This window comes from Neovison vison, chromosome 11 (assembly GCF_020171115.1).
Source record: "Neovison vison isolate M4711 chromosome 11, ASM_NN_V1, whole genome shotgun sequence".
In the NCBI taxonomy this organism is placed as follows: domain Eukaryota; kingdom Metazoa; phylum Chordata; class Mammalia; order Carnivora; family Mustelidae; genus Neogale; species Neogale vison.
In genome coordinates, this window is record NC_058101.1 from 173,713,489 (window position 1) to 173,856,103 (window position 142,615).

General features: G+C 43.6%; 3 protein-coding genes across 4 annotated transcripts; 1 reads left to right on the forward strand and 2 right to left on the reverse strand.

Moving 5' to 3' along the window:
- Nucleotides 1-339: 339 nt before the first annotated feature.
- Nucleotides 340-3,189, forward strand: DKK4 (dickkopf WNT signaling pathway inhibitor 4). Its single transcript, XM_044268186.1, has 4 exons — nucleotides 340-450; nucleotides 964-1,114; nucleotides 1,585-1,737; nucleotides 2,939-3,189. The coding sequence occupies exons 1-4, from the start codon at nucleotides 340-342 to the stop codon at nucleotides 3,187-3,189; spliced, it is 666 nt and encodes a 221-aa protein (XP_044124121.1).
- Nucleotides 3,190-5,106: 1,917 nt separating this feature from the next.
- POLB (DNA polymerase beta) lies at nucleotides 5,107-32,596 on the reverse strand. The gene is made up of 14 exons (XM_044225304.1): nucleotides 32,389-32,596; nucleotides 31,992-32,049; nucleotides 28,735-28,801; nucleotides 25,270-25,344; nucleotides 24,619-24,677; nucleotides 22,535-22,584; nucleotides 20,505-20,556; nucleotides 18,774-18,828; nucleotides 18,598-18,670; nucleotides 13,798-13,868; nucleotides 12,808-12,894; nucleotides 7,104-7,168; nucleotides 6,470-6,609; nucleotides 5,107-5,351 (listed from the first exon to the last, which is right to left on the reverse strand). Exons 1-14 carry the CDS (start codon nucleotides 32,447-32,449, stop codon nucleotides 5,257-5,259), a joined length of 1,008 nt encoding a protein of 335 aa, XP_044081239.1. The 5' UTR covers nucleotides 32,450-32,596; the 3' UTR covers nucleotides 5,107-5,256.
- Nucleotides 32,597-47,438: 14,842 nt separating this feature from the next.
- Nucleotides 47,439-107,409, reverse strand: IKBKB (inhibitor of nuclear factor kappa B kinase subunit beta). Of its 2 annotated transcripts, XM_044225306.1 has the most exons (22): nucleotides 107,257-107,409; nucleotides 106,477-106,599; nucleotides 91,794-91,888; nucleotides 90,746-90,863; nucleotides 87,863-87,932; nucleotides 70,764-70,852; nucleotides 69,622-69,711; nucleotides 67,172-67,296; nucleotides 63,613-63,720; nucleotides 62,318-62,447; nucleotides 61,753-61,947; nucleotides 60,990-61,104; nucleotides 59,139-59,262; nucleotides 58,421-58,572; nucleotides 58,190-58,251; nucleotides 57,005-57,114; nucleotides 55,512-55,561; nucleotides 55,324-55,423; nucleotides 54,968-55,115; nucleotides 51,713-51,840; nucleotides 49,397-49,487; nucleotides 47,439-48,345 (listed from the first exon to the last, which is right to left on the reverse strand). In XM_044225306.1, the coding sequence occupies exons 2-22, from the start codon at nucleotides 106,579-106,581 to the stop codon at nucleotides 48,280-48,282; spliced, it is 2,271 nt and encodes a 756-aa protein (XP_044081241.1). In that variant the 5' UTR covers nucleotides 106,582-106,599; nucleotides 107,257-107,409; the 3' UTR covers nucleotides 47,439-48,279. The 2 variants fall into 2 exon arrangements, with proteins under 2 accessions (XP_044081241.1, XP_044081240.1); XM_044225305.1 differs by lacking the exon at nucleotides 47,439-48,345 and having other exon boundaries at nucleotides 48,356-49,487.
- Between the last annotated feature and the right edge of the window lie 35,206 nt (nucleotides 107,410-142,615).

Consider the following 142,615-nt stretch of genomic DNA (forward strand, 5'->3'; position numbering starts at 1 on the left):
CCTGAAGGAGAAGCCACCAAGGCCCTGCCCCTTCTCTCTCTCTCTTGAATCCTTGTTTTGAACTATTGATCAAACAGATTTAAAGGGATTTGTTGAAGCCTGTGTGGGGTAAGGAGGAAGGAAATGAAGGGGGGTGGGGGAGAGAGAGATGAGGAGACACATCTGGTATAAATAGTTCCAGAAGGAACCTGCTCATTCAGAGTTCACACACCTCACAGAGACGAAGATCTGCTTCCCCTTGGAGAAAAGCAGTTCCAGACGACCTTGCGGGGTTTCCGTTTTGCTCTCTTGTGGGGTTGGAGCAGCCCAGTTTGGAGGGCGCAGAGAGGCGATTAGAGGATGGCAGTGGTGGTCCTGCTGGGGCTCAGCTGGTTGTGCGCCCCCCTGGGAGCTCTGGTTCTGGATTTCAACAACATCAAGAACTCTGCCGATGTGCACGGGGCTCGGAAGGTAAAGCGCCCCTAAGGCAGCAGGGGGCAGTTCACGGGGTGGGGGGGGGGGCGTGAGGCTCACTGAGGGGCAGTTGGCAAAGGGATGGGACTCCCTAGAAGAAAAACATCAAATGGGAATGGCACAAACACCAACATTACAGGTACTCAACCTGTAGCTCAGCTTCTCGAGGTTCTGGATGTAGACCAACAATCTCACCATCCCTAAAACACATATCAGAAGGCATCTTTCTTCCATTGTCAAAAGGGCACAAAGCAATGAAATCCCGAGTTTTAAAAGTAGGACGATTTTTTCGAATGCAACCTTTGCAGCACATAGGTTTATTCATCGGAGATTTGATTTCCCCTTTGTGGGAGAAAACCAATTCTATCGAAAAATTTCGGCGCCGCCAAAGGCCTTTCACCACATGCGAGGCGCCACTATGATGCGGCTTCGTCCATCTCCCACTTTGAATTCAAAGTCCTCTTCCACCTTGTTGGGTTCCTCAGCCCCGTGACAAGTTTTTCCTTACAGGGTTCACAGTGCCTGTCTGACAAGGACTGCAGTTCTAGAAAATTCTGCCTCAAACCACAAGATGAGAAGCCATTCTGTGCTACTTGTCGTGGGTTACGAAGGAGGTGCCACCGTCACGCTGTGTGCTGCCCTGGGACGCTCTGCGTGAACGGTAAGCTATTGTAAACCCCTGCAGGATGGTGTTGCCCCAAGGAACAGTGGTTTTCTATTGAAGATAGCATATGAGTGTCGTAGGCTAGAATATTCCAAGATGGACACTCTCCAAAGGTCTCCTGGATTCACGCTTGAAGTCATTCATGCAGCTGCCTTTTCTTAATGCAATAAAATAGTTTATTTCCTGGCGATAATTTTTGTCAACAACTTAGAGATAATGATTTTAAAGGAAGGGGTCAAGAGGGGATCTTTCAAATTCTTTTGTTTTCACTTGGATTCCACTACTTAACTGCTTTCTTTGCCGTATGTGCATGTAAATATTTAGTACATGTGTCCCAGAAATCTTGCAAGCTATATATAAACGAAAGGCAGAGGTACTGCCAAACTATGTAACAGTGTAATAATCAGCGTGTCTGTGGTCCTAATCCTTGAAGTTAATAATTCCAACCACACCTGGTTGTCCCTCAGATGTTTGCACGACAATGGAGGATGCCGCCCCAATACTGGAGAGGCAGATCAATGCGCAAGATGATGCAGACACGAAAGCAACGACTGAGCATCCAATTCAGGAAAACAAACCCAAAAGGAAGCCAAATATTAAGAAACCACAAGGCAGTAAGGGTAAGAGGAGCATTCTAGCACCTTTTTCTTTTTCTTTTTTGTAAGAGAAAAGCATTTCCTGGGGCACTTGGGTGGCTCAGTCTGTTAAGCATCTGCCTTCAGTCCATGGGTCCTGGGATCAGAGCCACTGCTCAGCAGGAAGCCTGCTTCTCCTCCCTTTACCCCTCCTCTTGTTTGTGCTTGTGCTCTCTCAGATAGATAAATAAAATTCTTAAAAAGAAAAGAAAAGAAAAACATTTTCCCCCCTCGGCTTTCAAGGATAGACTGAACCTGATTTGATTCCTCCCCACTCCAGAGACACAGAGGGATTATGTCCTGTTTCTAATCTCTCTCCTTCCATGGCTTGAAAGATCATGTAGGGAGTAGCATAAGGCAGTCAGCCACTGAAGAGGCCAGGGGACTAGCCATAATCATGAACTAGTTGGCAGGAAAATCTTTAAGTGAATTTTACACACATATGTTTTTATAGTCTGTAATTTAATAAATGGAGGTTTCCCTAAGTCCTCAGGATATAAAATAAAAGAGAAACGAAAGTTGATGAATCAACTTTTTATTCTTAAAATACAAACTTCACTAAGATGAAGCTAATTCCTATCTTGGACATAAAATAACTGGAATATTTGAAGGCAGTGGATTGGCCAGTCTGTGTCTCCAAGGCTAAGCAGCCCCTTTATGAGTCATGGTCTGTGTCCATATAAATCCCATTTAATAAAACACTGATGAGGGTATTGATTTCATTCCTCAATACTGGAGACCTCATCTCTCTTTTTTTACAAATGACTTTTTTAAAGGTTTTATTTATTTGACAGAGAGAGATCACAAGTAGGCAGAGAGGCAGGCAGAGGGGGCAGGGGAAACAGGCCCCCAGCTGAGCAGAGAGCCAGATTCCAGGCTTGATCCCAGGACCCTGAGATCATGACCTGAGCCAAAGGCAGAGGCTTACCCCACTGAGCCACCCAGGCACCCCTGGAAATCTCATCTTTCTCTGAAATTGTTTGAACTTTATAAAACAAATTCTATTAGGTAGGGCTAAAATTCCCATGTCCTCTACTTTTGGCATAAGAGCTAGCTCTGGGAGACCTGCGTTCTGCTTTTATTTTTACTTTGTGGCTCTAGATCCTACACCTTCATCCCAGCTACAAGCCCCCCACATGGCACTTTGCCCCATTTATTGTGACAGCCCACACGAATCTTGTTACAGGACAAGAGGGAGAAAGATGTCTTCGAACTTTTGACTGCGGAGCTGGACTTTGCTGTGCTCGTCATTTCTGGACTAAAATTTGCAAGCCAGTCCTCCTGGAGGGACAGGTGTGCTCTAGGAGAGGACAGAAAGATACGGCTCAAGCTCCAGAAATCTTCCAGCGCTGCGAGTGTGGCCCTGGACTATTATGTCGAAATCAAGTGACTGGCAACCGACAGCATGCAAGGTTAAGAGTATGCCAAAAAATCTAAAAAGCTGTAAAGATTTCAAAATAAAGATAACTCCTTATTGTATTCAAACAGAAATCTCAGACATTAATTTAAAAATCTTTCGATAATATCGAAAATCAAGTCTTGTGGCAACTGGGATAGACTGACCTAGAGCGCTGTGAGGTACTCCCTTGAAGATGAATGAAAACTGGCTTTGGCTTTTTGTCTATTTCTGCAAAATAATGTGACTCCTCAGAAAAGTTTAATTTGATCTAGTGACTCCATTAGTTCAAATAAATCTTTACATAATTTCTGGTGAAATTCTGGTACATGACAGTAGCTTGGGGGTAAAAAAGTGATGGTCTGCAGCTAATTCTTATCTTACCAGTGAAAATTATCACAGTAAATTAAGGGAAAAATTTTTTCCTTAAAATCCCTCTTGTTTATTTTCTTTCATTTTCCTCTTGTAAGGGAAATGCCCCTTCACTACAAAATAATTTGGTTAATAAAGAAATAACATTCAAAAGATAGTATTTTACGTGTATTATAGTCCTTTGCAAGTTATAAAGCATTACCACATATTTTGTTTTCAACAGCTTTAATCATTTGATAACTTTTTACATTTTATATTTATATAACTTTTAATTATATAAATTAATATCATTTATATTATATACATATGCTTTATATTTTAAATTACATATACTTAAATAATTATGTGTAATTTATATATTAAATTATATTAATCTAGTTATATTAATTACATGGATTATATAATTTCAAAGCTAGGGTCTTCAAGGAGTGTTTTTACTCTCAATAGCTTTACTTAACCATTTGATAATTTTTTTTTTAAAGATTTTATGTATTCATTTGAAAGGGAGGGAGACAGAGCACAGGCATGGTGGGAGGCAGTGGCAGTGGGAGAATGAGACTCCCTGCTGAGCTGGGAGCCTGCCCTGGGGCTGGATCCAGGACCTGGAGATCTGACCTGAGCCGAAGGCAGATGCTTAATCATCTGAGCCACTCAAGCGCCCCACTTGATAACTTTTTCTTTCTTTTTTTTTTTTTTAAAGATTTTATTTATTTATTTGACAGAGACAGATCACAAGTAGGCAGAGAGGCAGGCAGAGAGAGAGAGGAGGAAGCAGGCTCCCTGCTGAGCAGAGAGCCGGATGCGGGACTCGATCCCAGGACCCTGAGATCATGACCTGAGCCGAAGGCAGCGGCTTAACCCACTGAGCCACCCAGGCGCCCTTGATAACTTTTTCTATTTTACATTTATACTTATACTTAATATAAGTATACAAATTTACATACAAAACCAATGATATAGAATATATAATGTATATAATTAACATAATTAATCTATTTTATATAATTTCAAAGCTTGGGCTTTCAAGGAACATTTTTATTTATATGCTTGACCATTTGAACTTAAAAATTACCTTGGAGGAACACTAGGGCAAATAAGTGAAAATTCCGTTTGAAGTTGAAGAGGCCATATTTTGTACATATGGGTGCATATTATAAGTGGTTTTGCTTAGGGAAGCTTTTTTTCTCATGAATTACAACCACTTTCAGATTTCATTTAAGAGATAAACCATACAACTAGTCTTGGGTTTTAAGTATATATGACAAAATTGAATATGGGGTCCAAGACAACCCAAGAAAAAAATTAAATTTATGAAGGTCACTAATTTCTAAAGAATACTGAATCATCGTCCAGTTCATGCCCAGTCACTGACTAATCTGTAATAAATGGGAGGAAAAGTAATAGGGTAATGTGGTTTACAGCAGAAGGGCAGAAAATGAGAAAATAAAAATTCCCATTGAACATTGCTAACATCTCATCTTTTCTCTCTACTAAATCCTTAGTAAAGTGTGATCGTGAACATATGTGATGTGTTATTTGCTAATAAAATAAAACTTATTTGCTAATAAAATAAGAAGAACATCTGATAATAGTATGAGCGGCTTTATTGACTACAATGCAAGCTAAGGTATGAAGAAGAAACAATCATTTAAAAACACCAAAGACCCTTACATAGCAAAGGTTAAGAAATAAATTAAGACTCCTGCTGAGCTGAGCTGGCCTGAGGAGGACATGCCTCATTCACTCCGATCCTTGGGTTCTCGGTATTTCCACTGGATGTAGTCAAAGATGTCTTTCTCGCTATCCACTGGCAGAGGCTCTCCAGCAACTCCTGCAAGTACAGAGAGAAAAGAAACTTACAAACTGGTTTTGGAATTTAGTTATGAGGGTTTAGGGACGACAGTTGTATGGGGACTCACTTTCAGAAGGAAAAGAAAATGGTAACTAAAACCACTAAACTAACTAAACTAGATTACTAACTAAAGCCACTAAAACATGATATTGACCTCCCTCTCCCCCCATCCTCGCACATGAGCTTGTGTTCATGCTTTGTCACATCTATTACCAGTACTATAAAAGGAACCTGAATATCCCAACTGGGGCCACTGAAGTGATCCTAATCCACAATCTTCCTCTCTGCCGCATCTCCACCATAGTCACCGTGGATCACAGGAAATACTCTAGTTAGTTTCCTTTGCAACTCAAAATGCAGAATCTTGGGTCCCCCTCCAATTAGCTTCTGCATTTAATGAGGTCCCCATGTGGCACGCACACATATTTATATGTAAGAACCACTGCCCTCATCTACCCAAGAAGAAAGCCCTATTTTATACTTTCAGGACAAAATGACAAAATCTTTATTTTCCTAGTAGAGAATAATAAACAAACACAGTACACTGTGAAATGTTAAAAAGCATAGATTAAGCAATTCTTACTCTTTAAACTTTTTTTATTTTTAAAAAAAATTTTAAGTAAACTCTGTCATGAGCTTGAACTCATGACCTGGAGATCAAGAGTCACATGCTTACTACTGACTGAGACAGCCAGGTGCCCTAACTCCTAAACTTTGGAAGGCATGCGGCTGACGCTACCAGGTTTGTCCTGGCACAATGATACCTAGGTTCTTCAGAAGTCTTGGAGATACATGAAAAACAAACAAACAAAAAAAACCACTTTAGACTAATAAAATTTTTTTACTGACCATTCAGTCTAATAGAGCTAGAAAGAACTCTTGCCATCAAAGCTTCCAATTGAGGGCCTGAGAGCATGTATGGATTTAAAGACCCTTTTGTTGCCTGAGGGACTCACAACACAAAGAAACTACAATTAACTGGTAGAATTACTTAAAGGCTTTTGAGAGAAACCAAAGCTGCTAAACCAAAGTAGCCTTGAAAATAACTTTCTCTCAAGATGACCAGGATTATCTCTAATGCAGACACAAATACCCACCAGTGACTCCCAAGGGACGGATTGTGTACTCATTGATTGTGAAGCCCTTTTCTAGGGCATGAGCTCTCATATTCTTATTGAAAATATCACTCCCGGTGAAATAGAGAACACCGCAGTAATACTGATCCTTGGGTATCAACCTAAAATAAATAGATAAACAAATAAATCTCTCACCACACATTTTGAATTTGGCAAAAATAGGGCTCTTATAATCAATAAGGCACAAACACCTACAATAAGTCTATGTGGTCTAATAACCTAGGGAGGAGACTATCATCAGGTAGACTGTTGAAACTACTCCAAGCTCACAGTTAGTCTAGCTTCCAGTAAACTATGTCCTGCAAGACGTGTGGGGAAAAAAAAAAGACCATGTATTACAACTAACTTTCCCGTAGTTAACTACTTTTGAGCTGTGGAAGGCATCACGATGAGATATAAATCTAGAGAAAATAGATGATATTCTGTAGACAGTCATTATTCTTTGCATATTTTCAGGCTAAGCATTGTCTATACCACAAACATACAGCATTTCAGAATGAAAGGGGGTTCTAGACATTTAGGTGAATTCCAAGATACACAGAGGACAAGGAAAAAGGGAAAAATTAATAGGTCAGCAACAAATTTCGAGTAATACCTTATATCAATTCTCCTGTGTGGATACTCCTTTTCATCATTTTTACTGGGAAGCTGGCAAACACCCTAAAATGGATATTTCAAAGAATGCTTAAAAGATGTTTTTAAACTTCAGGCTTAACTTTAATCGAATGTTGTTAAATGTGAGGTTTTTGCTTTGAATGCAAGCAGTTTTAGACTCCTGGGCACTTTTAACTTAGTGGCTTTTCTATGCAGTATGTCTTGTCACCACCTTCCTCTTGTACTTTGTGGTAATTAAAGAACTACAGGAAACAGCAGGGAAGGATTCTAGGTATGAGGGTTTGGTCTTTGTGTGATTCCAAACAAGAGCTAATCAGGGAAAGCATCACACATGAAACACAGACCAAAACAAACAGAAAAGCAATCTGGAAGAAACAATTATGATGGAGGGAGGACAATCAGCTATTGGTAATATTCCAAGATAACAGAAAATATTCCATACATGAAGGTCAGAATACTACAAAAAAAGAACACTTAAGGAAAAGGTTTAAATCAAAATTAAAAGTAGGAGAGCAGAAGTAGAAGAGTTTAAAATTGAGGAAATCTCCCAGAAACAGAAAAGGCAGATGAAAAATAGGAAAACTGTAAAGGATAAGAAAATTACAGGATCATTTCCTTTCTTCTTTACAGGTGAGTTTTTCATTATACTTCTACAGTTTTCAAACAAATGTTATCAAGGTCTATTTAGTAACTTTTTCCTTTTACAGAAAAATGGGCCAAAATTCTGGACTGGGGAGCAACCCATAAATATATAAAAAGAGCCATAAATATCAGAAGCTTCCAATTAAAAAAGTTTCAAATGCCACCCTCAAAGAAAAGCACACATGTGACAGGCTTCTTGTCCTAAAGAACACTCAACTTAGTACACAGATCACTAAACATTATACTTTTTCACTTAGTAACATAGAAAAATTAAAACCTAGAATCTAAAATGGGTATTTTCTTTAGCTGTTGCTATGGCTGAAAGATTAAATGAAACCTGTTTATCTTCAAAATATGAAACCTACCTTCTTAGGCATTAACAAGTTCCAACTCAACCTTCAAATGGATCAGAAATGCTTTCCATCTGGAATTACCATGAGGTATTACCTTGCGGATATGGATGTTCGAGTGCCACAGGCAATGATCTTGCCGTTTGTCACATCAGTAATAGGATTTTGTCTAATGGCTTTGTTCCTTTCCTAAAGGCTCATTTTATTTCCTGCACTTTTTCTGAAGTGTTAATGTTAAGGAATTCCTCTGTATTATTGTAAATTCTTTATTAGATTGAGTGGATTAGTGTTGTTTGGCATTTCAATTGAGTAGCTTCATGCGGAGCGTCTGAAATAAAGCCCTTTTGTTGCCTCAGGATAGTCAAGGGATCTTCTATTGTCCCTTGAATCCTTACTGTAGATAGATATTTCACAGAAAATCATCCCAGGCCAAACTTGCACAAAATGCTAAAATCTGAAAGGTACTCACCATATATGAGGAAAACAGGCATCTAAATGCAGAGGAAAATTTTATTCTCCTTCCAAAAGCTATTTTATTCATAGGAAGGATAACTCAATTACCTAAAATCATGACTTTATAAGAATATCTGAAGCATTAACCCTGGCTTTCCTGAGGTTTGGAGACTATTAGTTTACAGGAATTCATGTTTTGAAGAGTACTTGAAAAACACATGAATGGTCATGGGTTTTTTTTGTTTTGTTTTTTAAGATTTTATTTATTTATTTGACAGAGATCACAAGTATGCAGAGAGGCAAGCAGAGAGAGGGAGAAGGAAGCAGGCTCTCCGCGGAGCAGAGAGCCTGATGCGGGGCTCTCTCCCAGGACCTGATGCGGGGCTCGATCCCACGACCCCGGGATCATGACCTGAGCCGAAAGCAGAAGCTTTAACCCACTAAGCCACCCAGGTGCCCCGAATGGTCATGTTTTAAACAACAGTCAATAGTTACGTTAACAGGTTTTGAAATCAAGTGGATATAGAATAAGAATGGTTTATTCCACTCTATATTTCTGTTTTTTGTAATCTCTATGCCCAACATGGGGTTTGAACTCACAACCCCAAGATCAAGAGTCCCACGGTCCACTGACTAAGCCAGCCAGGCGCCCAGGTTTATTCCACCTTGTAAGCTGAATTCATTGTGTGGCCAATTTCCTTTCAGAAACAGAGATCCAAGCTTCTTGGGCTGTCTCTGCTAATGATCTCACCCCCTCATCACTGCTCTGACTCCTGCCACGCTTCCCTGACAGGCTAACTCTCTGACCTCAAGTCCTTCCCCAAGGCTCCGCCCCTCATATAGGCGGTTTCCAACCATCCTAGTTAATGGGTTTCCTGCACATCCATCTCCACAAACACTGCTCTTCCTCTTTTAAAAATAGTACTTGTTATCTTAACCTAACATGCAATTTACTTATTTATTATGTTCATTGTTAACTACCAGTCCCTTCTCAAACCCCCAAATATAAATTCAGTTGAAATTCACTGGTACATCCCAAGCTCCTAGAATAGGAGGACGTTAAGAAATGCTTAATACACAGTTGATGAACTAGCCGAACACACCTCCTCATCCCACTGGTGCTCATTCTCCCTGTCTTGTTCTTCCACACCTCCATTCTCCCTCACTTCCTGACCCTCTTTTTGTTTCCCAATTTACTCCTTACCAGTCGCTTTCATGGATCTGCTTCCAAACAAATATTAGATCTACATTATATTATATCGTTATTATATTAGCATGGCACTGTACAATTCTTTGGGGATCCAGTCATAAGAAGATACATGTACAAACCCTTTCAAGTTTCCATGTATATTACTTAATTTGATCTGCATAATAGTCCCTTGACACAGGAGAAGTATATCATTTTAGATGAATTTATTAAGGCCTTGCAGAAGCAAAGCAACTTGCCTAACATCATATAATTAATTAGCAATGGAGACAGAGAAAGATTTGATAGCTTCCATATCCAAGTTTATTCCTTCATAATGCAACATAGCAACACACACCCTTTCCTCTGTAACTAGATATAAATCATCTCTTATTGCCTCTACAATAAATTGATTTGAGAGCTAATCTGGACTGCTCCTCACCCCAACAAATACTAATTATAAATGTCAAAACTGCAGGCCCAAACACAGCATTTTTTAAGCTTCAGAGACTATATGAGCCACACGTTCAGTACCTGAACTTTATACGAAAGCCATCCATCCACTGAGATGGATTCCTGCATCACAACACGAAGGCCTTAGTTTCCAGCTCTAATTGTCAAGTTGTCTTGCTCAATTGTCAAATCAAAAACAAAAACTGCTTTCTATTTTTTTAACCTGCTTTCTTCTGGAAATAGATGTGAGGGATTCTCTTTCTGGCAATAGCTATCTGTGTGCTGCTAGGAATACGGGTAAGGGATTGGGAAGGCCAGATAGTGCAAAGGTTTCCAAAAGTCTAGCTCTGTCCTAGGACTGGTGAGTGGCCCTAGTCTTTCAAGCGTCACACACACAGTAAGGTCTGCATCAGCCTGGTTGCAGCAGTCACTGGAATCTGACTGTGAGACAAAGGTCTTCTCTGCTATACTGAGCAGCTACTACTGGGATAACCCCATTCCACCACTGCCAGCAACTCTGCATGTTCACATTCACATGGCTACCCACCTTTCCCTTTCAGCTTATATGCAGCCCACCAGCTTGCAATGTTTCTTTGTATTCTTGCTAGCTGGATTAATAGCCTCTGCTGTGTAAGGCTAATATACCTCTGGGTTATTAGCCTCTGTGTTTCTTCTGGATCTCTTTGAGCACAGCACAATACTATTCAAACTGCAAAAAAAAAAAAAAAAAAGCTTCTGCTACCACATCGCATAATTACCTTCCTGGTCGTTGACTCTGGAAAGAGCTGATGGGCTTCTCCAGTACGAAGACTGAGGGCCTTTCGCAGAGATGACTATTGGAGGTAGACAGTTGGGGCAGAAAGGGTACCCAGAATATGCTCAGGCATACCAGGACACTTTGTTAACAATGAAAAAATTTTTTCAACTTGTCTAGCATGTGTTATTTTTAGGATTTTATCTGAGTGTTCTTTAAATGTAAGATTTGTGCACATTCATTTTAAGAATTGATAAAATCAATCTCAGTTTAAAAGGGATACTCCTAGAACATATATCAACCCTATTTTGAATAACATCTCCTGTGTCTAGGGGCGCCTGGGTGGCTCAGTTGTTAAGCCTCTGCCTTCAGCTCAGGTCATGATCCCAGGGTCTTGGGATCGAGCCCCACATCGGGCTCCCTACTTGGCGGGGAGCCTGCTTCTCCCTCTGCCTCTGCCTGCCTCTCCCCCTGCTGTGCTCTCTCTCTCTCTCTCTCTGTGTCAAATTAATTAATTAATTAATTAAAATCTTTAGAGTTTAAACAACAACAACAACAAATATCTCATGTGTCTATTTCTGGGCATAGAGTAAAAGCTCTGAATCTGATAGATTTGGGAGAACAGTTCATAGATTTGATTCCCAAAGACTGACTAGAATTTTTATTTTTACTTTTCCCAAAGTTCTTTTGAAAACATTATAAAATGTGGTCAACTTGGGCGATACAGTTTCACAGCCAATTAAAATCACCATATTGAATTTAATGACATCATTTTTTGGGTGTCTCATAAATATACACAACATAAAGTCTGCCATTTTAACCATGTTTAAGTGTGCGGTTCCACAGCGTTAAGTATATTCACGTTGTTGTGCAACTACCACCAGCATCAGCCTCCAGAACTTTGCATCCTCCCCAACTGAAACTTTGTATCTGTTACATAGTAACTCCCTCTTCCCCTTCCCTATAGGCTCCTGGCAGGCACTATATTCTACTTTCTGAAAGACATGATATTTCAATCATCTATATCAACCATCTTCTGCTTTTAAGCCAAAAGCACTGTCAAATCCATGCAGTAAGACTCAGGCTAATATTAGCATGTCTGTTCCCCCAAAGCACAGTCTCTTTCCATTTCATGCAAAGAAATTAAGAAAATGGGGACTCAAAGTATGAATTTCAGGGAGCGGTAGAAGAAAGGTAACTATTAACCATAGTCCTAGATTGCCATTTGCCTTCCTGTCAGTTTTTATGCAGGGACATTTATTAACCTTTTTTAACGCATTTGGCATTTGTCTTGAATCTTCAAAGCTTTATCTCCTAGGAAGATTACAGGATTTTAACAGTTCATCATGACGGGTGTCACTGGGAAAATCTTGGCGAGCATCCCCCTTCTATTAACTCCTCTGCTTACCGTGCCACAGAACTTGACTGTATCACATACCCCGATTTCTTTTCTTTCTTTGGTGTTGTAACAGATTAACATTCTTCAGACAATTCTAACCTCGTGTACTGAAGAATTCTGAGTCAGAGAATATGAGAACATTTGCTATTTTAAGGAAAACTTATGATGCATCAAAGTCACTTACAGAAATTTTAAAAGGGATTAGATTATGCCTAATTATGTATTCCAATGGCACAGATTATTTACAAAGTGGGGTATTTAAAACAAAATTCTTTACTAAAATATTCTGAGATTAGCATCCTGTTAAGTCTTCTTTCTATAAATTCTCATGGATATCCTATTTATTGACTGTAAAGCTAAGATGTGGTGAGTCACATACTCAGAATAGGTACTGACCAGTTTCCAAGGGTTTTTTTCCCAGAAGTGTTAACTCAAAAGAGTACTTACCATGAACTTTGTTTCACCTTTTGACAGAGTATCTGTAATAAAATGGACCTTCTGTAATTGCTCCACAACACGATGTAACAGCTTTGGCTGTAGAAACATAAATAGGAAACAAGAAAAAAACAATTACTCTTTTATACCAAGAAAACATTTTTAACAGGAATTTTTTTGATTATGTATGGAGAAATGCCTAGTTTCCCTCTAAGTACTTTTTTCTTCTAACACAAGATTCACTTATCAAATGAAACATCTTTTTAGGAACCATCATTCTTCACCAATATCATGATACCCCCAAATACACATCATCTGTGTTTATCTGTCATTAAATCAGAAAGTTAGCTGCTTCTTCTTTAAAAGGTATATATTCTAAAATCAAAAATGTTTTGCCTGCATGGGTTTTTTTTTATAATTTTTTTTTTAAACTTTTTATTTATTTATTTCACAGAGAGAGAGATCACAAGCAGGCAGAGAGACAGGCAGAGGGAGAGCGGGGAAGCAGGCTCCCCGCTGAGCAGAGAGCCTGATACAGGGCTTGATCCCAGGACCCTGGGATCATGACCTGAGCCGAAGGCAGAGGTTTAACCCACTGAGCCACCCAGGCACCCCACCTGCATGGGTTTTTAAACAGGAATGAAGTTTCTTAATATAATATTGTTTAATAGAAAAATATCCCCTTAATGAAAACCTGAATATTATACTGGATATTTCTAAAATATCCATGAAAGACAATAAATACTTCTGGCAATGATTTACTAAATTTCATTTTGTTTTTCCAAAATCAGAGTACTCCCTCCATTCCTTGTAGAACACCACAGTATATCCCTGTCAACCACTACTTTGCCTTTTACAAAATTCAGTCAGTACAAAGCACTTACATTGACTTTTCAGAAAGATTAAAACAACAATTCATTCGAAAATATCCAATTATCATTTTGAAAATGATATTCACTGCTGTGTAACACTTGGCACATTTGATTATAAATTCTGTGGTACCTGTTTGGTTGATTCAGAGGTAAAGCTTGGATGGGTCAGAAGAACGTCCATGTCACCACTGGACTCTGCGCCTATGATCATAAAACATATGAATGGAATTCTCTCCACATAAATCTATCAGGCAAACGGAGCCAAAGTGATGTCACATTGAGAAGCCTTACTTCTTATAGCCTAACTTTCTTTTTCATTGTACTTCATATTCACAATTAGTTACAAGATTTCAATTTCCTGTCCAACTATTCAGGTATATTAATGTCAACAGAAGAATCTGGGATAATAACAGTAATTGACATTAGACATGCATTATATACAATTGCTAAATGTATTAAAAATGCACCTTAATAATTACTCAATAACGGATTAAAACATTTAAAAACAACATTCTTGCAAAGATGACATTCAAATGGCCAACAGACACATGAAAAAATGCTCATCATCATGGAAATGCAAATTAAAACCACAATGAGCTACCACCTTACACCTGTCAGAAAAGCTAATATCACCAACACCTGTTGGTTCTAAGGCTATGGAGAAAGGAGAGCCCTTCTTGTGCTGTTGGTGAGAATGCAAACTGCTGCAGCCACTCTGGAATACAGTATGGAGGTTCCCCCCCAAATTAAAAATAGAACTACCATATGATCCTGGAATTCCACTACTCCATATGTACCCAAATAAAATAAAAACACTAATTCAAAAAGATACATGCATTCCTATGTTTATTGCAGCATGATTTACAATAGTCAAAACAGGTGACCATCTATCCATGGATAGATGAATGGATAAAGAAGATGTGGTATATATACACACAACAGCTTATTACCCAGCCATTAAAAAAACAATGAATCTTACCATCTGCAACAACATGGGTGGATGTAGAGTGTATTATGCTAACTGAAATAAGTCAACCACAGAAAGACAAATACCATATGATTTCACTCTTATGCGGAACTTAAGAAGCAAGACAGACAAAGGAAAAAACCAGACTCTTAAATATAGGGAACAAACCAGTGGTTGCCAAAGAGGATGTGGGTAGGTGGGGATGGGTGAAATAGGTGAAGGGAATCATGATGAGGTCTGAGAAGTATATGGAATTGTTGAATCATTAAATTGTACACCTGAAAAGAACTGTATATTATACTTGGATAATATAACATTTAGTTTTATTATATAATATTTAAATATTAAATATAAATATTTAAATAACATTAAATATAATAATATAATAAAATATAAATTTAAAACGTTTTTAAAGACACCTATGAATACTATATATATATGAAAACCTCAAATTAAACAATATGTCCTAACTCTGTGAAGATTAATTAGAAAATCCATTTCAATTCTTATGACTGAATTCATTTAATGAATACTGGTAAAAAATTACTATTATGGTATCATGGATAAGAATATAGTATTTGAGGGGCACCTGAGTGGTTCAGTAAGTTAAGCATCTACTTTCAATTCTGGTCATGATCTCAGGGTCCTGGAATGGAGCCCCACATCAGGCTCCCTGCTTAGTGGGGAGTCTGTTCTCCCTCTCCCCTCTGCCCCTAGCTCTATCTCAAATAAATAAATAAAATCTTACAAAAAAAGAATATAGCATTTTATAATGACAGATTTTTGATCTGATCCCCCACTCTACAATCACATAACTTTAGGAAGATTATATAAAATTGTTTATACTTCCTTTTATTATAATACTATGAAATTTTGTCTCCATTTAAATAGATTTTTTTCACTTTAAATTTTTTTCAACACTGCAAATAAGTACTATATATTCCTCTAGATCTCAGTTTTTCTGTCTATAAACTAGTAAAAACCATTCTATAGGTCATTGTGCAACTAAAAACATATGTGAAAGCATCTAGAATAGGACCTGCCACACAGCTGGATAAAATAATACTATTTCCTTTCTTTGTATTTTTAGAAGTACAATACATGCAAAACATTTTTTTTTTCCTTCTAAGATTTTACTGAATTCAAGTTAGTTGGGGTGCCTGTGTGGCTCAGTTGTTAAGCATCTGCCTTTGGCTCAGATCATGATCCCGGGTCCTGGGATCAAGCCCTGCATCAGGTTCCCTGCTCAGTGGGAACTGGCTTCTTCCTCTCCCACTCCCCTTGCTTGTGTTCCCTCTCTCGCTGTGTCTGTCAAATAAATATATAAAATCTTTAAAACAAATAAATAAATTCAAGTTAGTTAACATAAAGTGTAGTTTTAGTTTCAGGAGTAGAATTTAGTGATTCGTCACTTACATGTAAGTAAAACATGTTTTTGGTCACCAAAGTCATGGCAGTGTCTCTAGACCACCATCTTATACATCAATAACGTTTAACCAGATATTTCAACATAAAGAAGACTAGATTCAATGTGTACTGATCCCAGCACATTCATGGAAGCTATTTTAAGAAAAAAATTTTTGTCTTTTTTTCATTTCTTTCTCTTAAAAGTTGTGTCTTTTACCATCTACCTATCACCAAAAATGTATTACTCTATCCATTTAAAAAGCAAACAATTATTTAGCAAAAAAGGGAAAATAATCCAATAATCTATTAACAAAAGAACAGATAAAGAAAGTATGGAACATCCACATAACCAAATGTTATGTAGCTATAAAAAATAAGGATGCTCTCTACATACTTATGTGGAAAGATCTTCAAGATGTATTTTTAAGTGAAAGAAATAAGGTACAATACTGTGTATATATTATGTTACTTTTGTGAAAGAAAGAGGGAAGAGGACAACAAGAATGTATATGTACTGGATAAAGAAGATGTGCTACGAATTTACAATGGAGTATTACTCAGCCATAAAAAGGGATGAGATCTTGTCATTTGTGACAACATGGGAGGGACCTAGAAGGTATTATGCTAAGTGAAATAAGTCTGACAGAGAAACAAAAATACCACATGACTCACTTATCTGTGGAACCTAAAAAACAAACCAAATATAAACAAAACAGAAACTGGCTTACAAACACAGAGAACTAGTAATTGCCAGAGGTGGGGGTAGGTGGGGAATGGGTAAAATAGGTGAAGGGGATTAGGAAATACACACTTCCAATTATAAAATAAGTAAGTCACGGGGATGAAAAGTACATCATAGTTAATACAATATCACATTAACATTGTATGATGATGGATGGTAACTACATTTATTGTGGTGGGCATGGTGTAGTGTACAGAATTGTCATCCCTATGCTGTATGCCTGAAACTAATGTAACACTACGTGTCAACTATACTTGAATAATAAAAATTTTTTAAATAAATAAAAATTTAAAATGGTAAAAAATAGGGCGCCTGGGTGGCTCAGTGGGTTAAGCCGCTGCCTTCGGCTCAGGTCATGATCTCAGGGTCCTGGGATCGAGTCCCACATCGGGCTCTCTGCTCAGCAGGGAGCCTGCTTCCCTCTCTCTCTCTCTGCCTGCCTCTCCATCTACTTGTGATTTCTCTCTGTCAAATAAATAAATAAAATCTTTAAAAAAATAAATAAAATGGGAAAAAATAATGTATATTCACATTTATTTATGTTTACATGTAAAACCACTGAAAGAACACACAAGAAAGTGATCATTCATAGGACAGTGGTGGGAGGGAGTGGGGAGAATGAACTAGGACAGGGGAGAAGGCAGATTCTTAGTGTATACCTTTATTATATTAAAACATGCAACCATATAATAATAAATAATAAAAGTAATAATAAAGTAATAAAAAATAATAAAAGTAAAAATGATAATAACAAAATAATAAAAGTAAAAATAAAACAGAAATATGGAAATCCAGAAAGGCAGTCATCTTCAACTGAGCATGCTTTTGGCTTGCTGTATATCCAAGTCTGTGTTTTGAAAAATTTAGATTCCAAGGCCCCACCCTAAGAAGATTCTTATTTAGTAGGTTTGAAGCAGGATGTAACAATGTGTATTTTTTTTTAAACTTTCTAGGTATTTCTGATGCACAGAAAAACTTGACAACTGGTTAACTTTAATCCTCTCTTTTGCAAATATGAAAAACAGGATGATGTGGAGAGACAGCATTAATCTATAGTTACAGCAGATTTGGCCTCAGGACCCAGTTCCTTAGGCCCCAGTTCAATGTTCTTTCTACTTATCAGCAATTAGGGATTTAGCACTTTTTCTCCCTAACTCCAGATTCTTACAGCAGCTACCCCGGGAATTTGTGATAGCTCATCATCTACTGCCTAAGTGAAACTCCAAAGGTGGCCAGAGATTCAGTCAGATATCTACGCCAAAAGTTTTAAATCAAGTTTTTGTATTTCAATTTTTAAAGTTAATAATTTAGAATTATTTTACCCGTCCAAATTTTGAGCCAGTAAGAAACCAGGAGTCCCTTGGTTCTCACTTAGCTTGTATTTACATATGAAAAGGATATCTTCCGAAGGACCTGGTTGTTGAGAGAACTGGTTTGGAACTAGTGTTTCAGTGACATTATTTTTAGACCCATTACAGAAAACTCAGAAAATAAAAGAAGTAAAAAAAACCCCACAAAACACCCCACCACCTACCCACAGCTCACTAGCATCTAGCCAGATAGTCACTCTTAGGATTTAATATACATAAAATTATTCTATAAAATTTATTAAAACTAGTCATTAAAATATCCTATAATAAAATCAGGATGAATTTCCTTTCATTTCTAATACATATTCTTATCTATAGACAAATAAATTTAACTAATACGCTACTGAAGTAACACAAATTACATCTCTTTGATCCATTTTTTTGTACCCATTAGGCAATTTGAACATTGAGACATGAATAACCTAAGATTAAGAAGTATGTTACCTCTTCTGAAACTGCCACAGACTGTAGCAATGTATTCAGAATCCACTTTTTTAACTTCATTTAGTACAATATCCTAATAGAAAAAAAATTAAGTCAGTATTCTAAAAATGGCTTTTCACCAAGTGACATTCTCAATTCTAATCAGAGAATACAATTTAAATTTAGCACACTCTTACTTGCATTTGTAACATCTCTTCCCGAGGAATTCTTTTCTCAAAGTCCTCAAAATATCTATAAAGACAGAATAAGTAGACAAAAGATTTTTGTGAAATTTAAATCTTCTTAAAAAGTAAATTGCCTACTATATGACGTGCCCTTATACCAGCAGATCATTCAAAAATCAAGACTGAAGTTCAGTAAGAAGATAACAGTAAAACTCGGGGATGGGAATAGGTTTATTTCTTAACTTAAACCAAAATATTTAAGTGCCATCCTTTATGATATTCCAGATACTTCATCTAAACTTATTTTCAGTAAACTTCACCTTCATATACCAAGAGTAAATAAATATATTTAAATTAGTATGTTTCCAAATTAGTCTGCTCCCTACTGGCAAGTCAAGGGCTTACAGATTATTGCTCTTATATCCTGCAAAATTTTATTTTAAAACATTATCCAGATAACATTAGGCTAAGTGAAAGAAGCCAGTCAAAAGACTATATATTGTATGATTTCATTTATATGAAATGTCCAGAAAAGGCAAATCTATATTGATAAAAAGTACATTAGTGGGTTGTCAGAAGCAGACAGGGACAGAGAAGGGCAGCTGGGGAGAAATGGGGAGTGAAGGCCAACAGATATGGCCTTTTTGGGATAAACAAAGATGTTCTAAAATCAACTCCAGTAATGGTTGTACAGCTCTATGAATGTACTAAAAACCATGGGACACCTGGGTGGCTCAGTTGGTTAAGCGGCTGCCTTCAACTCAGGTCATGATCCCAGCGTCCTGGGATCGAGTCCCACATCGGGCTCTCTGCTCCGCAGGGAGCCTGCTTCTCCCTCTCACTCTGCCTGCCTCTCTGCCTGTGCTCGCTCTCTCTCTCTGACAAATAAATAAATAAAATCTTTAAAAAAAAAAAAAAAACAAACCATGGAACTGTATATATTAAATGGGTGAATCGTACGATATATGAATATTTCAATAAGGCTATTGTAAAAAACTCAGTATGAAATAACTAAAATGATAAAGCATTGGATCAAAAGTCATTCTCACAACAACCAGTTCTTCAGAAGATCTCTATTACATAAACACAAGGACTGTGAGAACATCCTGGTCCCCTACTGGCTCCAAGTCTTGGAAGAGCAATGTCTTAAGTTTAAGGTACATGTTTATGTACAATGCATTAGAAAAAAATCAATTAGAAAAGGGGTTCCAGATGGTATCCAGCACATGAGATAATTATAGATGCTGAGGTACAACATTCCTACTAGTTATTCCCACACTGTTATTTAGATGTTTGGGTTTTTTTTCTTTTTCTGTTTTTAATTTAGCATTCCATGTTCATGTCCTAGCTTCTTGGGGAGACTCTAAACTTCTTAAGAGCTTTATTGGCCCTGTTTATTTCCTTACCCTGGACCTAATGCAGTGCTTTCCACAATTTTTTAAGCACAAAATAAACACCCGCTGAATGACTGATGTACTCAGCCCTATATGCTTTAAGAGGAAGTTCTTCACTAAAGTCAAGAGAATGAGGGAAACATTCAAAACAAGAAAACAAACAGAAGGTAATAACAAAACGTGTGAAAACATGCATATTATCTATCAAAGTCTGCAACAAATCTTAGCATTCCTGAATAGAGAAAAGGTCGTGTTTAGTTAAATTTGAAGAATTATTGTGGTGTATGGAAGAATGGCTATAAGAAATTTTATTACGTCTCAGGCGTCAAAAGAAAATTTGCTATCTTACTTCAACCCAATTCGTTGATGATGGTTCAACTTTTCTTCATTTTTTCTGAGATCTGTACAGAAGACACATAAAGTTGAGGTGCTAAATTAAATATTTTTGGGAAGAAGTCGCTGAATTTTGTGATTCTTTTTACAAAGGACTACTAGGAAAATACGCTGAAATGACTTTGAAAAGATAAGAAAAAAAAAGAAAAGAAAAAATTCAGATATTAAGAACTAGATAAAATGTTCTTCAAATCAATGTAGTTAAAATCGAACAGTTTATTTCATGATCATTTTACTTACTGAATCAAAATTTCAATTATAGTTAAACAGAATAATAGATAAAACATACCAGGATCATACCACACTACACTAACTATAGTAAAAGGCAGCCTTATAAGAGCTCGCATTGCTAACTTACAGCAACAGCAGCAGTAGCAACCACAACTTTTGAATGTTTTATGAATAAGTATTTATATTGCCCATCGGCTGTTCATTCACTCCTTCATTCGATTAGTATTTATTGAGTAATAACTTGTGCAGTCACTGTGCTTAAAATTCTGTTGAAAGGAGAGGTATTATTTTCATTATTTAAAAACCATCATATCATAACATCATATCTTAAATCTAAAAGTGACTTAAGGATGCCTGTATGGCTCAGTCGGTTAAGCCCCCAATTCTTGCTTTCGGCTCTCGCAAATAAATAAAAATACAAATCTTTAAAAATAAATAAACAAAAGTTACTTAATTCCACTTGGTTGTTCCTTTACTGGGCACGAGTATGGGAGTAGCCTGTATGCTCCCAAAACAATTCCCATCTGTGGTCACCTTTACATACTCACAAACATAAATTCTCTCTGGAGATATAAAATGGAGAGAAATAAGCATCTTTATGATACATGGAGCAATTAATATTTCTCAGAGCTGTATTTACACAGTAAACACTAAAAATGCAATGGAAATAATGGCATAGATGTTGATGGTTATATTATGTATCCGTGAATTGTTAAATAATGTAAAAAACGTTACAGCAGATCTCTGACACTTCCAAGGTATGCAACTTTTGGGAAACAAATTCTTGACCCCTTTGGCCAGTATTTCACTCAGATAAACCAAATATGCCACAGGCAGAAAAGCACAAACCCTTTCTGAGACACAAACACAGTATAGAGCTCATTCTCTCTTATAGGACTCACACAAATTCTTAACTTTAAGTATTACTAATTAATCACGCATCTTAAGGGTCAGTTACTATTTGTAAGTACTTACTAGGTACCAACCATTGTCCACTAAGTGCTTTTCATACATTACTGCATTAAGCCATGTGAGGCAGAAATTATGATAGCATTTTGTAGCTAAGAAACCAAAGCATCCTAGTCATTCATTCTCATCAAGTGTGGTGGAGAATGGATTCAAACCCAGATCAGTCCCTAGAATCTGTCCACTTAACCATTTGGGTACAAATAATTGAATTCACAAATAAACCCCAAATGTCACAGACATACTGCAACAAATCTCTATTTCTATCTCCATCTATAGTATACCCTTAAAAGTATGAAGAAATAACTTATATTCAAAAGATTGCTAGGTTTAAGGAAAAGGTTTTATAATTTCTTGACTTAGACTTTACTTTTATCACTTTTTTGAAAGCAAAAATTCCTTTAATAAAAATTGCAAGCCTCTTACAGAATCTTTCTCAATATGTATCACTTGGCCTTTAGGCTCAATGTGTAGGATTCTGTTGTCCGAAATTTTACTGGAGAAACGAATGCAATTCCAATCTAAAAATCTGCAAATGAAATCATTCTAAACCAAGAAGCCACTTCTTGCTCTTCTTGATTTTCTTTTAAGTTATAAACATAAACATGTTAAACACAGGAATAAAAACTACATTTTATACCTATTCTCTACTGTAGAGTTAAAAAGAAAATCTTAGCACCCTTTCTTATTAGTTGAGAAAAGGTTTCTCAAGTTCTAGTTTGCTAGAGCATTAACCATCCTTCAGGAGCATATCTGACTTGGAATTGATGACTTATTATACATACTCACCTTCTAATGTTTTAATTCCTTCATCTACAAACTTCCTTGCAGCAGATGGACTACAATGAAAGAAAAGCATTCTCTCAATATCAAGTGAAACTCAATATCAATGAAACTCAATATTATTACGGTCTTCTCTTGTCAAAGAGTTACTATGGAGCTAAACAAGACCTGCTAAAGTGTTGTGGTTATTTTGGTGACTTTATCCAAAAAGAATTCTTGAAGTCTCAATTTAGGAAGACAACCATAAACCTGGACATGAAAAAGACATCTAAGCATCTAGGTGTTATAATGTACATGTACTTTATTCATAAAACAGACATACACACAGGAAAACAGACCATCCATTCAAGCAAGTTTAACTGAGGGCCTGTTATGGGCCAGAAACTCTTCTAGGCATTGAAGATACAGCAGAAATAAGACGAATAAGTGCCTTGGTCTTACCTACTTACGTTGCAGTGAGTAGAGAGAAAAAAATAAATAGGTATATAAACAAATATAAAAAATCAGGTAAATGAATTAAAATAGGGTAATGTGACAGAGTGGTTGGGTCCTACTCTAGACTGGGTAGCAAGGGAAGGCCTATGAAATGGTATTTAAACCGAAATTTTATTTTTATTTATTTATTTATCTCTAAATATTTATTTATTTGGCAGAGAGAGAGAGAGAGAGAGGGAGAGACAGCAAGAGAGGGAACACAAGCAGGGGGAGTGTGAGACGGAGAAGCAGGCTCCCCACCAAGCGGGGAGCCCAATGCAGGACTCAATCCCAGGACCCTGGGATCATGACCTGAGCCGAAGGCAGATGCTTAACGACTGAGCCACCCATCACCCCTAAACTGAAATTTTAATGGCAAAGTATCTTTGTACAGAAACTGTGATACAAAAGCAGATACTCATAGCAGCAAGGCAGTGTGGCAAAAAAGAAGTAGAACTGAATTAGAAGTCAGCAAATATGGGTTCTAATTCTGACTCTGCCAGTTATCCCACTTTCTTGCTATTCAGTGTTCTTGCTAGGAAAGAAGGATAATAATACAGAGGCTCTCTGAAACAACTTCTAACACTTTAGAATGGCCTTAAGTCCCTAAGGAGTCATGCTCATTTTCAGTATACGAAGTTTAAAAATTTAGTATATTTTAGAATAACTTTCATCAAAATGTTGCCATTTAAATGAAAAATCACCACATATCTAAAAGACTGCCTCGGGGTGCCTGGGTGGCTCTGCCTTCAGAGCATCTGCCTTCAGCTCAGGTCATGATCCTGGGGTGGGTCCTGGGGTAAAACCCCACATCCGGCTCCAGGCTCAGCGGGAAGCCTGCCTCTCCCTCTCTCATACCTCCTGCTTGTGTTCCCTCTCTCTCTGTGTGACTCTCTCAAATAAATACATAAAATCTTAAAAAAAAAAAAAGACTGCCTCATTCCATAAAGATGAGACTTAAGTAAAGTATTATAACCTTATAGTGGTTTTTTTCCTAAGATTTTATTTTTTAAGTAATCTCTACACCCAACGTGGGGCTCAAACTTACAACCCCAAGATCAAGAGTCGCATGCTCCACTGACTGAATCTGCCAGGTGCCCCACAGCCTTAATGCTTGAATGTTAATCTTTATGTTGTCAGGAAGTTTCCAAGAAGCCCGCTTTGGTGGTAATTCAATTTTAAGATAAAGATTCCTTCATTAAAAAAAATGCTTGGGTGCTTGTTAAGACACTATGTTAGGCGCTATGAAAAAACAGTTTAAATGCTTAAGATAAATGTCATGCTCAGCTAGGCAAAAAGAGGCATAATCTGCAGGGAGTGAGAAGCTATATGTGTTAGTGGAGTTCAGAAGGAGATTATTTCTGGCTGGGGAATCAAACTGGTTTTATGAAGGAGGTAACATTTGCCTTGAATGGGCTTTTCAAGTAGAGGTAGCACCAGAAAGACCAGCCTCAGACACGTAAGATATGGAAGAGTGAACTATATGGTCAAGGACAAAGACAAAGACAAAGAAAAGGTACAGGTCTTGAAGAGAAATAGCATATACTTATTTCAGCTCACATAAAAAAAAATAAAACCAACCCGACTACTGTGTCTGCTTAGAAAATGTTTCTTACCCGATGCCACTAACTCGAGTCAGAAAATTGATAGATGAACTCGTGTCATCCTGCCGAATCTTTAAGAAAAAAAAAAAAGTCTAGTAATGATTTAGGAATGCTTTGAGGACTTAAATGATCTTATTGGAAATGTACTCTTAAGTCTGCTTAAGAGACCTGAAGAGCCATTTACATTTGCCTGGATAAACATCAATGGTTCTAGATAAGTAACAAAGCAGATGAAGATGTCTCATCTCTACCTTATCCCATATTTTAAAAAGGCTTATTTATAAAAGACTCTAAGTAGTATAATTATTATCAGGATGAAATAAAACCATAAAAATGCTTCAGAGAGTTTAAGAATAGAAATTCTAAAATATAACAATGTCTTATCAAAGCTTATAATTTACCTTCTGAATGATACTGAATATGAGGAGCTAATTCTAGCAAAGATGTTAACAATCTCTAAAATGCCACATAAAATAACTAAGTATTTTACAGGAACAATATTCAAAGTTTTTTAAATAGAACATTAAAGCCATAAACTCCACTCTTTTTTTCCCTCCTAGTCTCACCAGGTAAATAACATCAGTCACCCTGCAATGATGCTACATGATAGCTGCTATAAAGGCAGACACTATCATTGAATAAGCAAACAAGTTAAAACTTTACCTTTTCCAGCTTACGCAATTTTCCAGTTGCTAAAAATTCATCAATCTTTTCAGCAATCTTTGTTCCTACTCCAGGCTAATGGAAAATTAAAAATATAAAATTTACATAAATAGAATGCTTACCAAATCACTCAAAGATAAAGTAAAAAATAAGAAATGATAAAAAAAAAAGATAGTCACATAACCAGTTTTAAAACAAAGGACACAGAAAATTGAACTATGGTGAAAATACATATTCTCCCAACAAAATCTTTTAAATGATGACAAAAGAGAAGCCCTAATAAAACAATTCTAAATGACTTTTTAAAAAATTAATTTTTGTTGTAGAAAAATTAGAAAAAAGTTGCATATAGAAAAAATATAAATCATTTGTTAATTTCATTGCCCTGAAAATTAAAATAAACTATAATCTCATCACCTAACATCTGCTACATACACTTCTTTTCTGCTTATATACATAAGCAGAGTTATATGTACATGTACATATATATTTGTATATATACATATTTTATTTTTCTTACAAAAATAGAATCATTCTGCTTTGTAAAGTACATTTTTTTAACTTAAAATACATCATAAACTTCCGTATCAGTATATAAATACAACTTCAATTATCTTTAATGGCTGCGTGGTATATCATTGTATGACTATACCATAATTTACTTAACACATACCCTACTACCAGAGACATTTAGATAGTTTACAAGTTCTAATGTAACAATATCATGAACTTCCTCTAGAGCAGAGGTTTTAAGCTTTTGCACTGTCATCACCTTGGGATGTGTTAAAACACAGAATGCCTAGAATTTCTGGCTTAATAGGTTGCATTTATTTACTTATTTATTTATTTATTTATTTAAGGTAAACTCTATACCCAGCGTGGGGCTTGAACTCATGACCTGAAATCAAGAGTCACATGCTCTACTGACCAGTCAGCGAAGTGCCCCAATAGGCTGCATTTTTAACAAGTTCCCAGGTGATGCTGCTACCGTCTAGGTAGGGCACTTTGAGAATACTGCTCTAGAACTGCACAAACATGACAGCCACCTCATGGGACATTTTGTTTACATTATTAAAATTAAAAAAGATCATTCATCAGTCCCTTTAACCACACTTCAAGAGCTCACTGGCCAAATGTCACTCATGGTTACCATTAATGGACAGCACTGCTCCAGAATATAGGCCCTATGAGAGCAGAGATCCTGTCTTTACTGGTTTACCCCCAGCACCTTGGCATATTGGTGCTCAAAAATTACGAACTAATGAACCCTTATATACATATATCTCTACTAGTTTCCTCAAAATAAATTCCTCAAGATAAAGTGGAATTGCTAGGACAAAGGACATATACATTTTGCCAACATTCTGCTAGATTATCCTTCAGCAAAGCTAGAAATAACCAAGATTTCCATCATTAGTAACTGAATGTCTTTTTCCACATCTTTATCCATACTGTATACTATATTTGATACTTTGATCGCACCATACAGCATCTTGTTTTAATTTGCAAATCTGATTATTAGTGAAGTTGAACTCTTTTTCATGTTTTTGACTTTTTATTTCTTTTAATTTTTACTCTTCTCCTTTAAATAAGGGTTTTTTTTTAGAGTGGTTACAGGTTCACAGCAAAATTGACCACAAGTACACATTTCCCATATACCCACAGCCCCCCACACATGCACAGCCTAGTCAATTATCAACTTTCCCACCAGAGTGCTACATTTGGTATAACTGATGAACGTACACTGAAATATCATCATCAAAGTTTACATTAGGGTTCATTCTTGGTGGTGTTGACCCTCTCTAAATGTTCAAATGCATCAATATGTCCTACTATCTCTTAGCCCTAAGTTCACCCTTCTATATTTTTGATTTATTTAATGTTTAAGTGTTCCAAGACTACTTAATGCATATTCAAGTTCTAAAAATAGCAATTATCAGACAGAAATAAACAAGACTTAGCAAGAAAAATCGAGTAGAAAATAGAAACTGCTCAGGTTTCTCATTTCCTATATCAGAAGATACATACTGACCTAAAGCAATTTAGGCCCAGGCTATTTTCTATAACCTAACATTAAAGATTAAAACGCAAACACTCATTTCAGAAATATCAGATTTCTAGAATTATTGAAAAGCACTCTCATGTGCCAAAGAGTAGATCAGTGATTCTTAATAAAACAGTAGAAAGGAATAATGATGAGATTTTCATATTAAGTACAGTGTTGTGCAAAAGGAATTTTGGATATGTTTGTGTTCTTTTTAGGGATATACCATAGGCTCAGATTTGCATAAAGTGCATCAGAGCTTGTAAAAGTTTGAATCTATTAAGTGCATATGCTACCTGCAATTAACACAAAAAGAAAATCCAATTACTGATAAAAGGAGAACAGAATGGAAGCAGAAGTGGCTCTGGAGGTTAATAGGGCATGAGTTTCACCATGCTCAGTAATCTGGTGACACAAGACAGAAACTCAGAATTAAAATCCAATGTGTTTATATCATCCTTGACTAGTCTATTTGGGGAGGATATACTGATGTTCAGAACTGTTCATAGCACAAAGTTTTTAAAACCTATATACCAGGGCATGATTAGCATCGAGTAATAAATTCAAGATGAAGATGTGACACATGATTAATGTGAATAACCTGTCACTCAATCATAAAATGTATAAGATTTATGGTAATTTTAAGTTCCTGAAAGGTGAAAATACAAGGATGTTTAGGGTTCATACTCTGAAGTATACATACACACTCACTTGTGAACACAAATGGATAAAGAAAAACAGAAAAAAGCAGTAACTATCAGGACCTAGACTAATCAAAAGCCACATATGTTTGACATGTTTAACAAAAGATAAATAAGACACAATCCACAACTTTGAGGAATTTAGAATCTTTCAGTGAGATTTAGATGAAAGAGAATAATCTATCAATAGATAGGCTTTTCTAGGATATTCTTAGCAATATTAATGTAAATTACCAAGACATGTGACCCTCTAGGAACTGTGACACTGTGACACAGCATACAGGGCTTTAAGAAAATTACAAAGAAGAGGGTTACATGCAGTAATATATAAAGGGGCTTAATTATGTGATTAGTAGGTAAGATTTCTTTGGGAACACCAAGTCTCATTAACTCACATTAATTCCTACACCTGAGGATCAGAAAAGAGACCAGACATGCCAATACCATTTTGTCACTATACAGTTCTTGAGGACTAACACTCAAGCTGAAATTCAATGTGAGTATATGTATATATGGCAAGATATAGAAATAATTGTAATTACATACACTTAAAGCAAATTTCAATCATATCCTTCCCAGCGGTAGGTGTGGTGAAAACAGGAGTGATGAAATCTGCCTGTGTGGGTCCAAGCAGCTTCAGAGAAGCAAATTGAGTTTTGTGGGAATCCACCAAATTCGTGCATGTGTGAACTCTTCCATCAACTTGCTCACTAAACTTACCAATTTCTTAGCTTCTGCTCCACTCTTTATTTTGTGTGGGTACTTTGCTATCACAGATGCTGCTTTTCTATAAAAAGAACAAAAAAAGAAATCCAGTGAGGTCTTAATTTTTCTTTTTATTTTTTTTGAGGTCTTAATTTTTCTTAAACTAGAATACACATGAGCAAATACGCAGCTTCAATTTTTATCACGATCACTAATTTTCCACATTTGTGTCAAACTTAAAAAAACTCAAGAGGAGCTGGCAGACTCTTGCACAACTTTCAGAAGTATCTTGAAAATCCTCACATGTGAGGATAACATAACTTTACCTGTATGTTTAAAACCAGGGAGATTCAGCAAACCAGTAGCCTTTCCTTTTTGGGATGAAGCTTAATTTATTATTTATTTATTTATTTTTAAAAAGATTTATTTATTTGACAGACAGAGATTACAAGTAGGCAGAGAGGCAGGCAGAGAGAGAGGAGGGGAAGCAGGCTCCGTGCTGAGCAGAGAGCCCGATGTGGGGCTCAATCCCAGGATCCTGGGATCATGGGATCATGACCTGAGCCGAAGGCAGAGGCCTCAATCCACTAAGCCACCCAGGCGCCCCGAAGCTAGTTTTCAGATTGTTCCTAACTCTCATAAAAATGTGCCACCTAGTGATATTTGGACTACTGGATGCCAAACTGGCTTAAGGATGGTGTTTTTTAATATTTAGTTCTTTAGGGCGCCTGGGTGGCTCAGTGGGTTAAGCCGCTGCCTTCGGCTCAGGTCATGATCTCAGGGTCCTGGGATCGAGTCCCGCATCGGGCTCTCTGCTCAGCAGGGAGCCTGCTTCCCTCTCTCCCTCTCTCTGTCTGCCTCTCCGTCTACTTGTGATTTCTCTCTGTCAAATAAATAAATAAATAAAAATCTTTAAAAAAAAGATTTAGTTCTTTATTTTAGAGAGGGGAGAGAGAGCAAGAGACAGAGAGAGAGCAGCATGTGGAGAGGGGAGGGGACAAGAGAGAATCCCAAGCAGACGCCCCTCTAAGCTTGGAGCCCTAAGCAGGGCTTGATCCCATGACCAAGACCAGAACCTGAGCAGAAACCAAGAGTCAGACGCTCAACTGACTGCGCCACCCAGCTGCCCCTGGATGGCTGTTTTTAAATTCACGGCTTAAAACTGCAATTGCACTCCCCTGCGTCCTTATACTTATGTTCTTTTCTTTCATTGCTCTCATTTCCATACCACATAAAGCACTGACCCGATTCTTGCCCATCTCCACACACATCCAGTTCAGTAATCTGGTGACACACTGGGCACACCCTGGGAGCTCACTGATGGTCTCCTGTCTATAATTTCCACGCTAAATGTAGTTTAGCAGTGATGCTGATAAAGCCAGGGCACATCTAAGTCTCAAGTATAAATACTGGGTAGTCTGTTCTAATATATATAAACCATTAAATTTAGATTTCAACTTCTCTATTAGCATATTACCATTGATGAGTCTGGAAAAGTAGGTTGAGGGCAGTTTGTTGAGGGAATTGTTTCAGTAAAGCCAAGTAGTTCCAGACAAATGGTATCATGAGGCAAAGCCTAAAGGAAAGAAGAATTAAAGCAGGAAGGTTTTCTGGATGCCACAATGCATTTGGGCTTTACCATGGTAAAGAGGAAACATTTAGTTATCTGATATGGAAGAATGACAGGATCAGATAACTATTTTCAAAAGAATACTTTGGCCAGGGGCGCCTGGGTGGCTCAGTGGGTTAAGCCGCTGCCTTCAGCTCAGGTCATGATCTCAGGGTCCTGGGATCAAGTCCCGCATCGGGCTCTCTGCTCAGCAGGGAGCCTGCTTCCTCCTCTCTCTCTCTGCCTGCCTCTCTGCCTACTTGTAATCTCTCTCTGTCAAATAAATAAATAAAATCTTTAAAAAAAAAAAAAAAGAATACTTTGGCCAAAATTAAGAGAAATGTATAATCAGGTACATGTAGACAACACCTGCTTTTCCAGACTTATTTCCCACTCAGGCAAAGTGAATTACTGATTTCCAGGAAAATGTTATACTCCTTCAGGTCTCAATGCCTTTTGGCACATTTTGTTTCCTTTGTCTACTCTGTTCTTCCTTTCACTTATCCCCTGACAGTTTCCTTCAAATGAAATACCTCCTCTCTGAACTTAGATAGAATACAGAGTTGACTCTCTTATTTCTAAATCAAATGTGTGGAGGAACAGTACAATTACTTTAAACAGGCAGTCAAGACAGATAAAGAAAGGAGCATAATCAGTTTTTAATTATGTTGAATGGGAAGGGAAGGGGAGAGTGGAGCTCAATTTTGAAAAGATTAAGATAAAGGTAACAGTGGCCTAAAAATCTTGAGGAAAGCCCAATGAGATACAGATTTGGAGTCAATGACATAACCAGTATCCAAAGCCAAGAACGGTAAGATTGCCAAGAAAACTATGAAAACCAGGGAGGAAAAAAGAGGACTAAGGGCAGACTTCCAGGAACTACCAATATTGAAAGGAAGATGTAAGAGGTCAAAAAACAGATATGAGTGCCATCACGGGACTCAAGAGTAAGACTTGAATGGAATGAGCTAATGGTAAATGCTAATGAGAGTCCAATAAGGTGAGATGTAGGTGAGAGCGTTTTCAGAAGAATGGCAGGATGGAAATTATACCACAGTGAGATAATGAACGACTTAGGGCTAAGGAAACCGAAGCAAGACCGATAATTCAAGCAGTTTAACTGTAAAGTGGAGGAAACAGACAGGAGCTAGCTAGAGGGCTTTGTTTTTGCTTTCAAGAGCTGAGGGACTTAGACATGTCTGTAGGCTGAGGGTACAAGTAACTGGTAGTGGGAGTCGTGACTACCATGAGGGCGCTGGTGAGTTGGAAAAGGAGCGGACCCAAGGATCAGCCAAACACCAACCAGATGGGGATAGGATTCCTTGAATAACATCTATTTCACAGCACAGACCTCATCCGCTGTCTTTCATTGTGGCTTAAAATCAAACTGTATGATCAGCAATTCTTATTTGATCATGAGAAAAAGACACATCAGCTACGCCTATTTTCAGTCAGAACTGGGAACTCATCAGATATGACCCTACATTGTTCTGCCCAAATTATCCCTGAAATATTGCAGTAAGGTACCACCAGAGAGTCAACACCCTCAGTTCTTGCTTTTTTCTCCTCTTGCATATGGTCCAAATAACCCCTAACCCCTCGGCCCCGTTAACTGCCACACGTCCGAGGACTCGCGCTACCCAAGAACGCTGCGCCGTCCCACCTGTAAGCATTGTACTTGTGGATTGCCTGGTTCACGTTCTTCTCGAAGTTTGCGAGTTCTGCAAAGGCAACAAGAGGCTGGGGTGAACAAGAACCGCGAGTAAACCAACGAGAGCTGAGATTTCCAGAAGGGGATCTAGCACCTTTGTAGGAGACAGTGAACCCCCGCTTGTACACGGGCCAGGCCAAAGACAGCCCAAATGGTGACACAGGAATCCCCCGCCGGACTGACATTCAGCCGCCAGCAATGGGCGCCGAAGGAAGACCCGCACGGAAGACTACCCGCCGCAGCCGGCCGACCCCATCCACAGGGCTGAAGGGACGGGTGAGAAGCAGGGGAAGGCAATGAAGTGGGAAGAAAGGCGAAGAAAGCCAGAGGCGCCCGGCCCGGTGCTAACCTGTGAGCATGTCGGTGATTCCCCCGTTGAGCGTCTCCTGCGGCGCCTTTCGTTTGCTCATGGTGGCTCGCACCCGAGGACCGCAGAGGGCTCAGAGCCGGGGACTGGCCCCCTCTCCCAGCTTTAAGGAGGGGCCGGGACTTGGAGAGGGGGGCAGGACCAGCCCGGCCCCGGCAAAGCCAGCCAGACCCACTGAACAATGGCCGCCTCTGACAGGAGGCGCGGCGCACGGCGCGCGGGGTGACGTCACGCGCTCGGGGCGTGCCGGGGGGCGCGGCTGGAGCGGGGCTCCCGCGGCGCGTGAAGGAAGGGATCGCGAAGGTGAGGGAGACCTGGGAGGGGGAGTCTGGGCCAGAGCTCGGGTTGGGCAGCCGGTTTTTTGTGGGAAGACCTGGGTTCTTAATCTAAGACGTGATGTCTGTCCTCCCAGCACGTTGCTCCAGATTCCTCTCCCCAGGAGGGGAAGAACGAGGAGTCGGACTGGGAAGTCCCTGCTTCAGGTGGCGGGGTGCGAGGCAGCCGCGGCGGAGACGGCGTGTGTGCGCGTCTCCTCCGTGCGCAGGGATGGTTACTGAAGGCATGACCTCGTGTGTGATGGGAGCGAACGCCGGCGTCGTAGTCACTGACCGAGGTTTCTGTAAGAACAGACGCCGGGGCACAGTGCAGTGGCGTTTCCGACCTCGGGAGCAGGCAGGAGCGGGGAAGGAAACGCGCCGGTTATAGGAAAGCCTCCTATACCAAGTTTTAGCAGATAGGCCAACCGGCGTCAAAGGTACTTTATTTTTTATTCCCTTGCCTTTTGCGGTAGGAGCTAAAGCAGGGGAAAAACAAAAACAAAAACAAAAAAACCCCAAAGCAAAACAAAAACAGTAGGAAGGGGGGAAGTGCTTAACCCAGATAATGGACCATGAAGCTGTGGTTAAAACAAGGTGGACGCTTCGCTGGCCCCGTCGGCGACTGTGCACTTACCGCTCTTGTCCTGGGAGTTGTCCGTTTCGGCCCCTGTTTGGATGTAGGGATTACCTGAAAATTAAACTTAGGTGCAAATGTGACATCAGCAATATTTTATTTTACAAGTGTATCTCCTGGGTTCATACTGAACTGCCAGTTCCAAGCAATCTCTTTGTATGTAAATAAAATTAAAAACTTATTACAAAATAATACATGGGTGTTGTAGAAATATTTGAAAAACGTAGAAATGGATAAAAAGTGAACGATTATTTCACTACCCAGCTTAATCACGATTAACTTTTTTGTGACCTACACTTCTCGTCTTGTAATCCAGTTCTTTGAAAATTACCATTATTTTTCAATAATGGGATAATGCTTTAGATACAAGTAATTTCTTTGATTAGCAAGGCTGTGTTCGATTGGTTTTTCATAATATCAGTGTACTTCTTAAGTTATGCTTATTGGATACTTCTATTTCTTCTTTTGTGAATTTCCAATCTGTGTATCTTTTGTTCATATTTCTATTAGGAGTAATTGTCCGTTGTTGTTAGCTCTTGTATTTGTATAAATACTAATCCTTTTTTGCATATTGTATTTGGGGTTTTTTTATTGTTGTTTGTTTTGTTTTTTAAAGATTTTATTTATTCATTTGTCAGAGAGAAAGTGCAAGCAGGGAGAGCAGCAGAGGCAGAGGGAGAAGCAGACTCCCTGCTGAGCAGTGAGCCAGGACTCATCCCAGGACCCTGGCATCATGACCTGAACCAAATCAGATGCTTAACTGATTGAGCCACCCAGATGTCCCTGTATATTGTATTTGTATAGTTATTATAAATATTTGTGTTTTCCCAACTTGTACCTTGTCTTTTTAAAACAGTGTCTAACCCCTTTGTTTAGATATGAGGTGTCTTAGTATTTTTTTCAGTTCAGTTTTTTTCTTACTTAATCCTTATTCCAGGCTCTGTTCATATTATTTTGTTCTGAAGAATAATCATCCCTCATTAAATAAAAAAAGTTTTTAGGGGCACCTGGGCAGCTCAGTGGGTAAAAGCCTCTGCCTTCGGCCTGGGTCAGGATCCCAGGGTTCTGGGATCAAGTCCCACATCAGGCTCTCTGCTCGGCAGGGAGCCTGCTTCCCTTCCTCTCTCTCTGTCTACTTCTCTGCCTACTTGTGATCTCTGTCTGTCAAATAAATAAATAAAATCTTAAAAAAAAAAAAGTTTTTATTCAGGGGTGTCTGGGTGGCTCAAGCAGTTGAACATGTGACTTCGGCTCAGGTCCTGATCTCACGATCGTGCAATCAAGCCCCAAGTCAGGCTCTGCCCTGCCTGGGACACTCTCTCTCTTAAAAAAAAAAAGAAGAAGAAGAAGAGAAGAAAAAAAGTTTTTATTTACCTTTGAAAAATAAAACTTACAACTTTAGAGAGTTGTGGGATCATTTTCTATATAAGTATTATGCCATTTTTGTATGAGTATAAAATACTCATTTTATATGGAAGTGATATGAGGATTATACTGTCTAAAAATCAGTGCCAAAGAATCCAAGGCAAGGATCAATGTCCTCATCTTCTTGGACCAACCAGTAACATTTGATCCATTTTAAACCACTCTCTTCTTGAAATGATTTGTTTTTAATTGGCTCTAAGATAGCACATGCTCTGCGTTTTCCTTCTTCCTTCATACTCACTCCTTAAGTTTTTTTCTGCATGTTTGTGCTGGTTCTTGGCTCCTCCTCCACTCTCCAGCCTTTCTGGGAAAGTGCCTCAGGCTTTGCTGCTCTAACTGGCTTTCCCACTCTGTCCAGTTTCACCTTTTAAAATGCCATGCCGGGACGCCTGGGTGGCTCAGTTGGTTGGGCAGCTGCCTTCGGCTCAGGTCATGATCCCAGCGTCCGGGGATCGAGTCCCGCATCGGGCTCCTTGCTCGGCGGGGAGCCTGCTTCTCCCTCTGCCTCTGCCTGCCATTCTGTCTGCCTGTGCTCATTCTCTCCCTCTCTCTCTCTGATGAATAAATAAAATCTTTAAAAAAAAAAATAAAAAAAATAAAATGCCATGCCAGCTCGAAGACTCCCAGATTTGTATTTCTAGCCCTGACCTCTACCTTGAGTTCTATTCTCATATATCAAACTGTCTGCTGGCTGTCTGTAGTTGTCCATAGTAAGCATCTCACTAATAAATTTCCTAAAGAACTCTTGATTTTTGCCCCACTAACTTCTCTTTAACTTTTTCCCAACTCAGTTAATGACATTTTAATCCACCCTGCCATCATGTCAAAACCCTAGGAGCCATTCTTAATGACTCTTTTCACACCCAACATCCAATCTGTCAAGTTTTGTCTGTTCTGTCTCCAGAATCCATTCTCTGAATTGAATTGTTCTCACCCACTCTACTGCCACTACCCTAGTCCAATCTACTATGGTCTCACTCCCCGATTGCTGCCGTAGCCTCCTCAGTGGGCTTCCTGGTTCTGCTCTTGTCCCCTACAGGCCATTCTCCAAATAGGAGAAAAGTCGTCTTTTAAAAACGTCTATCAGGGGTGCCTGGGTGGTTCAGTTGGTTCGGCGTCTGCCTTTGGCCCAGGTCATCATCCCCAGGGTCCTGGGATCCAGCCCCACATCCGGCTCCCTGCTCTGCGGAGAACCTGCTTCTCCCTATCCCCCTGCCTGCTACTCTGCCTACTTGTGCTTTCTCTCCTCTCTGTCAAATAAATAAATAAAATCTTTAAAAATATATATTTTAAAAATGTGTATACACACACCATTCATTTACTTAAATATACTTTCATTGCACTTAGAATGAATTCCAAATTCCTTCCAATGGCCTAATATGATCTATCTCCTTCCACCTCTCCTAATTGAGTTCTCACCACTTTTCCCTTTGTCAGTGCACATGTATTGTTATGTAGCACACACATGTACCTGCTTCAGAGCTCTTTTCTCATTGTTCACGACTCTGCCTGGCTGCCTTCCCATCGTTCAAGTCTCAGCCACGTGGTCATATCCTTGTCACATTCCTGAGCAGCCCCCATGCCCTCTCTATTACTGTGGAACTACTCCATTCCATGAAAATGATTTGAAATGTACGCATGTGTTACTTGCCTATTATCTACTCCCTGCTCTGTTTTTCCTCCCCTAATGTGGTCTGTAAGCTCCAACAGAGTAGGGACTTAATTTTTGTTTGCCACAGAATAGGGGCTCAGCAAATATGTCATGAATGAATATCCTAAATTGCCATTTTGCTGAAGTATCAAATACTTTAAATTAGAGAGGATATTGACACATCATGATGTAAGGTGGCTAACTGCCCAGGTTGGCTGGGACTGAGGGGCTCCTGGGATACAGAACTTTTAGGGCTAAAACCAAGACAAGTTGGTCTACCCTTAGATATGCACCCTTAGATATGTCACTAAAAAAACTTAAGTTGGAAAACAACACTGAGTATGGTTTAAGGGCTCCTAACTGGTTAACATTTTTTCTTAGTAAACATTTATTGAATGAGATTGAGCATAGTAGAGGAAAAGGAGAAAGAATGATGAAAGATACATTAAGCAACACTACCTATTGTGAAAACTGGAAAGATTCCATGTAATACAAGGGAGTAAGCCAAGCTGGTTGGGGGGTAAAGCTGGATGGAATAAATCAAGTGATAACAGACCTCAAATTTCCACCAGAATAATGTTTTGGCTTTGACAAAAAAAACCCTCAAGAGACAAGGGGCACCTGGGTTTGGCTGCCAAAGCGTCCGCCTTTGGCTTGGGTCATGATCCCAGAGTCCTGGGATCAAGCCCCGCATTGGGCTCCCTGCTCTGCAGGAAGCCTGCTTCTACCTCTCCCATCACCCCTGCTTGTGTTCCCTCTCTTGCTATGTCTCTCTCTGTTAAATAAATAAAATCTTAAAAAAAAAAATTGAATCTATTCTCCGCTTTAGAACCTACAAGTCTGTGGACTCTGAGGAAAATGAAAAGTAAGAACTGAGTTGGGCGATCAGATTTTTGAAATATAAACTGTCAGTTTCCTCCTTCCTTCCTCCCATCCCAAGCAAAAAATTTTACTTGTTTCACTTCCTCAGCATAAAGAGACAGAGCTAAACAAAAAAATAATAAAATAATAATAAAAGATAAAACACACACACGAAAGAAGAGACAGCTGAAAGCCCCTAGTCTCTCATTTCAGGATTCCAAAAGCCTAAACCCTTTAAAGTGATAATGTTAGGTACTTCTGACAAAATATGTGTGAGCTAGCAGTGCTCATTCAACCAACAAACATTTATTGAACACCCACTAAGAGCCCTGCCCAGCCTTGGGTGCCATATATATAACAATGAATGGACCAAGTCCCATCTCGTGGAGCTTTTTAATGGATGTATAGAGGGACAAATAAATACATCAGGTGGTGACAACGGCATAAAAACAAGTGAAGATAACAGAGTTACAGGGACAGTTCCCTGGGTGGCGGGGTAGGAGATGGGTACCAGTATAGTGGATGTCCTGATAAGGCTGCATATGCGAGATGTAAGTGGAGAGGAAAGAAGCCACGAGGCTCTCTGGGGGAGAGAGTGATCCAGGCAGAGGATGATGTTCGATGTTCGTGTCAACTCTGAGGCTAAAAAGTTCTAGGCAAATGTGTACAATTTATGTGACCATTACAACAAATGGTGATACCAACGAATCCTCATCTGATATAAAGTCATTTTTGTTCAATTCCTTTCGTTAAGCGAGGAAGATAGTGCAGGTAGGCCCGCATGAGCAAGGATGAGAGAGGCAGGTGAAGGTACCAAGGAGCACGGAGCATGCCTAGTGGACAGAGAGGGGACCAGACCAGTAGTAGCAAAGTGAGCAGAAGGTGATGCTGAAGGAAATGAGAAACATTCAGATTCTGGATATATTCTGAAGGCTGAACCAGCAGGACTCATTGGATAAATTGGATGTGGGGTGTGGAAAAAAGAGAGTAGGCAGGGTGAGTCCGTGGTTATTTAACTGAGTAACTGGAAGAACAGAGCTGTTGTTTAAGGCATTAGGAAGACCGCGAAGAACAAGTTTGGGAGGGAAAAATTTGGAGTTGACTTTTGGAATGTGAGATGCATATCTAGTTGACAATCCTGAAGGGACAGTGGATATATTATCCTGGGGTTCAAGAGAGAGTTCCGAGCTGGAGGTATAGATTTTGTTTTGTTTTGTTTTGTTTTTTTAAGATTTTATTTATTTATTTCACAGAGAGAGAGAGAGCACGCGAACATAAGCAGGGGGAGCAGAAGGCAGAGGGAGAGGGAGAAGCAGGCTGATGGATGCGGGGCTTCATCCCAGGGCTCTTAACCACTGAGCCACCCAGGCGCCCCTGGCGGTATAATTTTGAAACCATCAGCATCCGTATGGTATTTAAAACCATGAGGCAGGAATAAATTGCTTTTAAGGAGTAAGGCTAGATTAGAGAACTCCTTGTGTGTGTGTGTGTGTGTGTAGTGGGAAGGGGGGGATGGGGGTGCAGCTAGTTCAGAGGTCAGGGAGAGGTCACAGAATCAGCTCAGAAATAGGAAGAGCCACCCGTGAGGATGAACAGGATGAGGTTAGGCGAGGCATGAAAAAAAAAAACTTTTCACAAAGAAAGAGTAGGGTATATATTAGGAAAATCGAGCACCGCATAGAAGTTGGTGGAGTACAAGGTTAGAAATGAAGATGAGTGTCTGCTGGACTGAGGAGATCAGACATTAGTCTTTGGTGCTGGAGAGTCCCAGAGGGTTTCAAGCAGCCAAGTGACATTTTCCAATTTTCACTCTAACAGCGCTGTAGAGGATGAATTCTTGTTAAGTGGGAGATGTTAGAATCAGGGAGACTGTTTAAGAACCTAAGGCAGGAGAGTGTGAGAGGAAAATGTGTTGTTTTTTGTTTTTTGTTTTTTAATTAAGAGGTGAAGAATAGGCAGGTCTTGGAGGAGAGGAGTGAGGACAAGTCCAGCATGGTCACTCATCTCTGCCTGTAGCACTTGGTGGATGGCAATGTTGTCACCTGAGCTCATAGTGATACAAATGACAGGTTTAGGGGATGGGGAGAGAATCAATTCCGTATTTTTGAGGTATGTAGGTATGTTTACCACAAAGGTAAAGCTACATATTTGAAGGCTAGGGATATAGATATAGCCATCAACATAAACATGATAGGTAAGGCCATGAGCATCAGCCATGGAAAAAGTCAGCATTTCCATTCAGTTTCATAGAAGACATATTCTATTTTGCATGCCCATCAGGAAAGCATAGGGTCATTTCAGATATGAAAATAAATGTAAACATCTCAAATAAAATATTAAGTAATTGAATTTTAAAATGTTTTTATTTTTAGTTTAATATAATTTAATTTTAGAGCAAGAGAGACTATAGTGGGGGGAGGGGCAGAGGGAAAGGGAGAGAGAGAGAATCTTAAGCAGGCTCCACTCCTGGTTCGATCTCACCACCTGAACTGAAATTAAGAGTTGGACGCTTAACAGACTGAACTACCCAGGTGCCCCTGGATGACTGAATTTAAAAACAATTTTAGAGCAATGAAACCATTCTGTATGATACTATCTATAATGATGGGTACGTGTCATTATAAATTTGTCCAAATCCATAGAATGTATAGCACAAAGCTGAACTCTAATGTGAACTATGGACTCTGGATGATGATGATGTGTCAATGTAGGTTCATCAGGTGTCAATAATGTATCATTCCACTGGGGGATATGGATGGTGGGGGTGGCTATGAACTTGTGAGCGCATGGCGTGTATGGGAAATCTCTGTACCTTCTACTCAATTTTACTGTGGTCCTAAAACTGCTTTGTTTGTTTGTTTGTTTTTTTAAGATTTTATTTATTTATTTGACAGAGAGAGAGGGAACACAAGGAGAGTGAGTGGGAGAGGAAGAAACAGGCTTCCTGCCGAGTGGGGATCCCAATGCGGGGCTCAATCCCAGGACTCTGGGATCATGATCTGAGCCAAAGGCAGAGGCTTAACGACTGAGCCACCCAGGCGCCCCCTAAATCCACTTAAAAAAAATAAAGTCTATTGGGGCACCTGGGTGGCTCAGTTGGTTAAGCGTCTGTCTTTGGCTCAGGTCATGATCCCAGGGTCCTGGGATCAAACCCCTGGGATCAAGTCCTGCATCGGGCTCCTTGCTCAGCAGGGAGTCGGCTTCTTCCTTTCCCTCTGCTCCTCACCCCTGCTTGTTCTCTCTTTTCCTATCTCTCTCAAATAAATGAATAAAATCTTTAGAAAAATAAAGTTTATTTAAAAAATCATGAGCATTTAGAGTTTATTCTATCAATGCAAGAACAGTTTAACATCAGGAAAATCTAAAAGGATTCCTCACAGTAACAGGAGAAAGGAAAAAATATATCACGTTATCTCAGTATACAAATAAAAAGGCATTTGACAAGGCAAAACCAATTTGTAATTTGATTTGACTTGATTTTTTAAAAAGTAATCTCTAAACTCAACGTGGGACTTGAACTCATGACCTGGGGGTCAAGAGTCACACGCTCTTCCAAATGACCCAGCCAGGTGTCCCCCAATTTGTATTTTTTAGGGCTCGGGAAACTGAATAGTAGAAAATATCCTTTACTTCATAAAGACGCTGCCAGAACCCCACAGGAAACATAATTTTTGACAGAGGGGGGGTGCCTGGGTGATTCATTTCATTAAGCCTTATGGCTGGAACCAGGGGGTTTTCTGGGGCTTCTCTTGATACATTTCACATGCAATAGTTAAGATTAATGCAAAATTATGGAGAAAAAAAAAAGGAGTCTGTATGATTTTGGACTTGGATCCTTTAGGATCACTACACCTGACAAAGATTCCTGACTAGCTGAGGCTGTGGCTGGGGGCAGGGGAAATACGGGATGAGGAGTGGGAAAATAAACCTATAGCCATCGGTTCCAGGCTCACGGAAGACAGAACCACTTGTAGATGCAAGGACTGCTGTAGCTTTGTGTATTTTTTCTCTTACGTGTGCTTTTTTGCATGTGCTGCCCATTTTCTTCTTCTCTCTCCTTCCAATACAATTTTATATACAAGCTTGTTGCGGCCGGCATGACAAACCGACCAGGAACGTGAGGGTAAGAGGATGGTGAAAAGAAATTAAGAGACAAAGAGATGGGGGCAGGAGGAGCACCAAGGAGGATGTCCAGTAGTGCCAATTTTATTCAAGGCTGTGAGGCATTATATAGCTAACAGAAACAATCATAAGAAAAGTATCTAATTTTAGCTGATTACTAAAGAGTTTGCAACAAGCACAGAAAATCCTTCAAGCTTTCCCATTATCTATTTCCTAAACATCAATAGCAGACCTTCTAGCCCCAGATGTACTGACTTCAAGGCCACTCAAGACATAGTTTGTGTAAGCACAGCACAGTCTTACAGTGGTGTAGTCTATAGCCCGTGCAAGGACAGCAAGGACCAGCCAAGAATTTCCGACCCGGCCAAATCGTCTCTATCTGACTAGCAAGCGTGTGGGAAGTCACGTAGGCGAGCGCACAACACGTAGCACAGACCCTTTCTCAGCGCTACTCGACTTTATTGACCTAAGCCTTTTGTTCGGCTATTCAACCTTTAAAGGAGGCACAAGTCAGGGCCTGGTTTGGTTCTCATCTCAAGCCTTACCATGGCCTCCCACACAAGCTGTTCAAGATACACTGTACAGGGGTGCCTGTGTGGCTCAGTGGGTTAAGCCGCTGCCTTTGGCTCAGGTCATGATCTCAGGGTCCTGGGATCAGGTCCCGCATTGGGCTCTCTGCTCAGCAGGGAGCCTGCTTCCTCCTCTCTCTCTCTGCCTTCCTCTCTTCCTACTTGTGATCTCTGTCAAATAAATAAAATCTAAAAAAAAAAAAGATACACTGTACAGCTTAGTGTGATGGAATTTGGGGAGCAATTTATATGGCTAGTGAGAGATACAGTGATTGTTGGGTCTGTGCATCTTTTGATTTGGGGGGAAAGGTGAGAGGGTTTTATGAAGGATAGCTGTATCCTGGTAGGTGGAAACAGAGTTATTTAGTTCTTGCGTGGAGGTTTCAATGTACGGAGAAGGATGCATATGGAAGCTGACAAGTCAGCGGGGTGGACCATGCTGATTACCGATCTATTGCTTCTTCATTCCAAATCCATCCTTCATTGTCTCGTTTTTGCTACTGGGACTTCTCTCTCTCTTGCCAACTGGCACAATTTCAAACTCCGTTAAGGGACATTAGAGGAACACTGGAAGAGGAAGGGGCTCTTCTTTCTGGTTCCGGTGGGCTCCTACCGGCAGCTCCCAGTGTGTGTGGCAATCCGCAGGAAGATTCCCGTTGCACCTCAAAGGTGCCATACCACCCCTGTTGGCAGTTTCTCGGTGAGTTGTGCGGTGCAGCTCCTCCCAATAGACAGCTTTCTATAGCGCCTGGACAGCAGCGTCCCAGTGAGTTTGGCCAACTCAGCACCAAACTCCCTCATCACCCAGTGGCAAGCCACAGCCACACTCCCTCCATGCAGTCTGGATCTCAGCCCAGGGTGGGGGGGGGGGACAGAGGGGTTGGGGGGTGTGCAGTGGAGCTTTTTTAGCTATTGGGGTTATGGCTACTCTCTTTTTCTGCTATGCCTGCATTCTTAGTTTTCCTTACCCTTTAGAAACCAGTTTTATAATTAGCTTCAATAAAATCTTTAAGATTCTATAAAATATTTTTTTAAAAGATTATTTATTTGACAGAAAGAGAGAAACAGAGCAGGAACACAAGCAGGGGCAGTGGGAGAGGGAGAAGCAGGCTTCCCGCAGAGCAGGGAGTCCAATGCAGGGCTTGAGCCCAGGACCCTGGGATCATGACCTGAGCTGAAGGCAGACACTTGACGACAGAGCCACCCAGGAGCCTCAAGATTCCATAAAATCTTAAAAAAAAAAAAAAAAAAAGGAGGGTGGCACCTGGATGGCTCAGTTGGTTAAGAAGCCAATTCCCTGTTATAGTAAAATTTCCTTGTTAAATCTGCTGTGTAGTTTCATTCCCTTGACTGGACCCTGAATGAAAGAATTATGATAATAGTATTGTAGTTATGATGAAAACAAACCCAAAAAAAGGGCTACACTTTTAGAGATACATACTGAAAAGCATATGGGTGAAATTTTTTTTTTAAAGATTTTATTTATTTATTTGACAGAGAGAAATCACAAGTAGATGGAGAGGCAGGCAGAGAGAGAGGGAAGCAGGCTCCCTGCTGAGCAGAGAGCCGGATGCGGGACTCGATCCCAGGACCCTGAGATCATGACCTGAGCAGAAGGCAGCGGCTTAACCCACTGAGCCACCCAGGCGCCCCGGTGAAATGTTTTAATGTCTGAAATTTTCTTCACTAATAGAGCAGCTGGTGAAGAGATAATATGATTGTCCAGTATTGATAAATTTGAATCTGGGTGACTAGAATACAGAAGTTTATTACACTACTCTGTATATCTGTATATTTGCCAAATCTTCACAGAACAAGTTTTTTAAAAACTCTGAACATCCTGATGTTAGGGCACAGTAACTAAACAACATTCCAACCAACTGGGAGGCAGTTTGTGTTGAGAAAAATTGGACTTCTGCCCATTCCTCAACACCTCCAAGAAAGAGAGTCACTGTTGAGAGACTTCTTAGCCCTCTCAAGGTCAGATTTAATTTAACCTTAGTAAAACTCTCCATGCCTCAGTTTCCTCACGGATGAAATGAAGATAATGAAAGGACTTACCTCATTAGAATTGTGAGGACTGCAGACAACTACGTTTTTAACAGTCATAAATCCACTGAATTGTAAGAAACACCCTCATTTTATGTACCACTAAGGAAAAAAATGCTATCAATTAAACTGTGGCACAATGTCTTCACTGTAATCCTGGATGACAAATGGATTAGTCACACCAGCCTCTTGTTGTTTTGAAATTTTCTAGCTCTTCTGAGGGATTTGGCAATTTCTCTTGCCTTCCGCGGCATTGCTTGACACGTGATAAACAGTCCTTTTGCTTGTAGTTTGGTGACAAATGGCCAGCCTCTCCTACTTTGAGGTATATTCCTTTCTTAGGACCGATAAAAATTTGACTGTTAACTTTGAAAGAAAATATGGAATTACAGCCATATATCCTCAAGAAGTATTTATTTGGCCAATATCAGATTTATGTTCACTGCTTTGTTTTTATGCTTTTCTGGGTACAGTAGATTTCTGTCTCAAATCAAACCAAAAGGGTAATATTTCTGAAGAGATTTTAAAAGGCAATTAAACTCAACATGGGTGGTACCAAACGGATACAGCTCCACTGAGTGACGGCCGTGACCGAGTTCACACGTGTAATTCACAACTGACACCGATCCCTATAATGTGACCTGCCATTGATTAAAGATATAGCCCACTGAGGAAAAAAATGTGTGGTAGAGTTGATGAAACACGCATTTCAAGGAAAGTTAGTTCATTGTCTGGCAATTCATACTTGCTGGTCCTATTCCAAACACATCTTGTAAAAACAGTGTTTTTCCTCTCAAACTGCTCTGTCCGATATAGTAGTTACTTGTCACATGTGACTATAAATATTTAAAAGGAGGGGCGCCTGGGTGGCTCAGATGGTTTCACATCGATCTTCAGCTCAGGTCGTGATCTCCAGGTCATTGGATGGAGGCCCACGTCAGGCTCCCAGCTCAGTGGGGAGTCTGCTTCTCCCTCTCCCTTTGCCTTTCCCCCTGCTTGTGCTCTGTCTCTCTCTCTCTCAAATAAATAAATAAAATCTTTTAAAAAAAACATTTAAAATGAAATTAAATAAAATAAAAATTCAGTTCCTTAGCTGCCCTAGCCACATTATAAATGCTCAACAGTCATATGTAATTAGTAGCTACCTACAGGCCAGAACAGATTAGAACATTCTTGTCATCACACAAAATTCTATTGAACAATGGTTTTCTAGGAAATTCTATCAATTATAACATCAAATCATATGCCATAATATCTTTATTTAAAGTTTCGAATCTTGCTTAAATTGGGGTCAAGATGACATAGGGGAAAAAGGAAGTACTACCTCATTTATTCATCAGGATGGGTCTAGAATAAAGGATAAAGATAAAATTAGCCTTGCTCTAGCAAATAGATTGCTGTCAATTTGCAAAATTTCCTATAACAGGTGAGTGGTTAAACAAGCTGTGATAAATCCATAGCCAGGAGTACCACTTGGTGTAAAAAGGACACAACTCAGATGGAAACAAGAGTTACACTGAGTGAAAAAAAGCTAATTTCAAATGTCATACACAATCTGGCTCCATTTGTATGACATTCCCAAAAGATTATTATAGAGATGGAGAATGAAGAGAAATTAGTAATTTCTAGGGATTAGGAATCTTGGAGGGGAGGACAGTGGGTGTTTAAAGGGAAAACATTAGGGAGACCTGTGTGGTGATAGGACAGTTCTGTATCTTGATTCTAGTGGAGTTACACAAATCACATGTGAAAAAATGGTGTAGAACTATAGGCACTCAGTGAACCGGCATCACTAACCTGCTTTTAATATTGTAGTGTTGTTACATAAGATGTAACCACTAAGAAAAACCAGGTGAAGGAGAACATTTGCAACTTCCTGTACATCTGTAATTATTTGTAACTTCCTGTAAATCTATAGTTATATTAGAAGAAATTTAAAAGAACTTAAAAGAAATTGTTTTGAAAGAAAAAGCTAAAAAAACCCAACAACAACAAAAACCAAAAAACCAAGAATAAAGAAATCCCTGGAGGGAGAAGCCCAGTTTTGTGGATGGGTGCCAGGTTGGGGGTGGGCAGCAGGTTACGTTGGATTATCCAGATCAGCCCCAAATTGAGTCACAATTAGGCACACGGAGAGGATTTGACAGAAGACGGAAGGGCAACAGGACCCTGGAGGCGGAGATGCAGCCGCAAGGGAAGGATCACCTGGACTCCCCAGAAGTGAGAGCAAGCAAGGAAAATACTCTCTCCTGCAGCCTTCAGAGGAAGCGCTGTCCTGTCAGCACCTCAGCCCAGACTTCTGGCCTCCAGAACTGAGAAACAGGTCACGCAGTGGGTGGGAATTTGCTCCAGCGGCCCTGGGAGTCTACTACCACTAGAGGGAGCAGCTCTGCAGTTGGGCCTGTGGGTTGGCCTCTCCCCACCCAGCCTGGGGCAGATGAGGCGAAAGGAAAACCCAGGGAACTCACCACCTGTCACTGCTTGGGTCCAAGTTCTCCAGCCGGTCTTTGGCCTTCTACCTTTCAGCGACTACTTGTACTTGTGTAGATAACGCTGAAGGATTTTAGTTATACTCAAAGGGAGGACTGGGGAAAGTACATCTACTTCATGTTTTTGGGAGCAGGAGTCCTATCTCAAGTTTTCACCGAATTTGCATATTCCAGTTACATTGGTCTTTTTAAACCATTCCGTTGGCGATGTCATTTTCTTGTTAAGAATTCTTCAGTGACTCCTGAGTGCCCATAAAATAAGCCCATAATCCCTTAGCCCAACATTCATTCCCTCCCCAGTCTGGCCCCATCCCAGCCTGTCTTTGTGGTCTGACTTCCTACTATGCTCCTCACCGGTGTTTCCAAAACCATGCTGTCTCCAATTCCAGCTCTTCGGGATGTTAAGAAATGTGACACTCACGTGGGGCGGGGAGGAGAATGGCTCTATTGTCCGATGTGTCCCGTGAACCGATCGACACGGTTGAGGCGGTTTATAATCACAGGACTCTCAAGAACTTTAATATGCTAGTGTACAGTGTGACTCTCCAGGAGACAATTAAAGCCTGAAGTGTCTCCCAAACTTCCTTGACCTTGACCATGAAACCTTTGGTACTGCTGCCATGGAAGCCAGTTTGTGAAACTCCTCTATTCCAACTTCCTTCTCCGACCAAACTCACCTATTTGTGATCATCTGGACTCGTTTTGCTTTCCTGCTTTGATGCACAGAAGTCTGGTGAAATCTCGAAGAAGCTGTGCTAAGTGCCAACCCACAACACATGACCCACGTGCTACTCAATTTTATGACATTTTGCGTTAAGTTGATTTTTGAGTTCCCAAGTCCTAACCACAAACATTGTAAAAATAGATTGTGGAGCCTGGTGCAAATGTTTGAGTTCTGTTACAAAATATAGAAACTATTTTTTAAATAAGTCAATTTAATAATACTGCTAGATGACAGAAGCAGAGCTCCCCTGGCCCAATGCCGCCCCACGCAGCTGCGTCTGAGCAAGGGCAGGAGTGGGCACAGTGTCGGCAGATGTAGGGTTGACAGGTCCCCTCTTCTTCTTTCCTTCTTCCCCACGATGACTCACCCCCAGGTGGTCTCGGGGACCCGAGGGAAGGAAGCTGCTCATCTGCGCTGGCTCTCGCGAGCAACCCTGTGGTGGAAAGGATGGTGGCCGGGGAGAGCTAGCGTGTACCTACGAGGGAGCACGACCACTCAAGTCGTTGGGGAAAGAGACGTTTTAGCAGCAGTGAAATGAAAAGAGGAAGAGAGAGAATGGGGCCAGGCAAGTCTACCGTTTAAACCTGTCTGGTTCTGAATCCAGATGAAACACTAGCTGTGAGGACAGGTGGATCAGGGCCTTTGGAGATCGGGAGGGGTCAGGAGAGGACAGGCTGACATCGAGTGTCATTCATACTTTGTCCTGAAAGAGTCCTGTTAGACATTTGTCCAGCGGTCTGTGGGCAAGTACCTCGAGCACATTTCCAGAGCAGGGGAAGCAGCCCATGCCTGGCCTCAGTGTTTGCTGAGCCTCTGCGATGGAGGACTTTTCCAGTGTGCAGACGACGTTGCTGGTAGTGCCCACGGAGGGCCACACCCCTGGCCTGCGGTGAATGTCACAACTCCCAGGGAAAGTGAGAGGATCCTTTGTCTGGGTGCCGACGACTTCTGAGACATCGTTAGAGCAGGGGGCCAGCATGGGAGGACCTCAGACCAGGCAGCCCCATCAGGTGGTCAAGGCCACCCACACAGTCAAGAGGCCTGTTCCAGGCTGTTCTGTTCTTCTTCCTCTGTCTGTAGCCAGCTCCAGTCTAGAGACTGAAAGTCAACAGGCACGTTAAAAATACAGGGGCCACCACTACACCCCGGGTTGTTTGTCTTCCTCGGGACAGCACAGTTTAGATCAGCATAATTTACAGGGAAATTTCAATCCTCTCATTAAGAGTAATTTTGTTATTAACGGCTACTCTTGGGCTAAACCTACGTTTTCAAAACCATACAGGAACTTTCCCTTGGCCTAGTGAGAAGTCCCTCAGATGCTGTGACCACGGAAACTAGACGGGGAGTTTCAGTATTACCGGCGGCTCACAGCACTTACTTATGCTCGCTGTGGGTAGGTGGCTCTGAGAGCTCCCTCAGCCACCCATTTCCAACGCTACCAGATGAAACGGCCGGATGAGACTTCCTTTTCCTCTGGCAGAGTGCCCCTCGGCCGTGAAATGCTCAAAATATGCCGTCAGGAGGAGGACACACAGCGACGCAGAACAGAGAAAGCCCCTCACCGGAGATGGACACCCGAATAAGTAAGAAGTGATTACAATCACCAGTGGTGTCCCGTCTGATTCCTCTGACAACTGAGAAGTCAGGGGGAAGCTAGCAGGTCACGGTCTTGGCAGGAAAGGGCCTTTCAAAAGCTGAGGAATGACTTCGGGTTCTCTCAGCAACGTAAGCTTTGCCTTAAAATGTACTTGTGTCTTGACTCACTTTTTGTCAGGCTGGCTTCCCTGGAACTAGTACTACCTACTGCTAAGCCCCCTGAGAGGGGGTGCTGTGACAGGGTGTGGCCCTGTCCCCCGAGTCTCGCACAGTACTCCCCACACACAGACACTCAGCAGGGAGAGAAAGACCTTCTCAGAATGACGTCACCTCCCTCATGAAAATGGAGTGTTGCAAGGGTTAAATGAAATACTGCACACCAAGTGCCTGTCCCCCTTCAGTAATTGTTAGCATCGCTGTAATAACATGTACTAGGAAGTTGTTAAGCATAGACTGAGACGGAGGACACGCTGGATTGCCTTTCCGTTTTCTTTTTCTGGTTTGCCGGGGAAAAGACGGACACGGAATAGTGGGGATTTACGCAGCCGGTTACCCTCAAACTCTGGTCCTGTTCTTTGATGGTGTCTTGCATTGCATGTTCTAGCTGCGAACACAGGGTGTGCGCTTCAGTCACCAGCTCTCCACTGGAGAAAAGGATCACAGTATTAGAAAATGCTTGACGTGGTTTTTCTGAGATAACACTATTGTTTAGAAAACAGGCTACAGAGCTTTGGACAAGATTTTAAAAATTAAATTCCTATTACCTTGACGCCGAGGGTCTTCAAGTGCCAGGTCCTGACGAGTAATCTCACTGACCTTGCTAAGCACTTTTCAGAAGCCCACACCCAGCCATAAGTCGGCATTACCATTCACAGTGGGAAAAAGAAAATCTCTTTTTAATTTAGAAGTTAGAAGTCAGTGAGCGCCCTCTGACTTAACTAGATAGTTGAATTTAATTCTCTCCAAACTGCCAAAATCTGAAGATATCCCACAAATCACCTGTTTTCCAATTTTTGAAATAGAAAAAAAATTATATAGACCAAGTAATTCCACCATTTCTACAGTTCCTTGAGATCTGTGAAAAAGCAAGTCCTGGGAACTGATTGAATTTGATCCATTCTCTCTTTTCTAGGATTAGAAATGCAACCGTAGGTTCAAGAACCTCGGTGGGGAGACAGGGGAGAGTACAATAAGCCGCTGTCCTGTTCCAACCTCGGCTCCGTGACACATACAGACAACCTGTGCTCCTGGAACGACTTCTCCAGAGCCTCCAGGATATCACGGGGGCACTATGCCCAGTGCACGGAGACAGTGCCTGGAACTGCTCACCTTGCAAAGCCTGACACTCTGCTGCAAGGAACACAGGCCACGTTTTTGCTCAGCCCCTTCCGCGTGGCTACTAACTAGGTTGAAGATTCAATGCCAGCTCCAGAGGGCAATGGGAGGGACACATGACCTGGTTACCATCCTTAAGCTCACCACAGGTTGGGGAGAGTTAAGAATCTAAGGCCACCCGTTAGTACCACAACACACAGGCTAGGAACTCCCCAAGCACAGGAACAGGACTTTAAAAACAGCTTTATTGAGATATAATTTACATGCCATAAAGTTCACCCATTTAAGCTGTATTAATTGGATGGTTTTAGTATATTTACAGAATGACACAATCTTTACAATCTAGTTTTAAAACATTTTTATCATTTAGAAGGAAACTTTGTACCCGTTATCAGCTTTTTCCCATCGCCCCCCCTCCACCTGCCCTAGGCAATCATTAATCTATTTTCCATGTCTGAAGACTGGGTCCTGGGAATGATTTTAACCATCGCCAGTGCCTAAGGCCCAACACGTAGTAGAAGGCGTTGAGGAAACTGCAGGGGGCTTAACTCAAACAAAAACCCGCACAGGCGGTCCAAGAAGAGAGAGCTCTGTGTGTGTGAATGGTCAGGGCACTGGAGGAGGGGGAACCAGATATGGACAGCAGATATGTGCTGCAGATGGGAGGACCACCCAGGGCAGGAAGTTGGCCAGAGGTTCTGGAACCTCAGTGAGCATCAGCAACCAGCTCAGGCTTCTGAAAAGTTGCCTGCTGGGCCCACCCCTGAGCCATTGACCCAGCATCTGCATCTAACAAGTGTCCAGATGTGGCTGCCGCTGCTGGTCTGGGTCAGACTTCCAGAACCAGCGGGCTAGGCCAAGAGTTTGTACGGGAACAGCAGATCAGCCTGGAGAGTGGCTCCGAGGTGGCCGTGTAAGTCTGAAAAAGCTCAGCTTGGATCCTCTAGGGGAGTGGGAAGCTGCTACTAGTTACCGGCCAAAAAAATAACTTGATCCAATGGCATTCTGTGAAGATTCACTCCAACAGAAAGGGCTTGGAGGCGGTACTTGACAGGAAGCAGGGAGGGGAAACATTCTGTTCACCACCTCGTGGCTATGGCCCAGGAGACAGGAGAGGAAAGCAATGGAGGAGTGGGGGTTGAGGACAGGCAGGAGGAGGCAAACTGTAGCTTGGTAACTCAGAGTGGTGGGGGGTGAGGGAAGAGGCAAGATGACAGTGGCGTGGCCACCAGAGCATGCCCTGTGGGGAATACGGTTTTGAACAACAGATGATGGCTGACATGACTAGCACTTTCCATATCTTCATTAAGCAATTTGAAATCCAGGCCTTAGACAAGAAAAGTACTTAGCTAGCAAATTACACAGGACAAGGAGAGTAAAATACCACATCTGCCTGGCATATGAACCAACACAAAGAAAAACATGCACAAAATCGTTAGATGGAATGATCTCTCAATGATAAACAAGCATTTCTATTCCCATGCCCTCCCGATGCACCCGTGGCTATCACGCCTGGCACGGAAGAGTGACCCACCTTTTCTTGATGGCCTCGGGTAAGCTGTTGGGGGCAGCAGAAGGCTGAGACAGCAGCTGACCCGAGTGACTGAGGCGAGAAGCATTCATGCTGTCTGGGCTTCCACTGACAGGACCACGGACTTTGCTCTGAAGGACAAAACCAAAAGAAAATCAACAGAATTTTGGAGCAAATGATCCCAACTTTGCATTCCCACCATGGTATTTTCTCATGAAATAACTGGTCACAAGACACTAGCTAGTCCTATAAATTATGACTCAACATCCCTTCTCATGACCACAGTTTACATTTCGGCTTAGAAAATCTTTGTCTATAGGTGTACTTTTTAAAATGATTTTATTTATTTGACAGAGAGTGCACGCATGTGCAGAAGCAGAGGAAGAAGCAGACTCCCTGCTGAGCAAAGAGCCAGAACCCTGAGATTATGACCTGAGCCAAAGATAGACACTATAGGTGTACTTTTTGATAAAAGATTCTAAATATAGGGAAATTTGAGTACCCGTATTCACAGGTTTAATTCATTAGTTTGACTGCTTAATAAACTCTAACAAAAGAAATTTAGTCAGGGATGGTTTAGTTTTTACAAGTAGAAGACTGAGACACACAAAAAGCTTCTAAGTGGCTTTTTGTGAATCGCATCATCTGTGGGACAGCCGAGAAGAAAAGCACAACTTTCTGGCCAACCCCCCAGGGCCCACTGGCTGTTGCAGCCACTCCCCCTCGGTCAAGGTTAAACCAGGGCTCTGGTTGCTTATAGCCCGCAGACGTGACCTACTGTCAACTTTCCCAGCACCTCATGTCCCTCCCCTCTCCAAGTCTCCAGCCAATCGCTCATCTGGTGGTCTCGCGATCCTCGATCCTCTCGTGGACCTGGTGCTGCCCTTGCTGCAGCCCATGTGACTTCAATCCCACTCAGCCCTGCGAGGTGGAGGACCAGCCCTGGTTCCACATCCTTCCTTCCAGCTGAATGTCAAGGTCCAGCTTTCACCTGTCAGTCAAGCACCCAGTTTTGCTCTGCGGCTTGTCGCCCATTGAGAGAACCAGCCGTCAGCCTCCTCTGCTCTGCCTGGGCCTGTGAGTATGGCGGAGGGCAGCCCTTCCACTGCCCTGTCCCTCGCAGAACAGGGGCTCTATGACTCCAGGCCCCACCCCCAGAGCAGTCCCTCCCTCTTGGGGGCTGAGGTCTGTCCAAGTCTCAAATCCATTCTCCAGCTGCCATGAGGGATTTCTCTAGAGCCCAAATGTGATCATACCATTCTCATACTTAACTTCCTGCAGCATGAAAGATGAAGACAAATTCTGGGGTGTTTTCTATGCCTTCAGAACAAAGTGGGCCTGCATATGCGCAGCCCTTGCCTGCCTCCCCATTTCGTTCCACACGACAGCCGGCCCCCCGCCCCCACCAGAACACTGCGTGTAGCACCCAGAACACAGCCACTCTTTTAGGCCAACGTCCTGCGCCTCGGATAGAGCCAAGTCTTCGCTCTGGAAGGTCCTCTCCACCTACCCACCTAACTCCTACTCATTCTTCAGCCGAAGCAACACCTCCTTGTGGATGTTCCCCGTGCCTCCCTCCCCTCCAAGAGGCTCTTTTTGTTCATACTAGAGCCCAGCTTACAGCACTCGAGCTGCTGAACAATACTTCCTGCCCCCAAATTCAAATTCACTTCCCTGTGTATGTCCCTCCCCAGATTATGAGCTGCCGGATCAGGGCCCATGCTTCTTTCCTCCTTTACCTCCCATCTTCATCACATTCCTAGGCTCCTGGGCACATGGTCAGGGCTCAGTAAACGTCACACGAATGGAGAAGGCAGATCAGGCCATCCCCGGGAGTACCTCAACTTCCCTCTCCTTCCTCAATCTTCTCTCCTTATCATCTTTCCTTTTTTCTTTTCTTCCTTTCTTACAGGAGTAAACATCACCCACCCCTTCTCAAGGCTGAGGCATCCATGCATGTTCATCTCGCTGATACCCCGTTGTTCTCATGACTTGCAGACTCCACTGTCTCCTGCCCCTTTGACACTGTGACTGTCCCAGAGCACTGTCCCCTTCTGCTTGGCCTACAGATCCAGCCCATGATCTTAGAAATACCACCCTTGCATCCTGCTTCCACCTTAAGCGACTATCGTCCCATTCTCCCCTTTGCTCTGTCAAACAGTGTCAGTGACTAAACTGGTCTTCATCCCAGGTAACCTCTCTGCAGTCTGCATGGCGCAGGTCTCTCTCTCCCATCAGCTCTGGTTTCCATGGCCTTTACTTGGCTCTTCTCCTTCTCTGTCTTAGGCTCTTTTTGGTGTCCCGTTTTCTCTCTGAGCAACATGCAGCGGAATCTCAACTACAGTGACAGTGGCAGTGGGGGGGAGAATGCTTGGGTGGCTCAGATGGTTAAGTGTCCACCTTCGGCTCAGGTCATGATCTCCAGGTACTGGGATCAAGCCTCATGTCGGGCTCCAGCCAGTGGGGCATCTGCTTCTCCCTCTGCCTGCTGCTCCCCCTGCTTGTGCTCGCTGTCTCCCTCCCTCTCAAATGAATAAGTAAAATGGACAGTAAACAGCAGGCACAGGAAGTATGAGGGATAGTACTGAGCAGCACAGACTTGGGTGAGGGTGAACCAGTCCAGCAGACATGCCCTGTAGTGAGCTGCATGGAGGTCCCCCAAAGATCTGCCCATGTCCTAACGCCAGGAAGCTGGGAATGTGACCTTAGTGGAAAAGAGGGTCTGCGCAGATGCAGTCAAGGATCCTGAGGAGATCATCCTGGACTACTGAGAGGGGACCCAGATCCAATGGCATGGGTACTTATACGTGACACCCAGGAGACAGACACAGAGAAGAAGGCCTTATGCAGACACAGGCAGATACTGGAATGATGTGGCTGTGAACCAAGGAACACCTGGGGCTGCCAGAAGCTGGGAGAAGCCAGGAAGGACTCTCCCCTAGAGCTTGCAGAGGGAGCTCAGTCCCACCAACAACTTGGTTCCAGAACCGCAAGGGAGGGACTCTGGTGGCACCTGACTACAGTGGCCTCAGGAAACTCATGCAGGTGGAAGTTAGAACACCTGGCCCTGGCCCAACCCCACCCCTCCCTGCCCTCTCCCAGCCAGAGGAGGGCAGTGAGAGAGGAGCGGTGGCAGCAGAGCACTTGGCCATTAGCTCTGGGGCCCCCTCCTTGGAGGGTGGTGACAGCACAGAGGTGGAAAGGCCCCGAGAGGCTGGCAGGCTGAGGGCTAAGGGCTGGGCCGCGGGGCTCACGCACACAAGCGATCTTCAGAAGATTCCAGAGTTCCTTCTGCCGCTTCTCCTGAAGCCGGACAACGGTCTTCTCATCTTCATTCATTAAACTCACCACCTCTTCCACCTTGGGCAACAATTCCAGAGCCTTCTGCTTGCATACCACAGTTTTACTGTAAAGAACAAATGTGACAAAGTCCAGTGGCATTGGGGCTGGAGAAAGCAGGAGAACATAATCCTTAGGAATTACGAATCCAACAGCAGCTGTGGGTAAATTTTCTCCAGGTTAAGTGAGTCAGAGGGGAGTGAGAAGATGACCCCATGTGCAGCCTTGCTGCTCCTCTGAATTCCACCCTTGGGAAGGGAAGTCGGGGCGAATACCTGAGCTGCGTATAAATCACTCTCACTTTCTTCTCAAAGCCTTGGATGGCCTGGAGGAGCAGCCGGACCATCTCCTGACTGTCGCCATCTGTTCGCTGGTCTGGAAAGAGAGAAGGAGCCCACAGTTCCTCACGGGGGCCGGCAGAGAGCGCCTACACTGTGCGCTGACAAAACAAGGCCCTACATACCTCTGGGTTTCTCCCGAAGCCTCCTATAAAGCTCCCTTGCCTGCTCTTCTCTGAAACATATGAAGGAGAAACTTTGTCAAGATGCAAGGTCAAATAAGCCCATTTGAAACACTGCTTAGGGGGGTGCCTGGGTGGCTCAGTCGTTAAGCATCTTTCTTCAGCTCAAGTCATGATCCCAGAGTCCTAGGATCAAGCCCTGCATTGGGCTCCCTGCTTGGCAGGAGGCCTGCTTCTCCCCCTCCCACTCCCCCTGCTATGTTCTCTCTTTCATGGTGTCTCTCTGTGTCAAATAAATAAATAAATAAATAAATACATACATACATACATACATACATACATACATACATAAATACCCAAACCATTGGTTAGCTAATTTCTGCCAGAACAGTTACTGACTTTTAGAAGCAAGACTAGCATTGTCTTGACTGGAGAAAATTATCACCCCTGGAGATGGCACAAGTGATGCCTCCAACAAGGAAATAATGGCTGCTGTCATCAAACCAGAACCATCGCTAAGGTTTAATGAGAGAGAGTCTCAGGAAGCGAGTTTCTACTCTGTCCCTTGGAATTTCCTGTCCATATGGCTTCTGCAATAATGACCCCAGTACCATCACTGGGCTGGGTCTAAGCCCAGAGAATATGGGCCCCCCCTTGAAAACTCAAGCCCACAGGCAACACAATCTTCTATCCCTTTCTGGCCTCAACACTGAAACTGGCTGATATTTTCAGCAGGGACTTTCATTTGAAAACTAAAGGAAAATAAAGGGTTAAATAATTGGAGAAAATACAGACTCCGGATCACCAGATTTCTGGTATTGGAGCTTCTGAGCCTGAAAACCCTAGTAAAGGCATCAGAGGAACCCGGCTGAGCCCAAGCCAGAGCTCCTGTGAGTCTGAGGCCGCTCGCCTGTTTCCCTCCCCACCTGCAGCCTGGGAGCTCCCCGTGATTCCCTTCAGGGAGGACGGCTTTGCCAGCACACCTTATCACCACCGCCTGAATCAAGGCCAAATTCCTGATAAAGATACAAATGAATGGTTTCTGGGTTCAAACTCTTAAGACTGGCCAGGCTCCTTTTCTGTTCTACTTTCTGGTCTCTGAACGATGCCTGGATCAGCGCGGGCTGCACGGACAGTGGTTAGCGTGGCGAACCGAGCCTCTGTCACAGCCTTTACAGTTTCTGAACGCCTGCTCTATCTGAATCGTGTGATTTGACTTTCACAGCTCTGTGAGGTCAGACAGTTCTGCTCTGCACTCAAGAGATGCGGAAATGAAGGCTGCGGTGACAGTGGTTTGGCCGCACCCATCTCCGGAACTCTCTACGTGCCCATCTCTGGAATATGCCACGATGCTTCGCCAGAGGCTCATAGGCTCTACGGAACAGTGTCGCAGAGCTGCCCCGGTAACCACACCGGCACCCCTGGATGTTGGTGACACCCATGCAGAAGCCTGTGTGGGGCGCCTGTGGGTGGGCCTGCCGCCCAGGGCTACTCACAGGTCGTCCAGCGTGCCGCCCTGCTTCCGCCCCATGGGGCTCCTCTGCAGGTCCACGATGTCAGTCTGGAGCGCCATCATCCGCTCCACCAGGAGCCTCACCTCATTCTCCTAAGGAAAAAGCTGTGCTAATGTCAACTGACGTAATAAGGGCCTTCTGAGGCACGCGATTTCGGGGGCAACACCCTCCAGATGCACTGAAGACCCTCGACTGGCTGGCTTGAAGGGATGCAGCTTTGGAGTCCGATGGCCGGGGTTCTGAGCACGCGACCCTCACTTTCTAGCTGTGTGACCCAGGCCGGAGTCTCCTCCCTCCGCCATGCAACAGGCTTCTAAACGGGCCACTGTGGGGTTGGGTAAGGTATGGCAGGTAAAGCACCCGGCAGTGGGCCTGGCAAGGAGAAGATGCCCAAAGCACATTCCTTTCTCTTCCCTTTGTTTGTCCATCCCCCGTGGGGAGGCCCAGGCTCCCGTTGCAGAGCTTAAGGCGAGCGCGAGCCGGGGTGGGACGCAGCAATCACGGTCCTGCGGCGGGGGGGGTGGTTATCTGTGTCATACCCACCTGGAAGCACACATGCTGGTACTGATTCATAGAAACTGATGTTAGGACACAGAGGTGAAGGTCCCTTCCCAAGTTCACAGCAGAAAATGGAGAAAGGTCCAGAAAAGTCCTTGGAGCCTTCAGTCTTCCATTTGTGTGGGGTTCACCAAAGCTAAACTTACTTCCCTTACCTCACAATTAATGTTTTTCAGTGGTATTAGATTTATGCTGTCCTATGACTTTATGCTTGGGCTTTTTGTTCAAGTCGATTTTTGTCCTATCGATTTAGTGTCTCAACAAAACTAGGCAAAACCCCTGGTGGGATGGAGCGTTGATCATTCATCCGAGGCCTTTTCTAAGAGGAAGGGGTCTGGGCTGCCCGCAAGGATGCTGCCCATTTTCCCTTACTCAAGGCTGCGCCAGGTCTGGGTGGTTCCTCCATCTGCCCTCGTGGGCCCACTTTACTGGCTACCACCCTAGCCTCTTTCTAGCAAGGCCCAGTCAAGGTAAGAGAGCACGACGAAGACAACTGGATTTCGGACTCATGAACTGATCCAGTGTTTGAGGAGAGAGTAAGAAAAGGCAGTGAGAAGCCTTAGACCCTCTCTCAGTAAGGACAAGAATCTAGAAGCAGGAGTCTCCTACCCGCCCACAGAGCTCCACAGCCTGTTCCATTTCCCTCCAGGCCAGCAGCAGCTTATCTGACGCTGGGGGAAAAATAAAATAGGGGGAAAAAAAAGAAAAACAAAATGAAACACCACAAAACCAAAACAGAAACAAACAACTCAATTATAAGAGGCAAAAGAAACCTCAAGAAGAAGGAAAAAAAAAAGACAGGAATGGTCTCTCCAAGCGGAATGCAGAGAGTTTACTCACTGATCCCAAACTCCGTTTGCTCACTGTACTTCTCCAGGTCAATCTGGATGCTGGTTTTAAAGAAGTCCAACTTGGCTTTGAGCTGCTGAGACATGGAAGCCATAGAATTCTTCATCTTGGAGAGGCAGCTATTATTCCGAAGGAGATTCATCCTGCAGGGACCACAAGAAACAGAACCTTCTGGCATCTTTGGGATCCAAATACCATTTCCTGGACAATACTGAAACCACCTCAAATGCCAAGGCAGGTCCCTACTGTAATTATTATTGTCATAACAAAAGCAGCCCCCTCTAATCATAAAGACAATCTCCTAGCCCTCAGCGAGCACAAGGTTCTGCACCAAAACTGGAATTCAGCCCAGTGCCATGCCAAGGGCAACAACCCGGAGAGGGAGTTGGGCAGTCCCTGGCATGAAGTCAGGGGAGTTTTGCTGACCCAAATTCCAAGGAGCTTTTCCAGAGTCCAAATTCAGCTCCTAGTTCAGCCAGCCCGGCCCTCAGTTTACACTCCTGCTCCATGTGCTGACCTCCCTCACCTCGTAAAGTCTAAAAGGGCCTCCCCATCAATCCTGCCCAGCCAACCACTTCCTGCCTGTCCAAACCAGTGTCTCCCTCTTGTCTCTCCTACCAGTGGCTTCTGGGCCCCTGCCTCCACCACCTCCCTGTGGCAAAAGCCACCAAGCAATTTAAAATAAGTCCCAAAGTGCCTGGCACAGTACATGGCAGCTCGCTGTCCCTGCTGCAGCCGGTTACAGTCCTCCTTCAGGGTTTGGATGCTGTGCCAGACCTGGCCCCACACCTTCCTCAGCTGGAAGAAAGACAGGTTCCTCTTGGGCTCTTGAACTGGAACAGAGACATACGTGACCGTCAGAGAATAACAGCGCTGAGGTTAACCATGTTCTGCCTCGCGACATCACTGGTGTTTTTACATTTTTTAGTGACTATGCAGGGCGCCTGGGCGGCTCAGTAGGTGAGGACCCCAGGTCCTGGGATCGAGCCCCAGTCAGGCTCCCTGCTCCGAGGGGAGTCTGCTTCTCCCTCTCATTCTTCCTTTGTGCTCTCCTTCTCAAATAAATAAAGAAAATCCTTTAAAAAAAAAGAACTACTATGCTATTGCATAACTTTTTTGGGTGAGAAGTCTGGTTACTGTCATACATATTTTTTGTACCCCATTAACAGCACCAGTATCGATTTGAAGAAACAGTTCGTGACCCATGTACAGACACTCACATGTATATAAGCTCGTATGCTTTCAATAAACCTTTAAAACGTTTAAGGTCATACGAAGTTTTCTAAAAATTCAGCTTCAACCAGTAGTATTAGAACATGTTTAAATAGGCAGGAAGTCTGGAACAAAGACTTTGGACTCCTGATCTGTTTATTCTAAATGTGTGTGTGTGAGTGTGTGTGCGGTAGCAGGAATGGGGGATGCACCAGTATGTTCATCTAACACTCATACAATGGAATACCACAAAAGCATCAGAAATTAGGGAGCTCAGGGCACCTGGTGGCTCTATTGCTTGAGCAGCCCACTGGGTCTTTCTTTCTTTCTATTTTTTTTTTTTTTAAGATTTTATTTATTTATTTGACAGATCACAAGTAGGCAGAGAGGCAGGCAGAGAGAGAGGAAGGGAAGCAGGCTCCCTGCTGAGTAGAGAGCCCGATGTGGGGCTTGATCCTAGGACTGTGGGATCATGACCTGGGCCGAAGGCAGAGGCTTTAACCCACTGAGCCACCCAGGTGCTCCAGCCCACTGGGTCTTGACTCAGGTCATGATATCAGGGTCCTGGGACTAAGCTTTGCTTCAGGTTCTGAGCTCAGTGGGCAGTCTGCTTGGGGATTCTCTCTCTCCCCCTCTCCCTCTGCCCCTCTCCCTGCTCCCAAGCACACATGCTCTCTCTCAAATGAATGAATAATTCTTTAGAAAAAAGTTTGATTAAAAAAAAGAAATTAGGGAGTTCTATATGAACCAACAGGGGAAAAAAATCTCTAAAATATATTATTAAGTGAAAAAAGCAGGGGCAGAGCAGTATATGTCATATGCTACCGTTTGTTGGAGAAAAAAAGATATATATATATATGTGTGTGTGTGTGTGTGTATGTATATGTGTGTGTGTGTGTGTGTATACATACTTTATAAATGAGTAATAAATGAGTAGAATACTCCTGGAAGATATACCCAAGAATCTGACAGAAGCAGTTTCCCTAGAAGAGACTGGGAAATTGGGAAGAGAGGATGGCTTATTTTTCACAGTTTATTCTTTCCGTACCTTTTGCTTTTTTTGTATTGCATACATGTATTAATTATTAAAATATAAACAAAACTTCGAAAATTGATTTGATCAAGTTCAGAGAGCTACAGGCAGTATTCTCTGTCCTGTGTTTAAAGTTCTACTTATCACGTTGAAATTGAAGACTTTCTTTCCTCTTTTTTGGCTGGACTACTCATAATCCCCAACTAAAGAAGGCTGCCCTGGGGACCAGGTAAGCTCATCTCCTTGGTGTGGACCCCTCCCCGGTCCATGTCTCTCCCTGTGATTATATTTTTAAGAAAACAATGACGTTCTTACGGATACAGCTGACGCTTTCAGGTTGGGGCCGGGGGGAGATCTGAGTCTCATAGGCGATTTTACTATTGTCAAAGAGAAAGACAAGATCCATGTCCAGCGTGCGGCCCTCATTCAGCTGCAAAGGAACAAGAACAAGGTGAAATCTTGTGGATCCCACCCCTGCTTTTTCCAAGTAAAAACACAGGGATTTCAGAGCATTTCCCGCTGTTCACCAATAGCATCACCTTCAGCCGGCAAGTACCGAGCGTGCACGCAGCCTTTCTTAATGATGCCAGCCTAGGCTTCCCTTTCCTGTTCCTTTCACATTTATCCAAACATAAGCCTTATTTACAACTTATTACTTTCTATCTATTCTCCATTGTCTTTACTCTGCACATAGATGTTCGCCATCTCCCTTCCTAGCCCATGCTTGTTTCTCCTACATTGGCTTTCCCAGATCCCTGGGGCAGGGACCGTGGCATGCACAGTGATGGCTGTCCGCACAGTTCTGTACACGAGAAGTACACTGGAAACAGCTTTGGCTGACACGGAGGAACGACTCTGCTTGGCAACAGAGGCAACAGAGAGGCGCTGTGAGCGGACTGGAAGTAACAAGTCAAGCGTGGAGGGATTCAAGTCTCCCGTTAGGCCACGCAGGGGACTGGACGTTCCAACTGAAAACACAGGCAGGTGTGTGCTCCGTGTGACATAGCAGAGCTGAAATCCCAACAGCTGGGCGACACAGTGCGAGGAGCACAGGGCTTCAGTGAGGAGCAAGGCTCACCTTGCCGTCTGAAATACACTGAGCGGCAGGCTTGTCAGGGATCAGCGCCAGCCCAGCTTCCTGCAGCAGCTCCTGGTCCTTCTCCGGGATTCCTGTGTCCTGCTGGATTCTGGCCTGCAAGCTCTGCAGACTCTCGTCCTCTGTCACTGGATAGGTGTGAATGATGCCTGTGACCATGTTCAAGATATGAACCAGCTGCAACACAACCCAGATGTTACTGGAAAAAACCCCATCGTTCCAGAGAGGCCCACCTATTTGCCTGGATCGTCTGCTGCTCCCAACATTTCTCAGCAGCACAAAGAGAGGGGCCGGGCTAGCGGGGGGAAGGGAGCCCCAGTGCCGAGCTTCAGACATTCTGGTCTTCAATACTCCTGTTTGTCCACAGCTACCGCCTCACAGCCAAGGTCACCTGGCCGTGGGGCAGGCACTCTCGCGGGGCCTCCCTCCCCACTGCTTGGATGGCCCAGGACCTGCTCTTTAAGACGCTCTTCTTCTTCCCAAGCCCTGCCGCCGCTCATGGGGGACCCGACCTGCTGCCTCGAGGCTAACCTGGCTCTGCACTCACCTTCAGGTTTAAGATGTCATCCAGGGCCTTGAAGCAGCCATTGGGCCCGTACACAGGATCAGTGCCCCTCTGTCGTGGATGCCACATCAGCATCAGCTGCAGCCACTTCTCCAGTCGCTGTGCCAGGATGCTGTGGAGAACCAGAGCACGGTGTGAGAGGGGATGGCTCCCGCGCCCTTCTCAGGCAGCCTCCCATACATGCACTGCTACACACAGCTGCGGCAGCCGACATGGGATTACTGAAAATGAATTAACCTGAGGGAAAGCAAATATTTTCCAGTCAAACTGAGGATCTAGGTGCTCATCCCTTCTTGACTGCTACAATATCCTCTGAAAACCAAGACACCTCAACAGATGGGTCAACAGACTCATCTCCACTTGGCTGCATGAGAATGATCTATCTATGAAGCTCTTTAAACATTGCAGGCATGTCCCACCTCCAGGCAAGCCCCACACACAAGCTAGATGCCATCCTGCCAGATTTGTCAATCTGCCACCCCCCACCCCACCACCGAAATAAACACTCATGGTCCCACAACAAAGGTCACGCTCCTTTCCAGACACAGGTCCACCTCGTACAGGTGTTCTCAGCCTCCAGAGACCAACTCCCTACTCACATGCCTTTGTTCCCCTCACTCCTTCCCCCTCAAACTTCGCTCCTCTTCATCTATCCATGTTCTGTACATCTTTCCAGATCCTTCCAGAAAGTTCCAGCGCATCTAAAGTCATCCCACAGAGTTCTAGTACACACAATACCTCGCTCCCCATTCTCTAACTACTCAGGGTAATTGTTATCCATACTACTCAGTTGTGCGTGACTGCCCTGCTCTTTCTTTTGTACTACTACCAATGCTGATCTTACTATTTAAGTGTTCACATTCAGGCTCTAAGACTAGATTGTAATGCTGTTCAAACTACAAAGACTTGTTGACTGTGACACAGTACAAGGCTACACAAGAGTACAAAGAGAAGTCAAACATAATTCCCTACCCTGAAAAGGCTTCCAGTTGACCAGGAGATAAACCCTATGCAAAACTAGATGTAACACACAAGGCAGAAGCCAGTAAAGGTGGTAAGAGGTATAGATAAATTGTTACGTGAATTTAGGAAAGAGGATTTCTAGATAGGGTGAGGGGTGGGAATCCATTCTAAGTTTAAGACGGAGATGGTTATGTCAAGTCCTTAGTCATGGGAGGCTATCCTAATAACCTATTTAAAAGCTATTTGGTGCCATCGCAGATATTTATTTGCAAAAGAGGATGAGAACTACATAGAGAAGCACCACTGGGCCTTACCTGTTGAGATTATTGGGGTAGGGTAAGGAGCTTGAAAACTTCACGGCTCCGTTCAGGTCCTCACTGACAACGATGTCCATCTCACTCTTCTGCCGGACTTTGGAGTGCCTGCCAACGGGTCATCTCCTTAATTAGAGCCTCTAAGTCACTTAGCGGGCAAGACACACTTTGCATCTGTAACAAATCCACTTTACAACTGTATGGGATACCCACAGGTCACGATTTTGTCTTTGGGTGACAGTGCCTCAGTGTCCTGCTGGGATGGATTCTTTCGGAGCCAGAGGCTAGTCTGGAGGACCTTGGGGGGGGGGGTGGCGGCAGCGACCATCCCGCCCCCAGAGTGCCACAGCCAGCACCACCGACTCCTGACCTCACCCTTGGCATGTCTTCATCATTTCCCCTACTTTTCATTTTATCACCGGCAAAATTCACATTTTGACAGAGGATAAAATGAGAACTTCTGAACCAGGCTCACTGCACGCAGATCGCATAGATGGGAAATATGTGGGATGCGTGCCCGCACAACACACTTCCCTCTAAAAGCAGGCAGCTCCACACTGCAGGGAAGGAGCTTCTACATTTCCCAACTGAGAGAACTCACAGATGTGTGGACGCACCCAAAATAGTATTTGAACGGACAAAGTGTTAAACCCAACTAGTTTCAAAGCTTTTCAGTGATGAGGAAAAGAAAGTAAGTGTGAATTATGCTTCAAAGAGGACCAAGTACTTTGACACTGAACACGGACTCCTTTCCCACAATTACCCCATGTGGGAGAGCCTGTTTCTCGTCTCCCGTTCAGTGGGAAGGAAACGGAGATCCACAGGGTCACCCAAGTCACACAACTACAGTGTGGCAGAAATGGGGGACTCGAACCCCCTATCTGCTGTTCTTTCTACTCTCTCTGAATGTCCCAGTCTTTCCTTTCCAAAAACGCCTGGGAAATTCAAACACAAATGTTTTAGTCCTGAGTGCTTCTCATTGGCAAGGGGTGAGCTGGACCGGGGGGAGCACGCAGGAAAGGCGCCGGCGTGAGGCAGCAGCTGCTGTTCACAGCTCTGGCTGGAACTGTGACTGTAAGGCAGGGGCACCAAGAGCGTCATGACGGACAAGTGAGAAAGATGATCCTCTAACGGCAAACTTAGTCTGTCAGTGGGAAATTATAAACATAAAATAGTAAATAAAATGCTTATTGCTTAGTTCCTGAAATGTATGTCAAAGTAGCATTACAAGAGAATTACGAAGCTCAGATTGCATCTGTCCCGAAATTACTATCCACCTGTCACCTGTGATGAGAGAGTGAAGTTTTTAAAAAGTCGTCTGAGGCATTACAAGACAGATGGGACAGACATTTCTCACAGACTACTCCACTGAACAGCTCCTGACTGGGCATCCAAGAGGGCTACCTGAAAGTGTCACCTGGTCTTCAGCACTGGTGAGCGGAGTTCTAAGAAGCTGGTTCTGCAGACAACGCACTTACATAAAGATGCTGAGACATTAGAGATAATGTTTTCAAATAGCATTTGTCCTTCTAGTTCAAATGAATCTTAACTCACCTTGTTAAAAACAATGGAAAAACTCAACATTTGAGCTGCAGAAATGCAGTAATTCTTTGGTTAGTTAAAAACACTACTGACGTACAGATATTTAATGTTATTTTCATGCTGGTTACAGTATCAGGTGTGACTATAAATGAATGAGCTAATTCCTCAATATTCCAGAGCTTATGCAGGTCAAGTATTGTTTGTTTTAAAACCAATCACCACAGGGGGGCAGACTCCTTAAGAGCAGGGACCCTGGCTGCAATCATCTTCCTATTGCCAGTGTTTGGCTTATATATGTTGACTAAAATGGACTGCCATCACAAAAACCACTTTTCTGGAATGGATCTCCAAGGTTACATCTTATAAATAAATAATTCATGATGCAAATACCTATCCTTTAAAAAAGTTAATGTTTTCATTACTTCCAGAAAGGTATATAGAAAAACGGTAACAGCCAGTGCTGGCAGTGGTGTGGTGAAAGAGGCAGCTTGGTATGTTCCTGGTGGAAATATTATTTATATAGCCTTTCTGTTGAGCATTCCGATACACATCAAAAACCTTTAAAATGTGTGTAGTCTTTGATCAGTTAATTCCATTTCTAGGAATTATGCTAGAGAAATAATTATGGATATATAAGGATTTCCACACAAGGACAGTATTCTTGGTGTTCTTTTAAGAAGTAAAAATTATAAAACAGCTGTGCTTCCAGTAACAGGGGTATAAGTTAAAGAAAAATTCCAGTACAGCCACTCAGCTGAATACCAAACAGACATTACAAATAACAGAAAAACATAAAGCGTTTTCAATAGCCAGACTGAAAGGCAGGTTATATGAGGATGTTTGTAGTAATTTATTTGTGGGGTTTTTCTGTTTGTTTGTTTTAGGTATAGCACATACACTGAAGGGCCTGGAGACTCACACAAACATTCATAGCGGTTGTTTCCGGATTGTTTGAAGGAAATTCTCATGGTGCAGAAATGATCTGGGAGCACATGCAAGACAGTTCATATTACACTATCACTGATGGAAAAAAGGTGTGAAACCCATAAATGAACCAAAAGACAAACAGAGGCCAATTTGCTTTTACCCACCCCCAAAGTACACCAAAAACCAGTGCTATCAGGTGCCTGGGGAGGGGGTAAGGAAGCCAGGTCAGAGAGGCCGGTCAGAGAGGACTTTTCAGTGCATATTCTTCTATTACTTTTGGAAGCTCAAACCATGTGAACTTATTACTGCTCCAGAAGGACAAAAACTGGAAATCAAGACAAAATTTGGAAAAATAGTAGCATTATTTAAATTAGCCTCTCAAGTGTGGCCTCTCAAGGAACACTCTGAGTGAAACTTGATTCATGGGGATGTCCGTTTTTGAACTGTGCATTTCGGTAATGATGAGCCGTCACATATACCACAAACCCTCGTTTTTGTAATTAAAAAAAGGTAAAGATAGAATTTTTTAAAAACTTAATTGTCTCAAAAAAAAAAACTTAATTGTCTCCTTTAGTTTTTTTATTAAAACATATTTTTTGGGTAACTTATTTATGTACATATTGGTTCCTATTTTAAGCCACTTTCTTGTGCTTTTGAAACAAAAATCTCTTTCACGGTACAGTAAAATATGTCCATAATACATTACTGCGTAAATACTTCTCATCTGTCATGTGTACACGTCCTGTATTTGTTTACTAACACACAGCATCTTCAGTGGAAGTGCACCAATGTGTGCAACGGGCTGTGAACACGGCCATGCTGCTATTGCACACACACAGCAAACATTCATCCGGTGTTACATTTAAAGACGTTAAAAACTGCTCTATTTTTCTAGGACTTCAGAGCCTGGACCACCCGCATGCTGAGTCCTAATGGGACATCCTCTATGGGGGACAGATGACAGACGTCTCGGGCTGGGAGCACCCAGTGAGATGGGAACAGGTGAAGGGCATAACAAAGACGGAGGGACACACTCCCCCCTTCAGGGGGCACTCCTGGCCCTACCCGCAGGCCCCAGTCCCTCACTCACCACTGCACGGGCTGCCAGTTAGGGAGAAAAGGGCGGAAGCCGGTGATGCACTCGAAAGCCAAGGTGCCGAAGCTCCAGTAGTCCACGGTCACCGTGTACTTCTGCTGCTCCAGGAGCTCTGGGGCCTGTGGGAGAACAAGTGCTGGGAAGCACTGAGGGGCTCCTGCTGCTAGGGGGCCTCTGCAGGAGGGGGCAACCGGTCCTTCTCGTCCTGTCCCCCTCTTCCCCCGACTCCATCCAGAGGACACTAGTGTGTCCACTTGAGGGGGGAGGAGGTGACCACACGTGTAGCTGGTGGTATCTACAAGTTCTCTGTACCTCATTCACTCCTGATGCTGATATGAGGACCCCCAGGGGTATTTTTAGGGAGACCAGAGCACAGCATACACCCTTTCCTTGGGTGCCATGTCCAGGTGCGAAGGTAGGTTACATACCACAGAGGAATAGGACACCAGGCTAGGCACACCCAATGCATAACACACACGTTAAATGCTGACTGCGTCTCCCAAACCAATGTGCCTCAGGATGTGTGGTCATGCAATGGAACGGGATATTTACAACTGGGCAGGAAAAAAGCCGGATGCAGGACCGCTGCCCAAGCAGAGAGAGCTGGAGGGACCAAGCAAAGCTTTGAAGCACGGTGGGAACGGAACCTGCCTCAGAAGAAGGCTCTTCACATGAGGGTTTGTGAGGAGACATGTTAGGAAGGAGCATCACAAGCAAAGGCAGGGAGATTGGGCTGTACAGTCTAGCTAGACAGTGTCACTTATGGAAGGCCCAGAGAGTGCAAAGCACGAGGAAAAGTTGGTGGATGGACAAATTAGTCTCTATATCTGGTTATGAACATAAGTTTTAGTTCCTGAAGGTGAAGGATGTGACTGAGCACAGGCTCCCCCACTTAACTGTTGCTGAGCCCATGAGGATTTCAGAGGATGCTCAGAAGAACCTACATAATTACGTGATACAGACACAGGACCCGAATCACAGCGCCCCATGGGTCACCACTTTGAAACCTCTATTCCATTGAGCAGGTCATAAAGCAAGGGAGCCCAGTCCCCTAGTTGGTGGGCTAAGCAGGAAGCAGAAATGAACTCAGACTTCAAAGAATCTTTTTCTTCTTTATTTAAGAACTAGATAAAATAGGGGAGCCTGGGTGGCTCAGTCGGCTGAGCAGCTGCCTTCAGCTCAGGTCATGATCCCAGGGTCCTGACATCAGTCCCACATCAGGCCTCCTGCTTAGTGGGGAGCCTGCTTCTCCCTCTCCCTCTGCCTGCCATTCCCCCTGCTTGTGCTCTCTGTCTGACAAACAAAATCTTTAAAAAAAAGAAAAGAACTTAATAAAATATTTAAACTCATTTAGCCCAGTGGCTTTCAACCTTTTTTTCCTTATTAAACTGCTGACCCTTTTTTTCAATCAAAATTTTACTGGTTGTTACCATCCACAGGCAATCTATGACCAAGTCTAACTGAGTCTCTTGCTAGGCATTTCTTGACTTATTTTCTACACCCTCACTGCTACCAGTGGCTCTGAGCTGCTTGTCACAACAGCCTCCTTACCTCCCCCACAATTTACTCTTGTTCAGTGCAATTCACCCTCCATGCTGCATCAAGGGTGGTCCCTTCAAAGGTTAAACCGGATCCCTCTCCAAATTAAAACGCTTCAGTGTCTTTCTGGCCCTCCATGGACTACATCCTTTGCTTCATTTTCCTCTCCCTTCCCCTACCTCTGGCCCTTGCATCTACGCATCCTTCAGGTCCCAGACTAGGTGAGGGCCTCCTAACCCATATTCTTATAACACCATGCACTTTCCCTCTGTAGCACTTGTCACAATTTTAACTTCTTAGTTCTCTGTGTAAGCGTGGGGTTAATGCCTGCTTTCTTGCTAACCTCTGAGCTTCTAAAGACCAGGGAAATGCTGGTCTTCTTTCCCATTGCATCGCCAGCTCCCAGCACAGTGCCTGGCAGACAGACATAGACTATACTCAGTCAGGACTTCCTGAATGAATGAGTGACTCACATAGAAGCCCAGTATTCAGACCAAGTAATGTAAAGAAGGGGTGGGGGGGTCAGAGCTCAGCTCCTTCTTGCTGGCCCGAGACATGTCATAGAAACTGTGGCTTCTACAGACCAGCATGAATCTAGTCTAAACTCTTTATTTTCAGATAAAATACTGAAGCCTACGATGTTACAGGATGTGTGTGAGAGCACATGCTAGCAACGCCCTTCTGACATCAGAGAAGATGACCCCATCCTTCCATTGGGCCTCCACTGGCAAAAAGCACCAACTTGAACAGAGTATGTCTCTGTCATACAACAATTCCTATACATCTGGGAAGCCTCAAGAGAGCCAGAAAGATTTAGATGCCAGAAGGCAAGGATAGAGAGGAGCCACACATGGACAGCCACCAGGGAACAGCTGAGAAGCAAACATGTAAATCCCATTTCTTACCAAGTACTGCAGGGTGCCCACAAAGGAAGTACAAAGACTGCCCTGATCCAGTTCCTTGGCATATCCTAGGTCAATAATTTTGTGTATTAACTGAAAAAAAAAAAAAAAGGAAAAATCGGGAGGATTATGAGGGAACCCTGTCTTCCTGTAAGAACTGATCGCTGATCAGAGCAGAGGATACTCTGAATTCCCAGGTTGTGTTAGAGCCCAAGTTCCTAAGAACCACCCAATACACAAGAAACCACCTTCAGCACGGCAGATAGAGAGCAAGATGAAATGTACACGGTAAAAATGCTCCAAAAATCACATGTTCTCCTTTGCTCTGCAACTACTCACCAGAGGAAGGCAAAATGAACAGACTCTGCATCATCCTCAAGATTGCTAAACCTGGCCATAATAATGTGAAAGACCTGCTCAGTGAATGCCCATAGTTCTCAAATCTTAGAACCACTGGCAAGAATGAGTGTGAACCAGAACCAGGGTGAGCGCTAGGTCAGTCATGGGTCAGGCCCAGAATGCCGATGGATGCTCCCCCAGAAGAGACTGAGTGGCCCACAGGTTGGGTTACTACATTCCACTCGGCTGAGCCCTCGCTTGTCGCCCCCAGCTAAAGGAACAAGGCTGCAAGAGGGCACGTGCTGAGCCCAAGGGGAGGTAACTGCCACACCCAAGCAGGAGGGCCCCTGCGGAGGGTCCCCAAGACTGCAGGCTGGGCCACGCCCTATGGGCAGGTACCAGCTCCAAATGCCTCCCCTGCGTCACAAGCAGAAACAGCTCAGAGCTGGTTTCCAGGTTAGCGTCAAAAGTTGCACTCTCGAACACACAGAAAACGAAGTCGATTTCTCGATTTCTCGGAGGTGCTGGTCTCAAAGGCTGGGGCAGAGGCAGGAAGAGAAACATTATTTTCCTTATCAGATTCCTGCAACTGGGGAAACTAACAATGTGACCCATTCAAACTTGCCTCCACTAGCCAGCAAGAGATTTTGCTGAATTCGGTTTCAAATCAAAAGTGTTCCCACAGAATCAAAGCGAATACAAAGTCAAGGAAATGCAAATATAAACAAAGACACAAAGGGTGTTCTTTTTCGAGGAGAGCAGCTCCCCCAAGGCGGTCCCCAGGACTTTCCCAGAAGGTCACTCACTCTTTGCTCTCCTTGCTGCAGGACGATGTTTTCTGGCTTTAGATCCCGATGGATGATTCTGTTTTCATGAAGGTATCTAAGTGCAGAGGCTGAGAGGGTGGAAAGGGGAGTCCATTTTCATTAAGCCTAAAAATGTGCTTCACTTCAAAATCACCTGTCCTGTGAAAGATTGTGCCCTGACAAGCACTCTGACTTTCAGTGCAGATTCGGAGGGAGGGACAGGGCCTGGGGCAGAAGCTCCCAGGGTGACATGAAAGGAGTCCTGGTTACTGGAGAATTTGGAGAAGAAGAAACTGACTTTTTCACACAAAGTCACCAATGAGTCTAGAGCAGTGGTCCCCAACTGCACTGCCCAGACCAGAAGCGTCTGAGCTTGTGAGAAATGCAAAATTCTGGGATCCCACCCCAGACCTACTAGCTCAGAAATGTTAGAGGTGTTTTAATAAGATCTCCAGGTGATGCTGATGAAGTTTGAGAAGGGGAACATCTCTGGTGTAGAGGCTCTAAAGTCTAAATTCCATAGGGAGGGTAAAGGAGAAGGGCCCTCTGGGCAGAGACCACTCTGCTCATCGGATCGGAAGTGGAAGAAGAGACTATGCGCAACTCCACGCACCTCACGGTTCAACATGGCTTTACTATGTGCTCAGTTCTCTGCTAGGCTCTGGGAGGTACATAAAATAAGAGGCATGATACCCAAGAGCTCAGAATCCAGCTGGGAAGGAAGGAAGGAAGGAGCCTGCGCGACCCTGGCTGTGTGGAGATGTGAGCATGTTGTACGGGAAGGTCATGGCGCACAGCACCAGGGCTCCTGTTGCAGCCGGGCTCCAAGCCCGATGTCATCTGCACCCATGAAAGAAGTTTAATAACTTCAACAGAAGTCCTAGCTCATTGCACTACAAAAGACAAAAATGAGGAAATATGTGAAGGTGATAAAATTATCATTATTGGAGATGGTATGACTCTGTACTTAGAAACTCAATAGACAAGGGTCGCCTGGATGGCTCGGTCAGTTAAGTGTCTGCCTTTGGCTAAGGTCACGATCCCAGGATCCTAGGATCAATCCCAGAGTCAGGATCCCAGCTTAGTGGGGAGTCTGCTTCTCCCTCTGTGTCTGCCTCTGCTCACACACTCCCTCTCTATATCTCTCTGTCTCAAATGAATAAATAAAATCTTTCCAAAAATCTTTTAAAATGTTTTAAAAATAAAGCAAAACAAAATGCCCTTTTCCACCTCTTCAGCCAGCAAGAATTTTAGATGAAAAATAAAGGGCATTTTCCTACATGGCTGGAAGGAGGAAAAATTGCCAGCCTTTTCCGGAAATATGGTAATATCTATTAAGTCTTGAAAATGTACATATTATTTGACTCATTATTTCTACCTCTGGTAACCTAGCTTATAAAGTCTAGTCATCTAGCTTATAAAGCTCCATAACATACACATAAGGATGGTTATTGCATAGCTTGGAGTAAAATACTTCGAAATAAACTGGAAGTCATCGATTAGGAACGGCTGGACAAACGATGACAGAGCCACGTTAATAGCAGACACCGGTCTCAAAATCTTTTAAGTTTACAGAGAATATAACTCAGATATAGATAATTCGAGTCAGAAGGATGACAAAGATGGCGGGTTTTTGTTTGTTTTAAAAAGGTAGTAAACAATGGGATGCCTGGATAGCTCGGTCAGTTATGCATCCGAATCTTGATTTTGGCGCAGGTAATGATCTCAGGGTTGTGAGATTGAGCCCTGTGTCGGGCTCCATACTGGGGCTGGAGCCTGCTCGGGATTCTCTCTCTCCTCCTCCCTTTGCCCCTCCCTGCTTGCACTTTCTCTCTTAAAAAAAAAAAATTAAATTAAAAAAGGTAATAAGCGAAGACAACACTAAGATGTTCAACAGTGAGGCTTCCTGGGCTGCCACTCCCCGCCACCTCTCTCTTTCCCTCCTCTCTCTCTCTCCCTCATCACACCAGACAGAATGTAGGCAAACCAGGGAAGTGGGCATTTCCTGTCTTCTCTGCAGAGCGGGAGAAGGCCTTCCACAGAAACCAAATTGTCAAACACGCTGCATAAAGCTTTTCTTTCCTGAAAACACATCTCAAAGTCCAACCCAGATAAACAAGTGACTTCCATCTTACTAGGGGAGTTCCATTGCAAAATATTAAGTTAATTATGAAACGTCTAATTACAGCTGCCCTTTTAACCCAGGCTTTGACCACACAGTTCCAGTATTTCATACTTGTTCCCTATTTTTCTTTTCTTTCATAACTGAATACAGAGGACCAGCTTAGGCCCAACGAATGTCTGAATGAAGTGAAAGACACGTTGCACAATATTCCACTCTATCTTGTTCCCAACTGTATTAACTTTTAAAGATGGATGCTTCTGGGGGGCACCTGGAGGACTCAGTCAGTTATGGATCCACTTTCGGCTCAGGTCATGATCTCAGGGTCCTGGGACTGAGCCCCGCATCGGGCTCCCTCCTCAGCGGGGAATCTGCTTCTCCCTCTGTCTCCACTCGCCCCCCCTTGTTCTTTCAAATAGATAAATAAAATCTTTTAAAAAAAAAAATTGATGCTTCTGACCAGCACTTTCATTTGTTCTACTAATTTTTTTCCTTAGAGAAAAAGAGTGCAGGGGTCAGGGGGAGGCTGGGGGGAGAAGGGGCAGAGGAAGAAAGAGAGACAGAATATTAAGCAGACTATGCTGAACCTGGAGCCTGACTTGGGGCTCGATCTCACAACCCTAAAATCATAATGTGAGCCCAAATCAAGAGTTGGATGCTTAACCGACTGAGCCACCCAGGTGCCCCTGCGTTTCCCTAATTCTTATTAAAGGATCAAGACAAAGGAAAGCCAAACATTTGAATAACTGTGCAAACACAACCTTTCTGGCAGGGACGGGGCAGCTGAAGCAGATCTCGTGGCTGGCCGCCAGCCCTGCATGCAGCAACTCAACAAGTGTGCATGCTGACGGACTCACAACAGGCCCATTTTGGTATCTGACCAGAGTGTCAGGGCATGATCTCTAAACGTGTGGGCTGGTCTGCTCCAAAGCAGAATGTATGGAAGTTAAGAAGACTCACTGTGTTTTGAGCAAGGACATACACCCCGGCTAACGAAAATCCTCTGAAGTCAGATGTGCACATCTCACTGTATATACCGCAGGCCACAAGCTGGGGAGATGTCCCAAGGAGCCCCCCCAGGGATGGAGGAGACCATACAGATCGTCCTGCAAGCACCAGTCCATACACAGGCCTGATCGGGAATTGTCATCTGACCCTCAGTGCGGACGGACGCAAGCTGCTAAGTGAGCCACATTAATAGCTGTCGATTTACGTTTAAGCAACTGTGCACAGCAAACTTTAACCCTCGTCTCAGGACATTTGTTCTCAAATACTTTTGTCAACTTGATATTGCGTCTGGAAATAGAGAATTCTTCAGGTATTATTACATGTAGTTTGCTGGAGTGAATAAGATAGTCAAAATTTCGATTGGCAACAACCGGAACAGCTCCCTTTACTGAATCCGTCTGTAAAAGGCACAGCCTGACTGTGTTACATTTTACAAAACAGAACCTGAGGTGCAGTGTCACAAAATGAGTCAAAATTGTCTCAAATTGGGAGAACCTAATTTAATTGGATAGAAAATGAGAATCTGAGATGAAGAAAAATACTTTCGCACCTGAAAATCTGTTAAAACTCTAAACCCTTGGGGCACCTGGGTGGCTCAGTCAGTTGGGCTTCTGCCTTCAGCTCAGGTCTTGGGATCGAGTCCCACGTCAGGCTCTCTGCTCAGGGGGGAGCCTGCTTCTCCCTCTCCCTGTGCTGCTCCCCCTGCTTGTGCTCTCTCGCTCTCTGTTGGATAAACAAAAAAAAAAAAAGATCTAAAGCCTTAGTGATAGTGATAATACAGGTGTATAAAAATTGAAAACCACGTCATAGAACATAAAGCCTGAAAGTTACTTTCTCACATTCTAATTCTAGAAAAGAGTTATAAGAAGCACTGACTCTGTGAACTTCTAAGGTACACAGTGACACTTCCTAGGATAGACTACAGAGAGGGTCCAGGTTAAGGATTTGCCACAGGAGAACAACAGCCTTCTTTGTTATCCTTGTCAGGAATGGCATCTGGGTAGTTACCCCAGCTTTCCCTTAGCTCATGAGAAGACACAAATATCTAACCAAAGAATGCGACACTCGAGTTCTTACTGATGAACCAGAATTTCAAATCACAGCTCCCACATTTTTTTTTTCAGATTATAAACCACAAATCAGGGATCAGCCAGGACCAGCTAGATTTCCATGCCGAAAAGCAGTTTTGTAAGAGATGTACTGATGAATCCCTACTTTCCACACCCCAAATTTAAAGGGATTACTAAACTCCCTAGGAACATTAATTGTTTGGGGTGCCTGTCCATTAAGCATCTGCCTTCGGCTTGGGTCATAATCCTAGGGTCCTGGGATAGAGCCCCATGTTAATCTCCCTGCTTGGTGAAGAGTCTGCTTCTCCCTCTCCCTCTCCCCACTGCTTGTGCTTTCTCTCTCAAATAAATAAAATCTTAAAAAAAAAAAGGAATTTTCTTGTTTGGGATACATTCCATAGAAAAGAAATGGGAGGATAAATGGACCCAAAAACAGAGAGAGAGATTAGATTAGAAGTACAACAGGATGTTTGCTCACTCAATAAAAATTGACTGTGTTAAAAAAGAAATAGGGGGCGCCTGGGTGGCTCAGTGGGTTAATTCTCTGCCTTTGGCTCAGGTCGTGATCTCGGGGTCCTGGGATCGAGTCCCGCATCGGGTTCTTTGCTCAGCAGAGAGCCTGCTTCCCCCTCTCTCCCTGCCTCTCGGCCTACTTGTGGTCTCTGTCTGTCAAATAAATAAATAAAATCTTTGAAATTTAAAAAGCAAGCAAGCAAGCAAGAAAGAAACAGGTCTAAAATGGTGCCCCTGATACTAAGGCCACATCACCAACAGGGACTTAATGCCTAACCTAACTGGGCACTTGAGTGGCTCAGTTAACTAAGCGCCTGCCTTCAGCTTAGGTCAGGTATCCTGGGGTCCTCAGATCAAGCCCTGTATAGGGCTCCTGGTTCAGCAGGGAGTCTGCTTCTCTTTCTGCCCCTCCCCCTGCCTGTTTTCTCTCTCTAAAATTAAAAAAAGTAAGCTCTTAAATAAAATAAATAAAAAATTTAAAAAAAGACCTAACCTAACTGCATTTTCAGCCTATCTTAGAAATATAATCTTAACTAGTTAGTCTAGAACTATCTGGTCAGCACTAGTGAGGTAATCTGCCTGAAAGACCCCTGCTATCCCCCAAAGGAGGGTGACTTTGCCTGAAACAATCCGCTCTTTGCAAGTGCCTTCCGTGTCGTTCCCCCTTCTGTCTATAAGTGTTTCATTTTGTACAGCTCTTTGGAGCTCCTTTCTGTTGGCTAGATGGGAAGCTGCCCAATTCATGAGTAGCTGAACAAACTCAACAAGATCTTGAGAATTTACTCAGCTGTCTTCTGTTCTTCAACATAATTGGTGACAACTGTGGGATCTGAAGGAAACTTCTGATAACTTTGGGAACAACAAGAAACACAAACATGATACCCTCGAACCCTTCAAGTTCTCCTTGCGGTCCAAGGGCCATTGGTAAGTCCCTCTTGGTTGTGATGGGCAGTAAGATGGCTCCCCACCTCACAGGCTTTCCACAGATCCCCCATTTGATTGGCAACCCCAGCCCTTGGTTCAGTCCCCGGATTCCACGTTGGGAACTGCTGGCGGTTCCCACAGTTCTCCATCTGTCCCCATTCTTTGGAGTCTGCTCCTTTTGTCCTTTCCCCAGTCCCCAGTTCCACATGAGGAATTGCTGGTGGTTACTCAGATTGGGTCCAAAGTGATTTGTGTAGATGAAGGCTACTGTTAATCTCAGAGGCCCAAATCCACAAAACTAGTGAGCACAACCAAGCATGTGAAAGCTGTTAGAATGCATGCTACCTAACTCTTGAGACTCCTGTGTCTTAGGCTAGTCACCTAACTAAAGAATAAATTGGTTACGGGTTGGGTCGCATTGACACTAGGGCACCTGCAACCTCAAGAAAATGTCCACGTAATGAGGTATCCCGTACAGCACCTTATAACTACCAAACCAGCAGCATGTTCCCCTTAGGTATTAGGTTGGCTCCAAGGGGATCAAAACCTTAGCTTAATCAAACAAACAAAACCCTTAAATTCTGAAGAGTTGAGGGCACTACCTTCCAGCAACCTGCTTCTTTAATGGTTAAGAACTATGATTTGGGAAGCTATAAATATCTATAAAAATAGTAAAATCTTACTAAAAAACAGCCTAGAATTACAATGGCCAATGTGGGAAACATTCCAATTAAACAAGATCCTTTATTTACTCTGCTCAGCGGGGAGCCTGCTTCCTCCTCTCTCTCTCTCTCTGCCTGCCTCTCTGCCTACTTGTGATCTGTCAAATAAATAAATAAAATCTTTAAAAAAAAAAAAAAAAAGAAGTACACTTAAAAGCAAGGGTTCCCAAATCAAACAAATAGAACAGGATACCTATTTTAACAGATGTACAGAAGCTTCCAAAAGGTTTCAAGAATCCAAAATAGCTTCATTGAAAGTTTCACTGCAAAAAGGCTAATGAAAAATCACACACAAAGGCATCTAAAACACCACCTAGGGGCACCTGGGTGGCTCAGTTGGTTGAGTGTCTGACTCCTGAGTTTGGTTTGAGTTGTGATCTTGGGGTTGTCGGGTTGAGCTCTGCAGTGAGCTCCATGCTGAATGTGGGGCCTACTTGGGATTCTCTCTCCCTCTGCCTCTGTCCCTCCCCTGCCATGCTCCTCTCTCTTGCTCAAAAAATAAATAAAACACCTAGGTCTTCTGCACTGGACCCTTCCAGGGGCACGTGATCAGAAAGCTGGCCTGGAAATCAATGCTTTATTGGCAATCAACTGGGACACTGGAAAAGAGGTTTTCTCAAAGGTTTTAGGCATGTCCTTCACATATCTGCCTCCGTAGGAAGGCCCCCAGTGACGCGACTCTGTGGGGTTTTCTGGCAAAGTGCTATGTTATTCCCTTTAACAGCTAAGGGGAAACTCAAAACTATGAAAATCCTTGCCAAGTTCTGGTAGACACTGGAGCTACACTCTCTTCTTTAAACTCCACTCAGAGTCTATAGATGGGATCCTCAAAGACTGGCAGAAGCCAGCTAAACTAAGAATTCCTACTAGAGTCAGCTCTTCCTGCAGTCTCTCTCATCAGTAGAGAAAGAAAAAGGAAGTATCTTCCGAAACCTCCCTGGGGAGGGCTCTTGATTCCAAAGGATTGTTCAATACTGCCAGGAATATTTACTGTTTGTTCTAGCTCCAACTTGACAAAATATTTGGAAGAACTTATATTTAATTATTTATTTTTAAAGTAATCTCTCTACACCCAACATGGGGCTTGAATTTACAGCCCTGAGATCAAAGGTTGTAAACTCACTGTGGTCAGAACGTGGCCAAATTGGAAGCTGATACTCAGAGGCTGATAGGAATTTTTTTTTAAGGCCTTTTCCCCTAAATGAAAATAAAACTATGTATCCAGAGTGAAAGTAAAAAATTTCTGAAGACTTTGTAGAAGGATTTGCTAAAACATTCCAAAGACTAACGGCTCCAAATCCAGAACACAGCAATCCTTTGACTTTGATCAGAAATCTTTTTCTCGATATAAAAAAAAAAGCAAATTAGAGATGATGCAGTTTAAATGGGGAGATTAGCCTATGCTATCATTTAAGTTACAGCCCAATTCCTTGAGAAATTAAGAGAATCTGTCCTTTCCTTACAAATCTTTACAAAACCAGAAATGCAGCTCTGGAAACAATTCAAAGTCCACCTGTCCTTTTTACCAATCCCAAAATCTCCCCTAGTTTTCTCAGAAGTTTTGTAAGGAGTAGGAAAATTCAGACTTTAGGGAACAAAAGTACTTCTTTTAAAAAAATTTTAATTTTTAATTTTTTAAAGATTTTATTTATTTGACATAAAGAGAGCGAGAGAGCACAAGCAGAGAAAGTGGCAGAGGAAGAGGGAGAAGCAGGCTTCCTGGAGCCTGATACGGGGCTCGATCCCAGGACCCCAGAATCACAACCCAAGCCAAAGGCAGACACTTAATTGACTGAGCCACCCAGGAACCCCCAAAAGTACTTCTTAGAGGAACTTGCATTCTTTCCCTGAGCCTTTGAAAGAGAAGTACTCTACCTGGTTGTCTCCAGGAACTCTCATCTAGACCTTCCCCAATTCCTGGGCCTGAAGAAAGAAGTGCGGGGAGGCTATTTACAAATACAAATTGCTGTAGAGGCTCCCTCATTCCAAATCTGGCCGGCAGTTTCCATACATTTACTTTCAAGGACAACTATAAATCTTCAGTGTATTCCCCACAAATATTGGTAGAAAAAGCTTTAGACATCAAAGCAGATAACCCTATTTTATCTGCCAGAAACCTGATTTGGATCCAAATGCTCTTTTATAAACTAGTGAGTTTCGCATTCTCATACCCATCTTATTGCTAGAATTTTAAAGTGAAAGCTATAAGGGCTCTGTTGGCATATGCCTGTATGTTTACAGGGGCCTATACATATGTGTGTCATAGATATATGGTACATTCTTCCTCTGAATGGTACTGCCAAAATTCATATGCAAAAGGGCTCTATTTAATCGGCTTAAAAACAAACAGGCATTTATATCAAGTATTCCTAAAATTCTCAGAAATATAATAGAAATTAACCCCAATGCCTTTCAGGTTCACATGTTCTGAGAAAATATTCGGAATTAAAGTTAATGTAAATTTGTTGACTCAATTAAAATAGACATGTCTTCAGTGTTGTCAGAATTAAATATAATGCCGACATACATTTAGTCTACATAGGTTTACAATTAAAATAACCTGATATTATCTACACAATAATATGATATAAACATATGATAGCTATATTATATCATCAACAGGAAAAATGACTCATGAAGTTTCCTTGGGTCATTGAAACAAAAGTGTATGCTTCTAAAAATTATTAAATATATCCATACATTTGCCAACGTAATGAATACTGGTGTAACAGGCAGATCACAACTGCTTCCGTGTTAGTTTTCACTAGAAACTAAAGTTTCTAAGGGTTAAAAATTCTAAATAATATGTAATCAAAGCTACTGGAAATAATAAGAGAAACATCTCTATACGCAAGGAAAGCAGGGTATGGTTTTTGGTAAGAAAAGGTATGAGGAATGGAGAGACATTTTTATTGAGGGAGAAGACATTTTCTCCTAAAGTGAGGCTATTTATTTCAGAATGGAAAAGAGGAAAAACACAGGACAAAATCTGAATGTAAAAAAGATGTAGAAGGTTTGTAAAAAAGGAAATCTTGGGAAAGGAATTTTATGTGTGGTCAAGTTGGCTAAGATTAAAATGAATTTATTTGGGAAAAAAAAAAGCAGTTTTAAGATCAAAAATAAGCTGGTACAAAATTAGAATTTGGTTTTCTCTCTGTTAAAAGGACAAAGTTTGGGACGCCTGGGTGGCTCAGTTGGTTAAGCAGCTGCCTTCGGCTCAGGTCATGATCTCAGCGTCCTGGGATCGAGTCCCACATCGGGCTCCTTGCTCAGCAGAGAGCGTGCTTCTCCCTCTGCCTCTGCCTGCCATTCTGTCTGCCTGTGCTCGCTCTCTCCCTCTCTCTCTCTCTCTGATAAATAAATAAAATCTTTTTTAAAAAAAAAGGACAAAGTTTTCTTGGACTATTGGTCTAAATGAATTCTTTCTGACCTTGAACTACCTGGTATTTAGCAGAGGGCTCCTGGAACATCTCAAAAATTTATTCTCTCCATACGAAGGGGTATGGAAAACTAACTGGGCTTATTTGCTATGTTAAATTACATGGAAAGCATTGTCAAACGGGGAAAATCCTAAGCTTGCTTTATTCTGTACTTGTGTAGGTATGCAAGTATTCCAGAAACTATATGAAATGCCTGGAAATCTGCATGTTCTAGAAAATTATCAGTAATAATTCCAGTTACTATCCTAAAATGTTGTTTATCACAGAAATTACTAATCACTATTCTTGTTGCATTTATCTAAGTAATCAGGCCAAATTTAATGAAAACAAATTAGTTTTGTGGTAATTATTTTTAATTAAAAATGGGGGTAACTGTAAAGAAAAATGGTTTGCACTATTGTAGATATTAGATTCTAATCCTGTTAATTTTCTTTGAGCTTCTGTTATATACCTGTAAACTGAACTGGATCCTGAATTTCTTCCAGTATCTAGTGATGACTCTCCCAACTATCATTTCTTTTTTTTTTTTAAGATTTTATTTATTTATTTGACAGAGAGAGATCACAAGTAGGCAGGCAGAGAGAGGGAAAAGCAGACTCCCCACCAAGTGGAAAGCCCAATGTGGGCCTCGATCCCAGGAGCCTGAGATCATGACCTGAGCTGAAGGCAGAGGCTTAACCCACTGAGCTACCCAGGCGCCCTCCAAACTAACATTTCTAATTTTTCTTCCAGCCTACTGATTTGGAATCAAAAAGACAAAGACTGCCCTTGAATCTCCTTGGAAGAGACTCCAGGTCCTCCTCACCACCCAGATGGCATCCAGACCCAGGGGCAGCTACATAAAATCACTGAACTAAGCCACCTGGCTTAACAAAGGGACTCAACACGGTCTTCGATTTTGATTTGGTACGGGTCTTGGGGACCATGGCTTGAAGTCCACTCTAGACATTAGAAATCACCCTGTGTATAATAATCATTGTAATCTCCCTGGTGCACTGTATTTCCTCAAAAAGTTTTAAATGCATGTTCATAGCCACCAACCACCGAAGATCTGCCTAAGACTGGAATGTCAAAAAAAGAACAAGGAGAGCTACTGATTGAAAAAATGAGAACCTGAAGTCGTGATCTGTGAATACCACGGAGATTCGGCAAGAATACTTTAAGAACTTGAGAGCAATAGCTGGGAGGGACGCTGATGTCTTAGAATTTGATCACATCTCTAGGTTAAGCTGAAAGTCTAACCAAAAGGGAGGAATTGTTAAAAAAGAGACAACAGGCCCAAAATGGAGTCACTTGTGCTAGGCCCACATCACCAAACCGAGACTTAATACCTAACCTAACCATAGATTCAGCCTCTCCCAAGAATGTAATCTTAGTCTGGAATTACTGGGTCAGCACTAATGGGGTAATCTGCCTGACGGGACCCCTGCCATCCTCCAAAGAAAGGTGACCTTACCTGAAACAATCCATTCTTTGCTAGTGACTTCCCTGTCCTGCCCCCTTCTGCCTATCAAAGTCTTTCATTTTGTACAACTCTTCAGAGCTCCTTTCTGTTTGCTAGGTCAGATGCTGCCCAATTCATGAATCACTGAATAAAGCCAGTAAGATCTTTAAAATTGATTCAGCTGAATTTTGTTTTTTTACATTTAATACTACCATGTACCAGTCACTCTGCTGTCACTGGCCTTTCCAAACAAAACATACTAGAAGGCCAAGTGTGAACATGTGGAGAAAGATTTCATCCAGCTGAGGGTTTCTTGGCTAAAAGAGCCCCTAGGACTAATCAGCAAGGTAACAAGACAGTCACACCGAGTGCTGGAGAAAAGGGCACAACCATTCTCGTTCTTTCAGCAAGTACTGATAAGGTAGCTTGTACTTCCTAGGTATCGTGGAAAATGGGTCACGGAAGCCAAGGCATTTTCTTCACTCACTGCAGAGTCTGGCCAGAGGCTCCCCCACCAGAAGTCAGTCTCCACTGTCAAGCATGGGCTGAGATCCAATGGCAAGAGCAGAGAGACCAAGTACCAAGTCAGTGTGGGAGGCAGCAGGGGTGAGGCAAGCCAGGAGAAGGAGAAGCACTGTGAGTGACAGGTCAGGGCAGGTCTAGAGCTGTGTCCTGGAAGCCAGGAAGGCTGAGGGTCATCGGGGAGGTGCAGGAGCAGCGTTCTAAAGGGAGCGGCCATGAGTGCAGGATAGCAGGATGGCTGAGGATCAGGGGCTTCTGAAAGCCATACAGATGCAGGGGATTAAGAGCAGTGTGAGGTGAAGAGGTCTGGCCCTGAAGGATGACGACAAAAGTGTCCTCTTCAAAAGCATGAAAGATGGGTGAGTAAGAAGGGGCTAAGGAGGCCAGGTGAGGGGTTATGACAGTGATGTGCTCTGACACTGAAGTAGTGTGGGCAGCAGGAACAGAGAGAAAAAATGGGATATGTGACACGAAGGAGGGCTGAAAGGGTCTGGAGCCTTTGATCGGAAGGGTACAGAGCAGGAAGAGGGCAGGTTACAAGAGATGAGATTCGTGTCTGGGTTGCCAATGGCAAGATGGGCTGGTGACACAAGAAAGGGATGCTGGTAAGGGATCTGGCTTAAGAAAGACGTCTAGGACTTCCATTTGGTAATGACTTAAGGGAGAAGTATATAGACACGGGTATGGAGTTGAGGCTAGAGCTCAGGGTTGAATACACAGACTTTGGAGGGAATACGGTTGATAAAGATGTCGTGAGAACAGCCTGGCAAAAGAATACTGGAGAGCAGTGGGCAGCCAGTCCAGGTGCAGAGAAGGACAAAGGGGATGGAGCAGGAGTGATCAGAAAGCATCTGGGCAAAACTGGGGGAAGATGACGCATTTAAGGGAGAGGTGAGAGACATTGGGCACGCAGTCAGGCTGGGACAGCAGAGAGGGCGTCAAAGATGCCCCAAAGACATTCTGGGGCGCCCATTCTGAAAACCAGCCTCCTGAATAATAAAAATGGAATATTTAGTTAGAAGGGACCTTAGAGACCACCTAGCTCAAACTATTCATTTTTAAAGTTGAGGACACATAGGCCCAGAAAGTTACCAGAGTTTTCCACAGAGAAGAAACAAAGAGATAAAGAGACCAAAAGGTGGGGTGCCTGGGTGGCTCAGTGGGTTAAAGCCTCTGCCTTCAGCTCAGGTCATGATCCCAAGGTCCTGGGATCGAGCCCCACATTGGGCTCTCTGCTCCACAGGGAGCCTGCTTCCTCCTCTCTCTCTGCCTGCCTCTCTGCCTACTTGTGATCTCTATCAAATAAATAAATAAAATCTTAAAAAAAAAAAGAGAGAGAGAGAGAGAGACCAAAAGGTGCTTGCCCAGGGTGACAGAGCTGGAAACATGGAGAAGCCAGGACTGGAAGCCAGTTGTCTTCTTTTTTATTGTTGTAAAGTTCATTTATGCTTTCCAACATACTTTATATACCAATGATCGGAATTTCTGAAATCAGGTAATCCTCTTATGTCATAAAATCCACAGTTAGAGAGAAATACGAAATAGAGAGGTCACTTCTCTGATTCATAGTGTGAAGTCCTCTTTTCTAGAGCCCTGTGCTCTCTTTGAAACCCTCTCTGCTTTTTAATGTTGATGTACTGCTGCTGCAAGGAGCAACTCCAATAGGGACCAGGATGGTCCCTGAGAATACAGCACAGATGAGATGGGGAGTGGATTCCTGAAGGTTCAGAGGACAAGATGGTCAGTCCCCACAGTGAACTGGCCATCTGGAGGATCAAGGAAAATGAACTCAGACTTAAGATCCGGTAAGGTGATGAGATCACACAACAGGGCCGCCCACGTGACTAACGGCCCAGGCAAGTCCCCATTAGACAGTGAGTGTATCCATCTGTCCCTCAACCTCGAGTGCTCAGGAGTTTGTGCCTCTGCCAGCAGAAGGACACACACTCCAACATTTTCCAAAGGATAATGAGCAAGACCATTTAAATAGAGTCCACTTAGATGTAACTTCGTTGAGCTATTTTAGGGTTATGTGGAAATCCAGATCATTTCCGGCTGCTTCTGACCTGTCTCCAGATCTCTTACCAGCGTTAAGAGAATTTGTCTAAGGGCAGCTGGGTGATTCAGTTGGCTAAGCATCAGGTGCCCTGCTCAGTGGGAAGTCTGCTTCTCCCTCTCCTTCTGCCCTTCCCCCTGCCCTGCTCGTGCTTGCTTGCTCTCTCAAATAAATAAATAAAATCTTAAAAAAAAAAAAATAAGTATTTGTCTAATGGGTCTGTCCTGGCACACGCTCACCAAGCAATGGCTCATTTTCTCCTGTGCACCCTGTAGTATCTTCTTAGCCAATGTAAAGCTCATTGGAAAAATTTTTTCTGCCCATTATCTTGATGCTGCTCTCAGTGGGCATCTCTGTAAGGCTAGTGGCACAGAAGAGGCTACGTTAAAACAGGTTTAGGGCAGAGGAGAAGGCGATGGACTCTGGACCCAGGGTTAAGGGTGCGGCTCGGCCGCTTATCTGAAGTGGACCTAGGAGAGAACAGCAGTGGCAGCTCCAACAACGGAAACGTGAGGCCAGCACTTGGAACAAACTGGAACAAAATATGCTCAGGAAATGTTTCCAAATACAAAAGAGTTATGTTAGATGAGCTCCAAAAAAGTTTTTGAACTCTGAGTGGTGAGACCCTTGCAAAACAAAGAAATTTGATAAATCTTGTACACAAGTCAGAAATGGGAATGAAAGTAAAATACAGGCTTATCAACCACCTCCACCACAACCACAATACCAGGGGATGTGACTGCCCCCACAAAAGTGACTGACACAGGAACAGGTCTGACGGGTAACCATTTCCAGGAAGGGAAGTTTCGACAAGGCAACCAGCAGCCTGGCTTACCAGATCCCAAATCAGGGTGACTGAGGTTTTTCAAAAGGGATGCTATTAATCCAAATTAATAGCAAGGGGAAAGGAAATGAGAATGGAACAAACTTGCTGACCGCACATAATGCTCAGAGCAGAAAATACCATGCTGGCTGCTTTTGGGCTCACCTCATTTGATCCTCGTAACAATTCTAATGAGGTGAGTGCCAAGCTCATTCTACAGCTAATATAGAATGTTCCAAGATGTTCTTAAAAACTAGGTAATGTGCCTTAAGTCACAGTGCCAGTAAGTGGAGGAGTGAGTATTTCACCTGGGACTGTTAATTATACTGTGGCCATTTTTTTAAAAAATAGGTCCCTACTTACTTTAATTTCCTTTGGGATTTGCATCATTCACTTGACAGATATTTACAGAGAAGCCGCCACATAAGATGCCACTATTGCAGATGATGGAGATCCAGTAAGGACTCGAGTCTCTGCCTTCAAGAATTTAATTCTAGTGTATCTGTACTTCAAGGCCGCATTATGTCCAATTCAGAGTCACGAAGAGGAAAGATAGGGACTCAGTGACCTCAAGAATTCGAATGTTTATTTACCTACGGGAAAGCGGAACTACATACGCACTTGGGACTTTACCAGCATTCATTATTCTGACCTATGTACGACTTAGACACACACCTACAACTTCAGTGCATGATATGAAAGCTGGTACACCAGCCAGTGGTAACTGGATACAAAATGTGCCCAGACCAAAGAAGACGCAACCAGTAGAAGCTCTATTAATATCACTAGAGAATCACTTGAGGAAGTAAAAGTTCTAAGAGGAAGTAGAAAGGTCTGGGTACTCCAGCCAATAAAGTTGAGACGTTCTTAACTATTTGCTGAATGCACAAATAATTTCATCAGTGAAAGAAAAATATCTGGGAGAACATTCTAAAAAATGACTCAAAGCTCTAACCAGAGAGAAATTAAAAAAATAAATAAATAAGGTTTCCCACGAAGAGCAAAAGAATATTCCCCAACCTACTAATTTGCCATTAATGGAACTCAACAGAGAATAAATGAGTAATCCAGCCACTGGGGTAACAAGACAAGTACTGTCTAAGCAAAATGGCTTAGCGAGCTATGTGGCAAAGCATCAGAAGAACAGGTAGGATTCTTAACCTATGGACTAGACCCACTAGGCAGACAAAGAGGGCCCTTCCATAGACCCACCCAGGCCAACTCATGCAGAAATCAGCCTGGCTAGTGATGGATGCCATTCAAGTCAGATAGAACCAGTGCAATGTCAACTTGTCCGCACAGTGTGCTCCATCCAGAGGACAAAAACATGGGAAACAGAGGGAGATGGAATTTTCCATGTCAGATTGTTTGGATCCTAATTGATGTCATTGCTCTCTCTACCTTCATTTCCCTCTTGCCCACCCTCTGTGAAAGGCGGCACAGGGTAAGGGGGAGGCAGACCCACACTAACGAGGCAAAGTGTTTGAGAGACTGGAGGCCCACCCACCCTTCCAGGACAAGAGTTGGAAAACAGGTTTACAAATGTGGCAAAACGGTAATGACTGGTGAATCCCATTGTGGGTTTCACTGTATTACTCTTTCAACTTTTCTGCACACCTGACATTTTCCTAAAAAAAAAAAATTTGAGCCAACGAAAAGAAAAAAAGCATGCAGCTTCAAAGAGACTGCAATGGAGAGGGATGAAAATTGTACCAGCTCCCACGTCTAGGGGCAAACACTCAGTGGTAAGCTCTGGATAACTTTAAACTTTAAATCTTAAACTATCAATTTGTACCAACAACTCTGGAGATTAAAAAAAAAAGGAGGCTTGGTCAGGCCCTCTCTCATGTCTGATCATCTGTCTCTCAGCTGGGGCCAGCCATGTGCTGACCAGCGCAGATCGCCCTCCGTGCTCCCTCAGAGCAGGCACCAGGGTCCAGAAGACTGCATCTGAGTTCTGTGACCTGAGGTCACTCTTTTCCCCAATGGTCTCAGAGACAGAGGCAGACACCCTTGTCTGAGGACAGTAACAACACCAAAGGATTAAACGGGAGCAATTTTTCCTATGCCTATAATTGGAAAAAGAACTGCCAATGTGGAAGTGGAAAAATAAGTCGCCAAAGGACGAAATTCATTCAGATGACAACCTATTCCATTGCTGGCCATTCCAGGAAAATAGGGAGTGGAGCTTTTTAATGGGAAGGAAATCTGTTATTCTATATATACCATAATTCACTTCATGACTTAGTCCGGAAGGAAGGGAAATCTATTTGAGTTCAGCACCTGCCTGACTAGTCCCCTGTTGACCTGCCCACTCGGTCTGCGCCCCCTCCACCCCACCCTCTGTAGGGAACAGAGGACCAAAATAGCTCCCCTCTGTGCTCTGCCAGGACTCACAGGCACACCACACACTCTCCCCAGAAGGCACAGCCTGACCTCCAGGGCTGGGATTTACCAATGTCACTCAGCAAGGTGAGGATGGGTCCTTCCCGCAGGCCACAGCAGTTCTCAAACTGGTTCAGGTACTGTCAAGAAGGTGAAAAGAAGCATCAGAGTGAGCGGTCCCCATCCACCAACAAGCCCACAGTGTGTTTTCCCAGCTGAAGTCATCTGGGGGCTCACCCCAGGCCCCAGATCTAGGGACCTGGGCTAATAGGTGGCCTTAACAGCAGGACTGGCAGGAATTGGCCCAAGGTGGAGGAGGAGGAAGCAGTAGTGAGAACTCCCAGAAGCGCTCAGGCACTCACAGGTGAAGTATCTGAGTCATTCTAAAAGGAGGGCTTTTCAGGCTCACCTGAGCTGCCGTTCTGAGGGAGGCAGGCCAGAGGAATGCTGCTCCGGAGAGTCCCACGGAGGGCGGGGTGGAAGGCACTCAGTAAACGCCATGCTCTGACCACTCCCCCAGCATGGCCAGTGGGATGATGATGGGGGAGTATTTAATGAGCGCTTACTACGTGCTTGGGACCCAGCAAACCTCTGCACAGTTTAGCTCAGTGAAGCTCTACCTACATAGAGGCTGAGCTCCCACTGCCACCAAAGGAGGTCGGCATCTGCACCTCAAAGGTGAGGAGCCTGAGACCGGAGGGCTTCCGTGAGACCTGCTCACACAGCCACTCCAACGTGGCCCTGGGACATGCAGCTGAGGCCTGAGCTCAAACACTGGCCCTCTCTGCCCTCCCAGCCCTGGCTCAGTCTGCGGCTGGCGGCTGGTCTCAAATGAAAACCATGGAGAAGATAACTTCCTAGCTGAGGGTTATAGTCATTAAGGAACATTTATATTCAAGAACATTGAAGAGCCCATTTCGTGAGCTGGGCATACAGACTTCACTCTTTTCATCGGTTTTGGCTTCTACCTTTGCTCAAGCGCTGGCCTAGCTGGTCTCTTGGTGCCCAGGGAAGGCAGCTTTGAACTCTTGAAAGGAGGGAAAGACAGGCTCCCTCATTTGGAGAACAGAGGTCCCAGGCACTGTGGGCAGCGGTGCCCTTCCTGCACTACCCACCCTACCCCCCGTCATGGGGGGCCCCACGGACAGAGGCCCCTCAGAGTGCAAGGGCTTCCTGCCTCCCCCAGGTCATACTGTGCCCCGTGGCGGGTCAGTCATGCTACAGTGTGAGTCACCTTCTTCCCTGGCTGACTGGCTCTTTGCTGCCTGCAAGATCAAGTCTCAAGTTCTCTGCTGGGCTTCTGAGCCCTCCGTAATCAGGTCACATCCCACCAACTCCCATGCTGCCCTCCAAGAACCACCGGTTCCACTGCAACAACATGACTCTCTCCCATTTTAAAGAACCGCATTCAGGGCGCCTGGGTGGCTCAGTTGGTTAAGCAACTGCCTTTGGCTCAGGTCATGGTCCCAGAGTCCCGGGATCGAGTCCCGCATCAGGCTCCCAGCTCCATGGGGAGTCTGCTTCTCCCTCTGACCTTCTCACCTCTCATGCTCTCTCTCACTGTCTCTCCCTCAAATAAATAAATAAAATCTTTAAAAAAAAAAAAAAAAAGAACTGCATTCAGTAATCGGATGGTTGTCAAAGGTTAGGAAAATAAAGAGGAAAAGTGAAGCATTATCAACTTCCCCATTTCTCATCTGTTATCAGTCCCCAGCTTGTTGGTCATGCCAATGACTGTTCACATCCTGCTGTGCCACTCCCGCGACCTGCCTAGCTCCCGTGGCAGGAGAAAGCCACTCAGGCAGAAGAACCCTTGTGGAAAGTTTCCTCTACAAAAAGAAAGCGGAAGGGGCCAGAATAGTCATGGAAACAGCACACGAAGCTAGGTCCAAGAAACTGCCATGTCAAGACAGAAGAAGTGCCTGGGTATCCTGCCTCCCACCCACCCCCGAACCCCTCTTAATACCGTGACCCTTCTTCTAAAGTGAAGAGTTCAGGAGATGTGCACTAAGAGCAACCTCGTTTTCAACACAAAAACAACTTCGCTGTCCAGAGACAACTTTTATTTTGCTTCCTCCTATGTGGCATTCTTCAGCGTCCTGGGTGGAGAGGGGGGCCTGCAGTTGGCGTCCCATGGGTTGTGACCCAAGCTCTTCCACACTGCAGCTGCACCAAGCCTGGTAACTCGCCTCACCAGCCTGGGCCATGGTCTACAGCCTTCCCGTGGTACCAGCATCACAGGGATGTGGAAAATCCAACAAGGCCAAGTACAAAAGCAGGCTGTATAAACGCGTTGGAGACCACGCTGGGGAGGGGGCTGGGCAGGGGGCCGGACACGACCGTCTCTGAGACAAGGGAGGGCTGCAGGCACCGACCCTGCAGGACGTGCTCTGGTAAGAAGTAAACGCGCTAGAGGGACGAACGCCCAGATGGTGAGTCAGTGGTGGCTCTGGAACATCAGCCCAGTTCCCTGCTTACTAAGCCAGCTCCCTTCCTGCTCCACTCTGTGACCCTGTCTGTAGTGCGGCCACATCTGGGGGACAGAACCCCTCCCCATAAGCACAGCGGTGACGCGTACGCTGAAGGACGGCAGTGGCCCTAACATGCCTAGGGAAAGACAGTTTGTTTTGGAACTGGTCCAGTCTTTCCCCATCCTCCAAACCTGGTGACTTTTTCTTGTCATTTCAGGAATCACCATGTAGGACATACATTCAGCGAGCCCCTCCCTGACTTTCCCGTAAGAGCTTCTGATTCAGTCCCTTGATTCACATCACGCACATCGCCCCACCCGAGCACAGAAGAGGGGCATCTGGGAAGGAAAAGCAAGCCCGCCGGAGGCACCACGGCTGCCTGAGCTTCCTGACAAGGAAGGGGGCAAAAGTCATCCCCGCTGCTCCCTGCCCAGACGGGCTGCACCCAGCCACCCTGCGCCCAGCCACCCTGGAAGCCTCACCTTGCGGAGATCTCCTCCCTGGCAGTACTCCATGGCCAGCAGGGGCAAGTCATTGGGAGCCAAACTCTGCATCCCCTCGGGGACGTCCCGGGCAGCCACCACATTGGGGTGGTTCAGCCTAGGAAGGAGACAGCAGTGAGGGGAAAACCCAGGCTCTGGCTCAAACCCGCTCCCTGCTCCCCGCTCCGTCCATGTCTCAGCAAAGCTTTACAACAAAGGCCCGGACTAGCCGAGGGCCCCCCCTGGGATAAGTGGGAGGATGGAGGTCAGGCACGGACTAGTCACCTCGGCGCTGGGTCCATTAGCGTTCACCCAGCTCTACTTTCAGCACCGTGAGCTCAAGGACTGTGAGGGCCTCAGGTGCAACTGAATTTTCTTAAGAGTGCCCCATACCAAGTCCTCACTGAACTTCAAAACTGCTCTGAAAAGCAGAGAAAGTAGAGGGACTTCCAACCTCAGGCCATTTAAGCAGGGATGGGGTGTGTGTGTGTGCATGTGCACGTGTATGGAAACAAGGTGATGCCTCCCTTTTAAGAAGTTCACGAAGGGAGCACCTGAGGCCTTAGAACGACTAGGTTGCTAAATGCTTACCTAAACCCCTCACTACCTGGGAGTACAGCGCCCATCCAGGGCCTGACAAACCATCCCGGTCCCCCACTGGGAAAGTAAGTATCTGCCATCAGTTCACAGCAGGGAGAGCCACACACCGCCTTGGAACCAGAAATACAGGAGGGAAAAAGAGCATCTCTGCTGTGACAAAGATAAAGTCACGGTGATGGCTATTTTAAATTATTTAATATAAGAAATAAAACTGACCAAAAGCCCTTGAGAAAGCCCAGAGTTGGACAATAAGGGCCATTCCTCTAGAAGTCATCTGTTACCCTGATTGAGCTCAGGACTGAGATTTATGACTTTTCCAGATACAGCAGGTGGGGCTGTTGCTCCAGATCCCAAAGCTCAGAGGGCTTCCCTCCAACTTCACAGCAGTGTCCCAAGGCCCCTCAGCTTCCCGCAGTCTCCTCGTCCCCCTGCAGTGACGGGCCCTCACCTTCTCATGATCTGGATCTCCAGGCACCACCGCTCTCGATTCCGGGGGCTGAGCTCCTGCCGGCACTGCTTGATAGCAATCTGCTCACCTGTTTCCTGCAGAGAGAGCAAGCACAGGGAGGGGATGAGCAGAACTCACGACCAAGCCCACCGAGAAAGCCAGGGGTCAAATATGAAATTGTCTCCTTAGGGCCTAAAGCATGGATCGTGGGACCTCTGTGATCCCAAGGCCCACATATGTATCCTCTGATAGATGTCCCCAAGTCACTTGCCAGCCTCTCAGGCTGGCCTCCACACCCCCACCTCTTTCAGGACTTTCCCCCTTTTAGCCAACCAGAGTCTACACCAATGCCTTGTTTGGTTTCCACCTCCTCCGTGAAACCTCTGCTCACCACTCCTGCCGAAGAGATCTCTCACTTCTCTGTGCCCCGGATGCTAGACAGAACCACAGGACACTACCGGTATTGACCATTCTGACCCAATGGCACTTGCCATCAATGGCACTTGCCTGTGATTCAACCTAACAGTTACTGCCACACTGCCTCCGTAGTTCATGTAAGAGTTTCATTTCTCCAGAGAGAAGGCAAACCTAGCATAGTAGCTGGAACATGGAGGATGATTCAATTTAGCGTTTACTAGCTCTGTGACCTAGGGCAAAGCATTTGGTCAGACTCAGTTTCTTCATCTGTAAAATAAGAATGCCTACAGCCCGCTTTCGGAGCTATCCTGAAGCTCAGCAGCCAGCAGTGTCCAGCCCTTAGCAGGTGTTCAGTAACAATGCGGAGAGCAGAGCAGACCCAGGTCACGCAAGAACCCCGGCGTTAAGACCCCCTGCAGCTTGACTCACCCTGGCTTTCCAGCCACTCTCCCGAGAGGCCCCCAGCCATCGGACACTGCAGCTGGATCAGACAGCCTGTCCAGCCCCCTGCTTCTTGGGTCTGCGCTCTTGCTTGCGTTGGAGTGCAGGAGATGCGGGGCCCACCTCAAGGGGCTGTTGCTCTGCTCTCCAAACAGGCCACTCCTTCACACACACAGCTACCAAAGACTTATGTTCTGTAGAATCACAGGGTTATTTTCTCTTTTCTTGGTTAAATTACAGGCTTATCTTCATGCACATTAAGCACTTCTCCAGTAACTAGCATGATGCCCTCAGCTGAGATTTTGTGAATGGAAGTAAAGGCAATCCGTAAAACATTGCTGAATAATTCACTGACTGCCTGGGTCCTGAGGATAACTCGTCCCTTTTCTTGGTCCTCTAGGCAGCACCAAGGAGCCCCAGGGGACAGACTGAACGGGGCGAGCCCTATAGCTACAGTGCTAGATAGAGGCAGCAGGGACAGTGGCTCTGGCCTCCGGTGCTCAGCCCACCACAGGGGGCAACCATGCACTGCTGCTACCTCCTCAGGCTCCAAGGGGCCTCCAGGATGGCTGAGGCATACTGGGTGGCCCTAGCCATGCCTCTGGGGGCAGGGGCCTGGAAGCCGGGCCCACCATCAGTGAGCAAGCAGACTACCAGCATCCTGTATATTCTGGTCCGCACAGTGGCGAATGACCTCCCCAACAGCCCTATGACTAGGTGAGAGCCACGCCTGCAGGATATTTCCACAAGAAAAGACGGCAGAACAGTACCAAAATTCTACTACTTGCCCAACTGAAGATGCATATCCTAGAAGCTGTAACAGACCATTTTCTTAGTTTTGTCATTTTAGGAAAATGCATCCCCAAAAGAATCCTCATTCTTCTAACTGGAGCAATTCATACGGTGCTGAATGGGACTTGAACGAGACACGCCGAGGGGCACCCAGGGGGCTCAGTTGGTTGAGGGTCTGACTTTGGGTTGCCTCTCAGATTATGATCTCAGGGCTCTGGGCTCAGTGGGTAGTCGGCTCCAGATTCTTTTCTTCCCTCTCCCTCTCCGCCACTCCCCCTGCTTGCATCTCTCTCTTCCTCCCTCTCTCCCTCTCTCTAATGAATAAATACAATCTTGGAAAAGGCACACAGAGAACTGTGGCAGCCCTCCCCGCGTGCACACGACAGTCTCGCAGCAGCAGAACTACAACGCGGGCACGCATTTACCAGACTGGTCGTGATCCCTGCAGGAACACACACCCACCCAGTAAGAAAAAGAAAAACGAAGTCTCCAACAATGAGCACAAGTTGTCGAATAAAACCACCAAGTCACTTCTTGATAGACCAATCCCTAAATCCGACATGCGCGAAAGAGAAGCTTCGGAAACACGGTGGAACCACCTTTTGCCTCTCCCAACTCGGATGCCAGAGAACAGGTACAACACCTCTACGATCCTCACAGAGGAGCTTCTACCAAAGCCCAACACTGCTGCTGCATGTCACGCAGTTACCTCGTGTGCCTACTTTTTCTTTAACAGGGCTACTGAAATATAATTCACGCACCGCACGACTGATCCATTCATGGTGCGCAGCGCACGGGTACAGGGGTATGGTCGGCGTAGCGCGACCAAAGCCACACATCAATTTTAGAACATGTTCAGCAACCCCCCCCCAGGAAACCCCACATCCGCGAGCAGTCACTCTTCCCCCATCCCCTTGAGCAAAGGCAACCCCTACCTTTATGGATTCGCCTGTTCTGAACGTTTCACAGATGGAATCCCATGACATGGGGACTTTGGGGATGGCTTCTTTCAAGGCCTACCCATGCGGCAGCCACATGCCTGCTTTTGTAACGACACTCTCCCTGGTGCAGCCCATGGCAACAGGCATTGATAACCGGGTCCTGACAGACGGTTCACACGCTGCTATCAGAACCCCGATATTTGGCCCAGATCCGAGGCACTCTCTGAAGAGCTGACCTCTTCAAAACTCATAAATCCTGTTGCTAGTGAACCGGTATAGTTGTAACAAGTGAACTCAGTAGAAATCCATCTAGTACTTTTCACAAGTTAGGGAACATGTGAAAATTCTGTTTCTTCATTGATGTACAGACTGGTGTTTAATCTCACAAAATGTTATACCCCCCTACATCATGAATTTCCCAATTCCTGTCGGTTCTCAAACAGATTTAAATTTGCTTTCAAGTTTCACTTCCCCTGAGTGTTCAGACTCAAACATTTTTGCCCAATTCTAGGGTAACTTCATCAGTGGCGGTACTGACATGCCACTGGACATGCTGGTCTCCAGTCAGGTGGGATCACATGGAAACTGAGACTCGACTGCACAGTTCTAAACTAAAGGGCCAAGTGTCAAACAAGGTCACAGGGCTGAGGGAGTCCCTTCAGCAGGTAACGTTTTGATGGACAGTCTGATAAGTAACAGTTTAGAACAAGATAATGCAACTCTTGGTCTGTTATCTCAGAAGGACTCAGAGCTTAAATCAAGATATTTAAGATCTGCACCTATTTTAACTTCAGTATACAGAACAGTGTGTTAGTTTTTTGCTTTGTTTTACTCCTGCTATTAACAAATTGCCACAAACTTAGTGGCTTAAGACCCAAATTTATGTCCTTACAGTTCTGGAGGTCAGAAGTCTGGTACAGATCTCACTGGGCTAAAATCAAGACGTCAGCAGGGCCGTGGTCTTTTCCGGAAACTTTGGGGAAGAATACATTTCCTTGACCTTTCCAGCTTCTAGAAGCTGCCTGCATTCTTTGGCTCAGGGTCCCTCCCTCCATGCCCAAAGTCAGCAAGGACCAGCTAACTCCTGTCACATTGCATTACTTTGGCACTGACTCTCCTGCCTCCCTCTTCCACTTTTTTTAAAGGATACATTTCATTTTACTTTATTTTATCTTATTTTATTTATTTGATAGAGACAGTGAGAGAGGGAACACAAGTAGGGGGAGTGGGAGAGGGAGAAGCAGGCTCCCTGCTGAGTAGGGAGCCCGATGCAGGGCTCCATCCTAGGACCTTGGGTTCATGATCTGAGCCAAAGGCAGACACTTAATGACTGAGCCACCCAGACACCCCTTCCACTTTATTTTAAAGACTTTATTTAAGGGGCGCCTGGGTTGGTTGGTTAAGCAACTGCCCTCGGCTCAGGTCATGATCCTGGAGTCCCGGGATTGAGTTCCAAATGAGGCTCCCATCTCCACAAGGAGTCTGCTTCTCCCTCTAACCTTCTCACATCTCAAGCTCTCTCTCACTGTCTCTCTCTCAGATAAATTTAAAAAATCTTAAAAAAAAAATAAAGACTTTATTTAAGAGAGACAGAAATAGGGACAGAGATAGCAAGAGAGCGCACCAGCGGGGAGGAGTGGGAGAAGGAGGGTCACTGCTGAGCAGGGAGCCCAGTGCAAGGGTAGGACCTTGGGATCACGTCCTGAGCCAAAGGCAGACACCCAACCCAATGCGCCACCCAGGCGCCCTTCCCTCTTCCACTTTTAAGCCCCTCATGACCACACTGGGCTGACCCAGACAGTATGGGATAATCTTCCCACCTAATGTCAGCCAATGAGCAACCTTCATTCCCCTTTGCCATGGTGCCCTAACATACTGACAGGTTCAGGGCTTAGGATGCAGCCATCTTTGGGAGGGGCCATTATTCTGCCTACCACAGAAAGTATGCTTCCTTCATAAAAAATGACAAATAGACCCCAGAGGTAGATTTATTAAGTGATTTAGAACATATTTTAGGTAATCTATCTACACATTGGATAATTGTAGACAATTGTGATCTGTTCAACACAAACACTGGATCTAACTCATAGCTGTTACCCGGCCCAACCCAGAGTCCAGGAATAGATGTCGATATCGAAGACTGATATTAACGATTGAAGATTTGATATCAGCCTCAGTATCCTGATGCAAACTAAGAAGTGAACTTCCCAGGGGCGCCTGGGTGGCTCAGTGGGTTAGGCCGCTGCCTTCGGCTCAGGTCATGATCTCAGGGTCCTGGGATCGAGTCCCGCATCGGGCTCTCTGCTCAGCAGGAAGCCTGCTTCCCTCTCTCTCTCTGCCTGCCTCTCCATCTACTTGTGATTTCTCTCTGTCAAATAAATAAAATCTTTTAAAAAAAAAAAAAAAAGAAGTGAACTTCCCAATATGAATACTAAACACATTGTGGACTAAATGCACAGACACCAAAAGTCACTTTCTATTTGTGGACAGCTCAGCTTAGTCCTACCGTTGCAGGGGAAATCCTAACCATTTCCGGGGCTTGGGAATGTCTCACACAGATATAGACACACTTAAACTTTTCTTATACAGCGGGCCTTGAGGCAATATTCTAAAACATTCCAGATTTCCATGAGTAATATTTCATTTGAAACAGAAACCCAAACACAATGACTTTCTGTTGCTAAAAACATACTGGCTCTAGAAAGCAAAATTCAATTAAATAGTTCAAAACCAGACTAAAAATACTGGTTTTGAAAGCCTGGGGAGTTTGATCTTCACTAGCAATGAAACTCCAAGAGCAGCGGATGACTTTCTTTATTTGGGTTGGAACCTCCTTGAGTCTTAGCTCAGTTCTGTGGAAACCTAGACTTGGCCCAAACTGTATCAGCCTCCAACTTCTGGTAAGTGGATTCCTGGTGTGGGACAAAATTTAAAAATCGGTCTGTATTTTGAGAAAATGCAGACAGGGGACAACGGTGCTAGCCACAGTGAATACAATTTATCATGAAGGTCCCTCAAGTCTGTGATTCTTTTGTACATGAAAACATAAAACTTGTGTATAAAATGTAGGGGGGGAGGTACCTCCTCAGATGGCTGAGAGCTACCAGAAGGCATGACAGTACAAGTGAGCTGGAGGCCAGTCCACTAAGGAGCTGGCCCAGCTTCCCAAAGCTAGCCTTCTTCACACGAGGAGGGGAAACCGGCTGGAAGCCAAGAGGTCCATTCAAACTCTTGGCTGGGAAACCTGTCTCCTGTTACCGTGGCAACCATCCAACAGGCCACTGTGGTAAAAGGGGCTAATTATTAATAACCAGCTCGTTCCTTCTCAGGTCCTGCCCTCCAAGATGAACTTCAGAGAGGAAGTACAGAGCTAGGCCTAGAGAGATCCTCGGGACAGAACTCAGGCCTGAGAGTCAAAAGGTACAGGGTCTCTGACTACAGCTTCACCCCTGACTCAACCACACTGACCAGTCTATGCCGAGAAATCTCTGAGTTCAACCCACTCCCTTTGGTGTAAACAGCCAACACGCACAGTGGCCTCCGAACTCACCAACAGAGGCTTGTGGGGTGAGGTCAGGGTGTAACTCCTTCATCCTTCACCTGCTGTATGTGGGACACTGAGTCGCTAGTTTAGCTTCTGGGCCTTTATCCAGAAGAGGGAGAGGGGACGCTACCCCTCCGTCAAAATGGGATGGAGTGCCCGAAACTGAGTGAGCCTTATGCAAATTACAGCAGCAGCATTTCCCTTCTCTGGCCTTGTGTCGAAGTAACTCTACCCATTCGATTTGCCTTCTCTTCAGACTCTACAGTCCGTCTCCTTCCAAGATTCTGCTCAAGTTCCATTTCCTCAAGAAGCCTTCCCTCTCCCCTGAACACTCAAGAGAGAATATGGATAAAGCAGCGAGCACAGCTGGCACAGGACACTCTCAATAAGCAGCAGTCATTCATATCTCTACACAAGTTGGTGCCCATATTTAGACCTATTTCATAGACAACGGAGCATTCATTTTACCTCCTCAGTTAGAGCATAAGCACACTGAAGACAAAGTCGTTTCTTTTTTCCCCCAATGGACCCTGGGTCTGTGCACAATAAATTCTTAGTGAACTGACTGAGGTCTTTACCACTTCCAAAATACACACATAAGCTGAAGTGAGCTAATCTTGTCCAGTGAGGAAATAAGTCAAAGTCGGTACCACTTCGTAGAAGAGATCATTAATAACACCGTGCCTCTTAGAGCTTTACACGAGCCACTCTGTACATTACCTCATGTCATCCTCACAGGCATCCTTTGGGAAACCAGGCAGCAATTCCCAGCCTCTTTCACAGCAAAGTGCACAGAGAATAGTGCAAGGCATCCTGGGACATGTCCAGATCCTTTCAGAAAGCCGCGGCCCTATTTCATGCTTAGACATGCTGAGAGCCAAGGAGATCAATATCTTAGCATCCTCAAAAATCCGAGGGGGGAGTTGGGCTCAAAGCCATGAAGCTGGCAAGAAACAGAGCCAGGACTGGAACGCAGGTATGGGTGACTGGGAGTCATGTGGTTTTCTCCCTTATTCCCAAAAGGGGCTGTAGGCTGAGGTCACCCCGGTCATCTTTTTCTTCTTCTGTATTTAACAAAGGTCTTGTTGAAAACATCAGCCTATATAGACCATACTGATAAATGGTTTGTGCTGACCCCTGGGCTGAGGATTTAAGGTAGTTCAGACACCGCAAGGATTGCCAAGGCCCATGCTTGGTAACAGATTCCAAAAACTCAGGGAAACAGGGATAAGGGCATTTGGTACACTGCCCTTCCTCACTAAGAAATATTTGTTTTAGAAAGATTTATGCATGTTGTCTTCCAAATGAGAGTTTTCCCCTTAGTGTTTCAAAATGGTTTAAAAGCAACTTTTTTTTCTTTATTTGACAGAGAGAGATCACAAGTAGACAGAGAGGCAGGCAGAGAGAGAGGGGGAGCAGGCTCCCCACCGAGCAGAAAGCTCGATGCAGGGCTCGATCCCAGGACCCTGAGCTCATGACCTGAGCCGAAGGCAGAGGCTTTAACCCACTGAGCCACCCAGGTGCCCCTTCAAAATGGTTTAGACTGATTGAAGAGAACTGAAAATGTTCTAGGGGTGTCCATAAGCTTCGATCGCCTGCCATGGAAAAGCCACAAGCCATAGTGGAGAAAGCAGGAAGTTGGGATTTTCAGATTCCAGCTCTTTGCTTCCTAGCTTAGCCTCTTCAGGTAAATGACCTAAGCTCTCTGTGCTTCAATTTCCTCAGGGGTAAACAGAAACAAAGACAACAGGCAGGCTCAGTTGGAGGAACGTGGGACTCTTGATCTTGGATCATGAGTTCAAGCCCCGCTTTGAGTGGAGAGATTACTTAAATAAATAAACTTAAAAACCATAAAAGGTAATAGTTCTTCCTTTTAGGGTTATGCAGACTGAAGATAAAACATGTAAAATACCTAGCCCATTGATGGCACATGGTAGGTTCTCAATAAATGATAAGTCTGATTACTAGGCATCATTTATGTGACTGAGGATACCAATGCCTAGCCTCTTTTATGCAATTGTTCTTGTGATAAACTAAAAAGTCTCTCTTGTAGACAATATAAAGTATACGGTCTATTAGAAATGTACACTGTTGCGAAGTATAATTATTATATACTGACTGGAGTTAAGCTGTCAAAATCACTTATCCCACTATCTTTCTTCAAGACTCTGAACACTGGGACATCCACCAAAGAAGAAACTACTCCTGTTCTGATCTTGGACATCAGCGAAAGAACTGCACCCACAGGAGACCTAAGAGTTTGCCCCACCCCCACCGCAGGAACAACCCAGAAGGGTGATGGAGAGCTTCCCCGACTGAGCCAGGCTCATCAGCAAGGTTTCACTAGGTACTTGTGAAACTTGACTCCTCCTGCTCCCTCAGCCCTCACCTTTTACTCCCCCACTAAGTCCTAAAATAGCTCTTAGATCTGCCCACTTCTCTCCATCGCCAACCACCATCAGCCCCATCCAATCCCTCACCTGTCCAATCCCCAAAACCCACGTGATAGGGGGTGCCAGTGGTGTCCTGGTACCAGCTCTTCTGAGAGCGGATTGTTAAATATCCGGGAATTCGGTGAGACGTGCTCATTAAAACGTCAGTGCCTTGAAACAAGCCATGGTGGGAGTAGTTACTCCATGGAAACAGGTAAACCCTACCACTCTGGATGATATTTTGGAGAGCCGACTTCCCAGCACATCACTGCCTGGGACCCGTCCAAACTCTTCCCACAGTCAGAACAGACCCCCTTCCAACAGCTTCCTGTTGCTCTTCAGATGAAAACCAAAAGCTCTTGGCAGGGTCCCACTGTCACATTCTACGTAGCAGCCTCCCCTGCACCTAGCTCCCTTTGTCCTCCCTTCTGGTCCTGCTGTCCTTTCTGTTCTACCTGCTTGCCAAGACCTGCCCCAGCACAGGGGTTTTGAATAGGCTGCTCCCTCTTCCTGGAACTCTCCTCCCATGTTCTTAGACCAGCAAAGCCTGGCTACCTTCTACCAATAACTCAGGTCTGCACTTAAGAGCCACTTCCTTGAAGAAGCCTCCCCCTGCCCCCGCCCCAACCTCCAGACTGATCACACCTTCTGCTATAAGGTATCACTGCCGTGAGCCCCTCTCCTGTGTCAGACTTATGATAGTTAGGAGCTTACATGTGTAATGACTGATTAATAGCTCTTTCCCTTTTCCAAAAAGATCTTTAAGGAAAGTGAATGACTTTATGCACCTAACACATGTATAACATAAAGAAAATTGCTATGGGAGAACAGAAAGAAAGCCAAAGCCAGACAGGGCCCTGGCTGACCAGGAACTTAGAGCCATGGCAAGACACATTCTTATACACAGACAAAAGGGCAGGATATGAAGCATGACAAATGATTGGAGCTGGGGAATTCAACAGAAGAACTAATTTTTATAGAATGAAGGAGTCCATGGGAGGTTTATTGAGGAGGTGGTCTGGAGCTGATCCTGGAGGAATGGGCAGAAGCACGTAAAGCTGTCCAGGAAGCAAAGGCTTGTCCCAGAGAAGGCTCAGCCAACCATCTTTTTTTTTTTTTTTTTTAAAGATTTTATTTATTTATTCGACAGAGAGAAATCACAAGTAGATGGAGAGGCAGGCAGAGAGAGAGAGAGGGAAGCGGGCTCCCCGCCGAGCAGAGAGCCCGATGTGGGGCTCGATCCCAAGACCCTGAGATCACGACCCGAGCCGAAGGCAGCGGCTTAACCCACTGAGCCACCCAGGCGCCCCTCAGCCAACCATCTTGTTGGGAGCCAACAAGAGGAGGTAATGCTAGAAAGACGGGATGAGGCCAGACTGTGAAGAGGCCTCAAACAGCAGAATGATGTGAGTTTGGCTTTTAAAAAATACAGATTAAAGAAAAGAAAAAAGAAAGAAAAATGATCAACAAAATGAAAAGGCAAACTAGGGAGAAGATATTTACAAATGATATATCCAATAAGTAATTAGTATGCAAAATATAAAAAGAACTTACACAACTCAACACACAACAAAAAACTAATAATCCAGTTAAAAAATGGGCAGAAGTGGGGTACCTGGGTGGCTCAGTGAGTTGGGCCTCTGCCTTCTGCTCAGGTCGTGGTCTCAGGGTCCTGGGATCTAGCCTCGCATTGGGCTCTCTGCTCAGCGGGGAGCCTGCTTCCCCCTCTCTCTCTGCCTACTTATAACCTCTCTCTTTCTGTCAAATAAATAAATAAAATCTTTAAAAAGCAGAAGACCTAAATATGTCTTTCTCCAAAGACATACAAATGGAAAACGGACACATGAAAAGATGCTCAACATCACTCATCATCAGGGAGATGCAAATCAAAACCACAATGAGATATCACCTCACACCTGTCAGAATGGCTAGAATGAAAAAGAGAAAAAATAACAGGTGTTGGCGAGGATGTGAAGAAGGGTGAAACCTCATACACTGTTAGTAGAAATGTAAACTGATACAGCCATTTTGGAAAACAGAGTGAAAGTTCCTCAAAAACTTAAAAACAGAATTATCACATGATCCAGTAATCCCACTGCTGTTTATTCAATCACAGAAAACAAAACCACCAATTTGAAAACACTAATACATGCACCCCTATATTCACTGCAGTACTATTTATAACAACCAAGACCCAAGGGTCCATCAACAGATGAATGGATAAAGAAGATAAAGAAGATGTGGCATATATGTAGAGGGATATATATATATAGATAGATAGATATAGATATATATACACATACACAATAGAATATTACTCAGCCATAAAAAAGAATGAAGTCTTGCAATTTGAGACAACATGGATGGACATAAAGAGTATCATGCTAAGTGAAATAAGTTAGAGGAAAAAATGTCACATGATTTCACTTCATGGGGAGTCTAAACAAAACAAATGAAGGAACAAACAAACAAACAAAAAAGTAGAAACAGACTCATAAATACAGAGAACTAGTGGTTTCCAGAAGGGAAAGAGTTGGGGGATAGGTGAAACAGGTGATGAAATTAAGAGATACAAACTTTTGGTACTATAAGTAAGTCACGGGGGGATGAAAAGTACAGCATTAGAAATATAGTCACTAATACTGTAACAACACTTGGGGACAGATGGTGTTGATATCATCTATGGGTATGGGGACAGATGGTGACAATATCACAGTGAGCACTGTATAATGTACAGAATTACCAAATCACGACATTGTATACCTAAAACTAATATAAAAGTGAGTGCCACTACTGGGTATTTACCCTAAAGATAAAAATGTAGTGATCCGGGGCACCTGGGTGGCTCAGTGGATTAAGCCGCTGCCTTCGGCTCAGGTCATGATCTCAGTGTCCTGGGATCGAGCCCCGCATCGGGCCCTCTGCTCAGCAGGGAGCCTGCTTCCCCCTCTGTCTCTGCCTGCCTCTCTGCCTACTTGTGATCTCTCTCTCTGTCAAATAAAATAAATAAAATCTTTAAAAAAAGAAAATGTATGGGACGCCTGGGTGGCGCGGTTGGTTGGACGACTGCCTTCGGCTCAGGGCGTGATCCTGGAGTCCCGGGATCGAGTCCCACATCAGGCTCCCAGCTCCATGGGGAGTCTGCTTCGCTCTCTGACCTTCTCCTCGCTCATGCTCTCTCTCACTGTCTCTCTCAAATAAATAAATAAAATCTTTAAAAAAAAAAAAAAAAAAAGAAAATGTAGTGATCCGAAGAGGCACGTGCACCCGAATGTTTATAGCAGCAATGCCCACAATAGCCAAACTATGGAAAGAACCTAGATGTCCATCAACAGATGAATGGATAAAGAAGATGTGGTATATATATACAATGGAATACTATGCAGCCATCAAAAGAAATGAAATCTTGCCATTTACAATGACATGGATGGAACTAAGGGTATTATGCTGAGCAAAAATAAGTCAATTGGAGAAAGACAACTATCATATGATCTCCCTGATATGAAGAAGTAGAGATGCAACATGGGAGGTTTGGGGGATATGAAAAGAATAAATGAAACAAGATGGGATCGGGAGGGAGACAAACCATAAGAGACTCTTAATCTCACAAAACAAACTGAGGGTTGCCAGGGGGAGGGGTGTAGGGAGAGAGTAGTGGGGTTATGGACATTGGGGAGGTTATGTGCTATGGTGAGTGCTGTGAAGTGTGTAAACCTGGTGATTCACAGACCTGTACCCCTGGGGCTAATAATACATTATATGTTATAAAAAAATTAAAAAAATATTAAAAAGAAAAAGAGGAAAAAAGTGAACTCCAACTATACTTCAATTAAAAAATAAAATAAAAATGAAAAACAAGGTTTTTGAATAAGGGAAGGAACTTGAAAGTAGTAATTTTAGAAGACCGATCTACATACACACACACACAAACATTTTTTCAGGCCCGTATCTATAAAGCCAGGAACAAATTCCATCTGACAATAGCTCTCCAAACTCACAGAGCAGACAGAGGCCATTTTAGTTGGAGATGACAGACATATGGCACAGCTGGACAGAATTCCTTTTGAGGGAAACCAAACATCTCTAGTTCAGCTGCTGCAAGACAGTTGCTGTGGTCAAGAATCTAAAAGCTGTGGCCTCTCTAGAAGCAGCCCAGCCCAGGTATGTATGTATGGCCATAGAATGATCTGACTCTTATGTTGTAATGCTAGACCCGTGGTTATACTCAGACCAGAACACATTTGAGCCAATTGTGTTTCTGTGGCCTGCTCAGCCATAGGGTTTGCTGGAATACTGGTTTCCCAGCTGAATGTGGGAATGACCACCTCCAGAACTGTACTCTGCCCTCCGAGCTCTGGCTCCCACATTCCTCCAGGGGTCATTCCATCTGCTTAGAGCTAACAAGACTCCGGATAGGGTCTAGAATGTCTTCCAACTAACTGATAAAGATTGCTATCTGGAACGACGTTCTCCTGTGGCTGACCAGTAGCCTTGCTGACTCTCCCGAGGGCTATTGCAGCTGGCTCCTGGGAAGCGGTGCACAATTTGCCATCCCTTCAGTCCAACAAGGGGCTCACCAGCCCCCAATCAAAAAAGCATATTCCAATCAAAAAAGCAGGTACCTTCCATCAAGGACTTCACAGGTCTTATTTTGGAGTCAGGAAGCTAACTTTAGTTATCTGGTGACTGAGGGTTCCCTAGAGCAGTGGTCTCCAAATTGGGTGTATGTGCACCACAGTGACCCAAGACTGGAATCCAAACAAATTAAAAAGAAATTATGCTTTTCTGATATTAGCTTTAGGACAGCCTCCTGAGTTTATTTCTCAGAAGATAACACTTCGCTTGTGGCCTCGAGATACACAGAGGAAAATGAGCATTTCTTTTTTTTTTTTTTTTTAAAGATTTTATTTATTTATTTGACAGAGAGAAATCACAAGTAGACAGAGAGGCAGGCAGAGAGAGAGAGAGGGAAGCAGGCTCCCTGCTGAGCAGAGAGCCCGATGCGGGACTCGATCCCAGGACCCTGAGATCATGACCTGAGCCGAAGGCAGCGGCTTAACCCACTGAGCCACCCAGGCGCCCCGAAAATGAGCATTTCATAGGCACTGGTGGATAGGGGCTCCGGCTTAGGTAGATCATGGACTATATTACCCAGTTTCAATAAAATGACTCTCATAAAATGGACAAGTACCTAAAGAGATTCCTGCAGAGAACTTCGGCGCAAGCAAACAGGAATATGCAAGAACTAACACTTCTATATTGTACGGAACTCATTTCAGACACAGGAGTAAAACAATGAGGATCTAATCAGATCTAAAAAGAAATCAGCCCAAATAACTCCAAATTATAAAAATTCTTTGAAACATGGGTTTTCATCCACTATTCTTAACGATAAAATTCTCACTTTCTCTTTTTTTTTTTTTAAGATTTTATTTATTTGACAGAGAGAGAGAGATCACAAGTAGGCAGAGAGGCAGGCAGAGAGAGAGGGGGAAGCAGGCTCCCCGCTGAGCAGAGAGCTAGATTTGGGGCTCAATCCTAGGACCCTAAGATCAGGACCCCAGCGGAAGGCAGAGGCTTAACCCACTGAGCCACCCAGGCACCCAATTCTCACTTTCATATAGATCTGTATATTCCATGCTGTGCAGTACTGCAAACAATACTGGGAAGGCATCATAATGAGTACATATTTGAAATATTTTTAAACCGATTTTTTAAACACTTAAATATATTTTACTACGACCATCCTTTAAATTGTTCTATTTTTGTATGTTTTGTAACATGCAATGTATTAGTACAGATAGCATGATGGTAGCACAGATATAATTTAAGATACATAAAACTGAGTCTGAAAACTTAAAATATTTTTACTATTTACTTGGGGAGCATAGTCAGTAAAGTTTGGAGATCACTAATTTAGAGTCAGCTCAGAAGCTCTAAGGCCCCTTTCCAGTTCCCGCTTCTCACGCTCTCGCAACAAGCCCATGGCCAAAGGTGAGGCCCATCCCCCCACCCAGCAGCGTGGGGCAGAGGCCATTGGAGGGAAACCTGTCTTCTCCGCCTCCCCTCCCACCCCTGCTCGCCCTTCGCTCTTCCCAGCCCCACGGAGGCCCTACCTGATTGTGCCATCGGATGACATTTCCAAATCCCCCCGTCCCGAGTCGTTCTTTCATCTCCCAGGCCCCACACGTCTGGGTTGGCAGAGAAGGTGACCAGCTCATACTGATGCCGTGCTAACTCTGTAAGCAATTTGGTGTGGGGGACAAAGATTAATTAACATTAATTAAGAAAAAAGTGAAACTCAAGGAGATGGAGAAGGTAAGAGAGAACACGCGAGAGACGAAAAAACTCGGCTCGTTTTCTTTTTGTAAATAAACCAGAGTGTCTGGTGTGCGGGTTTTGGCAGCGAACTTGTGTTTTTCTCACCTTCCCGCACCCCCACCTCAGCTGTGGTGGAAGGAGGCGGGGAAAAAAGTCACTCGAAGGAGACGTTCTCCACACCCCCTGAGCTCGGAGGGGGCCTCCCAGCCTGGACTCCAGCAAGGGGCGCCTTGCCCCGCGCCCATTCCGCTCAAGGCGGCAGGGACAGAGGCCAACACTGGGTTTCCCTACGATCACGTGTGTCTTCACACAGTCCAAACGCATCGTGACTCTCTCCCAAAGTCACCACCTCCAGGAGGCCATCTGGAACCACCCGGGCAGGGGCTGTCCCGGGCCGCCCCACTCCGACCCGCGCGACAGAAAGGCTTGAACGCCCGGAAAGCCCGACTTTTAAACTCCACAGAAGTTTCTTTGGGAGCCACAAGGGAGGAGGGAGGCGCGAGGTCGCCGGTGCAGAGCAGACGGGGGTCTGCAGGTGTCACCGCCCCCATCCCGCGGCCGCCCGGGGGACTCACCTGTTGGCAGGGGTGCGGGGCAGGGGAGCCGCTCCCCCAGGAGGGGGAGGCGGGGGCTGGGGCGGCGAAACCGGGGGCTCTGGCACCTCCCCGCAGACATTAAAATGCGGGAATCTTAAACCTGCCGGCCCAGCGCGACTTCCTCAAACACTTCCTGCTCTGACGTCACGGAGCACGTGGGCCGCGCCCGCCCTTAAAGGAGCCGCTGGGGACGCCCGCCCAGACCACGCCCGGCACCCGCTGCCCGGGGGGCCCCCCAGGGGGTCCTCCTCGTCCTCGCCCAGGTGACCCTGGGAGGGCTGCGTGCGGCTTCTAGACGGCCCCCGTGACCTGGGACCCGCGGCGCTCCCTGAGATAAGAGTGCCTCTGAAATGAGCCGGAGCGCGCCCAACTCTCTCTCTACGCAGCGACTGGAACCTGCTGCGGCTTCTGGGACGGGGGAGATGGGGATTTCCTCACCGGAGCCCTCCCGGGGTGAACGCCACACCGCTTCCTAGACTTCGAACGGGGTGGAATTTCCCGTGCCCTCGCCAGGATTTATTTAGGGACTGTTTACAAGAATTGCCGCGCCTTCTCTCCTCGGGCTGCGTCCCCTTTATCTGGAGGATTTGGGGCCCCGTGTCAAGAAAGATAAATCACAGCCGCACTCCCTGGAAGTGTCAGCCCCCCCCCCTTAAAAAAAATGAAATCAAGCGGGCAGGGGGCGGGGGGGGGTGGAAATCTCGTAGTGCTAACGCGAAACTGCAGTTTCAGCCGCAGTGATGTAGGGAAATTGTGAGAGAAGCTCACAGCCCTGGGGGGTCACCGTTCAACTCCTACCTACTTGACATTATAATAAGGTCTTTTGCTATAAAATTTCTCAGTTCCGTGGCATTATGCTATCACACAAAGGTGGTGTGTGTTGGTAGATTTACTCAACCAGGAAAAAAAAAAGCATTAAAGGAAACCTGAAGATAATACACTACATTTATAAAATGTTCTCTGTACTTAGAATTCCTCATTCAAATACTCAGGGCAACCTCTACACATGGGATAATAACTGCATTTTTTAAAAAACACATTTATTTATTTATTTGACACAGAAAGAGAGAGAGCAGCAAGAGAGGGAACACAAGCAGGGACAGAGGGAGAGGGAGAAGCAGGCTTCCTGCTGAGTGGGGAGCCCAATGTCTCTGGGCTCCATTCCAGGACCCAGGGCTCATGACCTGAGCCAAAGGCAGATGCTTAAGGACTGAGCCACCCAGGCGCCCCTGCATTATTGTTATCCCCATTTTGCAGATGGGAAGATGGATGTGCAGAGACGAAAATATGTCAAAGGCATGGGCTAGTAAGTAGATGAACTGATATTCCAAACCAAGTGGCATGTTCTTAGGTCCAAGCTCTTAATATCTGATTAAAAGTACACTAATTTCAGAAGGAGGCAAACTGGATTTTGAATCCTAATACTGCTATTGACTACTCTGAGATTTTTGGGCCAATTACTTAACCACTCCAAGCATCCATTTCTCTTCTTTAAAATGTGGGCAACATTAGGTTGAATCACATGAAATTGCTTTTTTTAAAAATAAAACAGAAAGGGTTGAAATACTAGCAACAAACATCAGTGGTTTCATCAGTTTCAGCCTAAGAGCAGCAGGGAAGACAGGAGGGCACGCAAGTCAGAGAAAGGAACCAGCAGGGTTGTTGTAGCAGAGGAATGAATGGTTGTAGCAGAGGAATGAATGGTTGTAGCCATGCCTGACACTGAGGACACTCCCACCTGTACAGAACCTGAGGCTGAAGTTAACTTTTAGGAGCATATTGATGTTACTTGAAATGGTGGGGCCCAGAGCACACAGCAAGAAGGAATTCTTGAGACATCTTCAATGCAAAATGTGGTCTTATTGAAGCATGGGGACAGGACCCATGGGCAGAAAGAGCTGCTTCCCTGGGATTGTGAGGGACAGCCAGTTATATACTTGGGAGCTGGGGGAGGTAAAGACCAAGGGAAGTTTCCAAAAGGACTTTCAGATTCTAAAGAGGACTTACAGAATCTTGGAGGCCTTGCATATTGTCAAGCCAAGGTTGTTTTTCCCTCTAGCAAAACATTAACATTAAGACACCTGGGAGTTTCCTGGAGGAATGTTATTCTCTGCCTGTTTCAAGTGTTTGTCAATGGGCTGTACATTATAAGGAACTTTAATTTTATCTACATTTCCTTCTGCCTTTGTTCCCCTCATCATACCCCCTGAACAATTCTGACACTTAGATCTTTAAGGTTGTTGAGGGTAGAAGGGCTTATCTTCTGTAACTTTTTCCGGCTAAATAGGGTCATAGAGGTAACCCTACCTGTGGGTCAACATTAGTCAGATGAGGAATTTATATGTATAGGAGTTACCAAAGTCAGAGGCAACCAATCCAAGGTAGACAACATACACAAACCTCCTTGAGTAGAAAGAATTATCTGTCAGTTGGAAGGTACGGCAGTGAAGAAGTTTTGGCACCAAGCAGGGAAACACCAGAAAAGACAACAAAATAAGGTTAATATTATAATGAGAAAGAGGAGCCCAATAAAAATGACATTGATGGGGTGCCTGGGAGGCTCAGTTGTTAGGCATCTGCCTCGGGTTCGGGCGGTGATCCTTGGGTCCTGGGATTGAACCCTGCATCAGGCTCCCTGCTCAGTGGGAAGCTTGCTTCTCCCTCTCCCACTCTCCCTATTTGTGTTCCCTCTCTCGCGGTCTCTATGTCAAATAAATAAATAAAATCTTTTTTTTAAAATGATATTGATAGTTAACTAAAATTTTACTCTAGTACTTTATTGTCATTTAAAGAGAAATTTGAGATCTTCCACAGGTTCACAGGAATAAGAAGACAGGTTAGTTTGCTTATTGGTTTCCAGTGAAGGAGGTACAGGTTTTATTCTAAATCTAGGAGCCCATGAAGGTGCCCCTCTAATTGTATTGAAGTGGGAATGCATAATATGACCCGGTAGGGGCCCTTCCATTTTGGAGTTAAATTTCCTGCTGTATTGGACTTCCAATCCTTTAAATAAACCATCTTTCTGGGGTTTATATGGAGTTGGTTCCTAGTGACGATCAGGTCAGGTTTAGGGAGGATATAGTTTGCATATTTATTTAGAGATTATGAATTAACCTGGCCTCAAGTGAATAAATTAACAGAGCATCATACTTCCCATCTACTGATAGGTATTCAGTGAGAAACGGTTTTTCATATAGTAACTCAAAGGAACTTAACCCTATTGGTTGTTTGGGGGCTATCCTCACTTAGAGAAGCCCTAACCAAAAAGATTAATCCAGTTTTCTTGAATCACAATGCTTAAAATAGAATATCTACAAAGATGTGTTATTGAAACATTTTCTTTGTAGTCTATAATCACCCTCCTTTTTAAAATCAGAGATAGCCAAATCAAGACTAATTCATTTGAAAAACAAGTCCAGTTGTAACAAACTTGGCCTTATTATTTACATAAGCTCAGAAAGAATAGTGATTGGCGATACAGATCTCTTAGAATCTACTTTGCTAGAACTTTTTGTAAGGACTCTCCAGGTTGAATTTTAGTAGTGTCTCTAGGCCAGAAACCAAGCCAAATGCTTGCCTTCAGAGATGCAATACCTGTAGATGTGGGCAAATTCCTCTTGCTGAGGTCCCCAAGGTATCCTGCAGTTCCTGCACCAGCCAGGAAGTGACATTTTTTACTCACCTGGTAAGGCTGCTGGAAATTCTGCAAGCAAGGTATCGGGCCAACATTTCCATGGAGCCCTACTGGCTTCATGCTTCATAAAGCCAGCCTTAGTTCCTTAAAGCTGTCGGGTCACATCTGAGTCTATGCAAGTCTCTCAAATGTGACCTTCCAGTCAAAGCCTTGGTCAAATAACTAATGTTTCTAATGAAGTCCTATACAAGGAGAACAGATTCTTTTTTTTTTTTTTTTAAGATTTTATTTATTTGGGGACGCCTGGGTGGCTCAGTTGGTTAAGCGGCTGCCTTCGGCTCAGGTCATGATCCCAGCGTCCTGGGATCGAGTCCCACATCGGGCTCCTTGCTTGGCGGGGAGCCTGCTTCTCCCTCTGCCTCTGCCTGCCACTCTGTCTGCCTATGCTTGCTCTCGCTTCTCTCTCTATGACAAATAAATAAATAAAATCTTTAAAAAAAAAAAAAAGATTTTATTTATTTGACAGACAGAGATCACAAGTAGGCAGAGAGATAGGCAGAGAGAGAGGGAGGAAGCAGGCTCCCCTCTGAGCAGGGAGCCTGATACGGGGCTGGATCCCAGGATCCTGAGATCATGACCTGAGCTGAAGGCAGAGGCTTTAACCCACTGAGCCACCCAGGTGGCCCGTGGGAGAACAGATTCTTATTGAACCCACGCAAATGACTAGGATTGCCATGGAAGAAAGAACACTTACTGAGACCTTTTGAATTTTAGAGGGTTCCACTAGAGAGAAAAGTTAAATGCTTCAATTTGTTCCTCTGTGGACAAATTTTATCCTATTTCTGTACATCATGGATATCTTTTAAGAGAAAGCTTCCTTAATCTGGAAGAACAAAAAGTACAGAACTAGGAATGTTTCAAACAAGAGTCACAAAAACCATAATCATCTTCTTCAGTTCATTTAGTCTCATGTTACTAATTCTTGGTTCCATGTGAATGCAGCTTTTAGCTAGTTCTGTACATTTTTGCCAATTTTAGTTTTAGGATTTTAAAGATCAAAAACTTGTATTTGTCAAAAACCTTTTTTATGAATCTCCTTGAAGATGAAGCACATTTCACAAGAGAATAAGAATAATAACTATCAGTGATAAAAGACTGAAAAACGGACATGACTAACGATCTGACGAGAGGTTACAAAAGAGCTGACAAGGAAATCTGGTCATTTCTGGGACACACAGCACATCAATTATCAGAATATAAAGTGATGGCCTTATACCAGAACGTATTAATTTGGGAATTGCATATAATCTCTAGAATACATAGCATTTACCCAAGCAATACAACCTAAGTCTTTTTATTTGTTTAACACTGCTTCCAGAGAAACTTAACATACCAAATAAACAAGCCTAATTGGTAAAAATAAGACTTCATTTATCATTTAAACCTAAGGAAGTATGTAAAAAAAAAACTCAGAAAGTTATAAAGTGCATGATTGAATAGTGGATTACAGATCATTACAAAGCTTATAACTTATTTATTTATTTAACCTTTAACCAAGGGACAATATGAGAGTCAAAACGCAGATATGTAGTGTTATATACGTGTTAACAAAACTTACCTCCTTTAACACTGAGATTTATGTAATCAAAGACCTGCTAACTGGTGCCTGGGAGGCTCAGTCGATTAAGCCTCTGCCTTCGGCTCAGGGCATGATCCCACAGTCCTGGGATCGAATCCTGCATCGGGCTGCCTGCTCAGCAGGGACTCTCCTTCTCCCTCTCCCTCTCTGCCTTTCCCCTGCTTGTGCTCACTCTTTCTCTCAAATAAAAAATAAAATCTTAAAAAAAAAAAATTCCTTTCTAAAGATTTGTGTATATAAACTTTTACAACTTTTTTCTTTCAGAGTTGGTTCCTCTATTTCCATCAGTCTTGACTACACTTAGCAGAATTTTGTATTCTTGGAAAACTTTGTCTCCAGTAAAAACTAAATAGTAAACCATTGTGAACTGTTATGCCAGATTTTTTTCAATAGAAAATTTAAAAATACATTTCACAATTTTAAAAACATCAGTTTTTTAAATAGCATAATCTTTTAATAAAGCACAAAGCATATTTACCAACAGATCCATGTATCCTCAGCAACATGAAGTCAAAAGCACAAACCTAAGTCCGGTAATCAATACTTCAGTATTTTATCCCATTTGGAAAAAGCCTAGATGTTCAATGAATTCAATCCCATTTATTATCCAAGTAAAACTTTAAATTTTCAGTTTATCAAAGACTTTGAAAGCTCTCTTATCACTTACCCATGAAAACTTTGAGACAGACAAAATTAACCATCATTTAAGTCCTTTTTTTGCTGACAAATTGCAACAGAGACAACGTGAGCTTATCTGACCTTCAACAAACCTTCAGTTCAGAGTCAATCAATTTGTTCCCCATTTTCAGTTTTTACCTGGGATGTCACTGGGGAAATCGGAAGTGGTTCATGTATGCAGGCTGCACCTGAAATGGGGCAGAGACAGGAGGAAGAGGGGGAGGGGAAGGCAGAAGAGGTGAAGTGCTGCCAGAAGGCAGAGAAAAAGGGCTCCTCATCAGGCAAATGAGCAGACACCGCATTTTTCTTCCCACCGAAGTGCAAATAGGTAGTCCATGCCTGGCCAGAGTAACAGTAAAGATAGAAATCCACCATGGTTTAAGTGACGCTCCAAAACATGTAGTCATTGCAGCCAGATTCTCTAGTTAACAGTCTCTGATTGGATTTTCATTCCATTGGGTACTGGTTTCGGCTAGTTCCGAGTGGAGTTCCCTTGGCCAGAAGCAGCTAGACCAGGGATGTTGGGAGGATCACATTAGACCAATGAGGAGGAAACTTCACACGGGAGTCTTGAGATTGGCAGCCATCCTGATGACTTAGGTGACTGTCCCGTGCCCAAGACAGACAATTGTGTATAAAGACAGAAAGGAAGAGACCGCATCAAGTTTCTGGGTCTTATTACCATTCTGGCCAGGGTACTAACATCCAGGCAAAAGGTAGGCTTTCTCGTCCCCATAGAGAAGCCACAGGTTAGAGGATTTCAGCCTGAGAAATTGACATGAAACTGTTCCAGTAAGACCACACTCCTTGAAAAGCCCCTGAAAAGAAAGTAAAGAGAGAGGAGAGGAAGTACTCATTAAGTTTTCACCAAGGCTCGGAGTCCAGATGAGAAGACCCGAAGCCCCACATAAGGTGCCGGAGTGCTATGGTTTGAAGTGGTGGGGTTCGGAGTCCACAGCCAAGAAAGAATTCTTGAGACGTCTTTGGTGCAAAGGTTTTATTAAAGTATGGGGATAGGAGTCATAGGCAGAAAGAGCTGTTGTCCCAGGACTGTGAGGCACAACCAATTATATTTTTGGGAGCTGGGGAAGTAAAGACCAAGGGAAGTTTCCAAAAGGACTTTTGGGACACTTGAGTGGCTCAGAAAATTTTCAGTATACTGCAAACAGCTTTATGTATTTGAAAACTCAGGGGCATCTGGGTGGCTCAGTCTGCCTTTGGCTCAGCTCATGTTCCCAGGGTCCTGGGATCCAGCCCAGCTGTGGGCTCTATGCTCAGCTGGGAGCCTGCTTCTCCCTCTCCCTGCTGCTTCCCTTGCTTACTCTCTTTTTCCGTCAAATAAATAAATAAAATCTAAAAAACAAACAAACATTCATATGCTAAAGAAGACTCACAGGATACTGGAGGCCTTGCTATCCTCAACCTAAGGTTGCTTTTCCCTCTAGCAAAGTATCATTAAGGCAGCTGAGAGCTTCCTGGAGGAATGTCACACTCTGCTTGCTTCAAGTGTTTGTCAGTGGGCTGTGGGTTACAAGGAAATTTAATTTTATCTACATTTCCTTGTGCCTTTGTTCTCCACATAAATACGTCAAACCAAACAGGTGGGTCATCAGGTCAAAGGTGGCCAGGCCTACATACCCCAGTATTTACCATTTTGTGCTAATTAGCACCCTCAGTTTCAGAGCAGGAAGAGAAAGGAGCATGACTGGATCCTTGTAAAGTGCTTAGAATCATTCCTGACACATTCCAAGCACAATATAGGTGCTTGTTTAACAAATAAACTAAGATGTATTTATTGAGCACTTAGATGTTCTGGGCCCTATATAAAGTCTGCTTGCCATACGAAATCACAAAAAATTTCTCTTTAGGGGCACCTGGGTGGTGCCTGGGTGGCTCAGTGGGTTAAGTGTCTGCCTTTTGCTCAGGTCTCAGGTCATGATCTCCAAGCCCTGGGATGGCGCCCCTGCTAATGGGGGGGGGGTGTCTGCTTCCCACACCCCACCTCCGCTCTCCCAGCTTGTACTCGCTCATGTGCACGTGCTCTCTCTCTCTCTCTGTCAAGTAAGTACATAAAATCTTTAAAAAAGAAAAAGTAAAAAATTTCCCTTTAATCCTGTCACTTCTGCAAATCCCTATCCCTGAGAAACTTAGCAAGACAGCCACAGCCCTGCCACGGACTTATTCTGCTCCATTATAATTTAAGAGTTCTCAATTACCCAGCTCAAAATAACTTGGTTTTCAATGGAACATCAATCTCCCTGATAAGGTAACATATATTTAGATGTTTAAATTTTGGTGATGGCCCAGGAAGAGGCCCCCAGATTTTATCATATCCCACCATATTTATCATCTTAAGCCCTGTTTTCCCTCAAGATAAGACATGTCCACTGCCTACGTCTGGTCTCTATCCTGTTCTAGAGACATGAGCAGACCGTTTACAAAAAATTATTTTCAGATAGAGCAAAAAAAAATCACCCTTTTCCTTGCTGCTTTTTAGTGTGCTTTTTAGCAATGACTCTAGGTTAATCAAAAAACACTGAGCAGCTTGAGTGCCTGGCACAGTCCTGGGCACTACTAACCCAGGAGATACCAGCAATGTAACTCATCAGAGGTACCCAGAATTGTATTGAGGACGTAAGATACACGGAAAGACATCAACTGATGAGTAACAAGGATAAGGCAATAAAAAAATCTGTCCTAATTAATTCTGTGGAGGCAGAACCATATTAGCGATAAGGATACATTTTCTAAAGGGTTTATTTTAAAATAAAATCTTCTGAGGATAAAGCAAAGATAACTGTCTTCTTACGCAATCTTTTTGTGTCATCAGTTGAGAAAATTGTTCTCTCCCCTAATAGCAGCCAGGCAAAGCAGCACTGAGCTCTTTTGAGTGAAGAAAGAATTGTTTTCTGAACAATCTGGGAGCTGAGTCATACATAGTAAGAGAAGTAAGAAGTAAGTAAGAGAAGACAGATTAACAGATAGGAAGCCAATGAAACAGACCACTCAGAATAGGAAGGCTTCCCCCAGCAACCCACCCCCCTCCGCCGGCCCCTCAGCGAGCCAGCTCTGGTTCAGTGATTTCAGCAACTCTCATTATCTTTCCAATTTTGTTATACTCCAGCCCTGCAGAGAGAAGACTCTGCAAGTCCGATCTTGCTCCTTGAACCAACAAAAATTTTCTGCCAGAAAAGTTGGAAAACTCATTAGTTGAAAGACATGAAGAAACGGCTTTTCTTCTAGGGGAGCTGATGGGAGATGCAGAAGGGCTGGTGGAGAAGGAGGGTGGTCGTGAACTTCAACAGCCAGCACCCTCCGGGTCAGCACAGAGCTCGCTGCAAAAGAAGGAAGAAAAAGCCGCTCATTTCCATCTCTGTGAATGAGATCTGAGCCAATAGGGAAACTTCAGAGAAGCCAGAAGCAGAGCCTGCCAGGCCACCGTGCCTCAAATATTACGTGAAACACAGAAAGCTGAGGATTTAGGGCCCTTGAGTCACCCTTTCTGGAGGAAGAGAGCTGGGAGGAGGAAATCCCCCATGCTCCCTTCATTTTTATACGCACGTGTTTTTCTTCCAGTAAATCAAACGAAAGAGAAAGAAATAACAAAAGGACAGCTGCCCAACCCTTGGCAATGGTGGCAGGGAAAAACGGAAAGCAGGCTGGGCCTGCGTGTTTATACCTATTAAACATACCTAGCAGGTGTCTTTCTTATCTCATTTTCAATATGAGCTTTTACTCCATAGAAGGTACACGATGGAGATGTAACTCAATGTAAATTTACTGAATGAATGAATGAATGAATGAATGAATTGGCCAATGAAAAGGCACTGTATTCTTCACTTGATTATCCGAGGTGAGTGGAGTCAGAGAGACATGAGTTCTAATGCTGACTCTGCATTTTCTTGGCGTTGAGAACTCAGACAGTTTACAAAATCTCACTGAGCCTTAGTTTTCTCATCTGTGAAATGGGGGCTAATAAAACCTATTCCTCACAGTTCATGGGTATAAGTGAGATTATATACATGAGGTGCCTAGTAGAGAGCCGGGTGCTTGTTAAGCCCTCTCTGAATGGTAGTTATTAATACTGTTACCTTTAAAATGCAATCATCCTGACTTCAGCTGAGATCCCTGTCTTCTGTGATTCACAATGAAAGGGTTTCAAACCTTTCCCTGCCCCTTACAGTAAAAGGGCAGTCGTTTCACCTTTCACATTTCTCCAGGAATTTGGTGTAGGAGATGGTGGTGTATGATGGTGGGTGAAGTGGGTGGCATGTATCTTAGTTAACCTTTGATTCTGACCTCCCATTTTTATAAAATTCTTTTTTTTTTTTTTAAGATTTTATTTTTAGGGATGCCTGGGTGGCTCAGTCATCTGAGCGTCTGCCTTCAGCTCAGGCCATGATCCCGGGGTCCTGGGATCAAGTCCTACATTGGACTCCTTGCTCAGCAAGGAGCCTGCTTCTCCCTCTGCTTCTGCTGCTCCCCCTGTTTGTGGGCTCTCTCTCTATAATAAATAAATAAAATCTTTTTTTTTTTTTAAAGATTTTATTTATTTGACAGAGAGAAATCACAAGTAGGTAGAGAGGCAGGCAGAGAGAGAGAGGGGAGAAAGCAGGTTCCCTGCGGAGCAGAGAGCCCGACGCGGGGCTCGATCCCAGAACCCTGGGATCATGACCTGAGCCGAAGGCAGAGGCTTTAACCCACTGAGCCACCCAGGCGCCCCAATAAAATCTTTTTAAAAAATTATTTTTAACTAATCTCTATGCCCAATGTGGGGTTCAAAATCATGACCACGAGATCAAGAGTTGTATGCTCTACCAACTGAGCCATCCAGGCGCCCAGCAAAATTCTTAGTCCCCCTTTTTAAGTAGGTCCCCCTTTTAAATAGTATTTAAATAAGTACTGGGTATTTTGTTCCTACATGTCTAGTGCAGTCCTTCTAGGCACCGCTATTTTTTTTTAGAGAGTTCATCTGTTTGTGGAACATGTTACCAAAGAGATCTAATCATAAAGAACAAAGTCTCTGTTATTATCGGACCCCTTGATTGCTTCTTTCCTTGCTTCCAGTTTCTTCTCTGGTACTGAGGCAGCAGCCATAGAGGTGGTTGGATCTCCTGCTGGGGCAAAGCACCAGCCCTTCTCCTCACCTGCCTGATATTGACATTGGCCAGGGTGAGTCACCAGGCAATAAAAAGATCAAATGTTTGGTAATAAGAGGTTTACACTGCCATCCAGATAGGTCATTCAGATAAGTTTTCTCTGGTAATAGCTCTCTCTCTCTCTTACTGAGCTAGGTTTCCTATCTTAATTCTTTTAATAGTTAAGGGGGTAGTAAACGTTTTTCTTGAGTCAGCTGGGTCCTGATTGCCTTCAGCTCAAAATAATCCAAAAGTCAAAGTGGCGTATTTTGGGGTCACGTATTCCAATCCCCGTCAAGGGCTGAGCGGATGCAGGTGAACTCAGAGCAAGGCCATAGTTAGCAGGTGAGCGCTAGGCTAGCTGGTGCCGAGCAAGGTGCTAGCTTCCAGAGGAAGTGAGGGCCTTACTCCAACTCGGCCTTCCTCGGGAGGTCTGAGCACCTTAGCACAGCTGCAGAAAGGGGGTTCCCACTAATTTTGACACAATATTAGTTTGTTATTACCTGCCTCCTCCAATACTGTTAGCTTCTTGCCTGCCTCTTCGGTGCCCAACATCACCAAGTACAGGCTTCCGTGTATTAATTAATAATAATAATAGTAATAATAATGATGCACTTATAATTCTTTCTGTATTGGAAAAGTTGAATCAGTTTCGGGCTCAGGTTGCCATCCTGGGCTTATGGATCCTGTTCTTTGCCCAGGCATGGAAGTCAGTCCTTTCCTTCCCATTCATCCAAATGATCATTCACAGAAGGAGTTGGTATTTCACAGAGTTCACCAAAAAGTCAGGAGAGATGAAAGAAGGTCCATCACAGAGCCCCAGCCATTTGAAATTAAACATCGGACAACTTCTCTTTAGAAGCTCCTATCTCTACCACCTGGATTTTAGCCCCCACCAGCCCTTCCCCCGGCTTCCAGACCTCCTGCTCTTTTTTTTTTTTTTTTTAATTTTATTTATTTATTTGACAGACAGAGATCACAAGTAGGCAGAGAGGCAGGCAGAGAGAGAGGAGGAAGCAGGCTCCCTGCTGAGCAGAGAGCCCGATGCAGGGCTCGATCCCAGGACCCTGAGATCATGACCTGAGCTGAAGGCAGCGGCTTAACCCACTGAGCCACCCAGGCGCCCCAGACCTCCTGCTCTTGAACCAAGAACCAGATCCTTCCTGGTTCCTGAGCAGTTAGCTCTCCTCATCAACAACCCCCAACCTCAGCTCAGTCCCAAAGAGGAGCCTGCAACCAGGGACTGTGAGACGCCCAGCACAGCTTCTAACTTCCATTCTGATTCCCAATGCCTTAGGCTCTAGCCCAAAGCCTGTCCTGTGTTGCTGCTGATGCCACATCCACCAGCTCCTAGCTGCAGCTTCTTGGGCTGACATGACATACTCAGACCCTCTGTGACCCCTGGAAATCTTCCCCTTGGCATGAGCAAGTTCTGAGCTAAACAGGCCATGTAAGTGGTATCTAATATCTCTCTCTGTCCCAGCCCAGCCTCCACTTTCGGTAAGAAAAATGGACTCGGGGGCGCCTGGATGGCTCAGCTGTTAAGCGTCTGCCCTCCACTCAGATCATGATCCCAGGGTCCTGTGATCGAGCCCCGCAACAGGCTCCCTGCCGGGAGGGAAGCCTCCTTCTCTCTCTCCCACTCCCCTTGCTTGTGTTCCCTCTTTCACTGTGTCTCTCTCTGTCAAATAAATAAATAAACTCTTTAAAAAGAAAGAAAAGGAGACCTGTAGTGATTTGCTATGAATTATGCCTCCCCTTAGAAGCTAGAAATGTCAATCTGAATCAATTCACACTGGTCCAGTGGGCAGGTCTGCCAAGTGGGCAAAGAGCATGACCCAGAGGGATAATTCCTTGGAGTAAAAAGAACTGTAGACCCCTATTCATTTTATTATCAGGAGATGTCAGATAATTTAAATACACAGATAATAGCTCCATTTTATTTTGGTCCTTTTTAAAAAATTAGACTTATAGAGGTATAACTTACGTATAATAAAATTTACCAACTTTAAGCGTACCATTTAACGAGTTATTTTACAAGTACATATAGCCTAGTCACTATCATGAGAAAATCACTCTATAGACAGGTCTATCACCCCAGAAATTCCCCCAGACTCGCTTGCCATCAACCCCTCCCCTAGCTCCTGACCCCAGCCCCTGGCAATCAGTGATGCAGTCACAGTAGTTTAAGAGTCTGGCCCATTTTCACTTAACTTCTTAGCAATTTCTAGAGAACTGCTAAGTTGTGGTCAGAATGCTGGGTTGGGCTGGATTTCTCATGCTGAAGAGTCAGAGGCCAGAAATGACCCAAAAAACTGACCCAACAGGGTAGGGCTCCAGAAGAACGCAGGGCTGAGCTCGCTGAGGCGGGAAGGACGGCTAATCACGGAGCCTGCAGAGCCTGTGCCAAGAATGAGGAACAGAGAGGAAAGGGAAAAACCAGTACACATCTGGCCGGGCAGGGGGCGGGGGTGGAGGTGGGGGTGTGGGGAGCACGGAGGAAGGCCACACAGCCCTCTGAGATGGGAAATTTAATCACAGACCCAGGCTGTGTTGCAATTCAACTGTCAGACCCAAATCCATCCCGAGCCCAGGAGGCCTTCAGCACTTCCTCTTGTCAGGCCTCGGTCCCACCGACCTGCCAGTCCCAGCTTCTCCTTTCCGCAGGAAGCTGCCCAGCCAGGCTCAGGGCCACCAGATCGCCAAACAGGCAAACTGGGTCTTGGTCCCCAGGTTGCCCCACTTCCTGGCTTAGGAGACCCGGGGCTCTATCTGAGTGCTTGGCACCCAACCCCTTTCTCCTTTCTCCCCTGGGCCTCCATCTTCAAGTTCAGGCCCAAGTGGGGCCCTTTGTTGGAGCATTTGAATTTTAATTGGAAGGAGGAGAAGAAGGAAGTAAATTAACATGTATGGAACATCTTTTACCAGAGGGAAGGAAAAATTCGACAGGACCGAAGATGCAAAATGAAAAGTGAAAACTTCTCTCCAGGTCTTGATTTTTCCTAGCCTGTCCCCCAAGAGCCAACACTGTCAAACATCGTTTGTGTGTCCTTTGCACAACGTAGAGAGGGGATATTGTTTAAAAGCAACATAATATACACGTGGTTCTGTACCGTCCCTTTGTCACCCCAGAATTCATCTTGGAATGCTTTCCATACCAGCATATATATTAATTTTGATATAATTTCAAACTTATGGAAAACATACAAGAATAATAGAACTCATAACCCAGAGTCACTAATCATTTGCATTTTACCCCCCCCTTTTTAAAAAGATTTTATTTGTTTATTTGACAGACAGAGATCACAAGTAGACAGAGAGGCAGGCAGAGAGAGAGAGAGAGAGGGAAGCAGGCTCCCTGCTGAGCAGAGAGCCCGATGCGGGACTCCATCCCAGGACCCTGGGATCATGACCTGAGCTAAAGGCAGCGGCTTAACCCACTGAGCCTCCCAGGCGCCCCCATTTTACCCCTTTTATTTAATCATTTTCTCTGTATCTATCTCTCCATTTACATATTTTTTCCCGAGCCATTTTAAAGCATGTTGGGGACACTGTACCCCTCCTGCCCATTTCCAGTGTATATTTACTAAAAATAGGAACTTCTCTTACGTAACCACAGTTTAATTATTACAATCAGGAGACAACATTGATGCCGATCCCTGATTCACAGTCTGAACTTAAATTCTGTCAGTTGTTCCACTAATATTCTTTTTAGCTATTTTTCCCTTATCCAGGATCACACATTGCATTTAATTTTCCTATCCCGTCATCTCCTTTTATCTGGAAAAATTCCCCAGGCTTTCTTTGTACTCCTTGACATTAGCGTTTTTAGGAAGCACATGCCAGTTATTTTGTAGAATATGGGTTTGTCTGACGTGACGTTGTGCCTGTATCAGAGTAGAATCTCAGGGGGTCCAGGATGTCATTGTATCTCATCCACTACTGGTGCCCTTGACTTTGCTCACTTGGCTAAGGGGAGGTCTGCCAGATTTCCATGCTTGTAAAGTTATTATTTTCCCTTTGTAATTAAGGCGATTTGTGTAAATGTCTAATTCCTCATCAGACTTTCACCCATTCAACTCAGTATCCACTGATGACTTTCCTACTATCATCTTATAGATGGAATTCTACGTAAAGAAGGTGTTTTTTTTTAGCTGGCATTCTAAAAAAGAGGTTTTCCTTCTCTGACATTTATATATTTGTGTGTTTATATTAGTGTGAACTCTTAGATTCTTTTTTTGTTTTTTTAAGAGAAAGCATAAACAGGGTGAGCGGCAGGCAGAAGGAGAGGGATAAACAGACTCCCCACTGAGCAGGGAGCCCAATGCGGAGTGGGGGGGTAGGAAGTGGGGGGGAAGTGAGGGGGTGGGTGGCTCCACCCCAGAACCCTGGGATCATGACCCAAGCTAGCCAAAGGCGGATGCTTAACCACTGAGTCACCCAGGAGCCCCCAACTCTTAGATTCTTATATTATTCACTGAGTTATAATCCAATGCCATTATTTTTATTTGTTTTGATAATCAAATTGCTCCGGACGGCCAGTGAAAGCCACTTCAAATTTAAGTGTCCTTTTGATCTGTCCCCATCATTCTTTGAGCACTTTTTTACATTCTGGTGTGAAAAGATGTTTTAGGATCATCTTATACTTTCTAGACAGCAGCCCTGGAATCAGCTTTTTCTCCCAGGTGTCCTGGTTCCCTTTGGTGGAGATGATATTTGGAAACTGAAATCTGGCTGCCAGCAGCTTGTACATTTCCACCTAATTGACGTATCAGCCGAGCATTATTCTATGGTGTGTATGTAACACGATTTATATGACCCGTCCCCTCTCATGGACATATTTGGAACGTTATCAGTTTTTTGCTAATACAAAACTGTGCTGCTATGAGTGTTCTTGAATGTATATCTTGGCTTACATTTGGGAATATGTCCGTAGAGCAAATTTCTAGCAGTGAAAGGCTGGATCAAGTTTATACATTCAAAATATGATATGCTTCCAATTATTCCTTGAAAAGAATAGAAAATTATACTGATTTCCATATACTCCCATCAGTGAGGTATGGGAGTGTCTGTTAGACCAAATCTTACTAACTCTAAATACTTACAACATTTTAAAATTTTGTCAATTTGGCTGCGGTTTCCTGTGTTACAAGTGAACAAGTGATGCTGACTAAATTTCATTGGTTGGCCTTGTGTGTTTCATACCTCCTGCTCACATTTTTTTCTCATTAGTATATATTTTCTTTATTCTTAATGATATATATATATCTGTGAACTGAGAAAATTAGCCTTTTGACAAAATTTTTCCCAACTTATTTTCTGACACTGATTACTTTTGTTATGAAAAACTTTTTTTTTCAATTTATTTATTTTTAGAAAAACAGTATTCATTATTTTTTCACCACACCCAGTGCTCCATGCAATCCGTGCCCTCTATAATACCCACCACCTGGTACCCCAACCTCCCACCCCCCGTTATGAAAAACTTTTAAACATTTATGATAACCCATTTACTGATGCTTTGTGGCCTCTGGGCTTTATATTCTGTTTAGACAAGCCTTCCTACCACAAGATTATTATTTTTTTTAATCTAATTTTCTCTTTGTACTTTTATAGTTTCTTTCTTCTTCTTTTTTTTTAAAGGGTTAGTAATCCATTTAGAATTTCTTTTTGTATGAGGAATAAGATAGTGATTCAATACTTCCCCCCTGGCCAAGGAGTTAGCTTATTGTTCCAGCCATTTATTTAAAAATCCATCTTACTGAGGCTCCTGGGTGACTCAGTCGGTTAAGTGTCTGCTTTCGGCTCAGGTCATGATCCCAGGGTCCAGGCACTGAGCCCCACATCAAGCCCTACATTGATCTCCCTGCTCAGCAGGGAGTCCCCTTCTCCCTCTGCCCCCCTTTCTCAAATATGTAAATAAAATCTCTAAAAATTAAATATCCATCTTATTTCTCACTTTATTGAGATGCCACCTTTATCAGAAACATCATTCTCATTTGTTTTGAGTCTATTTCTGAACTCTATTCTGTTCAGTTCAGCTTTCTCTTATTCTCCAGGGTCAGGGGTATTATCTTAATTATTATAGCTTCATAATATGTTTTAATATCTGGAAGATAATACACGAAGATAGTTCTCCATCATTGCTAGTGACAAAAAGGAGAAAAGATGAAGCGACTGACTCCAGGCTACAGAGAAGTTAGCAGGATGTGGAGACTCAGGCCAGCCTCTCATTCCCCTTCAGGACTTGTTTTAAAGTCATTGCCTTATAACAGGGCTTAGCAGGTTCTGATGTCTCATGAGGATTCAGGAGAACATCAACATGGCCGCCTGCCCCATCCCTCCCTGCTCCCCCCAACAATAAAGGTCTTGCAGTTAATCTTAGATAGTAATAGATGTTTCTGAAAGGTTGTGCTAACCAATTTTTATACAGTGAGTCCTTTTCCTATGAATGAGAAAGAGTCCCTGTTGAAAAGAACCCTTTAAAGATCTTCTATAAAGGAGAGTCCTTTTGCGATTGTTAAATTTGCTCCTTCCTATGGGGGTCTGCCGATCAAATGGGGCCACCGAATGTGGGGTGACTGATCGGGCGGGGGCCGGCAGAAGTGTGCGAGCCTGAAAGAATTCACGGAGGCAGAACAAAGGAGAGAGACATTTATTTTCTTTTGTTTTGTTTTATTTTTAAAGATTTTATTTATTTTTCTGACAGACAGAGATCACAAGTAGACAGAGAGGCAGAGAGAGAGGAGGAAGCAGTCTCCCTGCTGAGCAAAGAGCCCGATGCGGGGCTCGATCCCAGGACCCTGGAATCATGACCCGAATTGAAGGTAGAGGCCCTAACCCACTGAGCCACCCAGGCGCCCCTAGAGACATTTATTGAATACACTGCAAGCAGCAGTGGACAGGACAGCGAGGGAGAGAATGTCCCCACGAGGCTTCGGTGTAGGGGCTGTCCTTAAAGGGGGAAGAGGAGGAGGTATGGGAACGTATGGAATTTTCCTCCTTTGGTACCTGGGTCCAGCAGTAAGTAACCCACTGGTCAGCTCGGGCTTATGGCTATTTTGAAGTGGGTGACCTGATGGGTCTCTCTGTATTCAGCCGGGGGGGTGGGGATCTCTGTGGGTCCTTCTATCATGCTCAGCTTTCCATGGTTCAAGCTGGTGCCTAAAAGCAGTCTCTACACTTCACTTATCTGTTCTGGGATTCGTATTTGGAGAAGATATCAGGGCCTCTTAAAAAGAGGCACACCCGTCCTCTTACTATGGTCAGTGTGCAGTGAGACCAAAGATATCTGTGAAAGAAGCAATAAGATAGAGATCAGAGCCTCCTGGGGAACATCCTTCTTATTTTGCCAGCATCTGATAGTCTCTGAACAGTCGTCTGGCAGAAATAAGCAGTCAGACAAATGATGGTATCAACGGTCTAAACAGCGAGTTCATCTTCCTTAGTCAGGAAATGTGAAATTGCTGTGGAGGGACAGTCAAAGGGCAGAAAAACCGCTGGAGAAACAGGCTCTTCTACTGGGATGCTGTGATTTTCTGCAACAAGGTCAAGAAGTATCTCTTATTCCCAGATGTTTCCTGGTATCGCAGAGCTAGGATTTGGTAAGTATCCATCCATGGCTGATTGAGCAAAGGGCTTCATATAAATCCATAAATTCATAAATCGGATCACCATACATAAGTTTTAAGACATACACTTTTCCTGTTTAAGTGCATTTTGTAGGGGCGCCTGGGTGGCTCAGCAGGTTAAAGCCTCTGCTTTTGGCTCAGGTCATGATCCCAGGGTCCTGGGATCAAGCCCCGCATCGGGCTCTCTGCTCAGCAGGGAGCCTGCTTCCCTTCCTCTCTCTCTGCCTCTCTGTCTACCTGTGGTCTCTGTCAAATAAATAAATAAATAATTTTTAAAAATGCATTTTTAAAATGTAAAGCAGTGTATCCCTGGGGGAATAATCAGAACAGTTCAGCAATGCATAGTACAGAAAGTGAAAACGCCCAGAAGGCCACTCACAGAGATAGTTTTCTGCCATCTTTTTCTACTTAATACTACCAATGTCTTGAAAATATATCTCTGTCCATTCATATTCTTCTTAGTAGTAGCTTCATAGCCCGTTGGATGAATGTATCAATTCTTTTTTTTTTTTTAAGATTTTATTTATTTATCTGACAGAGAGAGAGAGAGATCACAAGTAGGCAGGCAGAGGAGGAGGGGGAAGCTGGCCAGGGAGCCTGATTCGGGACTTGATCCCAGGAGCCTGGGAACGTGACCTGAGCAGAAAGCAGAGGCTTTAACCCACTGAGCCACCCAGGTGCCCCAGATGTATCACTTCTTAACCCATTCATGGCTCTTCCAAATGTCAGCCGTTATGCAAGCAGCAATAAACATTCTTGAATATGTAATGGGACACCTGGGTGGCTCAGTCAGTGAAGCGTCTGCCTTTGGCTCAGGTCACGATGCCAGGGTCCTGGGATGGAGCCCCGCATAGGGCTCCCTGCTCAGCAGCGAGTCTTTCTCCCTCTCCCTCTGCCCCTCTTCCTGCTTGTGCTCACTTTCTCAAACAAATAAATAAAAATCATTCTAAAAAAATCCTTGAATGTGTACCTTTGCACACACGTCAAGAACTTCATAGACGTTCCTAGAAGTGGAATTGCGAGTTCAAAAAGTATGCAGCTATAAATGTTGTAATAGTTATTGCTAAACTGCTTTCCAAAAATGTTTATGTTTTCCGGCATTTTCCAGATGAGGCTCTTGCGCCAGATAAACTAAGGGATGCCTTTCCCCTCTTGGCCTCTTGCAGAAGGGTCTGCAATTCTCTTATGATCACGATAAGATGAAACTATGGGATCCTGGAGACAGGGTCTCACTCTTCTTTTATTTTCTGTCAGATGTTTGCTAAGTGGTGTCCAGTTAAAGCCCACCCTGCTCTCTGCCTACCCGTGGGATTGTCCACCACACAACAGCTTCTCTGCCCCAGAGCTGGGTGGCCCCTGGACACAGCTGACAGGCGGCCAGCCACGGGATCTGCCGCTGAGCCTTCGTGGACACAGTCAGTGGAGGTCCTGAGGGGATGGGGCATTTAGACCTGCTGCTTTCCTCAGATCAGAAGTTGAGGACCCCTGGTGTCATCGATCACAATGCTTTCACTTCTGCGGAGGGACCAACGGGAAAAGAGAGAGCTACTCTTCACATGCAGAGAATTGTAAAAAGTGTGATTTCCAAACAAAGGCTTAACAGCCCCTTTAGGCCAATGGTTTTCCCAAGGTCCTTTGATCTCGCACCCTGGGTACAACTGTACCCTCTGTCTGGGAAAAGGCACACAGACCTTGGTGTAGCTGCATTAGGAAAACAAACAGCCTTTGTATCCCACTGACTTCCATTCAGAGGGCAAGTTCATTTGTAGGAGATTTTCCTGAAGACTTCCTATATATTGCTGGAGTGGCCATTATAGCAGTCAGTATCTGAACCCAGGTCTTACTGATTTAAAACTTACGCTAGGGAACAGACAGTCTTTTCAACAAATGGTCTTGCAAAAATCAGATAGCTACACACAAAAGAATGAAACTGAACACTTACCTTATATCACACACAAAAATTAACTGAAAGTGGATCATATACAACTCAATGGCAAAAAAAACCCCAAATAATCTGATTTAAAAATGGGCAAAGGGACTGACTGGTTTTGTCAGGGAGCATGTAACTCTTGATCTTAGGGTTGTAAGTTCAAGCCCCACACTGGGTGTAGAGATTACTTAAAAATAAAAATCTTTATTAAAAAATAGACAAAGAGGGTGCTGGGTCGCTCAGTCGTTAAGTGTCTGCCTTTGGCTCAGGTCATGATCTCAGGGTCCTAAGATCAAGTTCCACGTCAAGTTCCACGTTCTCTATGGGAAGCCCACTTTTCCCTCTCCCACTCCCCCTGCTTGTGTTCCCTCTCTTGCTGTGTCTCTGTCAGATAAATAAATAAAATAAAATAAAATAATAAATAGCAAAGGACCTGAACAGACATTTTTCTAAAGAAAACATACAAATGACCAACAGGAATATGAAAAAGTGCTCAACATCACTATTAGGGAAATGCAAACCAAAACCACAATGAGATATCCCCTCACATTCATTAGGATGGCTATATTTAAAAAAAAAAAAAAAAGGGGAAATAACAAGTACTGGTGAGGACGTGGAGAAACTGGAACCCTAGTAAGCTGTTGGTAAGAATGTAAAACAGCAGAGCATCTGTGGGAAACAGTGCGGCAGTTCCTCAAAAAATTAAAAACAGGATTACCTCGTGAGTCCAGTAAACCTACTTCTGGATACAAACCCTGAGTAGCCAAAAGCAGAGACTTGAAGAATATTTGGACAACTTTGTTCATTATTAGCAATATGCAGAAGGTGAAAGCAACCCAAGTGTCCACTGACAGATGAATGGATGAACACAAGTGGTACATAAACACTGAGAAAAATTATTCACCCTTTAAAAAGGAAGGGAATTCGACCCAGGCTACAACATGGATGAACCTTGAGGACATTATGCTAAGTCAAACAAGCCTGTCACAAAAAGACAAAGACTGTATGATTCCATTTGTATGAGGTTCCTAGCAGATCAAACTCATAAAAATAGTGTAGATTGGTGGTTTCCCAGGAGCGTGGGGAGTTGTTGTTTAATGAGTACAGTTTTTGTTTTGTAAGATGAAGAGTACTGGAGATGTGTGTTGGTGATGGTTGTCCAAAGATGTCAATATATTTAATGCCACTGAGCTGTACACCTGAAAATGGCTGAGATGGCAAATTTTATATTATGTGTATTTTACTGCACTTAAAAAATTTTAACAGTCCATGTTAGCTCTCCTTCAATGTCGAGCCTACGTTGTTTCTCAAAAGTGTGCCCCACAGACCATTAGTCTCTTAGAAGTTCAGATTCCTGGGCCTCGCCCCCAACCTATGGGATAGCACTCTAGGAAGAAGAGCCCAGGAATCTGCCTTTTTTTTAAACAGACAGAGATCACAAGCAGGCAGAGAAAGAGGGGGAAGCAGGCTCCCGGCTGAGCAGAGAGCCCGATATGGGTCTCGATCCCAGGACCCTGGGATCATGACCTGAGCTGAAGGCAGAGGCTTTAACCCACTGAGCCACCCAGGCGCCCCAGGAATCTGTCTTTTGACAGGTTCATATGATTCCTAAGTCCACCAGTTTGAGAATCAGTGTCTTAACAGCCAAGTGGTCCTCTGCGTGGGAAGACTGAAAGCCAGGACTACTTTGAAAATCAAATGAACCACAGCGCCCACCTGGCTCAGTGAGTAGAGCATGAGACTGGATCTTGGGGTTGTGAGTTCAAGCCCCACATTGGATATAGAGATTACTTAAAAATTTAAAAAAATTTAAAAATGGGGGTGCCTGGGTGGCTCAGTCAGTCAAGCACCCAATTCCTGGTTTAGGCTCAGGTCATGGTCTCCGGGTCCTGGGATCGGGCCCCACGTTGTGTTCCACATTCAGCACAGAGTCGGTTTGTCCCTTTCCCTTCCGCTCTGCTCCTCCCCCGGCTCACGTCGCTCTCTCTTTCTCTTTAAAATAAATACATAAAATCTTCAAAACAAAATGAAACAAAAAATAAACCGCAAAGACATCTTGTTTTTGCAGCATGGGCCTGGTCCGTCAGCAGCCTGCTCGCTGTCTTCAACACCCTCACCTAGAGGTTCAGGATGCTGCCTCACAGCTGGGCCTCGTGCACAGCTGCCCTGGGTCAGGCCTGGTTCTGACATGAGGCCAGCCTCTCTAACCTGATAAAGTTGGGGGATCATAACTGCCCCACTAGGTTGGCATGAGGATGAAATGAGAAATAAACACAAATTATGCATTAAAGTAGTAAGCAAATATATTATTATTATTGCTATCATAGTTATTATTATTATCATAGAATACTGAAAATAAATCATTTTGGCAACCACATACTGTCAGATCAGTACCTTGAATGCTACAGGAAACCTTCCTCTGTAGGGTATAAAATAGAGTACAGGGATAGAGCTGGTGTGCAGCCCAGCCTGCTAGAGTTTAGGAAATAGTCCTCACAGTCTTCCAATCCCTGGCCTGATTATAGAGAGCAGCCCCGTGTGGCTGGATAATCCATTCCTAGCTGATAATTTAATATACACTATTAATTGTAAATTCCTTTTTTTATTTATTTGACAGACAGATTACATGTAGGCAGAGAGGCAGGCAGAGAGAGAGGGGGAAGCAGGCTCCCCGCTGAGCAGAGAGCCCGACGCGGGGCTCTATCCCAGGACCCTGAGATCATGACCTGAGCCGAAGGCAGAGGCTTAACCCACTGAGCCACCCAGGTGCCCCTGTAAATTCCTTTTTTGTATAATTGTTATTCCAACACAGGCACACAGTAAAGGAGATTAAAGGGAGCAAAGATTAAAGTGGAGCATGTGGCTCTCGGTCTCCGGGTTGGGAGCTGGAGCCTCACATTGGGTATAGAGATTACTTAGAAATGAAATCTTAGGGATGCCTGGGTGGCTCAGTTGGTTAAGTGTCTGCCTTCGGCTCGGTCGTGATCCCAGGGTCGCACATTGGGCTACTTGCTCAGTGGGGAGTCTGCTTCTCCCTCTGCTCCTCCCCCTGTTTGCACTCTCTCTCTGGTAAATAAATAAAATAAAATCTTTAAAATAAATAAATAATAAAATCTTAAAAGTGAATAAATAAGTAAAAGAAGCAAAAAGCACTGGGCACACTTACATCAGGTCTGTTTGTCTAAAGCATCATTTATAACATCTTAGAGTGCTGGGGCAGCGTGTAGCCTCCCTTATTTTCCAGATGGGAAACCCAGAATGGACAGTTTTACCATCTTCTTCTCCCCATAGGGTGATTAACCACCTTGTGTCGAGTAGATGTCAGACTAGAGAACTATGAGGCTCAGGATGCCCCGGTAGTTTAGTCGGTTAAGCGTATGTCTTTGGCTCAGGTCATGATCCTGGGATCCTGGGATCCGGGATTGAGTCCCGCATCTGGCTCTTGCTCTGTCAAATAAATAAACAAAATCTTTAAAAAGAAAAGAAAACTATGACGCTTTAAGTAATCATAAAATCACCTGCTCATGTGACAAATGTACGGGCCTGGATTTCCATGTCTTGTTTGGATGGCCTCAACGTATGACAAACCTGTTGAATAAAATCATTAATATTACTTAGTGAAAAGTGTTTCTGTATCATCCATGAGACCAAAACCTGATTACTGGAAGTAGTTACCCCCGAAAATAAGAGGAAACCTGTTTTGGATTTTATATAAGATAGTATAGCCTTCAAGTCAGAGTAGAATACCCCTACAGGGTAACTGCTGATAAAGCAAGATATGTTCAATAATTAAAGTCCTACACTGAGTTCGGTCCAATTTCTCTCTATATTCTAATTTTTCCAATATAAACAAAATTCTAGACCACAGGCTATTTTAAAAGCGCCAATATTATGTGTCCAATGTTCTTAAAATTATTTATCACAGAAGCAGCATAATATATTCTTATTTTCCTGTTCTGCACACCAGTCCTTCACTGTACTCACTTGTCCTTACAATCTTCAGGTTCCCCCCAGGCCTGCCCAGGATCTGACTCAGCCTTGCGCAGCCCTAGTGCAGTAGCGCGAGGGAGCCTATACGACCTTCTGCTCGCAAACATCCTGACATTCTGCCGGCTCTCATGTTGATCAACAGTTACTATTGCTATTAATCCTAACCACGACGTAGGGTTATGGTTAGGATTGGAGATGTGTTAGGGCTCCCAGGACAGAGAAGACACAGACCTATGTCCAAAGTGAGCTGCCCGTTGTCAACAAGCCTGTTACCACAGCAGACATTTGTGACCATGTTGACAGGGTGTCTCCGGTCCCCAGCGTGCTTTAACCCTCCTGGAGAGCATTGCAAGTACCAGAAGCAGCTGGGAGAGGCTCTGAGGACTAAAGAGGAAAGGGGGACACCATCAGCAGACGTGGCATTGGCTTTATAAACTCAAGGCCATGGAAGGACTGTGGACAGCAGCAGCAGGTGCGACAGAGTGAGGACGATGACCAGTAACAAGGCAGAATAGGTTGACATCTTTTTGGAAGGTGGCAGAAAACAGCCTGGGCCAGAGTGCTCCCCCACCCCTACAAACTCGACCACTGTTAATTGACCAAGCACGCAGAGGGAGTTTTTATGTTACCTTTGTTATTGCTGTTAGGGGCCCTACCTCCTTTACATATCCTCCTGGCAACCTCTACCTTAATATCTCTAATTTTTCTATTACTTTCAGGACATAGTGCTGCTGTGGGGGAGGGGCTGTCTAATCAGACCACCGGATACCTGCAACATTGGGTCTGTTCAAAATCTTAACTATTTTTTTTAAGATTTTATTTATTTATTTGACAGAGAGACAGAGAGGGAACACAAGCAGGGGGAGTGGGAGAGGGAAGCGAACTTCCCGCTGAGGGGAGCCCCAGGCGGGGTTCGATCCCAGGACCCCGGGACCATGACCCCACTGGAAGGCATTTGCCCAATACTTGAGCCACCCAGGCGTCTCTGAACTATTTTTCAGTGCTAGACATTTTTCTCCCAACCATAGGTAGGATGCCCTTAACCATGTTTACTTCGAATTGATGCTCTTTATTTTGCCACCTTCGGGAGCCCTTGATGCAAGTAAACAGCTCTGCGCTAAGGCGGAGTCCCACCCCTCCCTCCTCTCCCGCCAGATTAACAGCACGGCTTTACCTTCGGCTCAGAAACAGATGAGCTTCCACTTCCATACTAACCCCACCGCTTTCTACTACAAATAGCTAAGACCTCCTTGGTTTTCATTTGTTTCCGGTTGTGTTTCTACCTGCTCCCTGAAACTGCTTCAAAATCTTCAACAGATAATTCTGCCATCTCTGTCATCTCAGTCTTGGCATTTCTTTTCTTTCTGTCTTTTTTTTTTTTTTTTTAATTTTATTTATTTGACAGAGGGAGATCATAAGTAGGCAGAGAGAGAGGGAAGCAGGCTCCCTGTTGAGCAGAGAGCCTGATGCGGGGCTCGATCCCAGGATACTGGGATCATAACCTGAGCCAAAAGCAGAGGCTTAACCCAGTGAGCCACCCAGGTGCCCTAGTCTTGGCATTTCTTGATTGATTGTCTTTTTTTCATTCAGTTTGGGATCTTCCTGATACTTGATATAATGACTGATTTTTTTTTTTTTTAAATCAAAACCTGGACATTTGGAGTGTTACATTATGAGGCTCTGGATGTTTTTAACCTTGTATTTTAACTCCCTGCTTCTGACATAATTCTCACAGAGGATCTTAATGTGAGTTGGTGGAGGTACTGCCTCATTACAGTCAGGAGAGGCTAGAAGTCCAGGTTTCCCACTCAGCTGATTTTTGTTTTGTTTTGTTTCGTTTGTTAAAAAAAAAAAATGTATTTTAAGGTAATTTTCAACCATACACAAAGGCAGAGAAAATCAAACTATGAACACCTGGCCATTCTTCATTCATCTGCTCCCCACACTTTATTTTTTTATTTTTTAAAGATTTTATTTATTTATTTGACAGACAGGGATCACAAGTAGGCAGAGAAGCAGGCAGAGAGAGAGAGAGGAAGGGAAGCAGGCTCCCCACTGAGCAGAGAGCCCGATGCGGGGCTCAATCCCAGGATCCCGGGATCATGACCTGAGCTGAAAAGGCAGAGGCTTTGACCCACTGAGCCACTCAGGCGCCCCTGCTCCCCACACTTAAAAAAAAAAAAAAAAAGCTTGGGACACCTGAGTGGCTCAGTTGGTAGAGCATTTAACTCCTGATTTAGGCTCAAGTCACAATCTCAGGGTCCTGAGATTGAGCCCTGCATGGGGCTCTACCTTCAGTGTGGAGTCTGCTGGACCTCTTCCCATCCCCCCCTCAACCCTGCTCTGAAACTCTCCCTCCCTCTCTCAAATAAATAAATAAATTTTTAAAAAAATATTTTATTCATCCAGACTAAAGAATCCAGAATTGACAGACAGAGATTACAAGTAGGCAGAGAGGCAGGCAGGGAGAGATCGGAGGAAGCAGGCTCTCCTCAGAGCAGAGAGCCCAATGTGGGGCTCGATCCTAGGACCCTGGGATCATAACCTGAGCCAAAAGCAGAGGCTTTAACCCACTGAACCACCCAGGCACCCAATAAATAAATCTTTTAAGAATAAAATTAAAAAATTTAAAAGCTGGATTATTTTAAAGCAACTCCAAATTATCATTTGATTTTACCCAAAAATATGTCAGAATGTATATATCTAGGTAAAGCCTTAAAAAAATATAATCAGGGCGCCTGGGTGGCTCAGTGGGTTAAGCCGCTCCCTTCGGCTCAGGTCATGATCTCAGGGTCCTGGGATTGAGTCCCACATCGGGCTCTCTGCTCAGCGAGAAGCCTGCTTCCTCCTCTCTCTCTCTGTCTGCCTCTCTGCCTACTTGTGATCTCTCTCTGTCAAATAAATAAATAAATAAGCTTTAAAATATATATATATATATAATCACAATACCATTATAACACATATAACAAAATTAACAATAATTTATTAATATTCCTAAAGCCCAATCTGTGTTTAATATTACCCAGTTGTCCTTGAAATTTTTTTTTACAGTTGGTTTGTTTGAATTGAGATCCAAACAAGGTTCACACCTTGTGGTTGATAGGTCTCTTAAGTTTTTAAAAAATTGATTACATTTTCCTATTCCCATCTTTTCCCCAGGCAATGTGTTTATTGAATAAAATAGCATATTAAATATAGATTTTCCTATTGTATGGATTTGACTGATTGACTCCTTGGGTCATTTAGCATGTTCCTCTGTCCTTTCTTTTTTTTAATTGAAAGATAATTGACATGTAATATTATGCTAGTTTCAGATGTTCAACATAATGATAACATATGTGTATATATTGTGAAATGATCGCCACAGTAAGGGTACAGTCGATCCTTGAACAATACAGGTTTGAACTGCGTGGATTCACTCTCATGTGGATTTTTAAAATAAATACAGTACAGTATTGCAAATGCATTTTCTCTTACAATTTTTTTTTAAAGATTTTATTTATTTTAGAGACAGAGAGAGTGAGTGGGGGGAAGAACAGAAGAGAAGGACAAGAAGACTCCCCGATGAGCAGGGAGCCCGGATAAGCCGGAGGCGGGGCTGGATCCCAGGACCCTGAGGTCATTTCCTGAGCTAAAGGCAGACGCTTAACTGACTGAGCCCCAGGGGCTCCCACCCCATCTTTTATATATAAACATACATAAATTTACATGTAATCTCTCTTCTGTAACTTAACCTTAAAATTATTCTTGGGTTCAAGTACTATAAATATAATCTAAATTAAACCTTGGATTGTGATGCAAACTTAGTAGAAATGTATTACTTCTTATTCTCTAAAAAAAGATTTTAAGGGGTGCCTGGGTGGCTCAGTGGGTTAAAGCCTCTGCCTTCGGCTCAGGTCATGATCCCAGAGTCCAGGGATCGAGCCCGCATCGGGCTCTCTGCTCAGCAGGGAGCCTGCTCCCTGCCCCCCCCAACTTGTGAGCTCTGTTTGTCAAATAAATAAATAAAATCTTTAAAAACTAAACAAATAAAAATTAAAAAAATAAAAAAAGATTTTAAGAATTTCTAGTCCCTGTTACTTTTTTAACAGTGTTTTTTTTTTTTTTTTCAGCTTTAGCTAATGATAGCTATGTTTTGGTTTTAGATAATACTCGAAATTAAAAAGTATTATTATCGGGGCACCTGGGTGGCTCAGTGGGTTGAAGCCTCTGCCTTCAGCTCAGGTCATGATCCCAGGGTCCTGGGATCGAGCCCCCCATCGGGCTCTCTGCTTGGCGGGGAGCCTGCTTCCCTTCCTCTCTCTCTGCCTGCCTCTCTGCCTACTTGTGATCTCTGTCTGTCAAATAAATAAAAATAAAATCTTTAAAAAAAAAAGTATTATTATCTTGAATATTTATTTATAATTTTTTTAAAAAAAGATTTTATTTATTTATTTGAGACAGAATGGGAGAACACAAGTAGGGTGTGGGAGGGGGGAGGAGCAGAGGGAGAAGGACAGGCAGACTCCCTGCTGAGCAGGGATCCTGACATGGGGCTTCATCCCAGGACCCTGGGATCATGACCTGAGCCAAAGGCAGATGCTTAACCAACTGAGCCACCCAGGTGCCCCATATATTTAATATTTTAATTGTATTAACCCAATGACCACTTTTACTACATTATTCACACATTTGAACAAATTATATCAATACTCACTTTACCTTAAAATAGTTATTCTCAAGATGCGTGGGTGGCTCAGCTGGTTGGGCATCTGACTCTTGATTTTGGCTCGGGTCATGGTTTTGGGCAGTGTCAGGCCCCGCACTCAACAGGGAGTCTGCTTGACTCCCCATTAGTTATTCTCCATGCCCTTATCATGAGTCTTGTCCCTGGTCTTACATTTAGAAATGCAGGACAGATGATCACTCTTTCAAACCTGCATTGCTCAATAACCAAGTATTTAGGCTAATGAAAAGTGTTAAATTTTATTATAGTTCAGTAACCTTTATTTCTACTGCCCTTTTAATGATGTGGTCAATTCTGAAATTTTGAAAAAATGACTATGTACTTAAATATTAATCAATTACTTTAAATATTTACCCACATTTATAATCACTATAATTAATTACTCTTAATATTATCAAACTGTTTGGGACACCTGGGTGGCTCAGGCAATTAAGTTTCTGCCTTTGGCCTGGGTCATGATCCCGGGGTCCTGGGAAGGAGCCCTGCTTTGGGCTCCGTGCTCAGTGGGTAGCCTTCTTCTCCCTCTCCCTCTATAGCTCCCCCTGCCTGTGCTCTCTCTCTCTCTCTGATAAATAAACAAAATCTTTGAAACAAAACAAAACAAAAAACAATATTATCAATCCTTTTATGGAGTAAGAAAGCAAAGAAGTCATGTCATGTTATTAATTGGATTGGTTAATACTATATTCAAACAGATGCACATATATCATCTCCTCCAAGTAGTTCCCTGTAACTGTGTTGAAAAAGTCAGCTTTGGGGTGCCTGGGTGGCTCAGTAGGTTAAGCCTCTGCCTTCGGCTCAGGTCATGATCCCAGGGTCCTGGGATTGAGCCCCGAATCGGGTTCTCTGCTCAGTGGGGAGCCTGCTTCCCTCTCTCTCTCTGCCTGCCTCTCTGCTCACTTGTGATCTCTGTCTGTCAAATAAATAAATAAAATGTTTTTTTAAAAAAAGTCAGCTTTGAATCATGGTTTGAAAAATTTATAATTAACTCTACTTCATAAGAGTTTGCTTTGTTTTTGTTTAGAGGGGAAGGAGACAGAGGGATTTAGAGAATCTTAAGCAGACTCCATGCCCTGTGCAGAGTCCAGTGTGGGGCTCGATCTCACATCTCAGGTCATGACCTGAGCCAAAATCAAGAGCCGGACCCTTAACAAACTGAGCCATCCAGGCACCCTACTTCATAAGCTTTTAGCTAATTTTTACGATCAACTGTATGTGGCTATCCATTTTAGGAACTTGAAGTACCTAAGAAATCACCCTGGTGTGGTCTCTGGTCATGACTGCCTTCTACTATAGAATTCTTCCACCACTAACAGCCTTAATTCATTCCAGGAAAAGAGCAGGAACAGGGTTTGTTTACACTATCTGAATCTAATATCCCTTAGAGAAAATAAACAAAAGGAAACAAGTCAAAACAAAATGCTTAAAACCTGTTTAGGAGCCCAGACAACACTACTTACAGCAATCCATGAAAAAATTATATTTTAAAAATAGGTCCTCTTTCAACTTTTGATTTATTTAGAGTAATAATAATGCCAACTGGAATTAATCCAATCTGCTGAAAAAGATGTAAACAGATGCCTGGGTAGCTCAGTCGGTTAAGCATCTGACTCTTGATTTTGGCTCAGGTCATGATCTCAGTCATGAGATCAAGCCCCACATCAGGCTCTCTGTGCTTAGTATGGAGTCTGCTTGAGATTCTCTCCCTCTTCCTCTTCCCCTCCTCCTGCTCACTCTCTCTCTCTATCTCTCCCACATAAATAAATAAAATCTTAAAAAAAAAAAAAGATGCGGGGATGGCAGCAAATAAGCATTATGAAAAGATGCTCCTCATCATATGTCATTAAGGAATTACAAATTAAAACAACAGGATACCACTAAACACTGATTAGAATGGCCCCAATCCAAAACCCTGGCAATACCAAATGTTGGCAAAGATGTAGGGCAACAGGAAATCTCTCCTTTGCTGGCTGTACCTTTGTAGAAGACATTCCGGCCATTTACTAGAAAACTAAACGTACTCTAACCATATGACCCAATGATCCTCCTCCTTGGTATTCACCCAAATGAGCTGAAAACTTAACATCCACACAAAAATCCACATCTGGACTTTTATATCAGCTTTATTTATAAGAGCCCAAACTTGGAAGCAACCAAGATATCCTCCAATAGGTAAAGGGACAAATAACCTGTGGTACAACTAATCAATGGAAATTTATTCAACTGTTAGTTTGCAACCATCCTGGGAGTTCCCAGCTATAATCTGAAACTGGTCCCTGTAGTCAAAAGGCAGGGAGAGGATGAAAAAAGAAGCAGGCCCTCCAAGTTGGTAGGCGGCAGTTTTAATAGGAGAGGGAGCTTACATACAAGACCAACCTTGGATGGCAGCAAGACAGATGGATCCCCACAGTGTCCCCCACCACATCTTAAAATTTTACATCTTCATATAACTGGGTTCAGTCATGTACACTGCGGTGGTGTCTTCAAGACCACATCACTATCTCAACACTTTGTCGTTGGAGCAGCTTCTGAGAGGAAGAAAGGAAGGAGGAACGCACATTTCAAAGACGAGGAAGGGGTTGAGGAACCTCTGACCCCTGACCTCCAGCTCACAGATCAATTGGCAGTCATGTCTTTTTGGTGACCTTCCCCAATGTCAGCACTAGAAAGAAAGGAGCTATCAAGCTGTGATTAGACATGGAGAAACTTAAAATGTATATTAAGAAGTGAAAGAAGGCAATCTGAAAATGCTATAAACTGTACATTTCTAACGACATAGCATTCTAGAAAAGGCAGAACTATAGAGAGTGAAAAGATCAGTGGTTGCCAGCAGTTGGCGGGCAGGGAGGGATGAAGAGTTGGAGCAGAGGAGAGCTTTGAGAGCAGGGAAACTATTCTGTGTATTGTAATGTGGCTACACCTGTACAACATCAAGAGTGAATCCTAATGAAAACAATGAAATTTAGGCCCCCCCATCCCGCCCCTCTGCATTGCTCGTTTTTTCTTTCTCAAATAAGTAAATAAAATCTTTTCAAAAAGGTGGGGGGGGGGTGCCTGGGTGGCTCAGTTGGTTAAGCATCTGCCTGAGGCTCACGTCAGATCCCACAATCCTGGGATCGAGCCCTGCATTGAGGCTCCCTGCTCAGCGGAGATTCTGCTTCTCTCTCTCTCTTTCTCTCTCTGCCCCTCCCCACTGCTCATTCTTTCTTTCTCAAAGAAATCTTAAAAAAAAAAAAAAAAAAGGACAACAATGGACTTCGGGCAATGGTAATGTGTCAATGGACTTTCATCAGTTTTAAGGAATAACCACTCCTGTAGGTGGATGTTGGGGGAGGGAGGCTGCACTGGCGGTGGCGGGGTGCGGGGGAGGGAATCGGGAATATATGGGACTTCTCTATACCTTCCTTTCAATTTTGTTATGAACCTAAAACTGCTCTAAAAATAAGGTCTGTTTTTAAAAAGATTTTATTTATTTATTTGACAGAGAGAGAGATCATAAGTAGACAGAGAGGCTGGCAGAGAGACAGGAGGAAGCAGGCTCCCTGCTGAGCAGACAGCCCGATTCGTGGCTTGATCCCAGGACCCTGAGATCATGACCTGAGCCAAAGGCAGAGACTTTAACCCACTGAGCCACCCAGGTGCCCCTACATGGTATCTTTACAAATGAGGGAGATGCTGTTACTCCAGACATGGTTATAAAAACCTAAATAGAGTCTAAGAACTTGCAGCATATAATCTGTAAATACTATTTACTTAATGTTTGTGAGACATAAAATAAATCTTCATTTCATGAAAATCAATGCACAATGAAGATATGTACATGGGCACAAATGCACATGAGTCCGTTAAATATAAACTAGAAATAGTCTGGGGTCATCCCAAGACACTGACATCATGACCTTAGCCAAAGGCAGATCCCTTACCATCTGAGCCTCCCAGGCACCCCTCCAAAGACTGATTTTTAAGTACAAATAATGTTGTAGGGTGCCTAGGTGGTTGAGTTGCTTAAGTGTCTGCCTTCCACTCAGTTATGATCCCAGGGTCCTGGGATTGAGCCCCAAGTCCAGTGATTCTCCCCGCTCAGCAGGGAGTCTGTTTCTCCCTCTCCCTCTGCTCTCCCTACCCCCATCTTACTCTCACTCTCTCTCAAGTAAATAAATAAAATATATTTTTTAAAGATTATTTATTTATTTATTGGGGGGGAAGAGTAGGGGAGGGACAGATAGAAGCAGGTATCCTGCTGATCAAGGGGCCCATGGTGGGGCTTGATCTCAGAACCTCAGGATCCGGACTGAGCCGAAGACAGATGCTTAACCTACTGAGCCACCCAGGCACCCCAATAAAGAAAATACTTTTTCTAAAAAGTACAAATATTGTTGAAATTACTAATGTATCTTATAGAATATTTACCTTGCTTTGACATTCATGTAAATCACCTGATTTTATGCTTCAGTACAGACATAGCATGCAAAAACCTTCTGAGTTACTTTGGCTTCTACTAAAGCTGGACAATGGAAATGCCCTGATGGGCTTCTATAGGCTTGTAAACATAGAGGTCAGATCTGACATCGTTGTTAGTTGTGTATTGTTAGAATTGCATGAGCAAACCCCAGCACACCAATGAGAAACGCGTCTAGTTCACTGGAAACCTAAAAGCCCTAACACCAAGAACACCATTAGATGGCTCACTGCATCGTGTTTGACCATGTCCCCAAGGAATCAGAAGTGATTTTTTTTTTTTAAATCAAACAATAAATGAGGATTTGAGAGGCACCTATTTGGCACAGTCAGTTAGGTGTCCGACTCTTGGTTTCCAGTTGGTCGTGATCTCGGGGTCGTGGGATCAAGCTCCATGTTAGGCTCCTCACTTAGTGCAGTCTGCTTGAGGTTTCTGTCTCCATCTCCCTCCACCCCTCCCGCCTGTGTGCTCTCTCTCTCTCTCTCTCAAAAATAAATAAATAAATCTTAAAAAAAGGATATGAAGGTTTGACGCAGCTGTCCTTAGAGTGGTAAATTCCATCTTAGTCGTTGAGTTCATGTCCTTGAACTAAACCAATACTTCCTTGTGTAAAGCATGTCTAAGACTTTTTTTAAAGAAAGATTTTTATTTATTTGACAGAGAGAGAACACAAGTAGGCAGAGAGGCAGGCAGAGTTGGGGAGGTGGAGCAGGCTCACTGCTGAGCAGAAAGCCAAGCATGTCTAAGATTTTAAAAGTGAAGTGAAAATTCAATTGACTTGGATAGTTCCCACTAAAATATAAATGAAGATACTTTGTTTTTTTCCCTTTTTTTTAGGAAAGGACGGGGTTGGAGGGTTGGATTTCAAACACACAGTAAAGTTGAAAGCATTGTGCAGTGAAAATCCTCAAACCTTCCACCTGAATTAAACACCTGCTAATATTTCGCCTGCCATATCGTGTGCCCTCTCTCTCTCAATCTCTCTCTGTCTCTGTCTAGATAGGTAGATCAATGGATAAATCAACAGATAGGTCAGTGGATTGATAGATGTTATGTTTATATTTCGTTATGTCATTTGAAAGTGAGTTAGTTAGTTATGGCGGGATGAGACGTCATCCCTAAATATTCCAGCATGAGTCCTCTAAGAATAAAAACAATGTCCTACATAACTACCAGTACCAGTACTGTTATCACACCTGGACAATTAGTAATCATTCCATAACGATATCTCTATACAATCCTTATTCAAATTCCTAAATTGTTCCAAGAATGTTTTTATAGCTTTTGTTGCCTTGTACTTACTTGTCCTATATACTTTGGTCTCTTTCAGTCCAGCGGTTCTCCTACCCCATTTTTTTCCTCAGTGACCTTGACCTTTTGATGAGCCCAGTACAATTGTCTTGTGGAATGTTCCATAGTGTGGATTTGCCTAGGGTTGTCTAATTGGCTTCTTGACAATTTTTCCCCTTCCTGGACTTCCTGTGAACTGGAAGTTAAGTTTACAAACTGGATT

What these genes read in the sequence shown, in the direction of transcription:
- DKK4 (XM_044268186.1), top strand. Translation starts at nt 340, where the DNA reads ATGGCAGTGGTGGTCCTGCTGGGGCTCAGCTGGTTGTGCGCCCCCCTG. An exon ending in ATGTGCACGGGGCTCGGAAG is followed by an intron (nt 451 to 963) that starts GTAAAGCGCCCC and finishes TTTTCCTTACAG; the next exon opens with GGTTCACAGTGCCTGTCTGA. An exon ending in GAAACCACAAGGCAGTAAGG is followed by an intron (nt 1,738 to 2,938) that starts GTAAGAGGAGCA and finishes ATCTTGTTACAG; the next exon opens with GACAAGAGGGAGAAAGATGT.
- POLB (XM_044225304.1), bottom strand. Translation starts at nt 32,449, where the DNA reads ATGAGCAAACGAAAGGCGCCGCAGGAGACGCTCAACGGGGGAATCACC. An exon ending in GAGCAGAAGCTAAGAAATTG is followed by an intron (nt 25,345 to 28,734) that starts GTAAGTTTAGTG and finishes ATTTTCCATTAG; the next exon opens with CCTGGAGTAGGAACAAAGAT. An exon ending in AGGAATTAAAACATTAGAAG is followed by an intron (nt 20,557 to 22,534) that starts GTGAGTATGTAT and finishes TCTTCTGTACAG; the next exon opens with ATCTCAGAAAAAATGAAGAA.
- IKBKB (XM_044225305.1), bottom strand. Translation starts at nt 106,581, where the DNA reads ATGAGCTGGTCACCTTCTCTGCCAACCCAGACGTGTGGGGCCTGGGAG. An exon ending in CACCTTGCTGAGTGACATTG is followed by an intron (nt 70,853 to 87,862) that starts GTAAATCCCAGC and finishes CCACCCTCTCAG; the next exon opens with CCTCTGCACTTAGATACCTT. An exon ending in CTGTGGAGCTCTGTGGGCGG is followed by an intron (nt 57,115 to 58,189) that starts GTAGGAGACTCC and finishes CTTTTTCCTTAG; the next exon opens with GAGAATGAGGTGAGGCTCCT.